The sequence below is a fragment of the Bufo gargarizans genome, chromosome 1 (genome assembly GCF_014858855.1).
Source record: "Bufo gargarizans isolate SCDJY-AF-19 chromosome 1, ASM1485885v1, whole genome shotgun sequence".
NCBI classification, from domain to species: domain Eukaryota; kingdom Metazoa; phylum Chordata; class Amphibia; order Anura; family Bufonidae; genus Bufo; species Bufo gargarizans.
The window spans coordinates 80110881-80252869 of NC_058080.1; the positions used below are offsets into that span (position 1 = coordinate 80110881).

General features: G+C 45.2%; 1 protein-coding gene across 2 annotated transcripts; it reads left to right on the forward strand.

The window, feature by feature from the left end:
* The first annotated feature begins 38870 nt into the window (after positions 1-38870).
* On the forward strand, positions 38871-110299 carry RBPJ (recombination signal binding protein for immunoglobulin kappa J region). 2 transcript variants are annotated; one of them, XM_044284595.1, is made up of 11 exons: positions 38871-38913; positions 79519-79557; positions 86490-86585; positions 95238-95403; positions 97408-97582; positions 101506-101643; positions 101807-101919; positions 102307-102447; positions 103580-103735; positions 105998-106101; positions 108114-110299. In XM_044284595.1, the coding sequence occupies exons 1-11, from the start codon at positions 38894-38896 to the stop codon at positions 108427-108429; spliced, it is 1464 nt and encodes a 487-aa protein (XP_044140530.1). In that variant the 5' UTR covers positions 38871-38893; the 3' UTR covers positions 108430-110299. The 2 variants fall into 2 exon arrangements, with proteins under 2 accessions (XP_044140530.1, XP_044140449.1); XM_044284514.1 differs by lacking the exon at positions 38871-38913 and adding an exon at positions 63682-63799.
* Positions 110300-141989: the final 31690 nt, after the last annotated feature.

A 141989-nucleotide genomic window follows, 5' to 3' on the forward strand; every position in this document is an offset into this window, starting at 1 on the left:
GGTCATCCTTGTGGGAAGTTGCCTGAGCAATAGGTTATCTAGATTGCTAGTTCCCTGCAAAGGTGGCCGAGTTTTGTCTGTCTGCCTGTGTACCGCCTGTTTTCCAGTTTTGACCCTATACAGCCTGACCTCTGCCTGACTCCTGTATTGGCCCTGAGCTGTCCGTCCTGACCCTGGACTGTTTATCGGGCAGCACATACTCTGTATGCCCTGAACTCAGTCTGTCCCTAACTATGGTTTTGCCTGATCCCTTGGCGCTCCACACTGGTTTCTCGACCCCCGTGGGTCAGCGGTTAACGAAACACAGACTACTACAAAAGGTAGCTTCCTTGTGGTTCCCCTGCAGTAAAGCCCTGATCCGTGTACAGGGGTCTGCCAGGATAACTGCCTTAGAAGTAGCCACAAATCAAATCTGTTTGGTTGATACAGTGGTTCCACACCCACTGCCGTAGCAGCAGTATTGGCCCTGATATAGAATCCATGGACATTACTCTAAACATTTCATATCCAATAGTAGTCACCAAACAAATAATTCCAGTAATAATTTTGACGTGTCTTGTCAAGAACTTCATACTGAATATCATCTAATAGGAAAAAATCTTAGTTTTGAACATCCAAAATTGCTGGCATAAGATAAAATCTCATGTGTATGGGGGTCTCCGGAGTCTCCACCGATGGCAATATGATCGGTCCTCTGGTTATGCTGGAGTCAGGAGAAATAGCTGTCATCCATATGTAATGTGTATGGCGACAATATCAGTGGTGTTATTATAGAGGTCGTAGCATTTGCAGTTGCCACTGATCCCACAAGACAAAGAAAGCCTCAATATTTTTTTTATTTCTTTTTTGATTTCCTTTGATATCCGGCATCAAAAACATTGTTAACCTGAGACACTGGAGAGGAGGAAACAGGGGAAGAAGATTTATGATACAGGAACATCCCCCACTGTCACAAAGTGATAATTAATAATTTAATGCCAAAAGTAAGATCGGGTTGCAGGCTGCTTTGGCCTCCTCTGGCTAGTTTGTGAGTCTTAGCTGAGCAGAGCCAGAAACAAGACGTACATATGTGAGCTTCTGCCAAGTAGGCACAAAGAGAAGCCTCATCCAGGAAACACCATTCCTGAGACTTAAAAGCTGCCAGAGAACAACCTGAGAGACTACCCCTAAGGGAAAGAGAACAGACATCCACAGAAGGTTTAGAACTAAGAAGACCATGCACTGGATTTAGACAGTAAGGTACTGCTTGTTTATGGCATTAAGACTTTACTGCTTGTGAAGAAAGTTCATTGCTTCTGCCACCCTTGTAAAAAAAATAAAAAAAGACACACTGTGATATGGACTGGTACCCACCACACTTTAAGATAGGCTGGCCATCAGAATTTAAGATCTGCACCCTTCAGCCTGGGAACTGCAGAAGTAGTAAATGAAAATAGAATTGCAAACCTGTAGTTATTTCGTAAGATTGCAAAGTGTGCTTAGAGTGAGGCTCATGGAGGACTACTACTATTAACGTCATTGGTGCTCTCCACAATTTGGGGGGAATCCTACTCTGTAACATACATCAGAACTGTGCCTTTTGCTGCTGTATGAACTCCTATTATCTATTCAGTAGAGAGACTTTATTTAGTGCAACCAAACAGGCCTGGTTATTGACTCCATTAACCTTTCGCCTGCCCTGTACCTGCCCATTCGTTCCTGCACCCTGCCAACCGTACACTATCAAGCGCACCCCAACTACCACCAGGCAGAAGTCTCCAACAGGCTTAGGGTGTGTTCCAAAGGAAGAAATAGTGCACCCTCAATTCAAAGCTCAGCCTAGGGACAGCCAGAGTAGGTACTGCCACTGTAAAGTGTGAGTACTACTACCACCATCAAAGCCACTCCTACCCCTCCCATCCTTGCTTTCCCAGCGGGCTAGCTGCATATCGATGGGTCGTTTAAAGACCCAGCGACACTGCTAAAAAGATGTAGATGGCAAGTGTGAGGAGGAATCCGTGAGCCTTTAGTGACTTGCAACTTTAGTGTTCAGATTATGAGTGCGATACCCGAAACACCACAGAAGTTTGTGTAGAGTGGGAGATGCAGGGTATTACCACAACAGACACGCTACATTGAGGCAGAATTTTGGTCATCTAAAACCAGCATTGTTTATTTGCCATGTGATTGCCTATAAAGCCGCACATCACCGGCTGCTGGAGTCCTCTATGTCTGTGACTACTGCAATCATAAACGGAATTGGCAGCATTAAAGATTTTTGGTTGTTGAGCTCCTCTATTGAGCGATTTCTAACCTTAGTATTTTTTGGAAGGAATTTACATCACATACATGTTTATTTCTTGAGGGCAGATGTGGTGACAGGTTCTCTTTAAAATGAAATTCAAAATTGTATAGTAAAAAAATGTACTTTTTGCCTTCCTTCCTAGAGACGTGGTTAACCGATGCGTATCCTGTGTTTATAAAATTCCTGAAGGTTTGTATCACTGCAATTGTAATAGGAGAATTAAAGCCAGAAGAAAAATGAAGCAATGCTCAGAATGTTGAACTGGCTCTCACTCCATCACTGGCTCCTCAGCCCCAGACACATAGATTTTCATAGAGATATCAGAAAGTTATATCTGTAGCATGCATTTCCAGCAGGTCACGCTCATCTTAGAGAACAAATTTACCACTGCAATTAAAAATAATTCCCTGCATCCCGCAGAGAAACCCCAGAGTTTAGCGATACATATTTCCTTCTTTGTCCATAAAGTGCCAATCTAACTATGTAATAATTCACATGATTTTTCCCCCAATAAATTGTACATTGAAATACGGTATGTGTTTCTCCTGAAACTTAAAGGGATTGTCCCACGTAAAATATTCTACAGTTACCGCCTATTTCATTCTAGTGTTTGGACCTGAGGTGAGTATATTTCATACCCAATGTTACAACATATAGTGCATTTGCATTAGAAGATACTTAGGTTGAAAGTACATAACAATTAAAAACTTCAGACCTTAAAGGGATTGTCCTGGTTCAGAGCTGAACCCGGACATACCCATAATTTCACCCAGGCAGCCCACCTGACTTGAGCATCGGAGAAGTTCATGCCTAGCCAGTAAAACGGCTAGGGCAGCGCTAAAGCACGCCCATCAGAGCCGGTGACGTCACCGAACACACTGCCGGGCGGAAGCCTCCGTCTGGCAGTGTGTTATTGTAAACAAAAGAGCCCGTAACCTGCGCGATCTAGCGCAGGGCAAGGGAGCACATCGGAGCATGAGATGCTCCGATGCTAGCCTCAGGGGGGCTGCCTGGGTGAAAATATGGGTATGTCTGGGTTCAGAGTTAAAAAACTTAGCTTATGAAAAAGTCCATAAAAAAAGCAGACATTAGTGTATTTTTCTGAGATGATTTTCAGTTGATTATATAAAGCAGCTTTGTTAATCTGTATTAACCATCCACATAGTCAGTGTTTAAGTTCATATATATCCCGTATTTAGGTGGGTGGTTTAAAGGTTAATAATTCATCCGCAAATAAGTGGTGGGTGGTTAGATGGTTAAAAGTTCCCAAAGTTAAGTAAGTAGTGAGTAGTTAGATGGTTAAAAGTTAATATCATTAGTCTTACATATTATCTATATTGTAATATGCATATATTGTTCTGGCTGATTGCTCTCTATTGTTGCAGCAAGATTCAATGTGATTTGGTTTATTAGTTTGTTACTCACCGTTTGCTGGTATGGTGTCTTCGTTGATACCAGTGGCGTCCCACTCGGTAATCAGCAACACTCGCCCTACTTGTCAACTCTCTTTGGTGTCGGGAGCTGTGGCTGTGTTTGGAGTTTGTATCCGGCGTAGTGTGCTCCTTGACTCTGGCTATGCAGTTCATGCGCCCAAATCGGCATCCCACGTGTTGCGCTGATTTGAGAGCAAGAGACCATGTGACGTGAAGCTCAACACGTGGGACGCCGATTTGGGCGCATGAACTGCACAGCCAGAGTCAGTGAATAACAAACTAATAAACCACCAAATCACATTGAATCTGGCTGCAACAATATCATCCCCATAGAGAGCAATCAGCCAGACCAATATATGCATATTACAATATGGATAATATGTAAGACTAATGATATTAACTTTTAACCATTTAACTACTCACTACTTACTTAATTTTGGGAACATTTAACCATCTAACCACCCACCACTTATTTACCTTTGATTATGAATTATTAACCTTTTAACCACCCACCTAATTACGGGATATATATGAACTTGAACACTGAATATGTGGATGGTTAATGCAGATTAACAAAGCTGCTTTATATAATCAACTGAAAATCAGCTCAGAGAAAGACACTAATGTCTGCTTTTTTATGGACTTTTTCATAAGTTAAGTTTTGTTTTGTTATGTACTTTCAACCTAAGTATCTTCTAATGCAAATGCACTATACGTTGTACCATTGGGTATGAAATATACTCACCTCAGGTCCAAACACTAGAACAAAATAGGCGATAATTGGTCTTATATATCCTCACTATATGTTTTTGGTCCTTTTAAATAATTTATATTAGAATAAAATGCGCATTTTAATTGATTATCTGTGTTGAGTCAGATGGCGAGTGCCTGCCTATTGTCCTATAGTTTTTAAACCAGCACCTGGATCTGAATACTTTTGTAATTGCATGTAATTACAAATTTAGTATAGCCACTGAGTTATACAATAAGATGTATCTGTATGGCGCCACCTGCTCTCTGTTTTTTTCTTATTTCTTTGTCCTGCTCACTGAGATGGACGCACATGCTCAGTTTCATCCTTCAACTGCCTCCTGAGCTGTGATAGGTAGAGCATGGACACGCCCCCTGAGCTGCAGCAGAGAAGACACTCCCCTTGGGCTGTCAGCTTCATATAAATCTAGCAGAGCAATGAATGGGGAGATCTCTGGATCCATGTGAGGTACAGGGCTGGTTCTAGCTTTGTTAGAAAGAGATTGTCATGTATTATATGATGTCTAATTTTCCTATTTTACATTAGTCATGGGATAATCCCTTTAAAAGGGGTATTCTGGTTATGTGAAGTTATCCCCTATCCACGGGATCAGGGATAACTATTAGAGCAGTGGGTTTACTACCTCTGGGACTCTACTGATCATGAGAATGGGGACCTTGTACACGATAGAACCCCCAAAATGAACAGAGCATCCCCTGGTTGGGCATGTGCGCAGCCGCTCTATTCATTTCTATGGGAGTTCCGGAGATAGACGAGCGTTGTACTCAACGATCTTAAGAACTGTCATAGAAATGAATGAATCAGATGCACCCATGCCTGACTGGGCTCTTTGTTCATTTCGGGGGGCTCCACAGGGTACGTATCATTATCTAATAGTTATCCCCTATCAGGTGCCAGCTGTGGTCGGTATTTATCTTTATTTGAGACTTTTTATGACATTAGAACAATACTGCCTGTGTATTACTGATTTGGGGGTGGATTGTAATTTGATGTGCATTGTGGATATTGTTCCATTATAGTGGTAAACTTTATATAACCCACTATGGCACCTTTTTATATGTGGGCGCATGTTTGGTTTTAGCAATTCATATGTTTTATGATTAACTGACTAATAAAAAATTATGTTAATTTTATTCTATTGACTGTTGTTTGGTGTTATACTGCTTAGGGTATATGATCACATTTTGATAATACCCAGGAGGTACATTTGGAGAATTAAACCCAATTTGCATAGGTGTGGCAATTTCTCTTCAGTTAATGGCAAAAATACCGCAGTCTTGAAACTTGGACAAAATGTTAGCGCGCTGACAGAATTCTGAATCAGACAAATTTTCTCTGTGCACCTGTATAGTAAATTTGTCTAATATTGAGACTGGGATTTGTATTCCTAGACAGTGCAAAGTTTGAGAGTATTACTAAATGTGCCCAATGGGTGCCAAAAAATGCATCGTAATTGTGGCGTAAAGTAAGCCAACTTGTGTAGATTTAGACTACACGTTCTAAAGATGCACCAAGCTTATCATCCAGTATCAGGTACTGGGATAAATCTAGCACATCTTAAGACCGTCTGGTCTTTTTTTTAACAAGGGGCGATTTTAAAGCTGATTTTGCCACTAATCACCTGTTCATTCACTGGGTTAAGCACTGAAGATGCAAACACTAAATTATCGTTTCCGGGCAGCAGACCATTTATCAGCTGGCCTTTGAAATCTCCTGCGCTGCTAGAGGATGCACCTAATTTATGATGAGGCACAGTCCTTGTCATAAATTAGATACATCCTCCAGTGGTCCATGTGCCAGAATAAAATATAGCTTGGAGCTGCCGTAGATTTTTGTCTTTATTTGCACCTGAAAATTGGTGCAAATTAAGATAAATGTGGCAGACCCGCAGGCCCTGCCCACACCTCATGCAACAAAATTTGGCAGAAGTTTCATTTTAAAAAGTCACAGGTTTGCAACTTTTTTTACACCAAAAAAGTGGCGAAGGGAGATAATAAATTTCCCCCAATTAATCCATATGGGGACAAGCGGTTTGTCTACATTTGCACCAGAAAATTTGTGCAAATTAAGATAAATGTGGCAGACCTGCTGGCCCTGTGCCACCTCATGCAACAAAATTTGGTGGAAGTTTAATTATAAAAAGTCACAAGTTGCGACTTTTTTACACAAAAAAAGTGGTGCAGGGAAATGATAAACCTCCCCCAATTAATCTATATAGGGATAAGTGATCACAGTAGAGATCGCTCACCCCCATGCAGAATAGACAATTACTGCATGTAAATGCTGCTCTCACCTCCTCTGAAGAGCTGAAAAGTATGGGGGACAAACGGTTAATTTCCAGTAATTGCCTGCTCAGTGGGTCCATGCAAATGGGCCTTAAAGTGACACTGTACTTTGAACAAACTTTTAATATGTTGTAGGGACATATCAAAAGTTTAGATCGGTGGGGGTCTGAGTGTTGAGACCCCCACCCCTCCAAATCTCTTGAATGAGGAGAAAGAAGCTCAAGCATATGGCACTCTCTTTCATTGCTGGCTGATAGGAGTCTTTGCGCCTGTCTCGCTGCCGTTGCATAAAGGAGGCAGAGTGCGATATGTGCGCGCTTCTCTCCCCTCATTCTAGAGATCGCGATCAGACGCCCACAGGTCTAAACTTTTGATACATCCCCTACAATACATTAAAAGTTTGTTCAAAGTAGAATACCACTTTAAGTTTGCACTGTCTAGAAATGAGACACCATTAGTAATTGTGGCCTAATGTTTTGTGCATGCTGTAAGGTGTTGATAGTTTCCATCCCTTTTGCTAAAACACAATCTAAAAGAAAAGTAGGACACAGAAAGCGTGACATGTAAATTCACACACATAGTAATTAATATAAGGGTGGAGCCCTATGTATATTCATTTTATCCACTGCTCTGCCCCTTCTGTCATCAGACTGATATGATGTAACCATGTAGATCAGTGAAGATTATACATAAACGTAAAACAGCAGCTACACCTTATACACACAGTGCAGGCCGTACAAGAGCGAGAGAGAGGACCACAGTGCAAAGATCTCTTTTAAATGTCACCATTTGCTTACCAAAAACAGAAGGATCTTACCCAGAAATGAGTTCATCAAGGGTTTATTCACACGTGTCAGTTGTCTCATAGACTTCTCTGTGAAAGTTGAGTCCATGCATCTGAATGGGGTTGTTTTGTTGGCAAACACATGAATTTCTGTAAGCCCTATTCAGATGAATGGGATACAGTGGCGTACTGCTACAGGGAATGGGGGGAAGGGGCCCGGGGCTGAACTCCATCTCTTTTCAATGTGAAAACACTGCGTCGCCATGTAGCCACCACTAGGGGAACCTTAGTGCGAAAGGATTATTACAGCTTCCTTTTCAGGCAGTTGTAACTATATAAGTTCCTATGCACTGAGCTCCCTCTAGTGGTGGCTGCCAGCTTTGTAATAGCAAGCAAGGAGATTTATCAATTTATTAACGCTAGTTGTCTGGCAAGAACACATTGAGAAATATGCTGTTCAGAATGAGTGCCACATTTATGAAACACCTGTTGTACTTTACTGACAGAAGTCAGATAAAGTGGATGAGGCCAAAATGTTGACCGCTTAATAAAAAAATTAATTGATTAAACAAAACTTAAATTTATCATAAATCTGTGGCGTCGTGCTTTGCATTCTGCATTGGCTGCGTTGCACTGATGCATGTGTATTGGGTAACTGGGTGGAGCAGGGGGGCGCATAGTAAGTACGTTTTGCTATGGGCTCTATGAGATCAGTGTACACCCGTGATGGAATAATGACAGAAATGACTGCAACAAATCTGATACATGTGAATATAACCTAAAGGTGTTGTCCCATTTCTTTATTAGAGGATCACCTGGCAATCGGCTAAGGATATGGCAGCTAAAAGCCCAAGCATTGTATGTAACAAACATTGGCGATTGCAGAAATAAGCTATGAGGAACTAAACTGTCATATTATTTGATAAGCTTTTCTTATTTCATATTCTATAAAAAAAAATTGGCTCTGTTCACACCACTATTGAATCCTCGAAGCTCAGCCGTAGAATGGATAACACTAGTGGTTGGTAGACCCCATTGAGACCCATTGTTTCCATCAATGTGCCTGGTAGACCCCCACTGAGACCCATTGTTTCCGTCACATCTGATGACACAGACAGTGCCTTTGACTACATTAGGTTAGCATACTATATAATGCTATATATAGTTTATTATATAATATACTTTATAACCAGTTCACTTGCTGATCCTACACCGACTTCTTAATATGACTGTGCAATTTGTTTTGCTACAGCCAATCACAGCATTGAGAAACCAGATCCACAAGTTGCCTTATAAACCTTCTAATTACTTACCAAGCCCTGTTCCAGTTTGGCTCCTTCTCTACTCTTAGTATGCCCTATACTTGTACATTTGGATAACCCAAAGGATCACCTGACAGGTATATAGGCCTATTGATTTATCCACCGCTTTTCCTGTTCCTTACCATCCTGCATATACAATAGGGCCACCTCAGTTCCAGCCAGACGTATGCTGAGATAATAGTTCAATTTAGTAATAATAATAATATTTATTTATATAGCGCCACCATATTCCGCAGCGCTTTACAAGTTCATAGGGTTCATGTACAAAACAAAACTAACTGGCTAATATACAACTGAAACACCAGGAGTCAGGGCCCTGCTCGCAAGACCTTACAATCTATGAGGAATTGGGGGTGACACACAAGGTAGTTGATTGCGATAAGTAGGATTTGAGCCATTATTGAACTGACAGGAGTGGTCCCGGCCGATCTGCTTTGGGTTTGGGACTGCTAGAGGATCGAGTTCAGGCCAGAGGAATTGGTGGGGGGAGGTTTAGTCAGGGAATAGTCAGTTTAGGTAGCTTGATAAGCCTGCCTAAGAAGATGTGTTTTTAAGGCACGTTTGAAGGTGGAGAAGTTGTGGATTGACCTAGTATTCCGGGGCAGAGTATTCCTGAGAGTAGGTGCAGCTCGAGAAAAGTCTTGAAGACAGGAGTGAGAGGTACGAATTATGGAGATTATTAATCTTAGGTCGCTAACAGAACGGAGAGCACGAGTAGGGTGGTAGATGGAGATGAGATGAGGTGTATGGAGGTGCAGCACTGTGGAGAGCTTTGTAGGTGAGAAGTTTGAACTGTATTCTGTGGTGGATGGGCAACCAGTGAAGTGACTGGCACAGACTAGTGGCACCAGTGTAACGGTTAGTAGTTAGTTAAGTTAGTAGGTAAGTTAGTAGTAAAAGTCCATCTATAGCACCAGTTATAGTGTATATACTGTGCTTACACACTAATTATAGTGTTCCTCTAATATCAACCATAGTGCATGGATGATATCAGATAGACTTCTCACTTACTATCCATAGTGACCGATACATCCTCATCTATTGCCCACTAACCTGTACAGCTTCCTCTAGTCTCCACCGGCTTACCAGAAGTGACACCACAACGGCCTGTTGTGGTCACTTACATATCATTTCGTGCCAAGCTCTGTCTTCAGAGAACAGATCAGACTTTCCAAAATGCATAATACTGTATTCACAAACCACCATGGGACTGTCTGCAAGTCAGGGAGAGAATTATCTTGAAAAATATGTATTAGAGTAAAGCTGCCATTATAACCAAATTACTGTAGATAGACGAATAGACAGACGGACAGATAGTCATACAGATAGATAGACACATGCAGTGGTATACCAGGATGGATTAGTGCTGCCATCACAGGACACTTCCTTGCTAACGATACCCTAATACAGTGATGGCGGACCTTTTACAGACTGAGTGCCCAAAGTGTAACCCAAAACCCACATATTTATCGCACAGTGCCAACACGCCAATGTAACCTGAATACCACAGTCCCATATAGTATATCTTCCATGTAGTTTATCACTTATCTACAATAGCCTGCCTACATTCAGTGCGCCCTGTGCTGTTCATAGTGCGCCCTGTGCTGATGAATGGCAGGAAAAGTCTAAGGCATATTGGTGCACCTTAGACTATTTCCAGGACGTGGGTGCCCACGGAGAGGGCTCTGAGTGCCGCCTCTGGCCGCCATGCCATAGGTTCGCCACCACTGCCCTAGTAGATCCTTCTAGTATACTTGTGAACCGCATACAGAGAGATATCCACATGCATTTATGTAAGGAATGCTCTCCCATTGCTGCCACATATTGGTATGTTTTGACATATCTCTTTAGCACCAATGTAGATGATAGCAGCTCAGGGTAAGTACTCCAAACAGGTACCTTTTAACCCTTTAAGGTCTGGGACAATTTTCATTTTTCCGCTTATGGTTTACTTTTCTGCACTCCAAGAGCCATACCTTTTAAAATGTACACCATCCACATAGCAATATGGGGCTTATTTGTTGCAGAACAAGTTGATTTATTAATGGCACTATTTGAAGGAAATTTGTCGCCAAAATGTTATCTGCCAGTTAAAACCAGATAGTGACACATCTCCTTTTTTAAATTTGTTTTTATTTTCTAATTGCAGATTTTTCTGTTCTATTTTTTGATTATGGGGTCGGACATCTTGCCTTAGCTGCATTTAGAAAGCATTAAATTAATTGCTTTATGGCAGCCCCATGGGCCATAGACACAGTGGTCAGGAGGGGACCTCATTGACTTCTATGAGAGTTTTCTAGGCCTGCTCCGTGACCAGTGCAGCGCTCATTATACAAGAGAAGAATAGATAAGCTCTGACAGTCACCTACTGTGAATGGTGGATCCTGTCTTATCTATACACAGAGGTGATATCATTACAGGTAGGATTAAAATGACAGATAAGCAGATAACTGTAGTAAAGTGATATGTACAGTCCAAGAAGTGATACCTATTATTAGACTTAGTTGCCATTGTAAAAGGATTTTATGGATTTTTTTTTACAGATATTAACATGGAAAATAACATCATCAACATTCTTTAATAATGTGTTTAAACAGGTTTTCCAAGATATTTTTACTGATGACCTATTCTCTGGATAGATCATCAGTATCTGATGGTGGAGGTCTGATACCTGATTAGCCGAGATCGGGGGGGGGAATCAACAAAAATATCCAATAGACAAGAGGGGGAAGACAGTACAAAAGACAAGACATGGACAAAGTGAGGAGTTGACAAACGGGGGGTTGATGGTGGAAGCTAAAGGTACACATTAGTCTAAAGTTGATCAAAATTGATTATTTCAACCAAAACAAACGTTTGTTGGTTGAAAGTTAACAACAAACTATTGTTTTAGTCAATCAACTAATACGTGCATACCTCGTGGGTCCCATTCTGAAGACAGAAGTAGGGCCCAGAGGGGATGACCCGCACCTCTGCAATATGCCACCAATGTTTGAGATGACACAACACCTTTAAATGTGCAATATAAAGACAATGGTGGCAGGGGAGGATGGACTATCTATCATGTCGAGTCCAATATAAATCCAAAGGGGCCAAACCATTCAACTGTATCACATAACACCCATAGTACTCAATAAGAGGAATGTGTCTGTCTTGGAGGTCCAAAATGTGCACATTACATCATGGCTTGTGGAGTGAAATGCAATGGTCAGTGTCCTAAACCACAGCTGCAGTGGAAGCCGTTGTTTGGCAGGATGTGAGGAGAATGTCCCCAAACTAGGTGTTACTAATGATCCTGTATTGTGTTTCCAAACCTTGGCATCACTTGAAAGGAAGAGTGATATTAGCTGAGCTGTACAATATGGAGAGGTCAGTTCTCTGTGACAGAGTGAAATAGATGGATAGAGTCCACCTAGGCTTTTACTGCTAGCTAGAGGAAATAGTAATGTGTTTAATCCTGGAAAATAGCAGCAATATCATTATTTTTAGTTTAATACAAATAATTCTAATTAAAAAAATTGAGAACTTTTTTTGCACTAAAAACAATATTTTAGTATTACAACATACCTATATCTGTACAGGAATCATAAGCATATATGCTTGATGTCTTGAAGGAGTAGCCCAATTCTGGCAATAGCTTACCATACACAGGGACTGACTCGAAACTTAAAAGTGGTGCCATGTTGTTGGTGGGTCCAAACTGACAGAAGGTGGGGCAACATAAGTGGGTGGGGCTAGCTATACCTTAATGCAGCACAAAATACCACCCCAATAGAACAAAATACCATAGTACAAAATACTGCTGCCCCGCCATAATATTCAACTGTATCACCATCCCGAGCATGGCGATATGATTAAAGAGGACCTTTAACGTTTTTTTTTTAATTCTAGATAAATATCTTTACTCGCTGATGCTGCCACCCTGAATGTTTTAAAAAAATATTGCTTCTGTGCCCCCCTGTAGTTTTCCCACTCGGTATGTTAATACTGAGCATCGGTACAGGGAGGAGAAGGAGACGCCAGGGCTTCTCAATGGGCGTCTCCTCCTCCCTGGCTGTGCCGCAATCCCATCACAGCGGATAGCGTCACAGCCAGGGAGAAAAAAAAGCTCACCTTAAGGCTCTTTCACACCTGCGTTCTTTTCTTCCGGCATAGAGTTCCGTCGTCGGGGCTCTATGCCGGAAGAATCCTGATCAGTTTTATCCTAATGCATTCTGAATGGAGTGAAATCCGTTCAGGATGCATCAGGATGTCTTCAGTTCCGGAACGGAACGTTTTTTGGCCGGAGAAAATACCGCAGCATGCTGCGCTTTTTGCTCCGGCCAAAAATCCTGAAGACTTGCCGCAAGGCCGGATCCGGAATAAATGCCCATTGAAAGGCATTGATCCGGATCCGGCCTTAAGCTAAACGTAATTTCGGCGCATTGCCGGATCCGACGTTTAGCTTTTTCTCAATGGTTACCATCGCTGCCGGGACTCTAAAGTCCTGGCAGCCATGGTAAAGTGTAGTGGGGAGCGGGGGAGCAGTATACTTACAGTCTGTGCGGCTCCCAGGGCGCTCCAGAGTGACGTCAGGGCGCCCCAAGCGCATGGAACACGTGATCGCATGGCACGTCATCCATGCGCATGGGGCGCTCTGACGTCACTCTGGAGCGCCCCGGGAGCCGCGCGGACTGTAAGTATACCGCTCCCCCGCTCCCACTATGGCAACCAGGACTTTAATAGCGTCCTGGGTGCCATAGTAACACTGAAAGCATTTTGAAGACGGATCCGTCTTCAAATGCTTTCAGTACACTTGCGTTTTTCCGGATCCGGCGTGTAATTCCGGCAAATGGAGTACACGCCGGATCCGGACAACGCAAGTGTTAAAGAGGCCTTAGAGAGGCTAGTCCTCCGCTAATCATATAGCAGATCAAGCCAATCACAAATCTGTGATCTGTGGATAGCTCAAGGTGAGCCAGTTTGCAAAGGTGCATTTAAATGCACTGACTTGAGCAGGCAATTATCGGGAAGGAGCAATTCCTTCCCGATATCTGCCTTCTCATCAGTGGAGGTAAGGGCTGCCTTTACATGCAGCAATCACTGCAAATGTATGGGGACGAGCAATGGCTACCGCAATCGCTCATCCTCATACGGATTCTTTACTCCTGGGCAGCAGATCACTGTGTATACAATACAATCTGCTGCCCAAAAATGATGATTGAGGTGTCAGCATAAATTATCATTTCTCCCGATGAATAAGCATTTTGCTCATTCATCAGGTGATCAGCGGTACCTTTATATGGGCCGATTATCGTGAACCAGCATGCCTACTAACGTTTGTTCCTGATAATCGGCCCAACAACTGAGCAGTGTAAATCCGCCTGCTGCAGGGTAGACATACTGTAGCACAGCCCTTATTGAAATCCATTATTGTGAATGGACACCAGCGGTCCACCAGACCAGACGGCTGGATGAGACCTTTTGCTATAGACAACAGAGGGGGTCCTGAGGGCAGTATCCATCTCATTAGCTTAAAGTGTTCTGTAGTCCAGACAGCCCCTTAGGACATGTCTAAGCAGCTACTGATTGGGAAACCATTACCTCTGTTATGTACACAGAAGATAAGTATTAACAGGAATGCGCAGATCACTTGTCCAGCAGATAATTTGGCCAGAATAAAATAATTAAAGGGAACGTGTCACCAAAAAATGACCTATTGTTTACATGATGTTTTTATGTTAAAAATATTTTCAAAGAATTTTCGGTGATTTGGTTATTTTTCATTTTCCTTGTCATTCTCTATATTTAAAAAAATAAAAAAATAAACAGAAAATCCAGCAGTCTTTGCACTAGCCACTTAGCCTAAGGCTACATTCACACAACAAGACGTCATTTACCTGCGCCTAAAGCTGTGAGTACGCGACTCTCAAATCGAGTCAGCCCTTGGAATCAGCTGTGAAGCAAACGTGGGACGCGACGAACTCCATAGCCGGGACGCCTGCATTTAATACGGAGTAAAAGCATATTCGCAAGCCCCAGCAAACAAAGAACTAGACAAAGGTAAGCCCATATCTTGGGTATAAACTAATGAGGCAAAGCACTAAGTTATTAGAAGAAGAGACAATGAACTGCATTTAGTTACAACTAAGGACTTTTTCTTGCCAGTCGAATCGCAACATTGCTTTGTCGACACAGCAGAGACTGGATACATTTTACAAAGTCTATTCAGCGCAATAGAAAAGCTGTACATGTGGAGCGCTATTTATACACTCAATCGTGGACACATTCTATATTAATCACGAATATTCAGTGGCAACACAGCACAGGAGTGTGCGTTTTTTATATCTGAATATAGGACTGATCATAATACTTGATGTGTATTTTAGGAATTGGTTATATATGACATTTTATGTAAGCTTTGAAGAATTATTCATCTGTTTGAGCAGAGACCAATCACGCAATTATTGTCCTCTCTCCTATCAAATCACAGATTTGTATGAGAGTATCTAGAGAGGATTTTTTGTGCGATCTCTGCCCAAAGGATACCAATTTTTACATTTATTTTAAATTTTATGCATTTTATTGTATTGTCTTAAAATATATGTCTTAATAAATGTTGTCCTATATTTCCATATAGAGTACTCATCCATATTTTTTACATTTGAATCTAATTTTGAGGGGTGTCTCAAATTTTGGTTGGTGCACCTGCCCTGAGAGAGCAGAGGTGAGCGGATCTCTGAACCATTTTACATTCACACAACAGTGAAGAAAATGGCCATGAAAAACGGACATGGCCATTTTTCAACCATTTCTGCAGCCATAACGGCCATTCAAATTGGATGACTTCAGTTGGCTTTTTTTTATTTTATTTTTTTATCCCAGCCCCTGCAGTGCCTTCTGTCCCCCATAGTGCCACCTGAACTTCAAATTCTCCCACTCCCCCCCCCCAAAGTGCCATCAGTATGAGTAATACCCGATTAGTGCTCCTTAGTATTATTAATGTCCCCGTTAGTGCCCCCTATTATTATTAATGCCCCTATTAGTGACCTCCAGTATTAGTAATTTCTCCATTAGTGGCTCCCAGTATTCTGAGTAATTCTGAGTTATCATTTTGTAGCATTCGTGGAAGATGCAGATCTGTGAACGTGAAAAATCAAAACATTCAATGTCCGTCCAGCACAAGTCAGTGCAATCCAGACTAAGTACTAGCACTACAACTCCCAGGATACTACCATTTCAATCCTCCTTTTGGTCCCCATTCTCCTGTTTAAAAAAAATCATAGTAATACTATCCTCATCCACTTGCATCTGTGTGGACACTTCACTGGATGCAGCAGGAAATGACCTGTGCTTGCTCCCAGCATGGCATGTACCTGCTTTTAACAGCCATTAGACGGGTGCACTCCTGTCTTAAAGGGGTTGTCCCATGAAAAATATTCTACAGTTTTTAAACCAGCACCTGGAACAGAATACCTTTGTAACTGCAGGTAATTAAAAATGTTGTATAGCTACTGAATTATTCAGTAAAATCTATCTGTATAGTGCCACTTAATTTCTTATTTCTTTCACCCGTTTACAGAGATGGTCGCACATGCTCAGTTTCATCCTTCAACTGCCTCTTGAGCTGTGATAGGTAGACCATGGACACGCCTCCTGAGCTGTAGCAGTAAGGACACTCCCCTTGAGCTGTCAGCTTGATATAAATCTAGCAGAGCAGTGAATGGGGAGATCTCTGGATCCATGTGAGGTACAGGGCTGGTTCTAGCTTTGTTAGAAAGAGATTGTCATGTACTAAATGGTGTCTGATTGAGGTCTCATTTTTTACATTATTCATGGGATAACCCCTTTAACAGCCGATAAAAACAGTCCCAGTGATTTCAATCACATCATTGATTCCAAAAAAATAGTACATGTCCTACTAAAAAGTCTTGTCGCCATCTGCAAATTCTAAGTCGCATTGGCGAAATCTAATAATAGGTCTGTGCAGATCACTTTACTGCCGTTATCTTCTTATCATTACAGGCAGTATTACAATGACATACATCACCTATATATAGATAACACATAATCCACTATTTACAATAGGTGATATCACAGTTTATCTAATCCCTCCTGACCTCTGCACTGGATCTGACAGTAGGCTGAGGTCCAACATCTCGCACCCCCCACCTATCAGCTAATTCAGAGTAACTCCTGCGCTGAAGGTCTGCACAGAAACTACATAGCTCCTTCATTTGTGCAGTCAACGGAGCTTGTAACTGCAGAGCTGCTCCAATTCACTTCAATGAGACCTTCGCTGCGGTTACCAGCTACGTCCACTACACAATAGATGGAACAACGCAGTTCCAGCACCAATTCTGAAACAACTGATGGTAGGGATCAGGGTGTAGGCCTTCCGCCAAACTGATATTGATGGCTTATACTGAAAATACCTGTTCTACAGAAGACACTCTTATTGGCCCAAGGTGACATCATTCCGTTACCCTCCGGCCATTGTGCTCTACCCTGGTCTCGGCATCTTCCCTTCACATAAGTCCAGTGATGAGACTTGAAAAAGGTCACCATGACCAAAATGTCGTCATCATCATCATGCTGAGAAACAATTATTGAAATTATGACCGTTCTCCCCTTTTTCCATTTTTTTTGCTGAGACAATGGAAATTATATCAAAATATCTCATTAAAGATTAAAAAGTATATCATTTTGATCCACATTGGCATGTGCACTGAATCTATTTCATTATCCTGAGAATAGGCCATCATTATTAAAATACTGGAGTACTCCTTTAGGCAAGAAAATTCCCAAAGTTCATATTTCTTTCCTGGATATGGATTGGATGGCAGGATGGTCAATACCACCTGAATGTGCAACCTATACTCACCTATTCGTAGACTTGTCCTGCCTGGTACGTACCTATATTGTAAATCTAGAGATCACCCATCTAAAGTATAAACTGTGCCGTTATCAGTTCTCACCCGAGGGGTTGACCAATGCTAGCAATGGTTCGGTCATACCCAATTGGCCTCAAGCTGTTTCAGAAGTCCTCTTAGAAATTCTAGGCTTTGCCTCCAGAATTGGAAGCTGTTTTCAGTCAGTCTCTTGTTTATCTGGTTATTTGGAAGATTTCATTTGTAGATGTCTCGAAATGGAAAAAAAAAAAAACTATAAACAGCCAAAGACTCATCATAATCTATGAATAGCAAGTGATTTCATGGAGAATGTTTATGCAGAAGATTGGGTGGAACAGTTCACAGCGGGCGTCAAACACTGATAACTTGTGGCTTGAGCCAAGAAACGAGAGGCCTGTGAGCACATTCAGTGTCCATACAAGACGGGAGCGGTGCAGATGAGTCCTGCTGGGGAGATTTTCTGAGCATGAGGCAGGTCCTCAGGGTCTCGCCCGTCTGTCAATCGCTTCCCACTACATGCTTTGCTGACATAAGCCGTAGCTGCAGTATCACAGCTTGTAGATAGGAATATATTGTAGAGCATGCACAGGCTCAGACGCATACCAGCACCTGGAGCTACGTCCTCACTTCTGCCTTCCCCGTAATCTCAGCAATTAACAGGTTCCAAAAATTACAGCAATACCGGGCTCAGAACCATAAATGATAGTGCTAAACTCAAGGACCCTGACATGGTTAATATGAAATCTCTAGTGATGCTATACTGGAAAGTATATCTGAAGACTCTGTGTAGACCTCCGTTTAGCCACTGGGTCCTGGCTTCTTTGCTCCCTGTCGTCAGCTGCCTCGCCTGGGTCCCCCCGTGTCAACATCCACTTTGACATTGCTGCAGTGGTGACCTGCCCCCCTTGCGTTACATGACCAATTGACCTAACACAAGGGGAAGCAGTTCACGGCTGTGGCCAGTGATTGGCTGCAGCAGTGTCAAAGTGGATGTTGACAGCTGGGTACCAAGCAAGGCAGCTGAAGACAGGGAATGAAGGATTTTTTTTTTGGGGGGGGGGGGGGGGGGGACTGGTGACTGGTGACAGATATGCAAAAGGGAAACATACTTACCACCGGGTCATGGCTCCTTCGCTTCCTGTCCTCACCCTAGCTCCTTCGCTTCCTGGCCTCACCCTAGTCCCACGTTGTCAACATCCACTTTGACATTGCTGCAGCCAACCACTGGCTGCAGTGGTGACCTGGTTCTTTTGCGTTACATGATCAATTGACCTAACACAAGGGGGGCAGGTCACGGCTGCAGCCAGTGATTGGCTGCATCAGTGTCAAAGTGGATGTTGACAGCAGGGTACCCCTCGAAAAGGTGGCCAACCCCTTTAATAGAGTATTCCAGCTTTCATCAATGTTTTACTATTGGTCAGTACAGCACTGTGCCTAAAGAAAAAAATCCACTCACCTGCTCCCCGCTGCTCGGTTCCAGCACAGCCAGCGGAACCTCTTGGCGATGCTTTTGGTCCCAGTCATGTACACGTCTGTGGCCAATCACTGGCCTCAGCAGTGACATGTGCCCATGCAGCATGTCACCCAGCACTGACATAGCACTGGGGGACGTGTAACTACTAAAGTCAGTAATTGGCTGCAGCAGTGCATGTGATCCTGTCTGGAAGTATAGATGCCTGGGACCAGCTTCACCAAAGCATCACCCAAACCTCTGCCCTGGAACCGAGCGGCAGGGAGCGAGTGAGAGGAGTTCTTTCATTATGTACAGCACAAAAAGGAAAAAGCTGGGGAAAGCTGCATTAACCCCTTAAGGGGGGACATAGACATTATCATTAACCATCCAAATAATTTTACGAGGGTCTGTGTGGGGTAGAGATTTTTTTTTCTCAGCTTTCTAAATTTTTTCACATTTCATAAATGTGTCCAAATCCTGGCCAGCAGTAGCTCCTCCACTTTTATAAACTGATTTGGTTTCCAAAATCCAGGCAGATTTGTTGCCGACATAACGACAATATCCACAGGTCTGAATAGTGTTCTCCCTGCATGGATTTCTGCACACTCCATTCAGATAAACTGGACAGTCAGTCACATCAATGTCTTTACCATATCTATCGTGTGTGAATACACCCTAATGTTTAGATCTAGTCATCATGTTTTTTCGCTTTCGCTCTCAGTGAAGCATACATTGTAGACTTTCCCACCCGATACACAGGAAGCCAAATTGAGAATGACATTTGGACCTAGGGCTCCTGTAAATTTTTCAACATGTGGGTCGTATCGTCATCTGAGCTACTGTTAATGATTATATCCTAATGATTGGTAATATTTCTGCCATCACCACCTCCTGTAGGAAATTCCACGGCCATACCACCTGTACATGACAGCATCCATTCTATGCAGACCGTGTAACTAGACGCCATGTATTGTATTCTGCTTATATCCCAGAATATAGAGATTTATTAGTCAAGTAATGAATAAGAATCAGGGGCGCACCTAGCCTTTCTGCTGCCTGAGGCGAAAACTCAAACAGCGCCCCAACCAATTTCTTAACCTAACCCCTTCCCTCCAGCCCTACTGTTGAAGACATACTTGGAAAACATTACATACAGAGCTACAAAACATACAGGATAATACAGCGCCACATACTGTGCCCAGTGTCCTTCCCAATACTACAGGGAGTGCAGAATTATTAGGCAAGTTGTATTTTTAAGGATTAATTTTATTATTGAACAACAACCATGTTCTCAATGAACCCAAAAAACTCATTAATATCAAAGCTGAATATTTTTGGAAGTAGTTTTTAGTTTGTTTTTAGTTTTGGCTATTTTAGGGGGATATCTGTGTGTGCAGGTGACTATTACTGTGCATAATTATTAGGCAACTTAACAAAAAAACAAATATATACCCATTTCAATTATTTATTTTTACCAGTGAAACCAATATAACATCTCAACATTCACAAATATACATTTCTGACATTCAAAAACAAAACAAAAACAAATCAGTGACCAATATAGCCACCTTTCTTTGCAAGGACACTCAAAAGCCTGCCATCCATGGATTCTGTCAGTGTTTTGATCTGTTCACCATCAACATTGCGTGCAGCAGCAACCACAGCCTCCCAGACACTGTTCAGAGAGGTGTACTGTTTTCCCTCCTTGTAAATCTCACATTTGATGATGGACCACAGGTTCTCAATGGGGTTCAGATCAGGTGAACAAGGAGGCCATGTCATTAGATTTTCTTCTTTTATACCCTTTCTTGCCAGCCACCGCTGTGGAGTACTTGGACGCGTGTGATGGAGCATTGTCCTGCATGAAAATCATGTTTTTCTTGAAGGATGCAGACTTCTTCCTGTACCACTGCTTGAAGAAGGTGTCTTCCAGAAACTGGCAGTAGGACTGGGAGTTGAGCTTGACTCCATCCTCAACCCGAAAAGGCCCCACAAGCTCATCTTTGATGATACCAGCCCAAACCAGTACTCCACCTCCACCTTGCTGGCGTCTGAGTCAGACTGGAGCTCTCTGCCCTTTACCAATTCTGCCACGGGCCCATCCATCTGGCCCATCAAGACTCACTCTCATTTCATCAGTCCATAAAACCTTAGAAAAATCAGTCTTGAGATATTTCTTGGCCCAGTCTTGACGTTTCAGCTTGTGTGTCTTGTTCAGTGGTGGTCGTCTTTCAGCCTTTCTTACCTTGGCCATGTCTCTGAGTATTGCACACCTTGTGCTTTTGGGCACTCCAGTGATGTTGCAGCTCTGAAATATGGCCAAACTGGTGGCAAGTGGCATCTTGGCAGCTGCACGCTTGACTTTTCTCAGTTCATGGGCAGTTATTTTGCGCCTTGGTTTTTCCACACGCTTCTTGCGACCCTGTTGACTATTTTGAATGAAACGCTTGATTGTTCGATGATCACGCTTCAGAAGCTTTGCAATTTTAAGAGTGCTGCATCCCTCTGGGAGATATCTCACTATTTTTGACTTTTCTGAGCCTGTCAAGTCCTTCTTTTGACCCATTTTGCCAAAGGAAAGGAAGTTGCCTAATAATTATGCACACCTGATATAGGGTGTTGATGTCATTAGACCACACCCCTTCTCATTACAGAGATGCACATCACCTAATATGCTTAATTGGTAGTAGGCTTTCGAGCCTATACAGCTTGGAGTAAGACAACATGCATAAAGAGGATGATGTGGTCAAAATACTCATTTGCCTAATAATTCTGCACTCCCTGTATACTGCAGAAACAGATAATCCCCCTTCCGCTGCCCCCGCTTGTCCCTACCTGGTGCTGCCTGAGGCAATCGCCTCACCTCGCCTCATTGGTGGTGCGCCCCTGCATAAGATCACTATGTCTATCACTTTATTAACAGCAATCTGCCCTGACTGACCTGGGGCACACAGACCCTATTAGACAAGTCTGCTATCGAGAATGAACTTCATGTGAGCGTTCGTTCCCAACAAGGCTTATTTCACCCAAGCGATACGGATTCTGTCAAGATCTGTTCAGGGAAAAACTGATGGTTTTGCACACAAGTTGAATCAGTGTTGTCTGTGATTGCGTTCGGTGTTTCAGTCCGGAGCGGATGCAATCAGGTTTTGATGCATTTTTCACCCATGTGAAGAAAAACTGTAGAATAACACTCAACATCTCCTAGCAAACATCAGTCAAAAACGCATTACATCTGGATGCCTTCGGTTATTAATGCAAGCCTCATTCATTACTATAGGGCCAGAGTTCACGTGAAAAATGTACAATATAGAACATGCCGTGATTTATCCTGAAAGCAGAGATGATCAGTGATAAACCATGTTCATGTACCGAGACCCCTATGAATGAATGGGTCAGGATTCAGTCCAGATGCCGTCCGTACGCCACTGCATTGCATCCAGAAGGAAAAGTCGCTTGTGTGAGAGAGGCCTTATTGCCCTGTGTAAGGGTGCCACAGACCCCAAGCAAACTCGCGTTCACTGGTCAAAGCATGGCTGATGAGGACACCATAACATAGCTCCCAACTTTTGAAAATTGCAAAGCGGGACAATGTGTGCAGCGCCCATAACGGCTTTAGGTGCAGTTTTTTTCATACGTCAGAACTGCAGCAGCTGGGGATCGGTATAAGTTCCTTTATTTTTTTACAGCATGTGGATCCCCTGGGACAAATTTTTTCTTGCGCTTCAATATTGATTTAAATATTAGCTCATAAATCAGAAAATTATAGATATTATAAGGTCCAAATTGCACAAAATAATGAAGTTATGGTATAATATACATCTAAAAACCATGCAGACACTTTAGTAAGGAGCAATTTAGTAAATTTAGTATTGCAAATTTATGCATTAATTCCCCAGGTCAAAAAGAGGGACATTTAAGGAATAGAGGGACTTGGGTCAAAAAGAGGGACACTTAGGAGGTCTGCCATAATCATCACTTCTGGGCAGCGGATCGTCCTGTGTAAACCAGTATGTGGACGAGCGATGACAGCTTGTCCCCATACAGAGGGGATGATGGAGAGCAGGAAATTATTGGGAATGAATAGTTTGTTCTCAATAATTGCTTGCACAATTGGTCTGTATAAATAAGGATCCACTCACACGTCCGTAGTGTATTGGGGATCCGCAATACACCCGGCCGGCAACCCCATAGAACTTCCTATTCTTGTCCGCAATTGCGGACATGAATAGGACAGGTTCTATTTTTTTCTGGAGCCGCGGACCGGAAGTTCGGGGACGCGCTTCAGGAATGCGGATGCGGACAGCACACTGTGTGCTGTCCGAATCCATTCCTGCCCCATAGAAAATGAATGGGTCCGGATCCATTCTGCAACGTTGCGGAACGGATCCAGACCCATTCTACGGACGTGTGAATGAACCCTAAGTCTTGGGTTTCCAGGAATTCAATATTGATGGCTTATCCTCAGGATAGGTCATGAGTATCTGTTCGATGGGGGTCTGATTCCTGGCACCCCGCCAATCAGCCGTTTGAAGAGGAGCGCCGCAGCCTCTTTCCAGAGTTCATTGATCACATGGCCTACAGTTTTTGCACCTCAGTCCTATTCAAGTAAATGGGCCTTGGCTGCAATACCGCGCACAGCCGCTATACAATGAGAAGCGCAGCGCTTGGTAAGCTGATTGGCAGGGGTGCCCGGGAGCCCTCACTGATCAGATGTTGATGGATAGGTCATCAGTACTGAACTGGTTCTGGCTTTGTTAGAAAGAGACTGTCATGCACTATATTTTATCTTTTACAATAATCATGGGATAACCCCAGTCCAAGGAGGCAGGCACATTTTTTTCGGGTTGGATGTGGACCCATTCATTCCAATAGGGCTGCAAAAGATGCAGACAGCACACTGTGTGCCCATTCCACTGCCCCACAAAAAAATACGGCCGACAGTCTTGTGAATGTCCCCTTTGAGTGATTTCTCACAACGGTTTTTGTCAGCAGATTTCAGGGCAGATTCCATGCCAAAAACCACATGATATCTGTGCCGAAACCACCTCCCATTGTTTTCAATGAGAGTCCACATTGTGGTTCATAGGGCTGCTGATTATTTATATATGGTTTTTCAGACTGCGCCAAATATGGACACCACAGGAAACCGTGACAGGAGCTTCCGGATTGGCCCCATTGAATAGGGGGCCAATGCGCATTTAAATTGGAACAATTGTGACGGAAACCAGAGGGCTTCTGCCATAGAATTTGTGGTGGATTTTGACATTGCCAAAATCCACAGTGTGAGCCCAAGGTTAATAAATATTTAGGGGGTCATTTATCAAACTGGTTTAAAGTAGAACTGGCTTAGCTGCCCATAGCAACCAATCAGATTCCACCTTTCATTTTCCAAAGGAGCTGTCCAAAATGAAAGGAGGAATCTGATTGGTTGCTATGGGCAACTGAGACAGTTCTACTTTACACCAGTTTGATAAATCACCCCATTAATATCATACATATGATCCGATATTCTTTCCTTATATAATGCGATGTGGAGAGAGAGATCATTTGCTCTGAGCCATCGCTGAGACACAAACAGATCCCCACATTTCTGCACAGCAGGTCCAGAGAGCTCACACTACTACTACTGTCATGGATGCCACAGGGCCGCTACTTAGTGCGGTGCTTACAAATTAATGGATTATAATTGAAGATTAATTAGCAGAACTATATTAATAATATAAACCCTCTCAAGCTTGTTCCTGGCCTATTACAATTATCTGTAATGGTGCGGTGGTTATCCCCAGTGCTGTACACTACAAGGTGTGGTTCTAACAGTCGCCCAAAGCTGAGGGTTCCCATAGCGACAATCACAACAGCACAAAACAACGTTCAGCGCCTGGCTGAGGCAGATTTCACCTCAATGGATGTCGCGCCTGTTATCTCAAGACACACGACAGCAGATTTGGGAAACGGTCTAAAAGGAAAACTGTATTTGTTGCCCATAGCGACCAGTCACAGCGCAGCTTACATTTTCTAGGCCTCTTCACACGAGTGATACGGATTGTGTCAGGGTCTGTTCAGCGGAAAACTGATGTTTTTTTTGCGTTCCATATACGGGCTGTTTTTTCATTTCATTTCAATGTTTCCGGAAAAAAAACAACTTTATGTACTCCGTATGCATTCCTTTTCCGTATTTCAGTTCAAAAATTGAACATGTCCTATTATTGCCCGCAAATCACGTTCCGTGGCTCCATTCAAGTCAATAGGTCCGCAAAAAAAAAACTGAACACATACGGAATGTACTCTATATGTCTTCCGTATCCGTTCAGTTTTTTCGTAACCATCTATTGAAAGTGGTATTCCCAGCCCAATTTTTTCTATGTAATTACTGTATACTGTATATGCCATACGGAAAATGGAACGGAAAAACGGAATGGAACCGGAAACACTGCTGAAACAAAAAACTGAAAAACGGACCGCAAAACACTGAAAAAGCCACATGGTCGTGTGAACAAGCCCTTAATCAGTTTTGTCTGTGATTGCGTTCAGTGTTTCAGTGCACAGACCTATTAAAATGAAAGGGTTTCAGTCAGGATGCAGGCCGTTCACAACATGCATCGCATCCGGACGGAAAACTCACTGGTGTGAAAGGGATCTCTGCACGGAGTGGCTGTGATGCAGTCAAGAACCACACGGCCAATTAACCGAAGCTACCTTTCATTTAACTAACGAAGACCGCAATATATAGTCAGTCTTCATTGGTAATGGCCTTGCAGTATTGCAGGTGCCGAGCGGCCATTAACAATGAAGACTAACTATACAGTGCGGTCTTCATTAGTTAAATGAAAGACCGTTGCGGGCTAATTGGCAGAGTGGTTCTTGACTGCAGCACGGCCGCAACCTGACCATATCACGGGCGCTCCGTGTGGCCGTACCCTTAGGCCTCATGCACACGACCGTTGTGTGCATCCGTGGCCGTTGTGCCGTTTTCCGTATTTTTTCACGGACCCATTGACTTTCAATGGGTCCGTGGAAAAATCGGAAAATGCACCGTTTGGCAGCCGCATCCGTGAGCCGTGTTTCCTGGCCGTGAAAAAAATATGACCTGTCCTATTTTTTTCACGGCCAACGGTTCACGGGCCCATTCAAGTCAATGGGTCCGTGAAAGAACACGGATGCACACAAGATTGGCATCCGTGTCCGTGATCCGTGGCCGTAGGTTTTAGTTTCATACAGACGGATCCGAAGATCCGTCTGCATAAAAGCTTTTTCAGAGCTGAGTTTTCACTTCGTGAAAACTCAGATCCGACAGTATATTCTAACACAGAGGCGTTCCCATGGTGATGGGACGCTTCTAGTTAGAATACACTACAAACTGTGTACAAGACTGCCCCCTGCTGCCTGGCAGCACCCGATCTCTTACAGGGGGATATGATAGTACAATTAACCCCATCAGGTGCGGCACCTGAAGGGGTTAATTGTACTATCATATCCCCCTGTAAGAGATCAGGGCTGCCAGGCAGCAGACCCCCCCCCCCCTCCCCAGTTTGAATATCATTGTGCGGCCCCCCCCCTCCCCTGTTGTTAACTCGTTGGTGGCCAGTGTGCGCACCCCCCTCCCTCCCTCTATTGTTTTAATACATTGGGGCCAGTGTGCGCGCCCCCCCAACCCCCCCCCCTCCCTCCCTCTATTGTTTTAATACATTGGGGCCAGTGTGCGCACCCCCCCAACCCCCCCCCCCTCCCTCTATTGTAATAATAGCATTGGGGCCAGTGTGCAGTTGAACTCAATGGCTTAATATCTTCATAATCGAGACGGGACTCATCGCTACATTAGCCATTCACTGGGTTCAGAGCGTAAAGGTGCATCAGGAGGCGCGCTCACCCCCCCCCCCCCCCCGGCAGAGACAGACCCCAGGGCTGCACTGGTACCTGGGCATCAGCGTTACTTGCTTTACATCGCATCGTGGTATAGAACACCCCCCCACCCCCCGATCATCGGTGGCAGCGGAGTAGAAGATTTTCATACTTACCTGGCTGCTGGCTGCTGCGATGTCTGCGTCCGGCCGGGAGCTCCTCCTACTGGTAAGTGACAGCAATGCGCCGCACAGACCTGTCACTTACCAGTAGGAGGAGCTCCCGGCCGGACACAGAGATCGCAGCAGCCAGGTAAGTATGAATCTTCTACTCCGCTGCCACCGATGATCGGGGGGGGGGGCACACTGGCCCCAATGCTATTATTACAATAGAGGGAGAGAGGGAGGGGGGTGCGCACACTGGCCACCAACGAGTTAACAACAGGGGAGGGGGGGCCCACTGGCCACCAATGAGTTAAAAACAGGGGGGGGGGTCTGCCCCCTGCTGCCTGGCAGCACCTGCCAGGCAGCAGGGGACAGTCATGTACACAGTTTTTTTGTATATTCTAACCTGAAGCGTCTCCATCACCATGGGAACGCCTCTGTGTTAGAATATACTGTCGGAAATGAGTTTCACGATGTAGCTCATATCCGACAGTATATTCTAACATAGAGGCGTTCCCATGGTGATGGGGACGCTACAAGTTAAAATATACCATCGGATTGGAGAAAACTCCAATCCGATGGTATAACAGAACTCCAGACTTTACATTGAAAGTCAATGGGGACGGATCCGTTTGAAATGGCACCATATTGTGTCAACATCAAACGGATCCGTCCCCATTGACTTGCATTGTAATTCAGGACGGATCCGTTTGGCTCCGCACGGCCAGGCGGACACCAAAATGACTTTTTTTTCATGTCCGTGGATCCTCCAAAAATCAAGGAAGACCCACGGACGGAAAAACGGTCACGGATCACGGACCAACGGAACCCCGTTTTGCGGACCGTGAAAAAAAACGTCCGTGTGCATGAGGCCTTATAGTGTTTTTGTAAAATAAAAGCTGTGCTGTGATTGGTTGCTATGGGCAACAAAGACAGGTTTACTACGTACACTGAGCAAAAATATAAACGCAACACTTTCGGTTTTGCATGAGCGGAACTCAAAGATCTGAAACATTTTCTACATACACAAAAGACCCATTACTCTCAAATATTGTTCACAAATCTGTCTAAATCTATGTTAGTGAGCACTTCTCCTTTGCCGAGATATTCCATCCCACCTCACAGGTGTGGCATATCAAGGTGCTGATTAGACAGCATGAATATTGCACAGGTGAGCCTTAGACTTCCCACAATAAAAGTGCACTCTGAAATGTGCAGTTTGATCACATAGCACAATGCCACAGATGTCGCAACGTTTGAGGGAGTGTGCAATTAGCATGCTGACTGCAGGAAAGTCTACCAGAGCGGTTGCCCGTGTAATGAATGTTCATTTCTCTACCATAAGCCGTCTCCAAAAGGTGTTTCAGAGAATTTGGCAGGACATCCAACCGGCCTCACAACCGCAGACCACGTGTTACCACACCAGCCCAGGACCTTCACATCCAGCATGTTCACCTACATGATCGTCTGAGACCAGCCACCCGGACAGCTGCAGCAACAATCGGTTTGCATAACCAAAGAATTTCTGCACAAACTGTCAGAAACCGTCCCAGGGAAGCTCATCTGCATGCTCGTCATCCTCATCGGTGTCTGGACCTGACTGCAGTACATCGTCGTAACCGACTTGAATGGGCAAATGCTCACATTCGATGGCGTCTGGCACGTTGGAGAGACGTTCTGTTTACGGATGGGTCACGGTTTTCACTGTTCAGGGCAGATGGCAGACAGCGTGTGTGGCGTCGTGTGGGTGAGCGGTTTTGCTGACGTCAACGTTGTGGATCGAGTTGCCCATGGTGGGGTGGGGTTATGGTATGGGCAGCCTTATGTTATGGACAACGAACACAGGTGCATTTTATTGATGGCATTTTGAATGCACAGAGATACCATGACGAGATCCTGAGGCCCATTGTTGTGCCATTCATCCACGACCATCACCTCATTGAGCAGCATGATAATGCACTACCTCATATTGCAAGGATCTGTACACAATTCCTGGAAGCCTAAACCATACCAGTTCTTGCATGGCCAGCATACTCACCGGACATGTCACCCATTGAGCATGTTTGGGATGCTCTGGATCGACGTATACGACAGCGTGTTCCAGTTCCTGCCAATATTCTGCAACTTCGCACAGCTATTGAAGAGGAGTGGACCAACATTCCACAGGCCACAATCAACAGCCTGATCAACTGTATGCGACGGAGATGTGTTGCACTGCGTGAGACAAATGGTGGCCACACCAGATATTGACTGGTTTTCTGACCCCCCCTCCCAGTAAGGTAAAACTGTGCACATTTCAGAGTGGCCTTTTATTGTGGGCAGTCTAAGGCACACCTGTGCAATATTCATGCTGTCTAATCAGCACCTTGATATGCCACACCTGTGAGGTGGGATGGATTATCTTGGCAAAGGAGAAGTGCTCACTAACACAGATTTATGAACAATATTTCAGAGTAATGGGTCTTTTGTGTATGTAGAAAATGTTTGAGATCTTTGAGTTCAGCTCATGCAAAATGGGAGCAAAACCGAAAGTGTTGCGTTTATATTTTTGTTCAGTGTATATACATCCAAAATAGCAAATACCATGTAGAATACCACTGAGCTAGCATGTCGGTAAATCCACTGCACCCATAAAGCATAAGCCCTATACAAAAATAAGTGCAATATGGAACGCACAAATGTGTTGTTCATGTAGAGGCACAATTACTGGATTAATGATGTTGTTCAAGGAGTATGGGCTTGTCACTGTACCATTCACAAAGTGTAGGGCAGTTCTGTATCGACTAGACACACCTGCCCATACTGTAACACCACTACCACCAAAGGCTCGTCTGATGACAACGGTGGATGATGTATAGCGCTCTCCTTGACGTATCCAGCATCGTTGGCGACCATCATCGTGAATCGACTTTCATCAGTGAACAGCACTGAGGCCCACTGGTCCCTCGTAGATGCTCCCTAGCCCATGCAAGGCGATGACGCCTGTGCCTGGTGGTGTGCTCAGGTACTCTTGGTGTGGTTGTCTAGCACGCAGACTACACTGAATGTAAAGGGTTCGAATGGTCTGACGTGACACTTGGGTGCCTCTCACCTACCTTAAACGTGCATTGAGTTGTGTGACATTCATCATCCGGCTCCGCAGGGCATTGTTCACAATGAAACGGTCATCAGTGTGGCATAAGGATGTCCACTTCTATGCTTCCAGTCTCTCTGTTGCAACCTGCTAATGACAGTCTGTGACACTCTAAGCTCTGTGGCCACTTCCGTCTGAGAACATCCTGCTTGAAGTCTTGCAATGGCGAGGTACTGTTGATCAATTGTTAGGTGTCGTCTTGGTCTCATGATATCAAAACGTGAACAGCATGATGAGGAGGACTGTTTAAATACCAATTCTAATTGAACCAGGAAATTTATTGGGCAATTCATGGATCAAACACCTGTTGTGAATTTTGCCGTAAAGCTCCTTTTTGGAGAACAGCAAGTTGTACAAAAAGTACTGAAACAGTTGGACAAGTGCATGCAAAAGTTTAGAGAAGGTCACATTACGTTCACCTGTAAAGGTTAGAGTGCATCCTGAAATTTCACCCACAAGCCGAATATCCCTAACTTTTTGTGAGTAGTGTATATGTGGATCTGTCCTGCAGTGCAGATTTTAAAACTCTCTGCATGTTAAGCTACTTTCACATCTGTGATGCGCAGATCAGGCCCGCCTGATCTGGCAGAGGTTTGTACCTAGCCGATTCTCTGCCTTTTTGCCACAATGGGGCCTGATCTCTGATGGACCCCATTATATTCTGTTTGTATCCTGCAGTGCTAGATCCGGAGAATTCCGGCAAACTGTTCTCTGCTGGAACCCACGCCGTAGCTGTGAAAGTAGCTACTACTTAGGCTACTTTAACATCAGCGTTTTTACTGGAAACGGCAGGGTCCAGCAAAAACGCTTCCGTTACTGATAATACAACCTTCTGCCTCCATTATGAACGGATCCGGTTGTATTATCGTTAACATTGCCAAGACGGATCCGTCATGAACTCCATTGAAAGTCAGTTTCCCAGGATGGAAAGCAAAATACAACATGTTACTCACTAAACGGAACGGAATGCATTTTGGAGCATTCCGTTCTGTTCACTGTTGTCTCCTTTGACAATGAATGGGGCCAAAACTGAAGCGTTTCTTTCCAGTATTGAGCCCCTATGACGGCACTCAATACCGGAAAACTTAAACGGTAGTGTGAAAGTACACTTAGTTGTTTGCATTGCATTGAAAATCTGCACAAAGTGTGAGGTCTGTGGCAAATCAAGTGAAAATCTGGGCTGAATACAGTATACGGCTAAACTGCAAATGAAAACAAACTGGATGAATGAAACTGGTAATTCAGCCAGATTCTTGTAAATCTAGAAGCCACCGGCGGTTCTCCTGGGTTCAGACATTCAGCAGTCAGTGCACTATGTGCAGGGTAATGACCGTGTCTCCTGTCTCATCTTGATTAAGGACAAGTTTTATTGTCCCAGGTCCCTCTCGCGAGAGCTGTACTGTCAGGAGAGGTAGGCAGGAGTTCACGCGAGACCTCAAAAGTTCCCACGCCTGTTGTGTCTGAGGCTGTGAGAATCCTGCTGCCCTGCCCCCACTCTTCCTCCCAGTAAGCTTGCTGCAGGCTAGCAGCTCTCTGATAAGGTTTCATGCTGGTTGTCTTCTGTTCCTTTGGATCAGCACAGCATGAAACTAATAGGTTGAACTTGATGGACGTGTGTCTTTCTCCAACCTTACAGGATGTAACACGAGCTATGGCCGCTCTGACGACCCAGCATGCTATGGTTCTCATGCACTTGTGATCATTAGCGTCTGGAACATTGGCAAGAACTGTGCACACAAAACACTTGTGGTTGGCGTAGGTTGTAGAACGCTTGACAAGGAATGAATGTACTACGAGCTGCTCCTGGTTTGACGGCACACTGACCAGAGATAAAGCTCTCACATGTAATATTCATTTCACTGGACGCTACGGGGCAGATCTGTCATGGAGGAATTTTAAACATCAGTTTTGAAGGGAAAAAAACGGTGTCCATGTGCATTCTGTATTTTGCGTAACGGAACAGCTAGCCCCTAATAGAACAGTACTATCCTTGTCTGTAATGCGGACAATAATAGGACATGTTCAATTTTTTTCAGAACGGAAATACGGACATACGGAAACGCAATGCACACGAAGTAACTTCCGTTTTTTGGGGGGACCCTTTGAAATAAATGATTCCATATATGGTCCACAAAATAAAAGGAGCGGACACAGAAAGAAAATACGTTCGTGGGCATGAGGCCTTAAAAAAAAAACTAGCAGTTGATAAACTTGGGCACGGTCAGCCTGTGGGACTTCCCTGCCCAGTTTTCAAAAGTAAATGTTACAAAATTTTTGTAGAAGGAAGCCCAAAAAGTCACAAATCCCTATTTTTGCTACTTTTATGCAAAAACCACCAGCACCAGCTCCAGATGTTGCATGTAAGTCTTTGGAAAGTATTAAACAGATGCATTTCTGTAGTTAGATTTTTTTTTAGCCCTGAGGGGCATTTTTTTTAAATAGCAGCATGCTATGGGGGTCTGACATTTTTTACCTTATTGCATGGACTTTTTTTTCCCATAGACATACTTTTTTTTTTTTTTTTGTCCTGCTTGGAAAAAATGCAAGTGGCAACGTGTGCTGTGTTTTTTATGGCATTTTTTGGAGAAATGTATTTTCCCAGTACGGCTACTTGCACACGATGCGGGTTATGTGTGGTTTTTCTGTGTGGATTTTTGTGTGGAAAAAACCCAGCACTGGACCGTTGGAAAAAAGGGTGTACTCTCACGCAGTGATGGTCAGTTCGCAGTGTTCGCCAGCGAACACATGCGGGCTGCCATCTTTAGTAAGGTAGACTCACCCATCTGGCGATGCACAGGTAAGCCCTTACCTCTGCCGGGAGCCGGTCTGAAATCAAATGCTGTCACCGGGAGCAGGCACTTCCGAGAACAGCCCAATGATGGCCCCCAGCGGCTGTTCTCGGAACTGCCTGCTCCCGGTGACAGCATTTGATTTCAGACCGGCTCCCGGCAGAGGCACAGGTAAGGGCTTACCTGTGCATTGCCGGGCTGGTGAGTCTACCTTACTAAAGATGGCAGCCTGCATGTGTTCGCTGGCAACACTGCGAACTGACCATCACTGTACACACATACATACACCCATAAAGACATTTATACATACACACACCTAGGTACACACGTATACACACTAAGGACACCTTCACACGAGCGGGTCTGTGTACATGAGCGTTTTTTTTCACGCATCAGTTCTGCATTGCGTGAAAAACGCAGCATGTTCTATATTCTGCGTTTTTCACGCAGCCCTGGCCCCATAGAAGTGAAAAACGCATTGCATCTGGAAGCAAGTGCGGATGCAATGCGTTTTTCACTGATGGTTGCTAAGGCCCCTTTCACACGGGTGAGTATTCCGCGCGGATGCGATGTGTGAGTTAAACACATTGCACCCGCACTGAATACCGACCCATTTCTTTCTATGGGGCTGTTCACATGAGCAGTGATTTTCACGCATCACTTGTGCATTGCGTGAAAATCGCAGCAAGCTCTATTTTGTGCGTTTTTCACGTAACGCAGGCCCCATAGAAGTAAATGGGGTTGCGTGAAAATCGCAAGTATCCGCAAGCAAGTGCGGATGCGGTGCGATTTTCATGCACGGTTGCTAGGAGACGATCGGGATGGAGACCCGATCATTATTATTTTCCCTTATAACATGGTTATAAGGGAAAATAATAGCATACAGAATGCATAGTAAAATAGCACTGGAGGGGTTAAAAAAAAAATATATGAAAAAAATGTAACTCACCTTAATCCACTTGCTCGCGTAGCCGACATCTCCTTCTGTCTTGTCTGCGGCAACAGGACCTGTGGTGACGTCACTCCGGTCATCACATGGTCCATCACCATGGTAAAAGATCATGTGATGGATCATGTGATGGATCATGTGATTACCGGAGTGACGTCACCACAGGTCCTGTTGCTGCAGACAAGACAGAAGGAGATGCCGGCTACGCGAGCAAGTGGATTAAGGTGAGTTACATTTTTTTAATTTTTTTTAACCCCTCCAGCGCTATTTTACTATGCATTCTGTATTCAGAATGCTATTATTTTCCCTTATAACCATGTTATAAGGGAAAATAATACAATCTACAGAACACCGATCCCAAGCCCGAACTTCTGTGAAGAAGTTCGGGTTTGGGTACCAAACATGCGCGATTTTTCTCACGCGCGTACAAAACGCATTACAATGTTTCGCACTCGCGCGGAAAAATCGTGCATGTTCCCGCAACGCACCCGCACCTTTTCCCCCAACGCCCGTGTGAAAGAGGCCTAAGAGATGTTGTTTGTAATTCTTCCGTTTTTTATCCGCGCGGAAAAAACTGAACAACTGAACGCAATCGCAGACAAAGCTTAGGCCCCTTCACACGGGCGAGTTTTCCGCGTGGGTGCAATGCGTGAGGTGAACGCATTGCACCCGCACTGAATCCGGACCCATTTATTTCTATAGGGCGTGCAGATGAGCGGTGATTTTCACGCATCACTGGTGTGTTGCATCAAAATCGCAGCATGTTCTATATTCTGCATTTTTCACGCAACGCAGGCCCCATACAAATGAATGGGGATGCGTGAAAATCGCAAGCATCTGCAAGCAAGTGCGGATGCAGTGCGATTTTCACGTATGTTTGCTAGGAGATGATAGGGATGAGCAACCCCGGACCCCATTAAAGTCTATTCACTGTATTATTTTCCCTTATAACATGGTTATAAGGGAAAATAATAGCATTCTTAATGCAGAATGCTTACTAAAATGTTGATTGAGGGGTTAAAAAATAAAAAACATTAACTCACCTCATCCTGTTGTTCGCGCAGCTGGCATCGTCTTCTTTCAGGACCTGCAAAAGGACCTTTGATGACGTACCGTATTTTTTGCCCTATAAGACACACCTGCCCATAAGACGCACCTAGGTTTTTGAGGGGGGAAATAAGAAAAAAAATATTTTGAACAAAAAGGTGTGCTTTTGGTGGTTTTTGAACTAATGGTGGTCTGTGGATGACACTATTATGGGGGATCTGTTGAGGACACTTATGGGGGATCTGTGGGTGACACTGTTATAGGGGATCTGTGGGTGACACTGTTATGGGGGATTTGTGGGTGACGCTGTTATGGGGGATCTGTGGGGGACACTGTTATGGGGATCTCTGGATGGCTCTTATTGGGGTCTCTGGATGGCACTGTTATGGGGATCTGTGGATGACACTGTTATGGGGGATATCTGTGGATGACACATATATGTGTCATTCACAGATCCCCTCCATAACAGTGTCCCTGTAGTGTGAATGACCCCCAATACAGGGGGTGGGGGTCGCATCTGGTTTTATAATGACAGCGTGGCCCGTGCAGTGACTGTATTCTACTACTACTGTTAATATATACAAATTCAGGGTAATCAGCGCCTGTATTACTTACAACAAGCGCTCAGTAGCAGAGAGGAGGGAGGCTGGGAGGATGGGCGCTGGCAGCGTGAGTCACTATGTCATGCGCCCACGCCGCCTGCTTCATTCATAAAGTGGGCAGTGCAGGGCCCATCCTCCCAGCGCCCATCCTGCCTCCTCCCTCCTCTCTGCTACCGAGCGCTTGTTGTAAGTAATACAGGCGCTGATTACCCTGAATTTGTATATATTAACAATGCCTACAATTATAGATAAGATTACGGTATATACAGTGAGCGTGGCCCATGTAGTAGAATACAGTCACTGCACGGGCCCCGCTGTCATTATAAAACCAGATGTCGGCCCCCAGCCCCTCCTCCCTCTCAGCTGATACACCCGCCGCGCGTCATATCATTGACAGTTCGGCAAAATGCAGCATTTGCCCCATAAGACACACTGCTATTTTCCCCCCACTTTTGGGGGGGGGGGGGAAAGTGCGTCCTATAGGGCGAAAAATACGGTAATCGCACTCACCACCTGGTGACGGCGGTGACGTCAGTGCAGGTCCTGCTGAATTTTCTGTCTTCATTCAGCAGATTTGCGCTGACGTCACCCCGCTCATCACGTGGTGACATCAGCAAGGTTCCTTTTGCAGGTCCTGAAAGAAGAAGAAAGAAGACGATGCCGGCTGCGCGATCAAGTGGATGAGGTGAGTTGCGTTTTACATTTTTTTTAACCCTCAATTGACACTGGACTTTGCATTCTGTATTAAAGAATGCTAATATTTTCCATTATAACCATGTTATAATGGAAAATAATAAAGTACATGGGGTCCTGGCAACCATGCGTAAAAAATCGCACCGCATCCGCACTTGCTTGCGGATGCGATTTTCACGCAGCCCCATTCATTTCTATAGGGCCAGCGTTGCATGAAAAACACAGAATATAGAACATGATTTTCAAGCAATGCACCAGTGATGCGTGAAAAACATCGCTCATGTACACAGCCCCATTGAAATGAATGGGTCAGGATTCAGTACGGGTGCAATGCGTTCACCTCACGAAAGGGGCGTAAGGGGAAATGCACACGTTCAGGATTTATGTGCAGACAATCCGCACTGAAATCTGCAAGTGTTCGCAGGGAAATCCGTGCGGATTTTACTCTCCCCATTGAAGTGAATGGAGAAAACCTGGACAGGAAAAATTATATAAATTGACATGCTGCGGATTTTAAAACCTGCACCGTAGGTCAAAGTCCACGCAGACAAAATCTGCATCGTGAGCATGAGAATTTCAAATACTCATAGAATAAAAATGTACATGACCTACGGTGTGCGCAAATCCGCATGCATTCCTGATCGTGTGCATTTACCCTAGAAGTTTTGTCAGTAGCTGATGTGAAAAAAGCTTGGAAGTGACATTAGTAGAGGCCGATATGATTATGGATTCCATACGAGTCAAAGGGGAAGCAGGAAAATATCAACCAAAAATTATTCTAAAACGCTTTTAAAAACTCCTCTACGACTGCCACCAAATGACAAATCTGCCACCAAAAGCAACTTGTTTTAAGCTACTGATTTCTCTGCATTAGATTTCTGCTATGTGAACATACCCTGAGAGATTGGGTACCTGCCATGTACCCCTGGGCCTGTGCTGTATACTGCTATAGAACACTTGCAGTCTTATGATCTAAAAGTAAATATACTACATAAATACAAAATCCTAATAGCCGTTATTTATACAGTAATAGCATATGCTACATCTATTAAGATAAGGGAAACATCATGACAAACACTATATGACGAAACATTTACACAGTGAAACAACAGGAGCTTACCGGTCAGGCAGGCTTCATGCACACAAACGTATTCCGGAATCGTGTGGTATGGCGATATGATGTGTATCGCGTACATGGCGCCACAGCTGAGGTCCCCACACTTTTCTACACCGCGAGGCACATTCAGCTTTGGTAGTTGGGAGCCACGTTCAGTAAAAAATCGCAACGCTCTTGAATATGTTTTGCAAAAACGCTGCATTTCTCATTGCGTCATTTGCCATGCGTCCACATGTTAGACAGTAAACTATGAAAACGCCATATAAACACTGAGGTTTTTGAGGCAGCACGTAAAGATGGAACAGTAAGGCATTGAAATTGCAAACATTTGCAGATAACTCAGTGTACGATTGGAACCATTGGTAACACATTCTACTACCAAAAATGGGTTAGGATATGTATTGCAAATGTGATGTGTTGAAACCAGTGCTTATGGCCATAACTGACGGCTTCATGGCGAGTCACACAGATGGGGGTCATGAGATACATGTGACTCCTGAGCCACTAGTTAGGGACCACTGCTGTAAGGTATGTACAAAATTACTTAAATGTGTATTCCCATCACAGGATTTCCGCATGCAGTCCTGATCGTCGATCAGGATTGCGTGCAAATTTTCTGTGCGGATTTGCGTTCAGAAAATCCGCCCTGCAGGTCATTCACATTGTATTCTATGAGAATTTGAAATTTTCATGCACACAATGCGGATTTTTCCGCATGTCAATTTATTATATTTTTCCTGCCCGTATTTTCTCCATCCACTTCAATGGGGACAGTAAAATCCGCACCAATTGATGTGGATTGTGCGCACAGATTTTCCTGTGAACACCTGCGGATTGTGCGCACATAAATCCTGACCGTGTGCGTTTCCCCGTAGCCTTAATGTGTTTGCAGGGACCCCTACAGTTTTTTTCTCTTTTAAAACCTAAGGCACAATGCATTTCGGTTTGTGGAGGTTTTTTTTTTTGGGGGGGGGGCACTAGCACATTTTTCCCATAAAGTTGAATGCTTTTCTCCATAGGGTTATTCTGTACAACCTTAAAAAAAAAAAAGACACAAAAATAAGACTCGCCACAAAAACTGCAAGCACATGCGGTCCCCCTGGCAGCCCGCTCCGCCACGCTCAGGTGCACACCGCACACCTCACCTCACACACAGCAGGCGGCGTGGGAACGCAGCGCTAAAAGAGGCGGGGCCGCACTCCGTACACAAGCCCCGACAGCAAACGTCTGGTGGGCGTGACCAAGCCACATAGGGGCGGGGCGTCAGGGGCGTTCTACCAAACAACAGCTAGGTTCTCGCGAGGTTTGGAGTTTTGGCGAGAGTTTGTGGAAGATGGCGCCTGTTGTGACAGGGTAAGTCTGGGGAGTCGGGCGGCAGGTAGGGGGAGCTGGGTGGCTGGAGGGAGAGCTCGGCTGGGGAGAAGCCCCTGCGGGTTAGGCTCGGCGGGTAGGATGAGCCTCGGGCTTCACGGCGGCGGTAGGAGTTAGCGGCTGCTGTTGCTCGGTACTTGGGCTTTATGGTCGCAGCTGGCCGCTCCGTCTCCTGTGGGGGAAAGGGGTCTTTGTCTGGCCGGCGGTGTGTGCGGAGAGCCCGGGCTGCGGGGGTCCCCGGTACTGGCCGCTCCGTCCGTGTGGCCGCCATGTGATCCGTCCTCCTCCTGCTGAGCACACCCGGGTCACCTCACAGGGAAATATCACACTTCCCACACTGTGTCCCCCCCCATGTCACACTTACTGAGGTCCGAAACTGCCTAAAGCCTTGGAGGCTTGACCTAGGAATGTACCATTAAAGGGGGGATCTGACCCTCATAGGGAGTAGAAGTCAGGAACCTGGGGCCCATGACCAGTCCTGGTCTCCGGAGGTCCCCAGTCCTCCATTGGTCTCCTACAAGCACCTCCTCTGATCTTGGGCACCCCTGACTTACAGAGAGGACCCCTATAATGAGCTGTCCGCAGGGGTCTGTGCAGAGTGTGGTGTCGGAGGGCCCATTTAACACGATGCAGGGTTTGTGGTAATGTGTGAGCCCCAGACCCCATTGGTGACAACCCCATAAGTAGAGCAGGGGATGTTGTCAGCCGCTTATCTCCTGTGAACCTGATGGATCCGTCCCACGTCTTCAGGTTGTCGCCGACACCTGCCGCTCAGTGCACACCAATGAAGTCCAGAGACCACCCATCACACTGTTGGCCTGGCCTCCAATGTCCTTTCCTATAAAGAGGACCAGCGCGTGTATTGTGTGAAGCTTACGTCTAGTCCGGGTCCTCTCTATGGTGGTCTGAGTCCCGACAACATTAACACTATCTGTTCTGGTCCCGCTCTTACCTGTTGTGGATCAGGTTGTACTGTGGCTTCTTTGTGGTGGGCTGCAGTATAAATGAGGTTAAAGGGGTTCTCCGGGATGTTTTATATTGATGGGCTAGGTCATTGGCAGGCTGACTTCTGTCCACCGCTGATCTACGTATCTCTGTCCGCTCTGTACTGGGAGGTGCTGGTTACCATTCATTTCCCTGTAGTAACCAGCGCTGTGTAAGTTCTGGTCCATGTTTCCAGCGCAGGAGCTACCGGAGGACAGCCGATCGCTGGGGGCAGGAGTCGAACCCCTGCCGATCTGATATTGATGGCCTATCCTTAGGCTAGGTCATCGGTATAAAAATCCCAGAGGACCCCTTTAAAGTGGGCATAGAGACTCTGACCATTTGGGACTGATTCGTGGTCAGCTGGGAAATGAATCGGTCGTTATCTTAATTTACGTGGTTGAATGCAGTCTGCTGCCCCCTGTTGTCAGCCCTTCTTTTCTTTGTATGTGGGGGAGGGGTGCGGAGGGAACGGCGTGCTCGTCGGTGCGCTTCCATTTAGGAAGTCTACAAATGTTTGGCTTGGGTATCGCTTTTATATTGTTTATAGGATACACTCGCCCTTAAAGGGGTTGTGCAAGAATGGAGGGGTTTTGGCAACCTCCCTCCCTCCAAGGAAGCTTGCCTACCTGCTCCCCGATCCTTCACCTCCGCTGGGCTCCCTTGCTGTAAACATCTGGTTTGATATCGCCGCAGCCAATCACTGGCTGAAGCAGAGACCAGATCCCCTTACGAAATGACAAATTGGCACGTGATGCAAGGGGTCCGGTTTCTGCTGCGTCCAGCGATTGGCTGCAGACAGTGAGGTAGCGGAGTGTCAGGAGGGGGCAGCAGGTAAGGCTTGTTTGACATTCACATGGAACAGATCCGGCAGGTTGTTCCGACCGGGAACAGCCTGTCAGATTCGACCTAGCCGTGCGCTACCGGCATTCTGTCTGGCCCCATTCAGTATAATGGGGGCCGGTGGAGATCCAGCCGCAAAGATGCCGAGGAGCGGGCGGACAAATACCGCTGCGCACTGCATTTTTCATCCGGCCATTATTTGCCGGACTGCGGCTGGATTTCCGCTGGCCCCTATGATAGTGAATAGGGCCGGCAGTGCACGGCTGTGCTGCCGAGGACGGATCTGACGGGCTGATGGCCGGATCTGTTTCACGCAAGAGTGAAGCAAGCCTGAGTAATCTTCCCTTTACAGGTCTCGCCAAGTGGGGGGTTTGCCAAAACCCTTCCTATTGCACAACCCCTATAAGGGTGAGTTCACATGCAGCAGATTCGTCTGCAACTGAAAATCTCTTCCACACGTGTGAATGGGGCATTTCTGCTGCAAAAAGTTGAGCACGTGTTTTACTGTACACATCGCCCCTATACATCGCTGACTCCTCGGACGTGATGGTGGGTGGTCTTCTGTAGATCCCCCTACTTCTTGAGGAGCAGGCGCTTAAAGTTTCTGAGCCCTCTGGCTCATGTACATGAACGTTGCAGCCCCATTTCAATAGGGCTGCAAAAGTCGCGGTGAGCACCCTTTTTTCAGACGAGGATAGGACGTGGCATGCACTTGGCCGGGATCCGTGTCTTGAGGATCCGCAATTTGTGGATCGCAAAACGGATGCGGTCGTTTACATGAGCCCTTATCGTAACAACTGTATCTGTTTTGTGGTTCACAAATTGCAGATCCCAAAAATATGGATACTGGTCACATGTGTCCCCCAATTCCCCCCCATGCTAAAAATGCCTATTGTCTGCCAAATGGAGTAGAATAGGACATGTTCTATCTTTTTACGGGATGGCAGAACAGACGTACGGATGCGCACATCACACGGCATGCTGACGCATCTTTTGCGCCCCTGTTGCAGTGAATGAGTCCGCATCTGGTCCGCTGTGGACAGTCTGGGAATCCGGGTGGGTTCCTCAGCGGACTGGAGAGAGTCCCCTAAAAGATCAGGAAATTCGATACCCGAGACAACCCTAAGCTGAACTCATTGCAGGTCTTGAAATGTGTGGGAATGGATACGGTAGAGAACTGTGAAGGGAGAGAACATTTATTTGCTGGAAGGGCTCATACACACAACCGTTGTTTTGTGGATCCACAAAACATGGATACCCACCGCGTGCGTCCTATCCTTGTCCAGAATGCAGACAATAATGGGACATGTTCTATTTTTTGCGGAATAAATCATTTTCATGTTTTTTTTTTTGCAGCCATATTGAAGTGAATGGTTTCGCATACGGCCTGCAAAAGACCCCGGAAAAATGTTTGTGAGCACGAGTCCTAACTGGAATACCCTTTTGAGAACCTTGTCAGGGAAACAGCCTGCCCCCTGCTGGTAGCCTCCCTTGTCCCCCCTCCCTACTGGTAACTTCTCAGCAGTAAAGAAAGTACCAGGAAATCTGCTGTCCATTGCTGGTGACACCACAGTCCTAAACTGTACGCCGGCCAGGACCAGAAGTTGTGACGGACTCCTTATGAATAACCACAATGGCCTGGTCTCGGTTTTCCACAGGTGGTACGGTCTTCTGATGAGTTGGCCTTATGTTTTGTCTGTTGACCTCATCTCGCCCGACCCAACCCCCATACACATGTGATGAATAAACAAAATGGTCGGGCATGTTGAAATCCAACAGCCTCATCCTTCTCTCCACGACATTAGCCGTCAAGGGGAAGTCGAGAGGTTCCCATACGCATGAGCTGGTCAGCTGTTTCCACTGATTCTTGGCTTATGTCACTTTAATGATAACGTTCCCTTTTTTAGGCTGGGGCTTCATGGTGACTTCTGGGTGTGACACGTTGCGTAGTGAGAGCGCGTGAAGGTGAACAGGGTTAACCTGTGGCCTGACGGAAGGCGGCGCTGTTCACTAGATACCCTGTGATCTGTGGCCATACGACATGTTATATGGAGCAGTTCACTCCTCATACCAGACGTATAACTGCTAAAACCTATACATCTGCACCTTTATTGTTTTGGGCACATGGACAGTAGTCGTAGTCACCGGTGCTTGAACATAGCTTGTACTGTTTCCAGTGTAACTGGTTTCTCCTCCTGAACACAATGCTCCTTCAGTCCTGTGATGGTGCGGCTGCGCTGTACAGGTGCTGTGGCCTTCTTCAGGCTGATGAAGAAAGGAAGATGCCCAGTGCCCCAGTATATGAGATGGGTAATCAATACCAGATCAGTGGGGGGGCCGACTCCTGGTACCCCTGCCAATCCGCTGTTTCATCCAAGCGCCGCCTCCACTTCAGAATTTTTTGCCCATTGTCGCCTGCGCAGAGTAACTATAACTGCTTGTTCCATTCAAGTGAATGTATTGCAATGGCACTGTACCACCGCTGCAGAGGAGACGGCGCCTAGGTCATTTTGAAGCGGAAGCGGCGCTCTCCTGAAACAGCTAATTGGCAGGAGTCAGAGCTCCGCCGATCTGAAATTGGTTACATATCCTGGAGACTCCAACAACAGCGGAGCGAGTGTACCTGCTGGGAGTTGTAGTTTCACTGCAGCTGGAGTGTTGGAGGGTGCCGACCCCAGGTGTAAGGGCCAGGTATTGGGATATACTATTTGCGCAAGATCTTGGCGGCATGAGCTGTGTGAGAGTGAAGGCATGTTCGCCTTATCAGGCTGTGGAGATAGGAGGGATGATGGATGGTGTTGTTGCAGCGGCCACCTGCTGGATTCCCACAGTAGTAACCCAGCCGTGACCGCACAAAACTATAAAGACATTTATCATGATCCCGCCTGCCGTAGACTTGTGGTTTCTGGGTATTTCAGTCATTTATATGTAAAGGCATTAGAGGCGTGCGCTCCTCAGACTAGAGCCAGGCGGAGGGGGGTGCGTGTCTTACAGGAGCCTTCTCTGTCCTGTATGGGTAGGGCAGCTTCCCTAACGTAACCTTGTGTAGTATTACCGGTCAGATCATCCACGGACCGGCGGTCAGCCGTGCCACAGAATGAATTCCCAATCATTGCCCGGCGAAAACAGGACAGGCCACAAAATCGGCACTTGTCGGCCGATGGCTTTTTACCTGTCCACAAAACTATTGTGATGGGGATTTGCCCCCGATTTCACAAACGTACAAGCCTAGAACACAACATGTACAAACTGCTCACACAATAAACACAACTTCAAAACACACTTAAATACATAAAAAAGGCAAAATGGCATAGGAAAAAATAAAAAAACTTATTTGATGAAACCTAATGTCCAACCTGCTCCCCTGGAAGATGGAGTTCTTTGCTTTAATTACTTGTGCATTTTGGATTGTGAAATTAAAATTTTCAGTTTTTATTCAGACCCAGAACACAATTTTGTGCTTCAGCTGCACGGCAAACTTGTTGTGCTTTAGCTGTTGCACCCAAGGATTGCAGTGTAGCAGTGCTTGCACCGAAATGAATGTGGTTGCAGCGCGACTCGCACATTTACTGCAAAACCAGAATCTCGGCAGTGTAGAATCTTTAGCGATTCTGCGGCCCCCAACCACCTGGTAACAGACATGTATATATGTCTTGTGGCTGCTCATGCATCTTTCATGTATTTTCCCGTTAGGTGGGAATCCTGGAGGTGTAACCAGACATTTATGATATGTACTGTATGTTCAGTATGCCATAAATATAGTATTTCAGTTGGTAATAGTTGGTTTTATTTTTGGCCCTTGGAATTGGTTCAGGGTGACAATGTGGCCCCCAACCAGAAAAGGTTGTGCACCCATTCTCTAGCTGAACCCTAAAGAATTTGCCTGGCTCTCTAAAATAGGTGCTGGTTTGTTTGGAGCTGCGGCCACCAGGTGGCGCACCCTGACAGCCGTGCTGTCCTGTAGTTTTATACTAGGTTATTGTGCAGTACCAAAAGTCGCTTACCTGTAACATGAATGTATAAGAAAATATTTATACACATACACACACTCACCTAAAGCATTATTAGGAACACCATACTAATACGGTGTTGGACCCCCTTTTGCCTTCAGAGCTGCCTTAATTCTACGTGGCATTGATTCAACAAGGTGCTGATAGCATTCTTTAGAAATGTTGGCCCATATTGATAGGATAGCATCTTGCAGTTGATGGAGATTTGAGGGATGCACATCCAGGGCACGAAGCTCCCGTTCCACCACATCCCAAAGATGCTCTATTGGGTTAAGATCTGGTGACTGTGGGGCCATTTTAGTACAGTGAACTCATTGTCATGTTCAAGAAACCAATTTGAAATGATTAGAGCTTTGTGACATGGTGCATTATCCTGCTGGAAGTAGCCATCAGAGGATGGGTACATGGTGGTCATGAAGGGGTGGACATGGTCAGAAACAATGCTCAGGTAGCCCGTGGTATTTAAACGATGGCCAATTGGCACTAAGGGGCCTAAAGTGTGCCCAGAAAACATCCCCCACACCATTACACCACCACCACCAGCCTGCACAGTGGTAACAAGGCATGATGGATACATGTTCTCATTCTGTTTAAGCCAAATTCGGACTCTACCATTTGAATGTCTCAACAGAAATCGAGACTCATCAGACCAGGCAACATTTTTCCAGTCTTCAACAGTCCTATTTTGGTGAGCTCGTGCAAATTGTAGCCTCTTTTTCCTATTTGTAGTGGAGATGAGTGGTACCCGGTGGGGTCTTCTGCTGTTGTAGCCCACCTTTCTTCCCCATTCTGACATTCAGTTTGGAGTTCAGGAGATTGTCTTGACCAGGACCACAACCCTACGTGCATTGAATCAACTACCATGTGATTGGCTGACTAGATAATCGCATTAATGAGAAATAGAACAGGTGTTCCTAATAATTCTTTAGGGGGGGGTGTGTGTGTGTGTGTGTGTGATAGATATATAGAGATATATATATCCTTATCTATATCTATATCTCATTTTTTGTGTTTCTTTAAAATGTAATAGTTGTTTGTGTTTCCCATGATCTGCTGGTGCCATAGTGGGATGCACTATAATGTGCTCGTGTGTGTATATAAAATCATCTTTTTGGTGGGCGCAATGCCAGCTGTTTCTGGTTGGTAATGAGCCAGGTTTTTGGATGCCCATGAATCATAGTGCCTATTAGTCAGCGAGCAGTTTTGATTGCCACACCTAATAATGACCCCCTAGGCAAAATACAGTTCATTGGGTCTATTACTGCTGCACACAATGACTAATGGAGCGTTATGTAAAGCCACATTCACAAGACTGTGCTTTTTCTAACACAGGGGACCTGGGGACACCTGAGGGGGTGATTTATTCATTATTTTGCGCCAGAGAACTGCTGTCCATATTCCAAAGTTTTACACAAAAATCTTTTGCGAGTCTTTGCCATTTTATGCCGCTGTTGCCACTTTGGAAAACGTGGTCGTGGTTACCTATGTGAGTTTGTTAAAAGGGGTTGTGCAGTCATACAATATTGATGACCTAGGTCAGGGATCAGCAACCTCCAGCTGCTGTGAAACTACAACTCCCAGCATGCAAACTTGCTTGGCTCTTCTTGTAAAGCCCACAGATGTGAAATGTGGATTCTGGGTATTGTAGTTTCAGAACACCTGGAGGGCCGGAGGCTGGTGATCCCTGACCTAGGTCATCAATATCAGACCAGCAGGGTCCCAGGATTAGCTGTTTGGAGGGGTGGTTGTCCCCTTCATTCTAATAAAGTCAGTGAGGTGAATAGCGAAATGTCTTTAAGAAAACAAAAGTGCAGTTGCTGTGACTTCTCACTACTGGTGGTAAATTCCCACTTACTGCCTTACTAGTGCCGAGCCTGGTGCATGAGTGGATGGGGAATGTCTGCATTTTTTTGATTGAGACAGATTTGGATTTGATACGGTGCTAGATTTATTGCCGCCCACAGATGGGACCGCGTCTTTCATCTGGCAGAAAGGCTGTGATAAGGGTAGGGTCATACTTAGAGGACCTTTCATTATGATAACCGGGAGAAAAAAAACAGGGAGAAAAAAATACTCCCAGGCAATGAGCTGGGAGGAGGAGACGCCCAGGAAAACAAGAGCAGGCTCCTCCCTGTTGAAAAACGGAAGATACCGGAGCCTATACCGGGAGAACGGAGCAGCGCCCAGGGATAATAGTAAATGCAGGGAGATCCCTGAGCGCCGCTCTCAATGTCTGTATGCTTAGTTTTTATTTTTTATTTTTTTTTATCATAATGAAAGGTCCCTATTTAAAGGGGTTATCCCATGACCAGGGTGGATTTGACTTAAATCAAACTTAAATCAGTAAGGCTTGATTTAAATCATAGTTTTCTACATAAAGACTAATTCTTGCTGGTATAACTATATAATATGCAAGTAGATGATTTTTAGAATAACAACTTTTCATATTAGTTTGATTAGGTTGATTCTGTATTCATAGGTTTGTAGAAGTTAGGATTAAGGTCTTTTTTTCTCAACTCTGTTCATGTTATAACACTTTTGCTGTGAAGAAGAGGCATGTGATCTCTGCTGAGTCAAATTCAGTTTTGAGAACTGCAAAAGTAAACTCAAGCATCTGCGATAATATCTTGTAGTCAGAGAAACTGCCCAATATTCTTACAAAAACCTCTGGAAGAGCATGACATTGTGAACAGTGATGGCCAGTTCGCATTGTTCGCCCGCGAACACATGCGGGCTGCCATTAATTTTTTTTTTTTTTTAAATCATTTTTTTTTTTTTATCCACCCTGCCCATTACTAATGTAAACAATTAGAATCAAACATGATATAGATGATATAGTACATGACAGTCTTTTTCTAACAAAGCTAGAACCAGCCCTGTACCTCACATGGATCCAGAGATCTCTCCATTCATTGCTCTGCTAGATTTGTATCAAGCTGACAGCCCAAGGGGAGTGTCCTTACTGCTGCAGCTCAGGGGGCGTGTCCATGCTCTACCTATCACAGCTCAGGAGGCAGTTGAAGGATGAAACTGAGCATGTGCGGCCATCTCAGTGAGCAGGACAAAGAAATGAGAAAAACAAACAGCAGGTGGCGGTATACAGATAGTTTATTGAATAACTCAGTGGCTATACAAAATGTTCAATTACATGTAATTACAAAAATATACAAACGGTACAATATTTTTCATGGGAAAAACCCTGCAAGCTATTTTGGCAGAGGGCAGCCTTCCAGAGTTCTCCAGATCCAGCCTAGCTGGATATTGCCATTCACTGCTGAACCCCATTGGCTATAATGGAATCTGACGGGATTTGGCTACTTCCTGCCAGACTGAAACCAAAAGCTGGAATTATGCTGGAAACTATCTGTAACCCCAAACCCCCCCCCCCCCCCCCTCCAAATCCCATTATACATTATAGTTCATGAGGTCCGGTGGTGAGCAGCAGTATCCAGCTAGGCTGGATCTGTTTACTGCCAGTGTGAACCTACCCTCAGGTTGTATTCATACTGGTTTTGCGACGCGTGTACACTACTGGTACTGTGTAGATCAGGGGTAGGCAACCTCCGACACTCCAGCTGTTGTGAAACTACATCTCCCAGCATGCATACTTACTCTGCTCTTCTAAGAACTCACATAGAAATGAATGGAGCATGCTGGGAATTGTAGTTTCACAACAGCTGGAGTGCCGAAGGTTGCTGATCCCTGGTGTAGATAGTGCGTATAGTGGTGGTAAGTATTGAGGAACTAGGCCAACAGGTAGTGACGGGTTACCAGTGATCTTGCTGATAAACCTTGGGCTTTCAGAAACCCTCAGGTTTCTGAAAAAGCAGTGTAGCTTGATATCAGCCCCAACGCATTCATTATTTTTTACGCCAGGAACCGACGTTTATTTTATTAATAGCTTTTTCTAATTCTTTAGTTCTAACTTCACTACATCTGGAAGACAACACCTGTACCCCATTGGGGCGGCTCAGAGTAAAGTGTGGCAGGATTTTGAAGCTAGCTTTCTAATCCAACAGTGCAAAAAGTACACAGCGACAAGACACTGCACTTCTGAGACAAGTAGCTGCCCCCCGTCATTTATACATCTACTTTATTTTCCACAAATTCCACTGGCAACTACATGGAATCCGCCTCCCGTTGTTTTAACTGGGAGTCCGTGGTTTATGGGCCACGACCACACCAAGAAAGGACACATCCTGTGTTGTGGCCGCATGAACAGCAGCGTGGCCTTCTGTCAGAAATAGTTGGATCCACATGGAATCAATTCCACTGTCTAACCACCAATACGGTCCTGTCCTTTTCTCCCTGTAGCCGGGATGGTTTTCAGCCCCCTCTCCCTCCTGGGGCTTATTACTTACTGGTAATAGACCCTCTTATCCAGGCGTCCATGCGCTTGTTTCCCTCTATATAAAAGAAGCCATATGTTTTGCAGCAGATGGAGGTCAGTGCTTAATCTACTCAATTATCAAGTGTGTTGTTTTTTTTATTTTTTTATTTTTCTTCTCCTTTGGGGGGCGGTTAGCATTGGCAATTTGAATATAGACATAAAGAAATGTGGTTGTTTCATACCTCTGTGGTCCTGCTAAGTGACCACCAAAGCTGGTGTGCCGTCCTAAATGTCCTGGGGGGACGTGTTCATGGCTCCAGTAAACGTTATGTCATCGGGTGACACGGCAGCTGGGTATAGCATGGGATGTTCTGGTGTAGGATTTTTGGGGGAGATTTATCAAGACTGGTGCTTTCTGCGTCCGTCCTTATATCCCCTGCGCAGCTGAAGGATATATGCCTAATTTATGATCCGGTCAGCCTCCTGCAGTCCATGCGCCTAAAGACAGAATTGTATGACTGAGTGGCCATAGATTTCTGGTGTAAATGAAGCTAACTTTGTCTCTGCTGTTGGCCATGCCCTTTTCTTTTTGCTGGACCACCTTTTTCATTGAGATGCCAAGCTGTGCCTTGGTCATAAAAAGGACTTTTCCACTCTACATTGTTTTTCATTGGGGGTAGACCACAGGGACCCTGACTATCAATTAAAGGGGAGACCCCATTCTTCTCCCCAGGCTAGGAGAACTTTAAATCTAGCAGAAGTCAAGCAGCCTTCTGCTCCAAATGATGGAAATGGTCAAGAACAGCTCTTGGCTATTCTCATTGTGTAGTGGGGGGTGTCAGTGTCATCCATTTTAGTGATTAGTCGGACCTTACAACCCCCCCCCCCAAAATAACATCACTTGCACTTGTGATTGGTAGGGGTCCAAGATCACTGAAACAAAGGGGCAGAAATGCTTAGCTCTGGCTGCGCTCTTTCAGTTCTGTCCAGTTGATCCTCATAGGGACAGGATGGGTGACTTCATACACCAGTCTTTAGGCCTCTTTTACACGGGCGTTGCAGGAACATGCACGTTTTTTCAGCACGAGTGCAAAACATTGTAATGTGTTTTGCACGCGCGTGGGAAAAATCGGCATGTTTGGTACCCAAACTCGAACTTCTTCACAGAAGCTTGGGATCGGTGTTCTGTAGATTGTATTATTTTCCCTTATAACATGGTTATAAGGGAAAATAATAGCATTCTGAATACAGAATGCATAGTACAATAGCGCTGGAGGGGGTTATAAAAAAAAAATAATAATTTAACTCGCCTTTAATCCACTTGCTTGCGCAGACTCTGCAAAAAAGTTAGTTTTTGCACAAAATTGTGACTTTTTACATGCCAGGAAACTAGGCTTGATAAAGTCCCCTCAGACTTGCAGTTCACTTTGTAAACTGGTCTGCTCACGGCTCAGTGGGTCCACCAAGCAGAACTGAACAGCTGTTCTGACCCTTCCTTTTAGTACCTGGACCTCCATCGATCTTGTTCAGAACTTTAGTCACCCCTATTAAAGGGAACCTGTCACCGGGATTTTGGGTATAGAGCTGAGGACATGGGCTGCTAGATAGCCGCTAGCACATCCGCAATACCCAGTCCCCATAGCTCTGTGTGCTTTTATTGTGTAAAATTTTTTTTGATACATATGCAAATTAACCTGAGATGAGTCCGGTACGCGAGATGAGTCAGGGACAGGACTCATCTCAGGTTAATTTGCATATGTATCAAATCTTTATTTTATTTTTTTACACAATAAAAGCACACACAGCTATGGGGACTGAGTATTGCGGATGTGCTAGTGGCGATCTAGCAGCCCATGTCCTCAGCTCCATACACAAAATCCCGGTGACAGGTTCCCTTTAATGGGGTGAACCCGGACATATCCCCATTTTCACCCAGATAGAGCCCCCTCGACTTGAGCATCGGAGCAGTTCATGCTCCAATGCTCTCCTTCGCACAGGGCAAAGGCATTTTTTTGGAGTTCCAGTAACGTATCGGGCTCTCCATGGGGCAGCCAGGAAGCTAGGTGATGGCACTGGTGGGCAGACTTTAGCGCTCCCCTAGCCTGTAAAACGGCTAGGCCAGCGATAAAGTCCGCCCATCGAAGCCGGTGAAGTAATCGCCCGGCAGTGTTATCGCAAATAAGAGCCTTTACCCTGCGCGATCCAGGGCAGGGGAGCGCATTGGAGCATGACATGACAGGGGGGCTGCCTGGGCGAAATTATGGGTATGTCCGGGTTTGGCTCTGAACCACGACAACCCCTTTATGGAGTGGAGCTCGCAGCTTTTTGTGTCTGCCGAAAGTTGTTGTGGCCTCAGCGAGGACGCTAGCGGACTTCTCCACCGCCACTAGTTTTGGTGATTCGGGTAGAAAGGGTATTTCCAAGTGTAAATTTCATTGTAATATTGATATAAATAGAAAGTGGAGAAATTAAAGATGCTGCTTCTCTTGTGGTGGGAAGAGGATGAAGGTCGTGATTCATAAAAGGAATTTCTTATCTAAAGGGTACTTTCACACTTGCGTTTTTCTTTTCCGGCATAGAGTTCCGTCCTAGGTGGTGTATTCCGGAAAATAACTGATCAATTTTCTGAATGGAGAGCAATCTGTTCAGGATGTCTTCAGTTCAGTCTTTTTGACTGATTAGGCAAAAGAGAAAACCGCAGCATGCTACGGTTTTATCTCCAGCCAAAAAAACGGAAGACTTGCCTGCATGCCGGATCCGACATTCAAAATACCGGAAGGTGAAAAAAATAAATGCCATATCAGTTTTTCCGCATGACACCGGAAAGACGGATCCGGCATTTAAAAAAAAAAATTCTGACCAGGCATTTTTCAGACGGATAAGGATCCTGATCAGTCTTACAAATGCCCTCAGGGCTCTTTCACACCTGCGTTCTTTTCTTCCGGCATAGAGTTCCGTCGTCGGGGCTCTATGCCGGAAGAATCCTGATCAGGATTATCCTAATGCATTCTGAATGGAGAGAAATCCTTTCAGGATGCATCAGGATGTCTTCAGTTCCGGACCGGAACGTTTTTTGGCCGGAGAAAATACTGCAGCATGCTGCGCTTTTTGCTCCGGCCAAAAATTCTGAAGACTTGCCGCAAGGCCGGATCCGGAATTAATGCCCATTGAAAGGCATTGATCCTAATCCGGCCTTAAGCTAAACGTCGTTTCGGCGCATTGTCGGATCCGACGTTTAGCTTTTCCTCAATGGTTACCATGGCTGCTGGGACGCTAAAGTCCTGGCAGCCATGGTAAAGTGTAGTGGGGAGCGGGGGAGCAGTATACTTAGTCCGTGCGGCTCCAGAGTGACGTCAGGGCGCCCCAAGCGCATGGATCACGTGATCGCATGGCACGTCATCCATGCGCATGGGGCGCTCTGACGTCATTCTGGAGCGCCCGGGAGCCGCACGGACTGTATATACCGCTCCCCACTACTACTATGGCAACCAGGACTGTAATAGCGTCCTGGCTGCCATAGTAACACTGAACGCATTTTGAAGACGGATCAGTCTTCAAATGCTTTCAGTACACTTGCGTTTTTCCGGATCCGGCGTGTAATTCTGGCAAATGGAGTACACGCCGGATCCGGACAACGCAAGTGTGAAAGAGGCCTCAGTTGTCATACGTTTTGGCGACGGATCTGCTTGCTCGATCACTCTGTGAAAGTACCCTCAGACAAAGCACTGGCTGTGTGAAAGTAGCCTTATTCTTGGTTATTACTTGTGTGTTTCAGCATTCCTGAAAACCACAGTGGTAGTTTTTGAGGGTTTTGTGTGCGTGTTAAGTTCCTGAAAGGCTGCCACACTGCTGGTGGGAGCACCAGAGATTGTATGGCTGATGTTGTCGCCCCTCGTTCTACATGGAGATCGTATTGTTTTTGAGCCTTTATTTTTATACAAGTCGCTTTATTTTTTTGGTTGCTACCGAGAGTTTTCTTTTGCCTCTTTGACAACTCTTCCGCTTTTTGTTATCTGACCACGGGAAGTATAGAAAGTGAGGTCGGCTTCATGGCAACCCACATATTGTATGTAAACTTTATACCGTTCAATGTGCAATATTCCTTTGTCTATTTTTAATGTGGAACTGGGCAGATTTTCATCATTATTAAGCTATTAGGTTCATGTAACATACCAGGGCTCTGTACACTATAGGTCGCTGTCACCCCACAGAAGACAAAATGGCTACGTGCTATTGGGCTAGTCAGGAGGAGTTAACAAAGTATGCCCCTCCCCCATTCTGACATCACTTCCTGCTCTGCAACTATTGGTCGAAGCGGCACCACAGACTTCCCGCTCTGCCCGCCTCCAGCATTCACTTTGCATAAATTGGACATCTGGAGATCGCTAATCCAAAATGCTGAGGTTATTACCAGCGGCGTCATTTTGGCATCTTCTGTATAGCCCAGTAATGTGCAGTCGTTTTTACTATTTCCTGTGGTATCCAGATAATAAAAAGAAGCAAAAACTATTACAAAAACACAATTATTTAGGGTTAAATGCATTTATTTTTTTTCACTTTGAATCAAAACCAAACTGATAACCTGAAGAAACAGGTTATTTAGTGAACGGATATAAGAAACAAGCAAATAAACCACAATGACCAAAATATAATTCTTTTTTTTTTTTTGCTACATGCACGCTGCAAACAAGGCGTGTGCAGGCCTTATTGTCCAGGACATCGTGGAACCAGTCCTACTGCCTTTTTCTTTTTACTCTGAAGACATGGTGGTCCAACATGGTAATGCCCGCAGCTTCCCATGGCCAGCTTGGTCACCAGATCTCTCCCCCATTAAAATTGTCTGTCTGTCTGGGACTGGATGGGGTGACGAATATACCATACACAGCAGCCAACAACCCCCTTGGCTGAACTATAGGTCCAAGTAGAAAGAGCAGGGATGGCCAACCTAAGGGTCTCCAGCTGTTGCAAAACTACAACTCCCATCATGCCCGGATAGTCTACAGCTATCAGCCTACAGCAGGGCATAGTGGGAGTTGTAGTTTTACAACAGCTGGAGAGCCGCAGGTTGGCCATGCCTGAGCTAGAGCATCTGTATGACCACTACCATACCAGATCACAGCCTGTATTGTAGCAAGGAATCCACCCTGTATTAATGTGACCCTGCCTCACCCTATACCCTGCTTCAGGACACAAAATTAAGGGAGCACCACCTTGGTTGTGTGATGATTGACCAAGCAGCACCACCAGCAGTTTATACTTTATCAATCTGAGCTCAATCGCATTGTTTTCTAGGGGCATTTTTCATTTTCTGTTAGATGTGTGTATCTGTATATTAGGGGTGGGCGATATAAACGATATTGTCATAAATTCCGGCCACGATATAGGTTTTAGTTCTATCGCCATATCGCGATAGATGACCACTGAACGGTAGTGAATTGAGGAAGCTTCTCATTCACCGCTCTGTGGCCTCCTGACATTGCACCGCGCTGCAGGGCCTTGCGTTCACACATAGTCGGCGCACAGGCTGATGCTGTGTGACGTCAGGTCCCTCCTAGTGCATGCTGGGAGGAAGACGCGGTCTGTCTCCTGCGGACTCCTTCAGACAGCTGCGCACCGTGCAGGAAAGGTAAGTATATTAGCGGGGGGTGGATGGCTATGGCATGGGGTTGATGGCGCTGGCTGGGGTACATGTTGGTGGCAATGGCATGGGGCTGATGGCGCTGGCTGGGGGTCATGGTGATGGTGGCAATGGCATGGGGCTGATGGCACTGGCTGGGTGACATGATGAGGATGATGGCCATGTAATTTGTATACATTCAGAAGAAAATAATATATTGCGGTATATAGTTATATAGATTTTAGGCAATATTGCCCAGCCCTACTGTAGATTATAATGCACAGTAATTATGTATCCCCAGTCAGCTATTCAGTGTTGCTTTTCGGGTCCTCTGCCACATCAGCATAGTGTTGTGCATGTGGTCAGACCAATCATGGCCCCTCATATGGACCACTCGTTTTTCTGCAGAGTTGAAGAAGGACCGAAACAATGACTGCAATGGAAAAGTGAAGAATTCTGAATATATTGGGAAGTTTTTTTTTGTTTTTTTCCTTCACCCATGACAGCACCATAGAGATGGGTCCGCCCCCACAATTGGACAGGAAGCCTCAGAGCAATCAAAAAGGGAACACGCACTTCCTCCCTCAGTGTGGTTTTCTGTCCTCCGGACAGGGCTGATGGCTTTTTCTGCGGCCGTGTCTGCAGGGCTGATGGCTTCTTCTGCGGCTGTGTACTTGACTCGTAGTGGGTGTCTATGTGATCAGCTGTGCCTGAGGTTCCGCCATGTCTCAGTGGCGGTCTACCTTGGTGGCTATGCATGCAGGGTGAACTAGTTCTGTGGCTATGTCTGGTTGTTAATTTGTAGTTTAATGGTCTACAATAAGCATAGCACTCAAACAAAGCCCTTATAATGCTCTTGGTGGGGAGTGAGAAGATGGGCTGCACCATATTGCTTGGATGGCCTACAGGATGTATGGCGTACCAACAGAGCCTTATATGGCTCCTGGTTGGGAGTAAGAAGATGGGCTGGAACAATTAGTCTGGATGGTCTACAGAAGGTATGGCGCACCAGCAAACTCGATAAATACTTGCCGGGGTCCTTCGTGTGGTAGTATCTGGTGGTGGGGACCCTAGGAAGTCTGAAGGATCCAGGGGGCTCTTTGGACCTCTTGTGGCAGATCTGTGAGCTCCTCCAGGGGATGGATGCCACGGTAGGGTTTCATCATGGATGCCAGATTGCGAGGGAATTTGGAGATTTTGACGTTTAAAGTTCTTCTGATGATGTAATAAAGGGCCTCCAGTGGATCCAGGGTGGATTTGATTTAAATCAAACCGATTTAAATCACTAGTCAGTAAGGCTTGTTTTAAATCATAGTTTTTTACATAAAGATTCATATTTGGACAATTTTTCTGTTGTACTTAGGAAGGAGAAAAATAATCATTACCTTTAATAATAACAATTTAAATAGGATTTATTCAACTGAAACAATAACATTACAGCATGTTATTTGCTTAAACATCCATGTTTGTTAACTAATTTGGCTAAAGAAAATATATATATTTTAAGAAACTTAGACTGTCAGCCCAGCCTACACAAGAAAAGCTTAATAATGTCCTCTGTAGCTCACTCCGTCATCTTCATCTTCTTTGTTCATAATCTGGAAAAGAAAAACAAGCTTTCCTGCTTTATCGGGACCCAAACGATTTCTCAATTTAGAATGAACGAGTCCAAAGGAAGAGAATATTCTTTCAACGCCCGCAGAAGAAGCTACTGCTGTTAAAAGTGAAATCACCTTCAGTTTTGATCATTCTTTGTCAAGATACAGTTGTTACCATGTTTTTATTGAACATTCACAGTGACCCTTGGATTTAAAAACTGGTTGACCCTCCTTTGGCAGCAAAAACTTCAACCAAACGTTTCCTGTAGTTGCAGATCAGATGTGCACAACGGTCAGGAGTAATTCTTGACCATTCCTCTTTACAGAACTGTTTTAGTTCAGCAATATTCTTGGGATGTCTGGTGTGAATCGCTTTCTTGAGGTAATGCCACAGCATCTCACTCGGGTTGAGGTCAGGACTCTGACTGGGCCACTCCAGAAGGCTTATTTTATTCTGTTTAAGCCATTCTGTCGTTGATTTACTTCTATGCTTTGGGTCGTTGTCCTGTTGCAACACCCATCTTCTGTTGAGCTTCAGCTGGTGGACAGATGGCCTTAAAGGGAACCTGTCACCGGGAATTTGGGCATAGAGCTGAGGACATGGGTTGCTAGATGGCCGCTAGCACATCCGCAATACCCAGTCCCCATAGCTCTGTGTGCTTTTATTGTGTAAAAAAAACGATTTGATACATGTGCAAATTAACCTGAGAAGTCCGGTCCCTGGGGCTGTGGCTATATTCTCTTGCTCTGTATGCTAATTGCGAGCATTGGGCAATGGGGAGGAGACTGCTTTTCTCAATGGGCGTCTCCTTCTCCTTGGCTGTAGCGCTGTCCAATCAAAGAGCAGAGCTGTGACAGTCTGCTCTTTGATTGGACAGCGCTAGTTTAGTTGACCCATGAAAGGTCCTCTTTAACCTTTAATACAGGAGGCAGGTGCCGGCAACAGAATCACATAGCCGGCAGGGAGCTGCGATCAGTGGCAGTTAACCCCCTCAGATGCGGCACCCGCCTCCTGTATTAAAGGTTAATTATAATTGGCACATTTACCCCCCCCCCCCCCCCCCCCCAAGTATTAAAACCATTGGTGGCACAGTGCGCCCTCCCTCAACCCTCCTCAGTATTAAAAATCATTGGTGGCAGTGGCTACAGGGTCCCCTCCTCTTCATTGGTGGCAGTGGCAGCTTCTGTTTGGAGCTCCAACAGTGTAATCCTGGGGCTCCGATGAGTTACCATGGCAGCCAGGATGTTACTGAAGCCCTGGCTGCCATAGTAACATCCCTGCTGCTGTGTGCACAGGGCAGCAGAGAGAGTGCAAAGTCCTATTCACCCTGATAGAGATCTATCTGGGTGAATAGGACAAGGGATTAAAAGATCCCAGGATCTAGCCCCTAAGGGTTATTAATGGTTATTAAATAAAAAAAAAGTGCAAAAAATAAGTAAAAAAAAAAAAAATCTGTGGTGAACGCCGATGCAGGAAAAAAAGATCAAAATCAAAATTTTGGTATCGCAACAACCCTACTTACTGGTAATTAGATTTTCCAGAACCCATGACAGCACCCCTCTAATTCCTTCCCTGGTGCTTATGGTTGATGAGAATTGTTTTGTCTTTCAAGTGTTAAAAAAAAGAACCAGTAATAGGAATTCTGTTTGTACGGCTCCTACTGATCTACTCTGGAATCAACACTGAGGAAGGAAGTGGGTGTTACCTTTTTTGATTGCTCTGAGGCTTCCTGTCCAATTGTGGGGGCGGACCCATCTCTCTATGGTGCTGTCATGGGTTCTGGAAATTCCAATTACCGGTAAGTTTAATTATCATTTTCAGTGTTCATTATGATTTTGCTGACTTGCAGGGGGACATTGTCTTGCTGCCATAGCGAGGACATTAAAATGCAGCCATTGTTACATACTCGCCTAAAGAATTATTAGGAACACCATACTAATACGGTGTTGGACCCCCTTTTGCCTTCAGAACTGCCTTAATTCTACGTGGCATTGATTCAACAAGGTGCTGATAGCATTCTTCAGAAATGTTGGCCCATATTGATAGGATAGCATCTTGCAGTTGATGGAAGCTCCCGTTCCACTGCATCCCAAAGATGCTCTATTGGGTTGAGATCTGGTGACTGTGGGGCCATTTTAGTACAGTGAACTCATTGTCATGTTCAAGAAACCAATTTGAAATGATTAGAGCTTTGTGACATGGTGCATTATCCTGCTGGAAGTAGCCATCAGAGGATGGGTACATGGTGGTCATGAAGGGATGGACATGGTCGGAAACAATGCTCAGGTAGCCTGTGGCATTTAAACGATGGCCAATTGGCACTAAGGGGCCTAAAGTGTGCCCAGAAAACATCCCCCACACCATTACACCACCACCACCAGCCTGCACAGTGGTAACAAGGCATGATGGATACATGTTCTCATTCTGTTTACGCCAAATTCAGACTCTACCATTTGAATGTCTCAACAGAAATCGAGACTCCCCAGACCAGGCAACATTTTTCCAGTCTTCAACAGTCCAATTTTGGTGAGCTTGTGCAAATTGTAGCCTCATTTTCCTATTTGTACCGGAGAGAGTGGTACCTGGTGGGGTCTTCTGCTGTTGTAGCCCACCTTTCTTTCCCATTGTGACTTTCAGTTTGGAGTTCAGGAGATTGTCTTGACCAGGACCACAACCCTACATGCATTGAAGCAACTGCCTTGTGATTGGTTGACTAGATAATCGCATTAATGAGAAATAGAGCAGGTGTTCCTAATAATTCTTTAGGTGAGTGTATATTATAATCTGCTCCGCTTCTCCTGCTCTATACCATGCAGTCTGCAGCTCGTTCATCATGTTCAGTAAAGGGTACCTGAGGGAAAAGTTTTGGGGAATAACATCACAAAGTATTAGTCCTCTTGGACTCTTTCCTGCTGTTCTCCCAGCTATTCTTCTGGTAGCAAATTTCAATGGAGAAAAAAGTTGGATTTCTACATGTCCGATACTTTTGTTCTTGGGGACATAACCTTCTGCCAGAGGTGTCGGTCAGTGAACATGGACACGTAGTTGGGGAGTCAGGAGAGCGCTGTTTTGCGAATAGCCAGCTTTACATGGACAGGCAGCCTATTAGGTCCGGCCTTGGGCAGAGCCTAAGCTACGTGGCAGACCTAGCGGCCTTTGCTAGGCCCTCAGCTTTCATGTCCTCCCATCAACAGTGTTTCTATAGACTGCGGTCCCTCCTGATAAATGGTAGAAGAGACATTGTGAATGATAAACCTTCATCTAGACTCTCATTATGTGTTTCTTGCCCATTTGATGTAATCTTGGCCATACAGTAAGCCGTCTCCTGGTAAAGTGAAGCTGGCTATACCGTATTTCAGAGCAGACATGGCTCTTGGCGGCTCTGAATGATTTCCAGTCTGATTTGGGCAAACGGTTCAGGATTTCATTTGTGTGTTTGCGGTGTTGATTTAAGGGTATCTTTACCGTATGTAATCTAGGACTTGTTTGTTCACTCTCACGGCAGGACAGGTCCTCGCAGTCATTCCCGCTCCTCTTTTGTTAAGTTGGTCGTCAAGACCCCTTGTTTGTCTCGGGGAAACATGGCTTTACGTCATCAGGCAACTTGTGCTTAGAAACTGAGACCTAGGCAAATATTGGGATTTACTGCTGCTCCAGGGCTGAGCGCCTGTCTGCAACATGGTTAACGCTAAACCATATTCTCCATATGATGAAACCTTTGACAACTTCATTTCTGTGCTGACCACCGAATAATATAATCCAGCATATAAGGGGATTTATCAGAACCACTGCAAGGCAAATGTGGAGCAAGTGCCCATATCCACCTATCGTAACTTATAGTTTTCAGGGTGTTCAAGCCTAGTTGGTACTTTTAATACCCCTTTTCAAATTTGGCCAGAACCATATTGTAGCAAAACCCCCCAAAAAATACTCACCTGCTCCATCACTGAGGGCCCAATCCATGGTCCTTGTAGTCCCTGTCCTCTAAACTTCCCGGTGGGGACACGTGCCACTGTGGGTAACCACTGGTCTCGGACACTCCACTATTGTGTACTTCTTCTTGGTCACACTTGTCGCTTGGGAACTTGTCATTACTGATGTAAGTGATTGGCCACAGGGACACATGTGACCGTTCTGAACGTTTACAGGCCAGGGACTGCCGGGAGTGTTGATCGGGTCATCAACACTAGGACAGAGTGACAGGGAGCCGGTGAGTGTATTTTGTGCAATACTGCCCAAATTTAAAAGGTGTAATAAGGCTACATGCACACGTCCGTTGTTTTGGTCTGCATCCGAGCCGCAGTTTTTGCGGCTCTGATGCGGACCCATTCTCTTCAACGGGGGCCACAAAAGACGCGGACAGCACTCCGTGTGCTGTCCGCATCCGTTGCTCCGTTACGTAGCCCCGCAAAAAAAATATAACCTGTCCTATTCTTGTCCGTTTTGTGAACAAGAATAGACAGTTATGTTAATGGCTGTACGTGCCGTTCTGCAAATTGTGGAACGCACACGGACGCCATCCGTGTTTTGCGGATCCGAAGTTTGCGGAACGCAAAACATAACGGTCGTGTGCATTAGGCCTAAAGCTGGACAATCTCTTTAAGGCTATGACTTTGTGTTTTTGGTGCATTTTTAATGACTTTTTTTTTGGGCACATATTGATAAATCTCAGCAAATGGCCCACATTTGACAACCCCTGTACGCCCAAAAACTTGCTCCAAAAGTGGCAAGTTTTGTTGCATGCAGCACTTCTCCAAATATTTCTGACTTTTTGAGGTTGGGTGTCCTGATAGCCACCTTTCCACAATGCGGGATGTACTTGGCACACTTATTATAATTTACTTCAGGATACTGGCAGATATTATACCTGAACTATACACCGGCTCCCTTGCTGGCATAGATTTCAGCTCTGGCCCATGCTCCACAAATATGAAGAGACGTGCGCCTCGTAATTGTTGCGTGTTCTGCCAGTGGGGTAAAGAGCGGTGTACAAAATATCAATCTTTATTCGGTAGGTAATTTTGCTACATATACTTAAAGTATTTTATTTTTAATTGAGAATAATTTGATGGCATTTTTCCATCAATGTATGTGTGTTGTTTTTTTAACATCATTTTGGAGCATATAATTGTATTCATTTTTTGAGGGAGGAACAAAAATTGACAATTTAGCTCCCCCCCCCCCCCCCACGAAGTAAGGATTTTTGTTAGCGCATCGGCACTGTGCATGCACTAGTTAGATTACGGCACTAACTTTGTGAGCAAGGAGGAGATTCCTGGATGCAGGCGGAGCTGGGCTCCTTCACAGGGGGCAGTGCTGGGCTCCTTAACAGTAAGTAACCACGCCTTGGGCACCTTAGGGTACTTTCACACTAGCGTTTTTCTTTTCCGGCGCTGAGTTCCGTCCTAGGGGCTCAAATCCGGAAAAGAACTGATCAGTTTTATCCTAATGCATTCTGAATGGAGAGTCAGTCCTTCAGGATGCATCAGGATGTCTTCAGTTCAGTCTTTTTGACTGATCAGGCTTTTCAGAAAAACGTAGCATGCAGTATTTTTACCTCCGGCCAAAAAGCCTGAACACTTTGACTGAACGCCTGATCAGGCTTTTTTCCCATTGACTTGCATTAACGCCGGATCCGGCCCCGTGTGTTCAGTCAAAACGGATCCGGCTTTTGCATGTTAAACCCGAAAAATGTGAAAAAAATGTTAAAGTCCATAAATGGCGGATCCGTTTTTTCCAATGCATTTTTCCATAGTGATCGAAAGCCTGATCAGGATTCAAATGTAATCCGTTTTCACACGTTTTTCCGGATCCGGCGGGCAGTTCCAGTGTCGGAATTGAACGCCGGATTAAAACAACGCTAGTGTGAAAGTAGCCTTACTTGGCTTATTTACATATCTATAAAATCATTTTTTAAACTAAATAAAACCACTCAGATATGGGACAGGTTTATTGCGGACATGCTAGAGATCTATCCGTGCGTGTCCGCATCTCTATAGGGTAAAACTAGGTGACAGATTCCCTTTAAAGGGAACCTGTCATCTGGATTTCGTGTATAGAGCTGAGGACATGGGCTGCTAGATGGCCGCTAGCACATCCGCAATACCCAGTCCCCATAGCTCTGTTCCTTCTTTTTTTTTTTTTACACAATAAAAGCTTTGGGGACTGGGTATTGCGGATGTGCTAGCAGCCATCTAGCATCCCACGTCCTCAGCTCTATGCACTAAATCCCGGTTACAGGTTCCCTTTAACTGCGGCGGTGGGTGATTTTACAGGACCCGCAAGCATATAGCACCTGAATAGCAATGAATCGGCTGATTATTCGATAGCAGGATTCGTCGACAACTAATCCCGTTATCGAGTATTATCGATAGCGTTGATTAATCGTTGCAGCCCTAAAGTCAATGGTGATGGATCTGTTTTTTTTAGGAGCCTAAAAAACAGATTAGTCATCCATTGACATTGAATGTTTTTTCCATTTCTTTTCTTTTCTTTTTTTTTGACTGGAAAAACGAAACGGAATGCTGAAGGAATGGAAGACATCCTGATCTCTTTCTATTTAGATGGCATGAGGACTACACGGAAACGTTTTTCCAGTATTGAGATCCTCTGCAGCAGGGATCACCAACCTTCGGCACTACAACTGCTGTGAAACTACAACTCCCAGTATGCAAACATCGTTGGCTGTTCTGAAAACTCCCATAGAAGTGAATGGAGCATTCTGGGAGTTGTAGTTTCAGGGAGTGCCGGAGGTTGCTGATCCCTGCTCTACAGGATCTCTGTACCGGGAAAACAACAACACAGGTGTGAATGTAGCCTTAGACATACCGGTAATATAAACTCCCTCAATAAATATAATATTATTTTTTTCCATTGGTTCCTTTGTTGTGGCAGACCCCCCCCTCCCTTTTATTATGCACTCCTTTTGGCTAACTGAGGGTTGTGGTGCGGACCTCCACTTCAGGATGGCATATGTGTGATATGTCTACAATCCCTACAGCTCTGTTTGCATCCCGTCCATAGTCCAGCCTTAGTGGAACACCCGCAGTAATGGACAATACGTATATGTAACCTTTGCTTGCAGTTCTAATATGTTGACTGTAATAAATGCAGAAAGGAAGGTTAGATTTGACGTGTACTTGCTGGTTCTATCAAGTGTTTCTCTACATTATTGCTTGCAAAATGAAAACGGATGGTGGCTGTGGAGTGGACTTACACCTGCCCCATGAAGATCCTTTCATCCTCTTAAACATGAGTAGTCCTTGACCTTTTTACATTTCATCTCTCGGTCTTGTCTGGGTAGTTGCATTGATTCTCAGTAAAGAGGAAACGCTTCCACTTAAAATATGTGGTTACATCTCGAGCAGCTTTGGTAGAGCTTAACTGCTCTAGTAGTCTTCTCTGACCTCCACTGATGAACTGGCGGGACAGACAACTGGTGACCATGGACTGGAGGCTCCACAGCCTGGTCAGAAATGGTTTCAGGTAAGAGATGTGACCCCCTTGGCTATACCAGAATGTTTTTGCCAGTTCATCTTAAGTTGTGGTTCATTGTTTGCATTTAGTAGAATATTATAACAGTTTTATATTCTGTTTGCGTCTGGTTTTTATCTAGTTTGTCCATATTCTGTAAAATGTCTAAAGACTGCTAGTAATTTTATGCTTTTTGTGTTCTTGGTTTACAGTTTACAAATTAAGAAATTGTACTACTTTTTGTGTGTTGAGGATAGCCTGTGACTGAATCTGATGGATTTGCCTTGTAAAAGCTGCTGGAAATGTATCAAGACATTAGTACTGTAATAAAAAAGTCTGCAACAATTTTGTCTTACGTGATTTAGAACATAGAATTCTGTAGTAATGCTTTTGGTTATTTAAAAAAAAAAAATCTTCCTTTTTTTGCTCTTTGAACACCGCAAACTGATTCTTAGATGTTTCCACTGCAACCACCTGACCACAGGCGGCAGCAGCTGTTTGTAAATGGTGACGATGCAGTTAAGAATTTTGGTTTGTCATTTTTACGAATCTGTCTACTTTGGCTGGCCCGCTTCTTGGGTTTGGTAAAAATGCTTTTCCGACCCTGGGCAGAGAGGAAATGTGTGTGTGTGTGTGTGTGTGTGTGTGTGTGTGTGTGTATATATATATATTTTTTTATTCTCTCTATCACTTCTTATGTGGCACCTTTTTATTTCTATACAACAACCTAACATGTAGTGCGACAAATGATGCCAAATGAACGTGACAGCCAGCTAAGGAGAAAGGAAATGACTAAAAAATACCAAAAATAACATCTTTTAAAATAAAAAGGAAGCTTTCCAAAATGAGTGTTTTTCCCTTGACTTGGCATTTTAGGTTAGTATTAGATACAAGCTGAAAGTGATAGTAGTAACTACAGTAGACAGCGCACACCTTAGCATAGAAACAGCAAAAGCACCATTGATAGATGGCATCTTGGCATGGTATGCCATCACTACTGTGTAGAAAAGTTGCTATGGCACATATTAAAGGGGAATAATTGTAATTTTAGATGTCCTTTGGAAGTATGTCAGTAGATGATGGTGTACCTCTGCAGGTTTTCAAGGAGAACCCAAACTAAATTTGGTCAATAAAAATCTGGCTTTCTAAGTAGGCTTGGCTTGAATGGTCCTTTGTTCAGAAAAATATAATAGTCTGAACTCGGACTGTGTTGGCCATGGACTATTAACACGGTGACTCTTGTTGTCACCAAAGAATTGCGTGCAGGCAAATTTTTCCTCTCATTCCGGTCTCCTTGATGTATCATGTACGATTTATGTCTGACTTGGGTTTCTTCACTTAGCAGCCACATTATGGTGCACATAGCAGTACCAAGCTCCATGGCTTCCGTGCATACGATGTGTGGAGATATTCTCCTTGGAGCATGTCATACCTCGATATAACATCTGAAGCATACAGAGGTACCGATTTTTTACTAAAGTGCAGGCTTTTGATTAGAGGGGGAGTTGGGCATGTTACCAATGGGCAGTCTCCCTCCAGTCTTTTAAGGGATATGTCATAAACCGCTTATAGTTTGGGAGTCTGTCAGAAAGGGGGAATCCTAGTGATCGAACACCTACTGTTAAGACTTACTGGACATTTAATGTTATTCCGTGGAAGAATAACCTCATTAAATAAAATAATTTTGAATGGCCTCATCTGAAGAAGCTGCGGGTTTCTTGATTTGCTCAAAATGAGTTTCCTTTGATGCTGTTTAGTTTGTAATGTAATCTTTGAATGATTTTCCAAAATCCAAGTGTACGTCAAATATATACTTTTCCATGTCCTCTTTTTGGGGGTGGTTGCTTGACAATTTTTATTTTTTATGTAGTTCTATGTCAATTTATCCACTTCCACACCACCTGTTGACTAATATAGGTACATTCCTGAAAATATATACAGAGTTAACAGCTTCATATTAATCATTGACAGCCAGTCTACCCATAGAGAAGGTAGAAGGGTGTATACAGGTCCCATTGATCACGTGATTGCTGTTGGCCTTGTATGTAAGTACATGAGCTGCAGGATCTTGGCAGACCCAGATCAGCTCCATAGTGAGGCTCAACCCTTCTAGCCCTGCACCCAGCAACTAGAAACCATATATCAAAATGACCATTACTCAGAGCAGTATAATCCCCCCCCCCCCCAAAAAAAAGCACCTTAGTTGTATTTTGTGCTATAAGAAAATGAAAAATATGTGGAAAAACACAATTTTTCCCACCTTTTCTATGAAGTGTTATGACACGCGCTATATTTAGTCTTTTAGTATTCTTTTTATGCAGAATGCTCTAGATGTGGAGTCCTTTCTGGAATTTTTTTTCTCACATGCTTCTCTTGAATAAGATCAGGGAAAATGCTTGTGTAAAAAGCTACATTAAAAACAGACATATGTGAAGCCTCAGATCGTAAATATGCTGCAGATGTTCTGTCCATCTTTTGTTGGTGGAAATTCAACAGATTAACAATCTCATCCACCCGCTGTAGAAAAATCCTGTGACATACCGATACAAAGGCAACTAACGTTTTTTTCAGACTATAAGATGCACCTAGGATTTGGAGGAGGAAAATAATAAAAATATTTAAAGGGAACCTGTCACCGGGATTTTGGGTATAGAGCCGAGGACATGGGCTGCTAGATGGCCGCTAGCACATCCGCAATACCCAGTCCCCATAGCTCTGTGTGCTTTTATTGTGTAAAAAAACCTGATTTGATACATATGCAAATTAACCTGAGATGGGTCCTGTCCCTGACTCATCTCACGTACAGGCCTCATCTCAGGATAATTTGCATATGTATCAAATCGTTTTTTTTTTTTGTTTTTTTTTTTAACATAATATAAGCAGAGAGCTTTGGGGACTGGGTATTGCGGATGTGCTAGCGGCCATCTAGCAACCCATGTCCTCAGCTCTATACACAAAATCCCAGTGACAGGTTCCCTTTAAGAGCAGACCCCCTTTCTTCATCAAGCCTCAGATTAGACCCCCCCCCCCCCCCCTCCTTCCCCCAACCTCCATCAGACTTGGATCAGCTCAGATTGGACACCCATAAGACCTCAGATCAGACGTAAAAAAAAAAAAAAAAAGGTTGCCTTGCTTGCTCCGGGCTGAACTGCAGATCCAGGACTCGCTGTTTGTCGCACGGCTTCTTCCGGTCCATGATGCACTGTGACCTGACGTTGCACAGCATCAGGTCATATTGTGTGTACAGCGGGACCCGGAAGAAGACGGCTTCCATCATGGAGTCGGTTATTAGCTTTTAGACTCTTCCCCTCCTGTATAAGCGGTGGCTTTTAGTAGCTGATTTCCTGTTGAGGCTGTAATGTACGATGGTGATATTGATGGAGGCAAAAACCTGGTCACCGAGGCTGATGGTTCCCCACCCAATTCCTCTCCTGTGTGGTCCATTAGTTTAGTTACGTCTGATAACTTGGCTCTGTGAACGGGTTTTTAAGGCTGGGTTCACATCAAGTTTTTTCCCATCCTTTAATGTATCCAAAAATCATATTCGTTAAACGGATGCCTCAGACTGATGCTATACAGTGGCATCCGTTCACCATAGAGTTCCATTGTAAAAAAGTGTGTGTGTGTATATATAATTTTTTTTTTTGTGCTGCGTTTTTGTATCCTTTTATTTTGCAATGTATACATCAGACTGAGACATTAGACGTGATGTCAACCCACACTAACTGTTCTTTTAACCTTTTTTTTGACTCGTTTCAGCAGCCATAGCTTCAGTTTTTGATTGCTGTAGCTGTATTGTGAGGCTTCATATTATGCAGGTGGATTGATTGGCGGTCTTTTGCTACCATTTTGGATTATGTAATGTGTAAGGGTGGGTGCACATGACGTTATTGCCATCTCTTTTTTTTAAAAAGCGCAGTACACTACACTTGTATATCCTGCAGTGTCTGGTAAAAAAAAAAAATATACCTTTTTGGAACTCTATGATGGATAACACTGTATGGCATCCCTTTAACGTATAGGTTAAACGGATGGTAAAAATGTGATGTGAGCCCAGCATAATTTTATATTTTTTGGGGTTGACTTGTAGGAAAAGCTTTTTCTTCAGCGCTGGTTGTGAATCACTTTTTGGACATTTCTGCTGTAGATTATCAAAATAATGGAGTTCAGTAGAAGACAATGAACTGTGCAGCCGTTTTCCTGGCAGCTCTCCACCTTTACGGGAAAGCTTTTCTGTGGATGTCCCATAATCCAGAATGGCTGCTAATCCAGCTCCTGTCAGGTCTTATAGGGCAGGGCTTGACAAATTTCCTTGGAATCTAGGAGCCAGCTAAAAGTTAGGAGCCAGGCGGAGCCGCGTCATAAAGCCCCCATAGTGCTCCCCGCCCCCCCCAATAATGCTGTATACCGTGGTACATATGCAGTGTACATGTGCTGTATACCGTGGTACATATGCAGTGTACATGTGCTGTATACCGTGGTACATATGCAGTGTACATGTGCTGTATACCGTGGTACATATGCAGTGTACATGTGCTGTATACCGTGGTACATATGCAGTGTACATGGCTGTATACCGTGGTACATATGCAGTGTACATGGCTGTATACCGTGTAATATATGCCGTATATAGGACTGACATTCAGTGTACGTGCTGTATACCATGTTACATACACAGTATACAGGACCATGATATATGTACAGTATATAGGACTATGGCATACAGTGTACATGTGCAGACACCTCAAGCTCCTGCCTCACTTGGATGAGAGTAGTAGTAATGTGCACTGGGGGTAGTTACCTGCAGGTGAACCTGAGAGCCACCAGGAGGGCGCAGGTCAGCGCTATGGCCCCGCACAGCAGGCCAGGCCTCCGGCCCATCAGACACAGGAGCCGCTTAATGTGCTGCCAGACCGGACTCTGCATTCCGCTTAAAGCAGATGGGAGGCCCGAGCCCGCTGGGGGCAGGACGGAGCTTCTCATCACACCCCGGGGCCGCCACCAGCGCGAACCAAGCGCCGCCACAGTGGACTTCCGCGGCGTACGCTCAGCCATGGACGGGGAGCGTGTCCAAAGAGCAGCTGGGTATAGGGAACCTAAGGCACACAGCTCTCCGCTCATTTCCACTCCTGTGCTGCCTCCGGACAGAACGGCGCTCTGCACCCATCGCCCATACCCAAGCGCCAGGACTAAATTCTGGAGCTGGAGCGCCGAAATCTCGCGATGCGCGAGCTAGCACATGCGCAGTTCGTTCCCTGTGCTGATGCCAGCACAGGGAATGAACATGATGCCGACACTGCACATGCGCTAGCTCGCGCATCGCGAGATTTCGGCGCTCCAGCTCAGTGACGTCAGTCAGCAAGGAGGAGATTCGGAGGACGCGGGGCGGTGCTGGGCTCCTTTCCGCTGGACTCATCTCAGGATACAGGACACATATCAGGTAATTTGCATATCACTCAAAACTGTTTTTTAACTCAATAAAAGCGCAGAGGGCTATGGGACCTGGGTACTGCGGATGTGCTAGTGGCCATCTAGCAGCCCATGTCCACAGCTCTATGCGCAAAATCATGGTGACAGGTTTCCTTTAAGCCTGTTATACATACAGCGATGCAGCAGGCGATTTGTCGACGGGGAAGCGTTCCTTTCTGGCAATCGCCTGCTCGTCAGTGGAAGAGAAAGCTGCTATTGCATGCAGCGATCTCCTCCACAGTATGGGGAGGGGTGATCATTACTGCCATCGCTCATCCCCATTCTGACCAGTTGTTTGCCGGCAGCATAACGTGATTAGACAGCACAATCTGCCGCCAGCAAATGATGATTTTTAAACTTCCTGAAATATAACAATATTACAATTGCTCATTCATTGTGCTGGAGCAGACACTGGAGGCAGCATGTTATAGAGCAGGAGGAGCTGAGAAGATTGATGGATAGTTTTGTGAGGAAAGATTCATTTAAGTCTTTTGTCCATTTTGCAGACACAAAAACATAGACCAATTTGCAACCCCGAAGGTCCAAGGGCAGAACGTGGGTCAGTGTTTTTTTTTTTTTTTTTTTTTTTTTTTTTTTTTTCCCCCATTAATTTTCAGTGAAAAACTGTACACACACACAGTTGGTGACTGTGTGCCATCCATGGCCTCCTTTGCTGGCTTGATTCATTTTTCCATCACATTATACCCTGCTCGTATCCAGGTGTTATGAATCCAGCCAGCAAAGGAATTAACATGGACAATCACAATACATTAGCATACCTCCCAACTTTCAAAATGATTTTTTTTTTTCTGCACGAGGCCATGCCTCTAACTCCGCCCTTAACATAATTATACACCTAATCCCAACTAGTCCCCTAAATGCCCCCACATAATAGTTATTCCCCCTTTATGCCACCGCACAGTATTTATTCCCACATTGTGCAGATAATGCCCAGATATGTGCCACCTCATGGAATTATGCCTAGCTGTGCCCCCAGTAATATTCCCAGTTATGTCTCACCTTGTTTTTAGCAGCAGCAGGACATCAGCTGCTCTGGTCTGTGGAAGAGGCTAACTGCTGGCCGCCCCCGCACAGACAAGAGGTGTGGAGAGCCGGCAGGGGGAGGAATGATGGAGTAGGGAGCCGATGCCGGCTCTCTGCTTCATCATTACAGGCAACTGTCTCTGCATCCTATGGAAGCAGGGACAGCTGCCAGAAAGTGGGACATACCTCCTCTCGTACCGGGACAGTGGGAAAGCCACTGCAATCCGGGACTGTCCCGCCAGAACCGGGATGGTTGAGAGGTATGCATTAGTACGGGCCTTGTGTTAATTTTCTCTACATGATAAATGCCATTTGCTGTAGTGAGACAACCCCTTTTAGAGGGTCGTGCTACATACCTAGGGGGTCATTTACTATCAAATACTCCTATTGCAGCGCAACTTTGTGAAACTGATGCGGACCCGTTCATTTCAATGGAACCGCAAAAGATGCGGACAGCACACCGCGTGCTGTCCATATCTGTACTTCCCTTCCGCAATTGCGGCCGAGAATAGGACATGCTCTATCATAGGGCTGGCCGTGTGCATTCCGCAAAAAGTGGAATGCACGCTTCCGGTATCTTTTGTTTTACATAGATATGGTCGTGTGAATGAGCCCTTTAAGGGAAGGATTTTGGTCACTGATTTAGCACCGCCCACTTGACTCCTAAGAATAAAAGCAGAGATTAGAATAAAATGTGGGCCTCATGCACACAAACATATTTTCTTTCTGTGTCTGTTCCGTTTTCTTTTGCGGACTTTATACGGAACCATTCATTTCAATGGGTCTGCAAAAAAACGTAAGTTACTCTGTGTGCATTCTGTTTCTGTATGTCCGCAAAAAAAAAATAGAACATGTCCTATTGTCTGCTTTACGGACAAGGATAGTACTGTTCTATTAGGAGCAAGCTGTTCCGTTCTGCAAAATACAGAATGCACACAGATGTTATCCGTATTTTTTGAGGATCCGTTTTTTGCAGACTGCGAACCATATACATACGGTCGTGTGCATGAAGCCGTATACAGTTGTTTTTTTTTCTCTCTAAAATTGTCGGTCTGCTCTGCTCCTCCTGTAACCGTATGTAAGTGAACTCCTCGACTTCGCCCTTGGCAATAAAAAATAAAAAATCCACTTTTCCATTGGCAGCCCTTAATGTGTAGGGTAGAAATAAAGGCAGTACGGTACTTTTAATTTACAGGATATGGCTGACCAGTATATGTAGGATTTTTTATTTTATTTTTTAAATCATTTGTTCTTGACGTGCTCTGCAAAGCTTTGTTCTCAAAATGCAAAAAAAAAAGATAATGACTTTGTGGTCTTTGAGTTCTTTGAGTGTTTGGGACGTTGTAGGTTAACCAGAAGCAGACCAAAAATCATTTTCTGATGAGACGCAGTAGTTCCTTGTGTGCAGAGCGGTCGCCTGTCTCTAGTCAGCTGCCATAGTCAGTTACTGAAAAGTCTTGGGGTGCATTCACACGACAAGTGTTTTTTGCTGTCCGCAAATTGCAGAAACCGGCTGTGTGCATTCCTCATTTTGCGGACGCACATGGCCGGCGCTATATAGAGAATGCCTATAGGACACGTGGACAAGAATAGGTCATGCTCTATATTTTTGGCGCATTTCTCTATTTCAAGGGGCCACAAAAAAAAGCCGATCGTTGCTCGTTTGAATGGGGAGGTATGATCACTACCACAGTCGTTCCTCCTATGTTCAGTTCTATTGATTATCGGCCGCACTGATTACACAGGGGGATGTGCTGACGATTATCGTACAACTTTCATCCTGATAAATATGCAAATCAGCCGACGAGCGAATGATGGCTCGTTTATCAGCTGATCAACAACACTGTTATACAGGCCAGATATCAGGAGGGAGCGTTCCTATAAACACGTGTTCCAATATCGTGCAGGGTAACGGGCTTAAAGGGATTTCCCGGTAGAAAAGATTTTTTTAACAAGTTCTTGCAGCATGGCCCCTGAAACAGAAGATTTATACTTGCCGGCTGCCCCTCTGGTTTATATCCAGCTGGCCATGGATATGGTCACATGCACTGCTCCAGCCAATGACTGGCTTCAGTGGTGACATCCTGCTTATGGCCACATCACTGATGAAGCCTTGGCTGGAGCGGTGTAGATGACCATGTCCATAGCCAGCCGGGTGTAAACTGGGGTCTGAATGGAGAGGGAAAGTATGAATCTTCTGTTTCGGGGATCATGCTGCGGAAACGTGTTAACATTTTTATAAAAGTTTTTTTTTTTACTGGAAAACCCCTAAAGTGGTGACCTTTCCTTCCATCCTGCCTCCTATTCATAAATGAGCGCTTTTTTTGGACCGCGCTCGCTCCTGACCCCAGTTACAGGCGCCCTGCAAAAAGCAGTAAGCGCTTTCCCTTAGGCCTAGTTCACACGAACGTATGGCTTTTATAGTTTTTTGCGGGCTGTTTTCCACGGATCCGTTGTTTCGTTTTTGAGTTCCGTTGTGTTTCAGTTTCTGTTCCGTTTTTCCGTATGGCATAAACAGTATATAGTAATTCCATAGAAAAAATTGGGCTGCGCAAAACATTTTCAATAGATGGTTCAGCAAAAACAGAACAGATACGGAAGACATACGGATGCATTTCCGTATGTGTTCCTTTTTTTTTTTTTTTTGCGGATCCATTGACTTTAATGGAGCCACGGAACGTGATTTGCGGCCAAATATAGGACATGTTCTATCTTTCAACGGAAATACGGAAACGGAATGCATACGGAACACATTCCGTTTTTTTTTTGCGGAACCATTGAAATGAATGGTTCCGTATACGGAACACAAAAAAAGGGCCGTACACTCCCAAAAAAAGTTTGTGTGAACACTAGGCCTTACTACCAGGGAAAGCTCTTATGGGTTAACCCTTTAATAACCAGGCATGTCGTAATTTTATTCAGGCCGCCTCTCAGCATGTTTACCGTGCTACCGCTGGAACTCCGACCCACCCCCATTATAGATCGTGGGGGTCTGCTGTTTGAGAAGGCATTGACTTTCCTGTGAGCCCCACGGCCTTCTCTCCGCTCACCAAGCACGGAGCTGTGCTCCCCCTAGGCCGTGTGACACTGAACATGTTACTGGCCTAGGAAAAGCACTGAGAAGGCCATGGAGCTCTGCTGCATTCTCAAACAGCTGATCGGCGGGGGTCCCGGGGGTTGGATCCCCACGATCAGATACTGATGAACTATCTTGAGGATAGGTCATCAGTAAAAAAATAAAAAATCTAGGAAAACCTCTTTAAAGAATTCCCTCCTGTGTGTTCATATTCCCTTCCTGAGCATTGGATAAATAGGGGAAATGTTTGCTAGCCTTCAGCTTGGAGGTGCGGATTGTGCTATGGAGTATAAGTTTTTTAGTTTGATTGACTTGGTTTGATACGGTCCCTTTCACCTTCTGTAATCTACAATCCAGCCGACCAGCAGTTCCTACAGAGCCTTTGACTCGTAGTCTCCACAAGGTACAGAACACTGGTAGCCATGCTGGTTAGGACCTCATGCAAACAACCGTGGGGCCACTGTCCCCATGTTGTGGACCGCAAACCACGGGCATCAGCATCATGGTGACTGCAACGGGTCTGCAATGCAAAAGATGCGGCAAAAGATAGGACATACCCTTTCTTTTGCTGTGCGGTGAGACTGACACACACGGAAACCCTTAGGTTCACATGAGCAAGTTTTCCGCGCGTGTGCATTGCGTGACGTGAACTCGTAGCACCCGCACTGAATCCTGACCCATTAATTTCAATGGGTCTGTGTACATGATTTTTATTTTTTTTATTTAGTTTTTTTATTTCTTTTTAACACCTCAGTTCTGCGTTGCGTGAAAAACGCAGCATGTTCTATATTCTGTGTTTTCACACACAGCCCTTGCCCCATAGAAGTGAATGGGGCTGTGTGAAAATCGCATTTGCAAGCCAGTGCGGATGCGATGTGTTTTTCACGGATGGTTGCTAAGAGATGTTGTTTGTAATCCTTACGTTTTTTTTATCACGCACGTGAAAAACTCATCAATGCGCATCGCACCCGCGCGATTAAAACTGATCGCAATCGCAGACAAAACAGACTTAACTTGCTTGCAAAATTGCACATTTTTAACTGAACGCATCCGGACCTGATCCGTATCGCTCGTCTGCAAGGGGCCTTAGTTACTGCTTTTGTCATTAGCACCTTACCGCCATCCAGACACCATTCGCTCTCCTAACATCACAGATTTTTGCTTGGTTGTGAAAGGCGAGAAAACGATTTTGTCTGACTCGTGGCACGTTTGTCACTCTTTAGGCCTGCGATTCCCAACTTTCTCATAAAAATGTCTGATCCCTTAAAGGGTGATTCTAAGATTTTAATACTGATTGCCTATCTTTCGGATAGGCCACCAGTACCTGATTAGGGGCCTGACACCCGGGACCCCTGCTGATCAGCTGTTTATGAGCCGTCCACTGTGCAGCTACTGCATCGCTGCTGCCATTGAAGTGAATTAGAGCGGTACCAGCTCTGTACACAACGCATGGACCTGTGAGGAGCCGGAGCTACTTGGACACAGCTGATCGATGGGGTGTGCGAGAGGTGTCAGGGCCCCGCAGAGGATAAGCAATCAGTATGAAACATTTGGAATACCCCTTTAAGGTGGGCCTGACTATTATTTATTGTACATACATGGTGGTGTCCTGACTTTAAAAGAAATTTTAACAGGTCTGAAAATAAAATCAAACAATTTATTGAAACAAAAGCGAACAGTGGTAGGTATAACCCCACAAAAATGTCAGTGTCTCAGTAACTCGTCAGGTGGCCTTCAGCGTTAATTACAGCTGGACAACAACGTCTCCTGCTGTTCACAAGTCAATGTATTGTCTTGGGATTCATGTCTGGAGAAAGTGCAGGCCACTCCAGTTGAGGTCCCCCAGTCTTCAGCAGCCGTTCCCTAATGTGACCATGATGAAGATGAAATTAGGCCTGTGTTGTTCATGTAGAGGCACAATGACTGGATTGATGATCTTCAAGTAGTATGGGCTTGTTACTGGACCATTCACATAGTGTAGGGCAGTTCTGTAGTGACTAGACACACCTGCCCATACTGTAACACCACTGCAACCAAAGGCTCGTCTGGTGACAACAGTGACTGATGCATAGTGTTCTCCTTGACGTCTCCAATATCATTGGTGGCCATCATTTCTGCTCAGCGTGAATCAACGTTCATCAGTGAACAGTACTGAGGCCCACCGGTCCCTCCTTCAGGGTGGATGCTCCCTGGCCCATGCAAGATGACGCCTGTGCCTGGTGGTGTGGTCAGGTCATCTAGCACGCAGACCACGCTGATGTAAACAGTTTTAAATGGTCTGATGTGGCACTTGGTTCCTCTCACCCCCTTAAATGTGCCTGGAGTTGTGTGGCATTCATCGTCCAGTTCCACAAGGCATTGTTCATAATGAAGTGGTGGTCAGTTTGGGATGTGGCAAAAGGATGTCCACTTCTATGCCTTTCTGTGACTCTTCCAGTCTCTCTGTATCTCTTTGTAAAAAATGGAGGGCACTCAAATGCCTGTGTATATAGAGGGAAGACAATTGGAAAAAGGTATATCTCTTTTCTTTATTATTTCTAAAGTTATACCTTTCTATAAAATATATATATAAATGTATTAGTAAGTTAGAGTTGCACTCTTCAAGGATAATAGGACATAGAGGAGTAATTTCGTTTCACAGTGGTACAAATTATTCAAGTTGTGTCAGGAACACTGTAATACCTCTTATTACGACCAATTATAACGGATAAAATGTTAAAAATAGATGGAATATAAGTCCTTATATGACTAAAAAGACCTACTCCTGCAGATGATCAGTCTGCATGTAGGAGTCATATAACATATATTGAGATCCTGGGGAAATATAGATCCGCTTATGTCCTGAGAGTATGTTCACTTTCAACAAGAAGCAGGAACAGTCTTACCCTATATAGGTGAGTCCCAAGGAGCTACTGTAGGGAAGTGTCCTTACTGCGTTGTTAGGTCCTCTGCGGCATGTAGCGGTGGTGCGCACGTGTTCTTCAGCGTCTTCTGTATCTTCTCCTTGGATCGTTACGTTCCTCTCCGCTATACCGGAAGTGATGCTCCTATAACCGGAAGTGACGGTCCGTTGTTCCGACTAGCTGACCGATTTTAACAGCGGAATATGATTAATGTTCACCTTTTATAGGAAGGACTTTTTTGGGGTTTAAAAGTCCAAGTACTATTCTGTATAAAACCAAACGTGTTTCGGTGCACTCTTGCACCTTCATCAGTGGTGAATAGTACTACGAATCTACCTCCTTTTATAGGGGAGGGATCATTAAAATGTCTAGGTTGAATCCAAACTGTGGAATGTGATTCCATAAGTCATGAGGTCATGTAATAATGCACATACTGAATTTCTTTCTACATAAAGCTATTAGTGACACGGAACAGTAGTTAGAATATACAATTCATATAGAGCAATAACTTTACAGCATCGGGGTATGTTGTCATAGATAATAAAGATATATCATTATGAATATTATAAATATTACAATTATTATAAATATTCGAATATTTATAATAATTGTAATATTTATAATATTCATAATGATATATCTTTATTATCTATGACAACATACCCCGATGCTGTAAAGTTATTGCTCTATATGAATTGTATATTCTAACTACTGTTCCGTGTCACTAATAGCTTTATGTAGAAAGAAATTCAGTATGTGCATTATTACATGACCTCATGACTTATGGAATCACATTCCACAGTTTGGATTCAACCTAGACATTTTAATGATCCCTCCCCTATAAAAGGAGGTAGATTCGTAGTACTATTCACCACTGATGAAGGTGCAAGAGTGCACCGAAACGCGTTTGGTTTTATACAGAATAGTACTTGGACTTTTAAACCCCAAAAAAGTCCTTCCTATAAAGGTGAACATTAATCATATTCCGCTGTTAAAATCGGTCAGCTGGTCGGAACAACGGACCATCACTTCCGGTATAGCGGAGAGGAACGTAACGATCCAAGGAGAAGATACAGAAGACGCTGAAGAACACGTGCGCACCACCGCTACATGCCGCAGAGGACCGAACAACGCAGTAAGGACACTTCCCTACAGTAGCTCCTTGGGACTCGCCTATATAGGGTAAGACTGTTCCTGCTTCTTGTTGAAAGTGAACATACTCTCAGGACATAAGCGGATCTATATTTCCCCAGGATCTCAATATATGTTATATGACTCCTACATGCAGACTGATCATCTGCAGGAGTAGGTCTTTTTAGTCATATAAGGACTTGTATTCCATCTATTTTTAACATTTTATCCGTTATAATTGGTCGTAATAAGAGGTATTACAGTGTTCCTGACACAACTTGAATAATTTGTACCACTGTGAAACGAAATTACTCCTCTATGTCCTATTATCCTTGAAGAGTGCAACTCTAACTTACTAATACATATATATATATATATATATATATATATATATATATATATATATATATATATATATATATATATATATATATATATATATATATATATATATTTATTTTATAGAAAGGTATAACTTTAGAAATAATAAAGAAAAGAGATACCTTTTTCCAATTGTCTTCCCTCTATATACACAGGCATTTGAGTGCCCTCCATTTTTTACAAATTATACTTTATCAAATACTTTGGCAATTGGTACTGCCTTATTTGGAGAGAGCACCTAGCCGTGTTTTACAAGTCAGTAGAGCCTTTGCAATCCTTTCTAACACTTTCTCTGTATCTCTGTTGCTGCCGACACTCTCTAAGCTCAGTGGCCACTTCAGTCTTAGAACATCCTGCTTAAGCCTTGCAATGGCGAGGTACTGTTGATTTAATTGTTAGGTGTCGTCTTGGTCACAAGGTGTCAAAATGTGAACAGCACGAGGAGGACATTTTTGGGCGATTTATGGATCAAACATCTGTTGTGAATTTTTCTGTTAAGCTCCTTGTTAGAGAACAGCAAGTTGTGCAAAAAGTACTGATACATTAAACTTTTGCATACAATTGTCCAACTATTCAGAGAGTGTCACATTAAGGCCCCTTTCACGCGAGTGAGTTTTCCACGCGGGTGCAATGCGCAACGTGAACACAGCACCCGCACTGAATCCTGACCCATTAATTTCAATGGGCCTGTGTACATGAGCGTTTATTTTTTTCACGCATCAGTTCTGCGCAACTGCATGAACAGCATGAAAATCGCAGCATGTTCTATATTCTGCATTTTTCACGCAGCCCTGGTCCCATCACGCATTGCATCCGGACCAAATCCATCACGCTCGTGTGAAAGATGCCTAAGTTCACCTGTAAAGGTTGTAGTGCATATTAGGTTCATCCTGAAATTTCATCCACAAGCCAAATATCCCTAACATTTTGTCAGTAGTGTATATGTGAGTGTGTGTATATGTTCTACATACATTCAGAGAGACTGGCTCTCTGCTGTCAGTATAGTCTCTGCAAATGGAGAGAGGTAGCAGCTGCTTAAAGAGGACCTTTCACCTGGAAAAACATTGTGAACTAAGTATCCTGACATATACAGCGGCACCCAGGGATCTCACTGCACTTACTATTATCCCTGGGCGCCGCTCCGTTCTGTCCTCCGGTATCTTCGCTCACTTGGTTATAGTAGGCGGAGTCTGCCCTTGTTCTGCTGGGCGTCTCCTCCTCCTAGGCTGTAGCGCTGGCCAATCGCAGCACAGAGCTCACAGCCTAGGAGGAGGAGACGCCCAGCAGAACAAGGGCAGACTCCGCCTACTATAACCAAGTGAGCGAAGATACCGGAGGACAGAACGGAGCGGCGCCCAGGGATAATAGTAAGTGCAGTGAGATCCCTGGGCGCCGCTGTATATGTCAGGATACTTAGTTCACAATGTTTTTCCAGGTGAAAGGTCCTCTTTAATTTTATGGCACACTTTCTGTAAAGTCCGTCCAATAAAGGATTGACTGGAGATGCTGCCTCTATACAGTCGACTGCTGAGGATCTGCGGTCGTTGTTCGGCTGTTGCATTACCGGGCTGGCCATTTACGTCCGTGGGTGCTGCTCTACAAACACTTATTTAGTATAGTCTCTTGGTAATTTCTCTGCAGTGTTCTTCATCTTTACTGCACCTTTTGATGTCATATATATTTTTTTTATTTCTGCTATTAATGGATATTTTTCTTTTTGTTTACAGGAAGTTTGGGGAGCGGCCTCAACCCAAACGCCTCACAAGGTAAACCTCATGTACTGTTTCCTATTTGCCTGATATACCTTGAAGCTTATAAACCTTGATAAGATCACAGGTGTTGATGCATGTGAAGGATAAGACTTTTTTTTCTTTTCACACGTTGCTCTATAGCCACCCATGTTTTTCTGCTCGATAATGTGTGGTTTGTAGTAAACCATGATGGCCAGACTTGCACTCTGCACAGTTGTGTGTCAGGCTCGCCGCCTAATGCTACAATGGCAGCTACCCTGAGGCCCATTTACACAGGCAGATCATCGGGTCACCTATCTGGAACAAATGCTCTTTCCCGATTGTCGGCTGACCTGATTGGCTATGCTGCACGTGGCCTTGTGTAAACAGGGATTTGCTGCTGTCAAGCAATCAAGCTGTTTGGAGACTGATATCCATCCCCATACAGCAGAGATTATTGCCATATGCATATGCAGCTATCGAGCGGCAGTGAGTACAGCGATACCACATGTGTGACACTTTTTTTTTGTAGCCTAGGTGCGCAAAGGGGCCCAAATTCCAATGAGTACCTTTTAGGAGGGCATTTTTAGACATTTGGATTCCAGACTTCTTCTCACGCTTTAGGGCCCCTAAAATGCCAGGGCAGTGTAAATACCCCACATGTGACCCCACTTTGGAAAGAAGACACCCCAAGGTATTCCGTGAGGGGCATGGCGAGTTCATAGAAAAAAAAATTTTGGCAGAATTTTTTTTATATATTTTTATTTTTTTTTCAGTCTCCCTTTCCGCTAACTTGGGACAAAAAGTTCAATCTTTCATGGACTCAATATGCCCCTCAGCGAATACCTTGGGGTGTCTTCTTTCCAAAATTGGGTCATTTGTGGGGTGTTTGTACTGACCTGGCATTTGAGGGTCTCCGCAATCAATACATGTATGGCCAGCATTAGGAGTTTCTGCTATTCTCCTTATATTGACCATACGGGTAATGAGATTATTATTTTTTTCGTTCAGCCTCTGGGCTGAAAGAAAAAATGAACGGCACAGATTTCTTTATTCGCATCGATCAATGTGGATGAAAAAATTTGCAAAAAAAAGGAGGGGAAAGGCGTCTGCCAGGACATAGGAGCTCCGCCCAACATCCAAACCCACTCAGCCCGTATGCCCTGGCAAACCTGATTTCTCCATTCACATCAATCGATGTGGATGAATAAATCATTGCCGGGATTTTTAAAAAATTATATATTTTTTTTATATATACAAAGTGTTTGCCAAAGCATATGAACACCGCCCCTCAGCTCATAAGCCTCAGCAAACGTATCTTTTTTTACTGCAGAGGAGAAATCTCGTCTTGCAGCGCCGTATACACCGACTTTTGTGTAATCTGACAGCAGCGCAATGCTTCTGTCAGAATGCACATCAGTGCTGCAGCTGGTTCATCGGTTGGTCCACCTAGAAGGTAAAAAAACCAACAAAAAAAAAACCCAGGCTGCAACGCAATAAATTTATTAACATTAAACTTTATATAACATTTGAACAGAACAATAACTTTTATAAACTTTATTGAACTTTTGGAACAGAACATTAACTTTTTTGCTTACCGGTGATTTATTATATTTTTTATTTATTTTTTTGCTTTTTTTTACCTTTTTATAGGACAAACCTCTCCTTCCCCATGGGACAATGTGCAAAGCGCAAATCGTCCAGAGATGTGGCGAAGTACATTATGCACTTTGTCCCAGGTGAAAGGAGACGTTTGCAGCAGCGTAAGTGAAAGGGCCCTAAGACCCCTGTGTGCCTGTCCTGTGTCACGCAATCCCTATACTAATAGTGTACCTGTGTGTGGTACTTCCGGAGACACTCCCCTAAGCATAGGGCAGGGTGGTCAGGGCAGTCACGACAGAAATAGCGGGTGTCACGCCTTATTCCACTCCTTCTACAGACACAAAATTTTTTTCGGGGTGGCGGTTGGTTTGAGCTACCAGCAACGACATTGGGGAAATGTCGCTCGTGTAGACGGCTCACTACACTGGTGGTTGGGGCCACGGAACCTCCTGGATATAGGAGGTTCTAGATGATCTCTTCCTGAAATCTGAGGAAGGATCTTGTTCTCCCAGCCTTACTGTAGAGAACAAAACTATTTTATACAGAGCTAATTGAATTAAATATACAGACACCTTCTTATACCAGCGTCTGGTGCGTCGGGAAACTAAATAAGGAACCAACATCTGGTCATTGAAGTCGACCCCTCCCATGTGGAGGTTATAGTCGTGGACTGAGAGGGGCTTTTCAATGACACGGGTTGCTCGTTCAATTTGTATTGTCGTGTCTGCGTGAATGGAGGAGAGCATGTAAACGTCACGCTTGTCTCTCCATTTCACCGCGAGCAGTTCTTCGTTACACAAAGCAGCCCTCTCCCCCCTTGCAAGACAGGTGGTAACGAGCCGTTGGGGGAAGCCCCGGTGACTAGGTTGCGCGGTGCCACAGCAGCCAATCTGTTCTAAAAACAAATGCCTGAAGAGGGCCACACTTGTGTAAAAATTGTCCACATAAAGGTGGTACCCCTTGCCAAATAAGGGTGACACCAAGTCCCAGACTGTCTTCCCACTGCTCCCCAGGTAGTCAGGGCAACCGACCGGCTCCAGGGTCTGATCTTTACCCTCAGACTCGAAATATGTGCGTATAGCCTGTGGCCCTTTCACAGAGCTTATACAATTTGACCCCATACCGGGCGCGCTTGCTTGGGATGTATTGTTTGACGCCAAGGCGCCCATTAAAATGTATAAGGGACTCGTCTATGCAGATGTTTTGCTCGGGTATACAAATCTGCAAATTTGGTGTTAAAGTGGACTATGGGGCCGAATTTTGTGGAGCCGGTCAAAAGCTGGGTAGCCTCTGGGACGGGAGGTGCTGTTGTCACTAAAGTGCAGGAAACGCAGGATGGTCTCAAATCGTGTCCTGGACAGAGAACATGGGTATGTGATTAATTGGGTTCTTGGACCAATATGACCGCAATTCATGCTTTTTTGTTAGGCCCATGTTGAGGAGAAGGCCCAGAAAAGTTTTAAATTCGGAAACTTGGACTGGTTTCCACCGGGCCCGGGTTGGCGGCTATAAATTGAGTGGCATACCGGTTTGTTTCTGCCACGACTAAGGTTTCTGCCACGACTAAGTCCAAGAGCTCCGCAGTCAAGAACAGCTAAGGCTACTTTCACACTAGCGTTCGATCGGATCCGTTCTGAACGGATCCGCTCATATTAATGCAGACGGTGGCTCCGTTCAGAACGGATCCGTCAGCCATTTTTTGCCAATATAATGCAAAGTGTGAAATTAGCCTGAGCGGATCCGTCCAGACTTTTACATTGAAAGTCAATGGGGGACGCATCCGTTTGAAGATTGAGCCATATTGTGGCATCTTCAAACTGATCCGTCCCCATTGACTTACATTGTAAGTCTGGACGTATCCGCACGCCTCCGCACGGCCAGGCGGACACCCGAACGCTGCAAGCAGCGTTCAGGTGTCCGCCTGCTGAGCGGAGCGGAGGCTGAACGCCGCCAGACTGATGCAGTCTGAGCGGATCCGCATCCATTCAGACTGCATCAGGGCTGGACGGAAGCGTTCGGGTCCGCTCGTGAGCCCCTTCAAACAGAGCTAACGAGCGGACAGCCGAACGCTAGTGTGAAACTAGCCTAAAAAAAAAAACCAGTGCCGATCCGATCTGAGCTGTCTCAACCCGAACTCCAGACTGGGCGGTGAAAGGGGGAACTACTGGTGCGGCTGAAGTTGGGGGCTGCCAATCAGGGTTTTCCAGCACCTCAGGGACTCTAGGGGCTCTACGGGCCTGTCTGTGCGGTGGCTGCGACGGGGAGACTAATGCACGTGCCACCGTACCAGCTTCAACTGCCCTTCTGGTGCTCGCCACTTCACCATGTTGTACGGCAGTGCTGGTACTAGGTCCAGGATGGGCTGCGCTGCTGGTGTATGCCTCACAACGTAATCAGACAGCGCCAGCCCCACTCTGCTGCCCTTGAAACGGATCCTGCGCAACCTGTGGTCTAGCAACACGTGGCCGGGTACGCCTGGTGGTATCGGGGACCTCAACCTCCTCGTCCGAACTTTGGGTCAGAGAGCCACTGCTTTCTACAGGTTCATATTCTGACCCGCTAGATTCGTCAGATGAGGGTTCCCATTCCTCATCCGACTGGGTCAGAAGCCTGTAGGCCTCTTCAGAAGAATACCCCTTATTTGACATTTGGTCAACTAAATTTAAGGGGTATTCCCTGAGACTACCCAAGAAAAAAAAGCAAGCCTGTCTTACAAAGGGGAGGCTAGCGAAGTACCGGAAGCCGCTGCGATTGATAAAAAAAAATATCAAAACTGTTTTTTTTTTTTTGTTTTTTTTATCGCCGCAGCGCTTGTAAAGTGATTGTGCAGTGATCAAAAAAAAATATATATTTTTTTGTCACTGGGGCGGGCGTGGGTGAACGCACGTGTGGGCAACCGATCAGGCCTGATCGGGCAAACACTGCGTTTTGGGTGGAGGGCGAGCTAAGGTGACACTAATACTATTATAGATCTGACTATGATCAGTTCTGATCACTTACAGATACTATAAAAGTACCAATGCTGATTAGCGATACGCGAATCAGTGACTGCGGTGCAGTGGCTGGACGCTAACTACCTAACAAAGGGGCCTAAACTATCCTAAAACCTAACCGTCAATACTAGTGAAAAAAAATGATCCCTTTTTTCCCTTTCACTAGTGATTGACAGGGGTGATCAAGGGGTTAATTGGGGTGATGGGGGGGTAATCTGGGGCTAAATGTGTGGTGTTTGGTGTACTCACTGTGATGTGTGCTGTGATTTATAATTATAAGGTGTTATATGGCTTCATATTTTTTTTTATATTTTTTTTTGAAGTCACCAACCTGCCAGTGATGATCATTGGCTGGCAGGCTGGTAACGAAATACTCCTGTAACGATGCCCGGCCCGCACTGCGCATGTGCGGGCCGGCTCTGCCCGAAATCTCGCATCTCACGAGAGGATGCATTGGCGCATCCAGGAGGAATAACAGGGCCGCCACCAGGATGCAATCCTGCGTGCGGCGGTCCTGAGGCGGTTAAAAAAAAAATGTCTTATCAGAAAATTAAAACAGATTGCAAAAATATAACCAATATATATTATTTCTGTGTTCAGAACTGGTCTCTTTTGTCGTGCACCTTGGTGTCTGAAACTTTGCCTCCTGCCAGATGTTGCTTTCATGTGACAGGTCTCACATTGACAATAATACCGAAAGTTTTTGTGGTGTCGATGCATAGGCTTTATCACATGCCTGTCAGACTTTCTGTAAGATGCACCAAGATCTTCCACCATGCCTACCTAACCAAAAATGAATGATGAACAATAACGTTTTTCTTCTTAGTCATTTCCGGGTGTTTTCTTGTCCGTGTAAGAACTGCGAGCCGCCCGTGACCATTTATTAACCCCAATCTATTATGCCGTTTACAAAACTAGTACGTGCCTCTGACAAAGCATCCTATGGCGTCTAACCTTCATTCACTTCCACTGCGCAAGCCAATTATTTTTTTGTAGCTTTGGTATTAATAGACCATTGGCCAATATCCTATAAAGCAGACCAACTTCCCAAAAACGTATATATCTAATATTTTGTTTGGTTGCTATGTGTATGTGGTTGCCATTTCCTATTGATTTTGTTTCGCAACTTCTGCCCGATTCAATAGGGCATGGTAGTGCAGAGGGGAACTAAGATATTTTTATTCTTCATGTACCATGGAGTCATATCCCTAAACGCGGGCTATAATTCAGCATCCCTATTAGCAGTGCTCGTGCTTCATCATTGTGCAGCCCGTGCCCACTCTAGTAAGTGAGCATCGCACAATGTAGTCTCTTTCCTAAATTGTGATGGAGCCCCCTCCTGAAACTTACAGGCTAGGATGATTCAACCCTAGAGTAAATGTCAGCTCTTAAATAGCTTAATATGTTCAATCCATGGAGTTCAGGGTTTTCTCTCACTATATTCAATTCCGATATTTACTCAGTTGGGATCTGGCCCTCCCCACCGATTTTCCAAAATGGAGCTACAGCTGATTATTTTTTTTTTTCTGAGAACACTCCTGTGCAGGAGAAATGTGTATTTTTGGTATTGTTGGAGGTAGAAAAGTTATGGCATGCCCTTTTCTACTCCATGAAGTGAGAGCATATCAAGGTTCTGATTGTGCAGGCGCTGCCACTGTGCCCTTGTAATCTCTGGTGGGAGCAAAAAAACAAAACATTGAATATTGCTACAAAAATTTTAATATTGCGTATTGCTACAAAAATTTAAATATCGCGTATTGCTACAAAAATTTAAATGGCTCACAGTGCACACACTTGTAGGTTTACACCTCCACACACATTTGGTATCCCCATAACCATCATAAGATGCCCTAAAAATGTATACAAGTATTGTATTGATAAAAATATGGTGCAATTGTGGGATTTTTGCTTGTCCTCCAAAACTTAATAGTTCGAGTGCCAGCATGTGTGCCCCAAAATGGTAGGTGTAGAGAGCACAAGATGAAAGGGTTTCCTGGTGCTCCTCTGCTCACAATTTACTTTCTCACAAGTAACCACTGTGAAGAAGAGCTGCTAGCCAGAGCAGTGGAGTCACTGTGTACTTTGTGGTGATCGATGTGAGAAGATGTGTATTTAGGTGAGAACTTTCTGAGCCACAAAGTTGAGCAGAAGAACACGAGCATGTGTCCTGGAGCCTTCAGCAACACAAGGTGGTGGTTGTAGAAACCACAGTGAAGATGTTCAGATTGCATCTCCTGAACGTGTGCCACTCACACAATGTGGTAACCACAGATCACTCTTTTTATCGTCCTGGTCAAACCTCTTGCAGAAAAACCCATCACCTGCAGCAACCTTGGACTTCTAAACGCTGACTGATTTGTTCTTGTGTTTCAGGGAAGCAATGCGGAACTATTTAAAAGAGCGAGGCGATCAGACCGTTCTCATACTCCATGCAAAAGTTGCACAGAAGTCTTATGGCAATGAGAAGAGGTTAGTATTGTTCCGTGTTTTTATCCAGGTTCTCAAAGCATCTAGAAAACCAAAAAGGACATGTGTGATTTGAGAGATGAACATCCTGGTAGTAGTGTTTTCTCTCTTGCAAATCAGTGACACCTCCCATATACTGTAAGGGAGCGAGTTGAATTGAGTCAACCCCTATTCACATGGCTACTTCTCAGCTGTATATGCCATAGTGGCGAGGCACTTCAAAGAGCAGCACCAAAGGAGTCCCTGTAGCCATGTTCTACATTTACACTGGGCGACATGGAGTTCTTCTTGCGTGTCCTTCAGCAGTTTTAGGTGCCAGATCCACAGCGATCAGCTGATCACCGCCAGGTCCTACGATATACTACATGTCTAAGATTTCCATTGTGCTAAAAGCTGCTGCGGTGATAATGAGGGTGCAGGTGTTCCGCTCTTGGGGTGTTGGTCTCCCTCTCGTGGGGGTGGTAATGGGGGTAGAGGTTCTCCCTCTCTCTCGTGGGGGTGGTAATGGGGGTAGAGGTCTAACTCTGACCCATATGGCTGATCTTGCCGTCGTATTAGGAGACTATCTCTAATATGACCTCTGTATTCAGCTATATATTATTATACAGATGTAATACTGCTCATTTAATCTTCATGTAGTGGGGGAATGTTACTAAATGCTGGTGTAATTTGTGGCAAATAACATTTGTGTCAATTTATCGAGTCATTCAACAAGAGATCATGGATTCATAGGAAAGGATTTGGACTACCATGAAGGGGGCATGTTTTAGTATGCAAATACACACACCAAACATGTACCAAAATTTTGACCTATGATTCTGGCATAAAGTAAAACAACTAATAGGTGGTGTAAACTTAGACAATAAAGAGGGTCAGACAGGATAGGCAGTAGAGCCTACCTGAACACTGCTCCAAAAGTAAGAATAGATAATTGTAAGGGGGCAGTAACTAAATAAAACATCACTTTTAATCAAATGGGAGATAAAAAAAAAAAAAAAGTGGCTCTGGCTGGAACTCTGGTCCTACGCTGGATGCCCTATTAAGGCCCTAGACAACGATGGAAGGACCATGTACCCAATGGGTGATACAAGTTATGGTTGACAAAATTGATTGAGGTTGTTGGAAAAGCTATCCCAATCAAACCCAATCAAGTTAAATACAAAAATAATATACTTAAGTGTCCCGACACGTTTCCTCAACATAAGCCCCAAGATTCTTCAGGGGACATGGGGCATAATGATAGCCCCAGCTGGCCTTTGGCTCAACAGCTAGGGGGTAAGCTGTTTGGCTACAGTCAGTGTGTAGCTGAGCCTAAAACATAATAGAAAGAGACCAGGAAAACCGCATAGGAATAATGACCATTAAAGCACCACCATCCATCCATAAAACAGGACGATGGGGGGGAAATGGTGACTTACTGCTTAGTGGCTGCGGTCAGCGTATGGCTGTAGACCCAGATGCAAGGGAGAACCAGAGTGGTGGTGTCCACCTGGGTAAGAGGACTGGCAGCTTATGGAGCCAAGCGGCCCCATTATAAATGCAAAGGGACCAGGTGAGGCGCATACCTGACAATCAACGTCACCTGACCAGTCGTCCGCTGATCACGTCAGTCGATGCGCCTCATCCTAGCGGTCACGTGACCGCACATGGAACACAGCCCCAATGTATCTCATGAGGCCTAGGTGGAACGCAAGACGGCAAAGACTTCCGCATCACGTGACCGGACAAAAGCCGCTGACGTCACATACAGCGGCATCATGCTAGCGGTCACGTGATCGGAAAAGAACCGGCTGCGCTCGCGCATGAATGCGCTGGCAGACAGGTAGTATCCCTAGAGCCCGGTAAGAGCTACATGGGTAAATCAATAACCTGTCTGACCACAGCGTCAGAGATGCCATGCAACACAACTCCTTATGTTTGCATGGCACCATGCAAGGGCGCCCCCTACTGGTCAACTGGTAAAGAAATTACCACAGGGAGGGCTTAAACCTGGTATCAATTTTAACAAATAGGGGAGGGGGAAAGGAGGAGGAAAAACTTCTCACAGGCCATAAACCACCATACTCCAAACAGCCGCCTCCATATGTGCTGAGGGATGCAGATATATATATATATATATATATATATATATATATATATATATATATATATATATATATAATATATATGTCCCTCTAAGCAGACCAAGATAAAGGGAAGTATTGATTGGCAGGATAAAGGATCACAGGGCTGGCAAGAACAATGATTATCACAAGAAGCAACCGAAATTCAATTGCTCGTTGAGGCCATAGGGGGTAATCGTATTTAAAGTGAAGGTCCACCAGCATTCTTTTTGAAGAATTTAGACTAGAAAGTGTAAAAATACACTAATTAATCATCCAGCATCAAGCACTATGTTAAACCTGGCTCGGTTTAAAGAGGACCTTTCACCGCTCCTGACATGCCTGATTTAGTAGCTACATGCATTCCCCATGTGATACCAATTCTGGATCATCTATTCTTATGGCTTGTGTTGTCCCATTCTATTATTATTTCTACTAAAAGTTATGAATGAATTGCTAGCAGACTACAGTAAGGGTACAGAGGGTGGTAACCAGTTTGGGGGGGTTGTACCTGCACAGACTCGCTCTATCCAATTAGTGCTGCCATTTTCAGTCTGTGCAGGTACACCCCCCTTAACTGGTTACCTCCCCTAACTGGTTACCTCCCCTCTGTACCCTTACTGCAGACTGCTAGCAATTCATTCATAACTTCTAGTAGAAATAATAAAGGAATGGCACAATATAGTCATAAGAATAGATGCTCCAGAATTATTAGATGGGGAATGCATGAAGCTATTTAACCAGACATGTCTGGAGCGGTGACAGGTTCTTTTTGACTGTGTTTACACGGTCTAAAAATTTCATTATGATATTATAAAATCTGCCCCAGTGTAAAGAAGCTTTGTAGATCTGCTGCATAACTGTACAGCTGTAGTGGTAGAAGATTCATGTACATGGCCCCTCCCTATTCATTCTCCGCTTGGAACTGGCAGCCACCTAATCAGGTGGGACAGGGCATCTCCTTCATAAACGGACCTCCTGTAGGGGCTCTCCACTCCTGGCCCCCTAGGACCCCCTGTAGGGGCTCTCCACTCCTGGCCCCCTAGGACCCCCTGTAGGGGCTCTCCACTCCTGGCCCCCTAGGACCCCCTGTAGGGGCTCTCCACTCCTGGCCCCCTAGGACCCCCTGTAGGGGCTCTCCACTCCTGGCCCCCTAGGACCGTCTTTGAATCGTGAACGGTAGGGATCTCTGCACCCCAACCCCCTGTGATGAAAACTTTTGACATGTGATGACTGGTTCTCTTTAACGATTTGTATGCCTCACAATTTATGGGCATGTCGGGATGTTCCTTCTGTAGCTCCTCAGGCCTTCTGGATTGATGTGATCCCTAGGTGCTCTTTGTGGGCTTTGACCCAAAATCATTGCTCAACCCAGCCTGTTAATTAAAGGGAATGAAGGTTATTCGGGTTCTGAAATGGTTAATACGGCCCTGCTCTGTGTCTGAGCAGGGTATTTCTTACTAGCGTCACCACTAGGGACTCCAGACATTGCCGGCTGTAAATTCCTTGCCTCTGTCTCATTGAATTCTGGTTTTGTGAGCACAGAGGAGCCGGGAGGCCTCATCTTGTGTTTTGTGTCTGAATTGTAAAACCAGACGGGCGCAATACTGCCGGACTTAACCATTGCATGTGAGAATAGCTGTCGGCAGTGTAGCTGCCCATGGCTTTTTCTGTAGTTGTCACCCGGCTGATTTTGGGCAGCAGGAAAAAATGCAGCGGCCGTATGTTACCTGCATCTGAATGAGGCCGTCACTGCGTTTTTGTGCGCGTCGCCAGAACTCAACATGTGGACGTGGCTTTATTCCCTGTCTGACAAGACACTTTCAGAATAAGTGCTGCGACACATGGAGGGAATTTTTTCGAGGTTTTTATTCGTTTTGGTATTTAACCACTAAAATTGCTATTTTTGAAGTCCTAAAATAAGAAAGCAGGATTGAAACCTGTTTATATATCTGCAGAGCCGATCCCTTCTTTTAAAGAAGCACTCTTAAGATTTTTTTTATTTATTTTGCCTGTATAGTGCAGGTTAGCCTATTAAAGAATAAGATAGAAGCTATGATGTATGCTTGTGTATTCTTGTTTTATTTGAGGTGTAATTTGTGGGTTATCAACCATCTTGATTCCTTTTCCCCACAGGTATGGTTTTCCTAACTAATCCTACATTTCCCATTGTGCCTTGCTTTGCAGACACAGAGGAGGGAGTGAGTCCTATTACTCTGCAGTGCTCGGAGGGCAGCCATGACAGACCAGTGACACAGCTGCTATCCCCTCACACTGCATGGTCTTTATGTTCTCCTATGTGATGCAGCTTCGGCCTCTGTCCTGTCATCTCTCCCTCCCGTGTCAGCTTTTACATGCAGGGAGACCAGAGTGAAGCCTACACTGGAGAGTCGGCACACACAGATGGTACAGACAGGCAGTGTGAGTCAGCTGGTTTATATAGCTGCAGCTAATCACCTTTATACATTTGCCTACTATATATCGGCACCCCTAGTACTTTAGATGGGGGAGACGTTATATCTTCACCAGAATACAGGGATATACAGAGGAACATCGAGGGGGAGGTGGTGCTTTAGAGTCAGAGCCCAGAGGGATTTGATTGGTGATGTCATCCTATAGTTCACAGGAAGTCAGCCACAGGGGGGGATAGACAGAGTTCCTGTTTACACATTAGAGCAAGGAGTCAGACCTGAGGACATATGGCCAGGTTCTTATAATGAAAAGGTTCAAAATGTAGAACCTGGGTGGGACCCGCACCTATCAGACAACGGGGGCATATCCTAGCGATATGCCCCCCATTGTCTGATGGGCCAAACAGGGATTCGGTCATGACATTTGAGGCCTATAACCTAAACATATGGCCAGGTCCCTACTAATAACCTGAATCAGAAACTGTCCTTATTAAATGTGCCTGTGGCTCTATTAGCACATAAAACAGTTTTTTTTATAACCTGTCATTCACCTACCTAAGATGCCCAAGGGGACGTCTCTTCATACAGCGTGCCCGGCTGCAGCCATCTCCGTCTGGTGCCCAGCGCCGCCTTCCCACAAGAAATCGCGCCCTCCCTTTCTATAGAGCCGCCTTCCTCACTTCAGCACCGCCTCCGAAATCGCCCGCTCCCTCAGCCAGATCCCGTGCACCTGTGAGAGGATGGCTGCAATAGGGCGGTCAAGGCAGGTTTGAGCAAAGTGCGCCGGGCGGTGCATACACACTTTGCTCAACGAGGCCGCTGCCAGAAGGCGGCTCTATAGAAAGGGAGGGCGTCGATTTCTAGTGGGAAGGCGGCGCTGGGCACCAGACAGAGATGGCTGCAGCCGGGCCCCCTGTATGAAGCGACGTCCCCTTGGGCACCTTAGGTAGGTGAATGACAGGTTATGTGCTAATAGAGCCACAGGCAGATTTAATAAGGACAGTTTCGGATTCAGGTTAGGCTACTTTCACACTAGCGTTCGATTGGATCCGTTCTGAACGGATCCGCTCATATTAATGCAGACGGTGGCTCCGTTCAGAACGGATCCGTCTGCATTATAACTTAGAAAAATTTTCTAAGTGTGAAAGTAGCCTGAGCTGATCCGTTCAGACTTTACATTGAAAGTCAATGGGGGACGGATCCGCTTGAAGATTGAGCCATATGGTGTCATCTTCAAGCGGATCCGTCCCCATTGACTTACATTGTAAGTCGGAACGGATCCGCTCGCCTCCGCACGGCCAGGCGGACACCCGAACGCTGCTTGCAGCGTTCAGGTGTCTGCTCACTGAGCGGAGCGGAGGCTGAGCGCTGGCAGGCGGATGCATTCTCAGTGGATCCGCCTCCACTGAGAATGCATTAGGGCCAGACGGCTGCGTTCAGGGCCGCTTGTGAACCCCTTCAAACGGAGCTCACGAGCGGACACCTGAACGCAGGTGTGAAAGTAGCCTTATTAGTAGGGACCTGGCCATATGTTTAGGTTATAGGCCTCAAATGTCATGACAGAATCCCTTTAAGTAAGTACATTTATTCTCCTTGAAATAACACCAGAGCATCTTTTCTTTGAAGTGTGCATTGACTTTCCTCGGTTATTCCTCCTTGAAATGTATGAACAAGACAGTTTGTTAATAGGACATGTCCCCGAGCACTCTTCACAGCACTGATTTGCTTTCTCCATACCTTGTCAGCATATTTAAGGTGACCTGGTGGATCTACATTTGGACTATCGACCAGGGCAATATCTGCATGGGGGTTTCTGTGCTGTGTGTATGCGTGTTTTTTTTTTTTAAATATAATCTATACAGCAGTAAAAAAACTTACAGCTGTATAAGTTGGCATATTTTCAGACTGTTCCTGGTTTCCACCCTAGAGGCTGAAATTAGTTTGTCTGTAGATCCATGAGCACTACAAGATAAAACTTTAAGACCTTTGACTCCATATCAGTTGTTATATTTTGACCTTGACCGTTTAGTTGTTTTCACCTCCTAATAAAACCTAAAAAAAACAAAAAAAAAACAACTTTTATTTAGGATCTGGTCTTGTTTCCAGTATTTTTCTGAAGCATTTCACAGCAGTAACCCTCCCAGGCGGTCATGTGTGCAAGTGCGCCACCTAGTGGCTATAGGAAAGCGCTACCCACTGATGTGAAATTCTGGTGAACTTTTTCTGACTCTTTAGCCAAGTGTTGCAGGGCCACAGGGACTTGTGTAATTACCCACAGTGAGTGCGGTATGTAATTGTGCTGAGCTCATGCTGAACTGGACTGATGCCTGTTTCTTTATTACGCATGTATAGATATAGGTGGTGCAATTCTACAGGGGTATTTTCATCTCGCGGTTTATTTTTCTGTTCCAAAAAATCCAGAATCTGCGTCAGAAACGCACATGGAGTTAGCCACCATGTCTACGGCAAGAACTATCATGTCCCTTTTTTGTTTTTTGTTTTGTTTCTGCGACAGGGATTTCACTGCGGCACAGATTTCCATTCAGAAATAATGGGGCAGATTTCCTAATCTGATAGTTTAAGATTAGACAGAACATCACGGCAGCTCAGGCCGGGTGATGCATCTGGTGCAGGGATAGGCGCACCACCTATTGTTTGGCTTACTTTGAGATACAATTTTACGGCAGAATTGTGGTGCTTATTAGGCCCTGCCCCCTTACCATGCAGTTGTGCCCTTTTCTAGTAAGTCGCACCCTTTCTTGACAGCATTCACACAACCATAGGTATTTTGAGGTCCGAAAAAAACAGATCCCCTAAATACAGATGACTTGTTGCATACATTTTATTTTTTTATTTTTTTGCAGATCCATTGACTTTAGTGTATTTTGCTGCCAAGAAAAGCTTATGTTCTATACTTTGTGGAACAGATATGGAAAGCGCACAGAAGACATCCGTATGTCTGTTCCGCTAAGGATAGAACATGTTCTGTACTTGGCTGCAAAATGCTGTTCACGGATCCATAGAAGTCCATGGGTCAGCAAAAAAACGGATTTCACATGAACGTCATCTGTACTTTGCAGATCTGCGTTTTGCGGACCTCCAAATGCATACGTTTGTGTGACTGTACATTAAAACTGTGCTATGGGTGTAATTTACGCCAGAATCTAGGAGCATACGCATTAGTAAATGTGGCCTATGAGGTGGGTTTGCCCACTGATGTAGTCCCCACAAAGCATCCCACCCCACTTTCCAAGACTCAGCAATTCTGTCCAGTCACGGATATTCCTGCCTCTGCGTCACTGCTTGCCTAAGGGCTCTTTCACACTTGCGTTGTCCGGATCCGGCGTGTACTCCATTTGCCGGACATACACGCCGGATCCGGAAAAACGCAAGTGAACTGAAAGCATTTGAAGACGGATCAGTCTTTAAAATGCGTTCAGTGTTACTATGGCAGCCAGGACGCTATTAAAGTCCTGGTTGCCATAGTAGGAGCGGGGGAGCGGTATACTTACAGTCCGCGCGGCTCCCGGGGTGCTCCAGAATGACGTCAGAGCGCCCCATGCGCATGGATGACGTGCCATGCGATCACGTCATCCATGCGCGTGGGGCGCCCTGATGTCACTCTGGAGCGCCCGGGGAGCCGCACAGATGGTAAGTATACTGCTCCCCCGCTCCCCACTACACTTTACCATGGCTGCCAGGACTTTAGTGTCTTGGCAGCCATGGTAACCATTCAGAAAAAGCTAAACGTCAGATCCGGCAATGTGCCGAAACGACGTTTAGCTTAAGGCCGGATCCGGATTAATGCCTTTCAATGGGCATTAATTCCGGATCCGGCCTTGCGGGAAGTGATCAGGATTTTTGGCCGGAGCAAAAAGCGCAGCATGCTGCGGTATTTTCTCCGGCCAAAAAACGTTCCGTTCCGGAACTGAAGACATCCTGATGCATCCTGAACGGATTTCACTCCATTCAGAATGCATTAGGATAAAACTGATCAGGATTCTTCCGGCATAGAGCCCCGACGACGGAACTCTATGCCGGAAGAAAAGAACGCAGGTGTGAAAGAGCCCTAAGTTTAGACTTGGATCTGATGCGGACTGCCTTTCTGATTATTTATTAACTCTACTTTTAACCCCTTGCAGGTTCTTTTGCCCTCCCCCTTGTGTCTATCTCATGGGTAGCGGATGGAAGAAAAAGAAAGAACAGATGGAGCGAGATGGCTGCTCTGAGCAAGAGTCCCAGCCTTGTGCCTTCATTGGCATCGGGAACAGTGAGCAAGAGATGCAGCAGCTGAACCTGGAAGGAAAGGTAAGTAGTCATAGATGAGAAGACTTTTCGCTCACTTCTTGAGTAGCTGTCAGATTCCGTGAGTCTTTTGGCAAAGTTGTTTAAATTTAACAGGACCTGCAGCTCTCTTGACCAGACTGTCTGCATTGTACTGTTCCTCTGTAGTTCCTCCTGTAAGGGTATCAATGTATGGACAACTGGTTGTTACCATTCCCTTTATCAATATGTTATGCACCTTAAAGGGGTCTTCCGAGAGTCTTTTACTGATCACCTATCTTCTGTCATCAGTATCTGATCAATGGGGGCTCTGACACTTGGGACCGCTGCTGATCAGCAGTGTCTCTCGCAGTAGCGCCACGGCCTTCTCTGCTCACCAAGCACAGTGCCGTACATTGTATATTGGGTGTGTTAGGTATTCACTTCACTGGGGCTGAGCTGCGCCTAAGCCATGTGACCGATCAACTGAAAGGTGTTCTCCGGGATTTAAGAAAATGAAAAGACTTAAATGTTACTTTAGTATAAATATATTCCCAGATACCTTTTCATTAGTTTTAATGGTTCATTTTGACTGGGGAGCAATCATTAGGAGAAATAAAATGGCCGCTGTTCTAATAACACAGCAGGACAAGTTACTTTACAACACTGAGCTACCTTATCTTCCTCTCTGCTTGTCAGGGATTATGATCCTGAATACAGTTTAATATGATCTTCAGCTGAATCTCTGTAGGAATGGAGTTCATGAGGAGACATGAAGTACAGAGGACAGACTGAGACAAGTGCTGCTGCTCATTATCTACACCCCCACTAACCTCTGTACTTCATGTATCCTCATGAACTCCATTCCTACAGAGATTCAGCTGAATATCATATTAAACTGTATTCAGGATCATAATCCCTGACAAGCGAAGTTGAGACAGCTCTTTGACTTGTCCTCCTGTTTAATCAGGACAGGTTTTGTGTACTAGTAGGATGGTGGGCATTTTTATTTTTCCTAATGATTGCTCCCCTGACAAAACAAGCCATTATAACTAATAAAAGGTATTTGGTAATATATTTATAATGAAGTAATATTTAAGTATTTTCACTTTCTTAATTTCCAGAGAAACCCGTTAATGTCACATGACCCTGGAGACGCTGGTGCCTTCTCAAACAGCTGATCGGCAGGCGTCCCGTGTATCAGACCCCACCTGAGGATAGGTCCTCAGTAAAAAAAATTATCCGAAAATCCCTTTTAAAAATCAGACAGAAGGTCAATGTTTGGACGGTGTCAGACTGTGTAGGGGAACAACCTTTTAAAGAGTCTTTCTGATTCTTTATTGATGGACTGTCCTAAGGATAGGCCATCAGTATCTGATTGGCAGGGGTCCTACACCCTGCACTTCTGCCAATCAGCTCTGTGTAGTGGACAGAGCTGCTTACCCATTGAGGTGAATAGAGACCACTACTGCTGAACAGCTGATCAGCGGAGTGTCAGACGCCTGACAATCAGATGTGGACAGGTCATCAATAGAAGGGGACCGTGAAAACCTTTCCTACAAGGTTAATAGTAATTCCCAGTTGAGAGTATTCATACAGAGAAATGGTGCACTGCAGAGTTATGGGAAAAGATGCTGCAGGATTATTTCATGGGGAGGACTAGCATTTACTAAGACGGACATGTCAATAGTGGGATCGGTCCTCTCTTGCTGGCAGCTTTACCCTCTTACATATGATATAGGGTCCCCGTAATGAATACGAGCGCACACTATGATATAGAAGCTGAAAGTAACCACAAGCCAACCCTTTCTCGTTGCTGTAGCATGCAGCCCTTTTCTCTAGGGCCAGACACAATGGAGAACTTTAAATGCAGACCGTGCGCTCTTATAATGCTGTGTGAGTCAGTTCTGTGAAAGATTGTTTAGAAGGTCCCCTGCTATATCACACATGAAGTGTTGGACTGGAGATCCTTCTACACCAGAGGCATCTGCTTTATGTAAGATGTTACGTATTTTATGTTTTATTAAATGTGCTAATTTCTCCCCCCAGAACTATTGCACTGCCAAAACCCTGTACATATCTGACTCTGACAAGAGAAAGCACTTCATGTTATCGGTGAAAATGTTCTACGGGAATAGTGACGACATTGGTGTGTTCCTCAGCAAACGTATCAAGGTCATCTCGAAGCCATCGAAAAAGAAGCAGTCACTGAAGAATGCAGACTGTAAGTATCTCCACCATCAGTCTGGATCATTGTAAATTGTGTCCCCCGAGTTGGTTCCGGGACGACCATTGTATGTTGTAACCATTGTAACTCAAGTCCTGAACTCTATGGAAAACCAGCAATTGGCTCCAAAGCCCAAAAATGTCATCCTAAAATGAAAAAAAAAAAAAGTTTTTAAGAAAAATTAGATGACCCCTGACATATAAAACAAGTCCTTCTGTATAACAGTCAGGAATATCTGCTGGAAGATGTAAATCACTTTCTATGGTGAGGACAGGAACTTCTTCAGGGTCTTGCATAGTACATTGATGTACCAGAAAAATAACATGCAGCAGCTCATCCTGGTACAGACAGGGCAGTACAGAACATGTAGTACCACACTGTGCCGTAAAGAGGAGCTGCTGGACCGCCACTAAAGATATGGCCATGGTGATCCTGAGGGACCACTCTATTTCCTCCGCTTGTCTGATACATTCTCTCCACTCAGAACCCAGAGCTCCTCCTCCGTACAGTATTAGAACGAAGTTTTATGCGAATCGACTTTGGATGTTTCATCCGAAGTCTATTCGCTCATCCCTAGTGTTCACCCTTATTCTTAAGAGTTTTCCAGGTAAATTAAAACAAATAGCCAGTACTCGCCTGTTAAATCTCCTGCTGCCCATTACCACCGCTTCTGTGGTCCCTGACAGTTTTTGTATACTTTACTGCAGACATGCCTGTCTACCCACGTGACCACCTCAGCCAATCGCAGTACCCTGCACCACTGAACCCTGAGATTTGTTGCAGTGGTCACGTGGTTTGACAGGCATGTCTTTGCTGCTGTATTGCACACAGAAACTGATGGGCAGCGCTGGAGCTACGGGGGATGTAACTGGGTCGTATTGGTCATAGTGTTGCTTTTGTCATTTCTTGCCTCCAAAAGTTTTAGCAGTGAACACAAACCCCCTTAAGGGCTCATTTACACAGCGGTTTTGGTCTCTAGATTTCATTGCAAAGAATCCTACAAAATATGTTGTCAACGTAAATCGGCGCTTCCTTTTAAAAGGATTTGGATGATTTCCATGCAGATTTTCAGACCAAGTCAAGAAGGGACATGTCTGTGTGGAACCACTATTAACTGTGGAGGGTGTCTGCATGTTGGTTTTCCCCACTGAATGGACCCTAAAGGGGTTGTCTGCTTTTTACTATTGATGACCTATCCTTAGGATAGATCACCAATATCAGATCGGTGGGTGTCTGGCACCCCCACCGATTAGCTGGTTGAAGACGACTCTGTAGTATTCACTTGAACAGACCAAGCCATCCCCTAGAAGTGAATAGGGACGCCATGCTTGTAATTAAACCGCTCACCACTGCAGTGAGCAGGTAAACAGAGCACTGCCTTCTCTTCAAACAGCTGATCGGTGGGCGGTGCCAGGTGTCGGACCCCGCTGATCTGATATTGATGACCTATCCTGAAGATAGGTCATCAATAGTAAAAACTGGACAACCCCTTTAAAGGGAATGTGTCATCAGTAAAATACCTATTGTTTAAATCAAGTTTTTATCTTGGACATTTTTTTATATATTTTTTTTATATTTTTATTTTTTCATTGCACTATACTAATATTTTATAAAAATCCCCAAATCTTGCATTTTTCGCACTGGCCACTAAGCCTAAAAGACTTCTCGTTCTTTGAGAGCATCCACATAGACAGTAGACTGGATGGGGCTTCTATGGGGGAGTTTTGTAGACCAGGTCCGATCAGGAGGGAGCAGATAAGCTCTGATATCACCTATTGTGAATGGTGGATCCTGTGTTACCTATACATAGGACTGTCACTGTATTAATGATAATGTGATGACTGCTGAAAAGTGACCTGTACAGAACAGGAAGTTTTAAAAGATTTTATTACTAGTGGTCAGTGGGAAAACAACACGATTTTAGTATTTTTTTTTTTATATATTTTTTTTACATAGTGACATGGAAAATAAAAAAAAAGTTTTATCAAAAAACGTGATTTAAACAATAGGTCATTTTCTGATGACACATTCCCTTTATTCCCTTTAAGGTGCGGGCGGACCCGCGGCATGCAAGATGCAGAAATATGAGGGTCAGCCTTGGATTTCTACCGCTGTGTGATCATACCCTAATGGAAGTTGTGATATTGTCATGTAAATGCTTACAATACATTAAATTAAAAGCCTGTGGACATCACGGTGGCTCAGTCGTCAGTAATGTTTCTTACAACTAGCCCTCTATCATGTCAGCTGGGACTGTGGTTTGGTTTTGTGCCCTGTTAATTCCATGGGAACCTATGGGGTCATTTATCAAACTGGTGTAAAGTAGAACTGGCTGAGTTGCCCATAGCAACCAATCAACCAAGATTTCATTTTTCACAGCTCTTTAGGAAAATGAAAGGTGAAATCTCATTGGTTGCTATGGGCAATTAAGCCTGTACTAATTTGCACCCGTTTGATAAATGACCCCACTAGACTTTGGGTGTATGTATTAACCACCTAGAAGTCACATTAACATTGGAAAAACCCTCCCCAAAAAGTCTTATAAAAATAAATAAAAATTCTTTTTATTTTTTGTGTCTGCAGTAAGTCTTGACACAACTCAGGGGACATAATTTAATTTTTAACCCCTTAGTGACATAATTAATTTTAGCCTTAAGGACCAAAAATAGTAGTTTTCCGCCTTTGTATTCCAGCAGTCATGACTTTAAAAAAAATTTCTTCTAAATTTATTTTTTTAATTTGTGAGATGAGTTGTAAGCTTTCTAGGAAGCATTTCGGGGTGTGTGTATATATAGTGTATTAAATAACTTATTAATTTATTTTTAGGGGGAAAGAAAAAATGCATGCAATTTTGACATTTTGTGGAATTTATTTACGGTGTTCACTGTGTGGTAAAAATAACATAACTTTATGTGGGTCAGTATCTTCACCCGCTCCTCCTCCAGACTGACAGGGAGTGCTGCTTTAGCTGCTCATATCTCTGATTTGGTAGCAGCTAGAGATATGGGCTTTCAAACAATACCAGAACGATTTTTGGTACTTGGGAAGGTATCAGAAATCGGGAAGCAGTGAATACAGGTGAAAGTAAAAGCAGGTTTTACTAGCCATTTTTGCCGACTTGATTTCTAACAGTGATATCTCCTTATCTTGGGCTAATGTTGTCATTTTGGTGTTGTATAAAGGCCTGGAATACCAGCTTTAAAACAAGACCACGTCTCTAGCTGATACCAATCATGAGATATGAGCAGCTAAAGCAGCCCCCTTCCACTTCTGCCCAAGCTCAGCTCCGGCAGAACAAGTAAGTACTTTTCCAACAGCCGGAAGCGGAGTTCGGGCAAAACAGTTAGGTGGTTAATGTGATCAGTAAGCCAGATTTTCGCAAAAAAAGTCTCTCATTATAAAGGTATTATGTGCTAACTGACTGAGGTTAAAGTCTAAGGCCTCTTTCACACGAGCGAGTTTTCCATGCAGGTGCAATGCGTGATGTGAACGCATTGCACCCGCACTGAATCCTGACCCTTTCTTTTCAATGGGTCTGTGTATTTTTTTCACACATCAGTTCAGCGTTGCGTGAAAAACGCAGCATGTTCTATATTCTGCGTTTTTCACGCAGCCCTTCCCCTATAGAAGTGAATGGGGCTTCAGTAAAATCGCATGGCAACCGGAAGCAGGTGCGATGCGTTTTTTTACTGATGGTTGCTAAGAGATGTTGTTTGTAAGCCTTCAGTTTTTTTATCACGCGTATGAAAAATGCATCAAAACTCATTCGCAGACAAAACTGATAGAACTTGCTTGCAAAATGGTGCGAGTTTCACTGAATGCATCCGGAGCCAATCCATCACGCTCGTGTGAAAGAGCCCTAATAGTCTGCAGTATTTAATCGGCTGTGCTGTAATTTCTGGGACCTTTCTCTCTTGCAGTATGTATTGCATCAGGGACAAAAGTGGCACTGTTCAACCGCCTGCGATCACAGACAGTCAGTACAAGATATTTGCACGTCGAAGGTGGAAATTTCCACGCCAGTTCGCAACAGTGGGGAGCGTTCTACATCCATCTTTGTAAGTGCAGCCTTGTGTTTTGGTCCTAGCTTCACCTGACATAACAGGTGCTAGTAATGCCTGACGTATGATTGACTTGTAAGGACAGTGGGTCACTGATGACCCCGGCTATTTACATAACCATCTCCTGGGGCTGTAAGATATTTGTATGTGGTTTCTCTAGTGGACGATGAAGAATCTGAAGGAGAGGAATTCACAGTGCGCGATGGTTACATACATTATGGCCAGACAGTAAAACTTGTATGTTCGGTTACTGGCATGGCACTCCCTAGGCTGGTAAGTAGTCATTTATTTCCTGTCAACACATTCATGGACACCACCTTAATAGCCAAGAAAACAAAATTAATTCTGTATGTAAATTATCTGGTGCTCCAAGGGTTTTCCAAATAACCATCAAATGCTCCGAGGGTGTGGTAGACATGTCTATAACCCCTATCCCTTGATTGACATTGCACAGCCTTATAGGATGTAATTTCCATCCTGTTTGAGAACGGTGCCTGACACGTGCACTGTATGCTCGCTGCGGTTTGGACATGTTCCTAGGTGTCCTGCTCTACATTAGGAGTAGCTTGGTAGCCATAAATGTGCTTACAGACTCCCTTTAACACATTTCATCTGGCGTTTGTTAGAATACCATTGTCACACGTGTGTCGTATTTTGCAGATTATCCGGAAGGTGGATAAACAGACGGCCTTGTTAGATGCAGATGATCCTGTTTCTCAGCTCCACAAATGTGCATTCTACCTGAAGGACACAGAGAGAATGTACCTATGCCTTTCTCAGGAACGAATAATCCAGTTTCAAGTGAGTGTTTTCCTTATAGCTTCTCCTGTAATAGCTTCTGTTCTTTCTTTGGTAACCGCCCTCCTTACAACTTTGGTAAATATTCTGATAACCGTACTACACAAGTTAGGAATGCTAAGGCCTAGGTCACACTTCAGTGTTTTGGTCAATAATTTCCTTCCGTGGTTGTGAGCCAAAAACAGGAGTAAGTTATTAACACAGAGCAGATGCAAATCTTTCCTTTAGACCTTCCATTCCTTCTGTGATTCACATCCCCATCTATCCCCTGGTTGAACTTGATGGACTTAGGTCTTTTTTTTTTTTTTTTTTCCAACCGTATTAACCATGTAACCTTATCTCTGTGTAGCTCCACTTCTGGTTTTGGCTCAGTCACTGATGGAAAAGACTAACCAAATGTCTGACATGTGAACTGGGCCATAAAATGGAAATTAAAATCGATCACAGTTTTTTCGAAGTCTCCTGCTGATCTCTTCCATCTTTGGTCGGTGGATGGCAGGGGGAATGCTGCTGCTCCTTCAGGTTGTCTTATAGCCACATACAGGACAGTGAAGAGGAGGAGTGGGGACATGGCTGGGCTCTTGGGAAACATAGAGAAGATTTCCTTATATACTTCTCAGTTTAAGTTCTGAGGAAAAAAAATTTGACAAAATTGGGGAGATGAAGGGAAGAAGTTTTCTCTAGTGTTCCTTTTAAAAATAAAAAACTGATAATGACAAGAAAACTTCAGTGTGGTTGCCATTAATTTCACAGGGATAAATAGCAGCATCTGTGTTGGGAGACCCCAGTTTGTGCACTTTTTATTCAGCTGGCACTTTCAGAGCAATAAACTGGGCTGATATTTTAATTTCACGCTATAATTTAAAAGATACAAACTACCACTGACTGGGACAATATAACAAATATTTAATAAATAAAATGCATCCACAAGAAAAAGCCTTACCCCTCAGTAAAAATCATGTCCGTAGGTGGAGCTGTAATATACCGACTGAAAATATACCACCACGATATGCCTCCATGGACCCAAGGGTCTTGCTGATGCCACGTGTTCTCATCACTTACCTTCGACTCTGCGGCTGTCTAACGTTTTGTGCATCTGACTGAAGTTTTTATTTTATTTTTTTCTCACCATAAGGCCACTCCATGCCCCAAAGAGCCAAACAAAGAGATGATAAATGACGGTGCTTCGTGGACAATTATTAGCACGGATAAGGCAGAATACACGTTCTATGAAGGCATGGGGCCAGTACACGCACCTGTGACCCCTGTGCCTGTCGTAGAAAGTCTTCAGGTAAGGATGCTTTGGGGAATGGGTTTCAAGTATCTCTAATACTCTGATGTTTAATGCTCAGTTTCAGAATATTGAACAGAAAAATACTCCAACATGCAAGAGTAACAATGGCACTCAAATGGTCTTTATTTTCATCCAATGCAATGGCAGCAGGGGTGCAGAGTGGCACCACAGGCGGCGACGGCCGTTTCGCGTCAACACGTTTCCTCAGGCCTTCTATTGAACAGAAATGCTCTTCAGGGTCCGCGTCCTCGGCTGTATAATGAAGCCTTTATAGGGGTTTTCCAGGCTTTTAATATTGATGACCTATCCTCAGTATCGGAGTATCAGCTGTAGGAAGAGAAGGCGCGTGCTGTCTCCTGTCTGTCTTCCTGCTCATCGCATCTATATCTACAGCAAGCAGGAAGAGACTGGAGATGGCACACTTCATACACCGGCTTGGCGGGGGAGCTGGGTGTCGGAGTGACAAAAAATGGCGCCATAAGTGTCAGTATAGCTAACAGATTAAGGCTGTCCTACAGCTGCTCCTGTGTGAGAAGCTGGAGAACACACATGGCAGCTCCATATCAGGGTGCCAGAATTTTGGCCAGGTCCCCTCAGGATTTGTCACTAGAGGTTTTGTTTGGAAAAGGTTAACCTGCTTAGACCCTCAGTCTCATTCCTAGCACCAAATCTTTGGCATCCATACTACGCTGTATTAAGCTGGATTCACACATGCTGTTTTGGGTGCAGTCTTAATTTTTTTTTTTTTTAAGAAAATAAAATAAAAAAATATTTTTTTGGAGCCCAAAGCAGAACATGGATCCAAATTGAAGGGCATGTATGCAGGAGTTTTGCCTAAAAAAAAACTGAATTAAAAGTGTTCGTGATTGCAGTCTCACTGTGCATAGGAATCCTAGATATACATTTTTTTGGGGTTAGAAATTAAATGGTTATTCCCATCTGGACATTTATGGTATATCCACAGGAGCCAAGAGTGTGATTTTCGGAACATCCGTAGAAAAATAAATAAATGGACAGAACACCTATGTGTTCAGAGGCCATGAAACAGGACCCCATTCTTGAAGGACACTTGTGGCATAGCCTGTGCGTATGCCATGCTTTTCCAGATGGGGATACCATAAAGAAACCTATATTCCTTGCAACTTTTTTTATTTTCTTTATTTTTTCCCCTTTAACCTGTGGATCTGCTGCTCTTTCTGGACATGTATAAATTAGTTGACGTCCCTTAATTAATTGACACAATCTGATCCAGTCATCAGAACAACGTGTCACACCCTATTGATAAGGGGAATAATAACACAGTTGTATAATGTATACTTTTCCAGGAGGAATAACAGAGGAACTTCACAATGCACAAAGAGATGCTCCAGGAGCTGACCGTTAATTGAAGCTACATGAATACTGTACAGAAATAGAAGTACAGGGCTGACGCCAAACATTATAGTGCTGTGGTGTAAACGACAGTAGTCACCTTTTATAATAGAAAACCGAAACTCTGCGTTGGATGAAACACAATTACTGATGGATCAGACTGTGATAACAAAAGGGGATTTCTGCTTTAATCTGCCTACACACAAACTTCCTGTTCAGACAGTACAACGGGGTGGGAGATGCTTTGTGGCTGCTGCAAAGAGTGAGGTTTAATTAACAGACAAATGTCTGATTTATTACAGTCTATGGGATATAATGGAGCACGGCCCCTTCCCCAATGATGGGGGAGATGCACACAAAGCTGTATCTGTGTGTAGTGCTAGTGTCCTGCCTAAGGGATAATTCACAGGACTGTATACTGTAAACTTTTTTTGCAGACCGCAAATTGCATATCCACAAATCACAGCTACCGGCCATGTGCCTTCTGCATTTTGCGGCATAGGCATTTCTATCATGGAGAAGGATATTCTATCTTGTTCACAAATATGGACAAGAATAGGACATGTTCTAATTTTTTTTGCTGGGCCACGGAACATCAATACTGATGCGGACAGCTCACGGTGTGCTGTCTGCATCTTTTGCGCCCCATTGAAATGAATAGGTCCACATCCTTTGTGCAACATTGCAGAACTGATGCAGACATTATCCAGGCCTCCAGCAGCACAGTCCTACTTCTGTCCCAATCTACACAGCAAAGCTAAAAAGGGAGAGAACTCCAGCATTGCTAGATATAGATCTATCTATCATATACAGATGACGTTTCCATTTATTTAGGTTTGGTATCTGTAAGGTTTGCAGAAATACACTTATTCCTTCCCTGTCTTGCAGCTGAATGGAGGTGGAGATGTAGCAATGTTGGAACTAACAGGTCAGAACTTTACGCCAAATTTGCGAGTTTGGTTTGGGGATGTGGAGGCAGAGACGATGTATAGGTACGTTTGACTTTTATTTCATGTATTTTCTGTATCTCTGAGTTTCATTTTTCACTTTTATAAGCACCATCAATCATAAAGTGGTATCTGGCACTTTTAGTGAGCGGAACTCTACCCCCGGGTACAAAACTGATTTTGGGGTGTGATATATGAATTTGCATAGCAACATCAGGTTCTCCTTAATTTAACACTACTGGGTTTATATCAGAACATTACAACTTCTTTCCTTCTGGAGTCCAGAGAACCGGGACGGTTGTTATTATTGCCTTTGACGACTTTGGTTGTGTAAAAACCAGTATTGCTCTGGATACCGTTCAACAGAACAAGTAGCCTGCATAGTGTTTGTTCCCTGCAGCATCCTATTTTAACTGCAAAACTGATCAAAACAAAAAATAAAGTAACAGTTTTGTTGTTATGCTTGACACTGCTCTTTCCTTTACCCCTATATTTAATCTCTTGCCTTATCCTGTCGACTGCACCTTAAAAACATCTCTAGAATCCGCCCTTTCTTACTGTGGAAACAACCAAAACCCTCATTGTTGCCCTGATCCATTCCCGCCTCGATTACTGTAACTCTTATTAATTGGCCTCCGCCTCACCAGACTCTCCCCTCTCCAATCTATGCTCCTGAATGCAGCAGCCAGGCTTAGGCTACTTTCATATCTGCGTTGTGCTGTCCGGTTTTGAGATCCAGCACGGGGTCTCAAAACCACAGCACAACGCTTCAGTTTTGTCCTCATTCATTGTCAATGTGAACAAAGCGGAACAGAGTGCACCAGAATTCCGTTTTGTTGTGTTCCCATGCCGGACACAAAATCACTGCAAGCAGCGTTTTTGTGTGTGCCATGGGAAACTGGAAACCATATCTGGAACTAAAACCATTGTCACGTCAATGGGCGCTGGATCCATTTTTTTTTTTTTTTTTTTTTTTTATATAATACAACCGGATCTGTTCTGACTGGATACAGATGGTTGTATTATTCAAATGCATGCATTTTGCTGTGGTTTTGAGATCCCATGCCGAATCTCCAAACCAGACAGCAAAAACGCAGAAAGTGAAAGTAGCCTTATCTATCTGTCTAACCGCTACTCTGATGCCTCCACCCTGTGGCAATCTTTCCACTGGTTACCCATATAGTATAGGGTTCAATTTAAAGTCATCATTCCCACCCACAAAGCTCTCCAGTTTTAGGTGCAACCCCCCTGGGAAAAAAAAAAAAATGTTTTCAGTGTGGCCATTCAAATCCCCTGATCTAATCCTTCTGCATTTACCCCTCTCCCCTCGGAATTCCTCTGAACCTGATCTAGCTGTATCCACCACACCCCATGCACTCAGGACCACTACAGATATTGGCCAGTGACTGCCTCATGGACCTTTACATCTACTCTCTTACTTTAAGGGGGCTGGGCCACTGTACAAAAGAAGCATAGATTGTAAGCTCTTGTGAGCAGAGCTTAGTAATACATTTTGTCTGTACATGAACCCTCTGGTTTTAAAGCGCTGAGGAATATTTTGGCGCTATAGAAATGTGATGGATCTATTTATGACGATAACGTGCCGCTCCTGTATATTATAAACATATTGCTAGCAGTCTGCAAGAAAGGTCCAACTGAGTGCTACCAGTAGGGGGTGTGTCCCTGCACCGTCCAACACTATCCAATCAGTGCTGCCAGTGTCACTATCCACGGACACCCAGTTGGACCTTTATTGGCAATTCATGCTGTTCTTTTAGGAGTAGTGGAGGAATGGCACAATATATTCATAAGAATAGAATTGCTATTACAAGGGGGATGCAAGTAGGTTACTAAAATTTGTCAGGAGAGGTGACAGGTTATTCTTTGTCAAATAATTTTTTAGTTCATGTAGCAGTCATACACAATCAGCTCACTTGGTGCTGTATGCCATAGTGAGAGAAAGAAAGGCGCCCTCCTTCCACTTTGTCGCAAAGAATGTTCTATAAAGACAGAAATTCTCTTGTAACTACACTGCTGTTTTTGTGTCCTCCACCCAGGTGTGCCGAAAGTATGTTGTGTGTCGTCCCTGACATTTCCGCTTTCCGAGAGGGCTGGAGGTGGGTTCGCCAGCCAGTGCAGGTCCCGGTGACATTGGTCCGGAACGATGGCATAATATATTCCACCAGCCTTACTTTCACATACACCCCAGAGCCTGGACCTCGGCCTCATTGTAGTGCAGCTGGAGCGATCCTGCGAGCCAACTCAAGCCTCCTGGCAGCCAGCGATCCAAGCACGAACAGCGAGGGAAGTTACACAAGTGTCAGCACAAATTCTACCAATGTCCCATCAAATGCAGCAGCCGTCGTGTTGTAACCACAGACTTATTTATTTTATTTTTTTTACCTGGACTTCAGCTGACTTTAAGTTTTTACATGGAAGGACATGTAAAATGAACTTTTTTTTTCCCCCCTCCCTTTCTTTTTTTATTTCAAACATACATTAATTGTGAGCTTTTTTACGGGAAAATTGTTTCTCCATAATTGTTCATATTGCCCGAACCTTTTGAACTTGCAAGTGCCGAGCAAAAAAAAATTTAAGCCACAATAATAAATGGGTAAAAAAAAATTGATGTAGATACAAATCACCACTGAAAATCTATTTTAAGCCGTATTTTCATTCAGAAGAAAAAAAAATAATGGCCAGAAACAGAGAATGTGGCTCGGAGGTGAAACCTCCAACTAGAATGCATGAATATAGTTTTTATGGACCAAGAAACTTGTGTAAGCTTTAGTAAAAGGTACATTTTCACCATAACTTTTTTTATTTTTTTTATAATTCATGACATATAGTACACTTCTGTTACCAAATAGTTTTTTCATATTTTTTTTTTGTTTTTTACCTTTCTCAAAAGTATAATCAGGTTCCAAGCTTCCAATCTAATTATAATCTTCCGGTTACAAAAAGAGAAAAAAAGATCATTTTTTTTTTTTTTTTTTTGGTCAATGGCTGGAATTTTTTGTTTTCTTTTTTATATATTTTTTTTTATTTTGGCATGTCAAATCTTGTAAAGGCCAGCATTTTAAATTTTTTATTTTGTTAAGATTATATGAAGTTTGTGCAAAAGCTTTAAAAAAGGAAAAAAAAAAAAGATGCCTCTACCTTGCCTGCAATACAAGCGCGTGTATATGAATAGTACTCTATTCAGTCATTGTCTGATATACCCAGTTTTCAGTGTCGTTCAGGAGTGGTAAACCCGTGGCTTTTCAGTTGCTGCTGAAAGGGATCTTCTCATATTGCTAATGCCTAATAGTTCGAAGAGCAGCAACTGAAGACCCACACTGGGTAGTCGTCTCCCCCCCATGTATGTAAATGTATATATGATTTTTTTTCTTGTAGGCTTTTTATTGAAAAGAGTTAATATCTCTGGTCAGTGAAGAAGCTGGTGTATTTATAGAGACTATTTATGGTCCAGAATACCCCCAAAAAACATGCAAACTACACATGGCATTTAAACGATCACTTTCATATCGTTCAACTTCATACATCAGATACGGATATTTTTATTTAATTCTTTTAGCGTTAAAGAAATAACTTTTTTTTTTTTTTCCTTCATTTTGAGGTTCAGGTTTTTTATATCTTGTACATAACATGTATTAAGTGTAAGTTAAGTGTCTTATTACATTTTTTATTTTTTTTTGCCTTACAGGCATTAGGCTATGGGACTTTAAAACCTGTACAGTAAAAAAAAGATGAAGCTGAGAAGTGAGCAGGTTACCAAATATCTTTCTGCACTGGTTATAGAAGATAGTTGTCTCTAGGTTCGGGGGGAGAGTCATTTTGTGGGTTGTACTTGTACTAATCTGTGCGAGCCGATCAGTTGACTGTTTACTCTCCTCGATGTTCGCATCCCTTGTTTTGAGTGAATTGATAGGCTGCATTGTTACACGCAGTGGTGCAGCCCGCAGACGTTCCGCCTGGTCTATTTTAGATAGAAGTTAGCGTATTGTATCTGAAAATAACGTTTACTGTATTGCTGGATGCAAAAATGATTTGAAATTCCCCACTGTTTGGAAGCAGATTTTAATCTGTAAAATTTTATGCTACGTCGGTTGCATTCATGCATACCCACCAATAAGGCTCATTCACACAACCGTTTTTGCGGAACGGGTGCGGACCCATTCATTTCAGTGGGGGCCAGAAAATATGAGGACAGCACACCGTACTGTATGATGTCCACATCCGTTGCTCCATTCCGTGGCCCCACAAAAAAGATAGAACATGTCCTACTCTTGTCTACTTTGAAGACAATAATAGGCATTTCTATAATGGGCTGCCTGTTCTGCAAATTGCAGAACACACACGGGCAGCATACGTGTTTTGCAGACTGCAAAACAGGGCACGGTCGTCTGAATGAGCCCTAAGCCAGATATTTGACTGAACAAGCTCCGTTATTGGCCCAGTGCTTTTGTAATTTAAACTGAAGCAAGATTGCAAATAGTCCTAATTAAAAATCAATCATTGTCTGTGTACAATTCCTATACAGAACTGTATTTTTTGTGGTAACAGACTATAAACCAGCTTTTAGTAGTCTGATCCTGTGGCCCTACTGTAGAGGATGAATGGAAGGGGAGTTGGGCTTAATAAGACTACACTGATCTTGTTTGTAGTCTGTTACCATGGAGATGAGTAGAACTGTATAGAAGCTGTAAACCCATAACTTTAGGAGATTGTAGGACCTTTTGTACAGTTTTCAGTTTAAATTTCGGATGCAATAAAAAAAAAGCTTTGGCTGTGACGGTGGACATGGTCTTTAACAATATGACCATTAACAATGCAGTCATTCACTAAACTTTAGAAAGAAACACATGATTGTGCCAATCACTTCCTACGTAAGGGCGTAATGAGGGTCGAAAATGATACTAGGACCCCTATGTAGGTACAGGCTTTTTCATATTGTTGTAAACTTTATAGCAAATGTTAGAGGTTGTAAAGGAGGTTCCAAATTCATAGAAACACATGCCTACCACATGTGTGCAAGAGTGTAGAACTTTAGTCTTTTCTCCTAGCTTTGGTGTGATATCAAATAGTGCTGTATATGGATGAGGTCAGTTATTTTATAGAAGTCTGGATAGCACTGACAAGATTATCAGGATCATGCAGTCGGTGGAAAATCTTCTGTCTGCTCCGAGGCGCTTTTTTTTTTATTTTTTTTTATTTTTTTAAGCAGCCTAGTTAAGCACTTAGTAAAGCACTTTCCTCCTCCCCTACTTTATTCCAGTCATGACAGCAGATGCCTAAGACAGTGTGATGTTTGATATGTCCTGCACTGTGACTATGGTACTGCTAAATAAGGGTATCTCCATTTCAGGTATAATAAATCATTTAACAGCTCCCAAATAAGTCTGTGGCAAGTACTGATAGTTACACTAAATCGCCTATGTAGTATTAAAGAAGTCATTTTGATGTTAGAGGCATGTCCCCCACTCAAGTGCCCCCTCTATGACCCGTACAATTGCCAACAAACGATTGAATGACTGCCATGTAATACTTCACTTCACCTGTAGTGGCTGCTGCAGGGGAACTGTAAAGGTGACTGCAAGTCCTTCTTGGCAGAATGGCTTTTTGAATGGGATGTGAGAAGCGGTTCTCACACTTTTTCCAAAAGTAATGAATTGTTGAGGTTTCTTGAGAAACATTTCCCTAAATTAAGTGGTGGAGGAGAGTACTTTACCGATTACCATAACTATTGAAAGTATAGTTATCCTAAATAGAGACTGGTTAAAAAAAACATAGCCTTATCGTTGAAGATAAGTCTTAGTGATTTGACAAACTCTGGATGTTCAGTGACGCCCCACAGTTGCTGCACTAGAACAGTTCCATTCATAGGTCAACTGCTGAGGAGACCCTGCTTCTTGATTGTAAATTGTCTGGATGGACCTCCTATGCAAAATGTATGGCGTTGACTGAGATTAAGAAGAAAGTGAATGCAGTCATGTTTTTCTAATCTCCTGCAACCCCTCTAAAAATAATAGTATGCCATGGGAGTGTCAGTCTTGGTACATGCTGCTGACACGGATACTCAGCACAATGCAGGTTATCAATTCACAGGAAGGGGCGACATCACGTATCTTAGTGTTGTCAGTGGGCCCAGTTGAAATGTGTTTTCCCCTCAGTGCGGTTCACTCTGAGGGTACCCGGGCTGCTTTAGGGGGCATCCCTCAGCAGATTTGTCCCTAGGACACTGGCTGATCTGTTACATGTGCACTTGGCAGCTGAAGGCATTTGTGTTGGACCCATGTTCATGTGTGCCCGCATTACTGAGAAAAGTGAGCCTGTAGGAGCAATGGGGGTGTTAGGCTCTGCAATTTGATTAACAGGGCCAGGCAGTGTAAATGTGATCACGTTTGTCTGGCCCTGTCAAAGTGCAGAGGGCGGGGCGGTTGCAGAGAGAGCAGAGCCTCGAAGTGTAATGGTAACGCCCCCGTTCATCCTAGAGGCTTATTTTTATATATGAAAACATAACAGATGTCTTCAGCTGCCAAGCGCACATGTAACAGGTCAGCCTGTGTCATAGGTACAAATCTGCTGACAGATGCCCTTTGACAACTCAACTCAATATTAGAAATGACCTTTTAACTGTAAAATAATCTTTTTTTTTTTTTGGTCTGGCTTAGGATTTTACTCATTTAGGTCAAACTGTTTACTGATTCTCTTGATTTTGTAGTGTAGTCCTGGTTTCTGGCATAGGATGCTGAGCCTGATCTTCTTTTTTTTTTTTTCTCTTTTGTTTCATATACCTTTTTCATATGTATCTGTCCTCAAGGCAGTGGAAGACTGCACGTTGCCCTTGACCATGTCTGGTAGACATCTCTGTTTGCCTTTTGGTTCTTTACCCCTTTCTTATACTTTAGGTTGTGTTACCTATCACTGTGTCCTATCCCTAAACAGATCCCATTATAAGAAGCATTCTTACAAGGTCATTCATTTGACTAAGCCTAATTTTTTTATTTTGCTAATTTACGTAGCATCACGTGCCTTCTCGGTGTGCTTCTTATCGTCATTACCAGCAAAAAAAAATGAGAAAAAAAATCCAATCTTTTCACTAGCATTATAATCTGATGTGTTGTTGTCTGTGTCTAACGTGTATCCTCTATGTGGTGCAAATGAAGTAAAAAAAATACAGCTTAGTTTTGTCTGATCTGCGGGAATATATCTTGGCATTAGCCTTTCTTGTATTTTTATATGCTGTTTTTGGTTATTCGTCGCTTCTAGAAAGAAACTGCCTTGCCCTCATCTCTTGTCATTGACCAAGAACTGAATCCATCGTGGCCTTATCTCTCGGCTTCTCCTTTCCTGTGAATAGTTTACTGGAATCCATGTTGTGTCTAGTCTTTCCTTTGCGCTAGTGACGTGAATGTCTAGTGGGTTGGATTGGCGGGAATCGGTTGTGTCTTCACTTGGTTCAGCATTGCAAATTGTTCTAATTCTTTGTATTATAATTACCAAAGGATTTTTTATTTTATTTTCGTGGTATGGGGGGGTAGGGGGTTGCAGCTGTTATCTTTACAACCTTTGAGTGGCTAAGCAGAAGGTTAGATCATTAGACCAGCAATGTTGTTACTTTATGTTGTCTCTTGTATATATCACCAGCAGATGTGACCCAAACACTACAAGACATTGATGCGTAATGTTGTGCCTGCCTGAGCTAGATTATGATGATGCTGTGTCTCTAGGGCTGTCTTCCATAGTTTGTGTCCTCCTATATATCTCAGATGTATAGCCCGTGCTCCATAATGTTCCTGGCAACTGTACTCTAGATGGTCTGCTGCACTGTGCCTGTGTGTGGTCCTCTCTGTAGAATGTGAGTTGGCAAACCCCTCTATAAGCGGAATGGATGGACACGTTGGTATCGGCCATGTTTTACTCCGCTACTGGGTGATTTGTGTTCAGTGTACTTCTATATCTCTTTTTTTTTATGCCTTTAATCAATAACTCTTCAATGTTAAAGTGTCAGATTCGTCTGTGTACATTTTGCCAATCACTCCAGCGCCAAGGATAATTGTTTTATTTCATCGTCAATTTTTTTTTTTTTGTACTACAAAATGTCCTCAGTATGAAAACCCGAGCAGTTGTATTATGGAAGCTTGATATATACCAAATAATTTTTCAAATGATTCATGTTCTAAGATAGCAAATTTGTATTGTATTTCCTTTTGTGTGTGTGCCTTTTATGTATTGAAGAAATCTGTATATATATATTTTTTATTTTGCCAGATATCCCTTTTGTTGAGAAATTGAAATATTCTTTGAGATGTTGTTGAGAGATTTCTCTTTGTGGTATGTCATCGAGAATATAACCCAACATTTTTTTTTATTTTTAGAAGCTGGGTGCATCTCCGTGGATTGAATGACTAACTGTATTCATACATACGGGATTGCCCTAGTTCACATACGCCCAGAATAAGCTGTGAATTGTACCAGTCTGTTACATGAGAGCAGCAGGTAAACTGCAGGGGTCGTACACATGAATGTATCTAAGGGTCGTAATCGCTGCTTTTCCCCTTGTATACAGTCATGTAAGAAAAGTACTAAGGGTGGCTGCATACAGTGCAGAAAATCTGCATGAAATCTGCACAAAAATGCACAAAAAAACCACACAATCTATTTTGGTTTGAAGCATTTGTGGTGCCAATCTGATGCAGTGTTTCTGTAGATCTCCCCCTTCCATTTAAAGGGGAAATCTGTGCAAAAAAAACACAACAATTGCTGTGCAGATTTTGAAACCTGCAGTATGTCAAGTCAATTTCCGCATCGAAGATTAAAAAAAAAAAAAGTGCATGAGATTTGTCTGTTCTCATACACTTTGCTGGTACTGTATTACTCTGCATAATTCGCACAGTGTGCAGGCACCCTAAAAGTACTTACCACATGCAGTGGAGTCTGTACAAGTGAGGGAGCATTCACTCTTTGCAGTGGATGTTTGACTTGTGCACCAGGGTGGCTCCTGGCATATATGTCAAACATATCCATAGGCCCCCATCGACCCAACGGAGGCCAACAGAATGCCTGTTTGGCCTCTGTTGGGCTGGTGTACATTGCACTATTTTATTTTACCTGTACAGAATAGTGTAGTTTGCTATGCTATTCTATACAGTGACAAGCCTACCTTGTGATGTATTTAATCTTGGGAGTCTGTGGGGGTCATGTGTGCCACTATATTCCTATATAGCGGCATACGTTGGAAGCAGCCGTCAGGTAGTTCTGCTGACGTACACCTCCAGTTTACACTGCAAATGCTGTGTGAATGCACCTATTGCTTTTCTTAAAAACCCAATTCTTCTCTAACGTCTCATGGACTTGGCAGAGCCATGTGCAAGAGGCGTATGACACCCAGCTCCATCGTACAGAGGTACAAGGACTCCCTGTGCAACCTTGTGGGGCGTCCTATGATGGAGTTATTCACCCCTAGAAGATAATTTCTCCAGATTATGGCTTTTTTTTTTCTTTCTGCCTGGTTTATATCAAATCGGGCAGAAAGGAAATCTCTTTACTGCTTCTGAAGGGCCAGACAGAAGCGGTGCCCTGTTACGACTCCATACAACCTATTTGCATTAAGCTTAATTCACGAGTCACAAATTCCTGGTGAATCGTCCTCGTGAATTATGGCCTCCACTCTATATAGGTGACAGGTCCACTTTAAATCCTGGGTTTGCAGAGATGGGGGGAAAAAAATAATGTCCTCCTGTTTTACAGCATTTCTGGCATGCTAATGATTAAATACAAGTGGGGTTGCTGGGTGACCCCATCTCGTCTCTCTCCCTCTAGCGTCGTGTGTCCTATCGTTGGTTTGGTAAACTGCTCCAGTGTTTGTAAAACTTGTCTTAGAAAGAAGCCAGCTTTCTGTCCAGTCTGTGAGGAGGTACAAGCGTGCGCCTGGTTTTTTTAGCAATAAAATCTTTCAGCAGCAATTGTTTTTATGATTTTTTTTATTTTTAGGATTATGCTCAAGTTTTCATTTGGGAAAGAAAAAACTTTTTTCCTGCCATATGGGTAGTCTGAATAAAGGTTAAATGCAGACCCGTGTTACCTCCTATGTTTTCTCCTGATGTCTCGCTATTACATAAAGCACAGCCACATAATACACAGTAACTAACAGCTGTTAAGAAGCTTTCCGTCATTAGTTTTGCTTAATGTGAACCAGATCTTTAGTCTGGATTCAAGGTGCACTCTATTCTCCTAGACCTTGGCAGCAAGGTTACATTTTTATACCATTGTGTCTAATCCTTGTAACTGTTTTATTTGTGTATATATTTTTGACAATTTTACACATTAAATTTTGTTAATGCTCTATTTCCACAGACAAGTGTGTCCTATTCCTTATTAATGAAGAACCTCGGCGCTCACATTCCTAAGGCTAAGTGCACCTCGGCGGCGGTTCCGGCAGGAGCCTCCCTCTCATATTGTCTGTTTCACGGCACTAACCTGACACTCAGTATAGTGAATGAGTGTCTGACGTGTGCCGGATCCGATGGTTCCAGTATTCTGTTCCTATGTCAGAACAGAATATTGGAATCGTAGCGCCGATGTGCAACTCAATGTCCACTTTCTTACACAGTGCGAAGGAAAGGTTTAGTCTAGGGATCAGCAACCACCAGCACTCCACCTGTTCTGAAACTACAACTCCCAGAATGCTTCATTCACTTCTGTGAAGAACAGCAGAGCATGTTTGCATGCTCGGAATTGTAGTTTCACAGCAGCTGGAGTGCCAAAGGTTGCTGATCCCTGGTCTAGTCTCTCACACCATAATTCTCTGGTTTATGGCTTCTAGTAAAACACTGTATGAAATATTCATCTTTTTATTTGAGCCATGCAGCCACACTTTGTGGCTTTTCTATCAGGAAGGTCCTGTTTTCACTGCTTAGAACCTGTTTACATGGGCAATTATCAGGACAGTTCTTGGGAACTAATCTTTTATGAAAATATGACGAGCTTTGGCCCCCCTAAGCATTTGGACCTAGGTGCTTGTATGTTTGTGGTTACATGTAGTTTCCCCCATGTCACAACAGCACCACCAGGGAGATGGACTCCTCCCCTAGGGACAGGAAACCTTGAGTACTAAAGGAAGTACTTTTCTCCTGTACATCAGTGTCCCTAGGAAGCCTGGAGTGTTCCATAGCCTGGTGGCCGTGTTGAGTATATGACTGGGAGGCAGGAAAATCCCTGTGGTTCAGGGTGGCTGGGTCCCCCATATGGCTCCCAGTGTGGAGTCGGTTCCTTCACCCCCAGCAGCAGGTCATAGTACTTGCCGCCTGCTTGCTCCTTTACACCGCTGCGGTTCCGAGGTAGACCGCTGCAGTTAAGGTAAGCTCACCTGTGTTCGGAGTGGGGACTCCGAAGAGGAGCTGTAGGCTGGTGGAGTTAGGAGAGGGTCCGGGGCCATCTGGAGGCGTGGTCTGAGTCACATGATGATGGCTGGGAGAAGGGGGGATGACTTTAACGCAGAATTATGACGTCAGACGCAGTTTCTCCCGGAGCTCTCGGCGGCAGATATAAAAGTAAGTCTTTTCTCGTGCATGGCATTGGGGGACACAGCACCATGGGTATATGCCCAGCTGCCACTAGAAACAAAAAAAGTGTTGGCTCCTCCCAGGTGGGTATACCCCTCTGCCAGATTCGAGAGAGATCAGTCTAGTTCTAGTGTCCATAGGAGGCAGACATGACCTGCTATATCTTTTTCGCAGGTCATCCTGCTAACTTTTATTTTTATTCTTTATTTTTTTCTCTTGCAGGTTTCGGCAGCAGCAGGGGTGGCTCCATCGTGTTCCACTTTAGTTGCCCCCCCCCCCCCTGCGGGCGCGTACTCGCGTACCTGGCAGCCACCCAGTCACCACTTAAAATTGCTTCCGCAGTGGAATTCCGGTGGACCCGTGGCTCCCATGTTGAGTCCGCCGAGGGGGTGGTTATTGCTGTGCCTGAAGACGTCGGAAGGTAAGTAGGATCCTGGATCCATTGCAGGGACCCTGTACCTCCCCTTCTCCCACCTCTTCCATGTCCCTCCGGCACTTCTCCTATCTCCTGGGGGCTAATTTGGAGCCAGGGCTCCTGCTTCAGGCCCATGCTTTTTTCCTGGGTACAGTCCCTTTAAGTTTATTGCGCTCCTGGCATGTGGCACGTTCCGCAGGCGATAGGGGAGTCTGTACCTTTTTTTTGTAGGGAGTGCTTCTCTGGCTTCACTCCGGTTTCCTAGTTGTTAGGGGGAGCTCTTTCGTTCTTTTTTCTGACCTGTTCCTGCGGCGCTCTGTCCCCCCGTCCTGCTGCTGCCTCCGGACGCTGCCGCAATCGCGGGCGTCCTTTTCTGGCAGTCAATTCCCAAATTTAGGCCCCAGTCTTTCGGCCGACTAGGCCGCAGGTCACGTGGGGCGGAGCTTCCTCTCCGCCCTCTTCAAGCTTCCCTGGTTTTTCTTTTGTCTCCCCTTTGTGGGTGGCGCCCTGGGAGGCCCTTTGTTTCCTCCAATCCTGTACCAGCGCAGGCTTCTGAAGGGGGGAGTTCTTTCCCTGCCGGCTCCTTCCTTCTCTCTGCAAGGATTCCGGTCATCTTGCTGTAAGCTGCTGTGCTTGAGCTCATCCTGTGTTCGGCTCCTGCTGTCTGGACACAGCATCATTGGGCTGGTAGGCAGCCCTTTCTGGCTGACTTCTCTTTTCCTTATAGGCTCCTCCTGCCATCATGTCTTCTTCTGGTCGGGACCCCACTCCCCCTGCCGCGATTTCTACCCATTATGCATGCTCACTGTGTAGTAGGAAGTTCCCATGCGGCCAGTCTAATTCCCCCTGCGGGTCCCTTTGTGTCGGTTCTTCCGGAATGGGCTGCTACTCTGTCCCAAGCCATAGGTAACCTGGCCAACCTCTCCCAATCCCTGGCGCAGTCCCTGGACAGTCTGCCTGCACAGATTGCGGCCACCTCTAGCAGGGACTACCCCGCTGGGGACGTCCGTTCTCTTTCTGGCACGAGATCCCGCAAGCGACCTCGTACGGTCTCGGCCGGGTCCCACTCCTCCTCAGCTACCCCGGATCACTCCCCGGTTAGGTCTGAGTCGGACGAGATTTTCTCTTCAGCCGCTTCCGCCGCCCCTGGGGACTCCTCCGCTTCTGATTCTGAATCTGAGCGGTGCTCGGTGATGTCTGCGGCCATACAGGATCTTATTAAAGCCGCCTGGGACACGCTCCGTATACAGGACGACCCTTCCTCCTCCAAGGAGTCTGTGTCCTTCCGCCGTTCTAGACGGTCCACTGTGGTGTTCCCGAATCACGAGGATCTTGACGCACTTCTAGCTAAGGAGTGGCGTCACCCTGATCGGCGCCTTCACCTTACCAAGGCCTCGGATGTCCCTTATCCTTTTTCTGAGGAATCCGTCAACCTCTGGATGGTTCCTCCTCAGGTAGACCCTCAGATTGCTCGCCTTGCGAAAGCTACTACCTCTGGCTGATGCGGATTCCTTGTCTGATCCCGCGTTTGCTGCCTCTTGGGTGGCCAAGGCCTGCGCTATCTGGGCAAAACAGCTTGTTCGGGCCTTACCTCCAGACTCGGCCCAAGGGGAGTTGGCAGCGCTTGCCTCTCAAATTTACCAGGCATCCAAGTTCCTTTGCGATGCCTCTATGGAGTCGGCCTGCCGCTCTGGTTGTGTGGCCGCTAACTCTGTGGCTATCCGCCGCACCATCTGGCTTTGCTCTTGGGCGGCGGATTCTGCCTCCAAGAAGGTGTTAATTTCCCTTCCTTTCCTCGGTGGGAAGCTTTTCGGTAAGCGTTTGGAGGAGCTCATCTCTGAGGCCACTGGTGGTTAGAGCTCTCTTCTTCCCCAGAATCAGCCTCGCCGCCGTCCGAAGGCGAGGTTGAAAATTCGGATTTGGAAATGGACACGGAGCAGCCTTCTAAGTTGGCCTCCACTGTGGATAGCCTCATTGCTGCTATCCGCAACAAATTCCAGGTGCAGGACGATTACCCCCCACTGACCAACAGGGGGTTTCCTTCTTCCGTCCAAAACAGACCTCAAAGGTGTTTGCTCGCCAAAATGATTTTTCGGCGGTGGTTTTCAAGGCTTGGGATGTGTTTTTCCGCCCCCAAAAAACTGGACATCTATATCCCTTTCCAGCGGACTGTGTTTCAGCGTGGCCATCCCCTCCTAAGGTGGATCCACCAGTGGTGCGGCTCGCCAAAAATAAGGCTATTCCTATAGCCGATGGATCCTCCCTTCAGTCGGCTTAAGATCGTCGGATGGAATCCTTGATAAAGTCAGTCTTGCCGCTACAGAGTCGGCACTTAGGCCCGTGTTCGCCTCCGCGCTGTGGCGAAGGCTATCTCTGAATGGGATAACCAGCTGTACCAGGACTTGGTATCCAAGGTCCCTGCTCAGGATCTCCGATCCTTGGCGCAGCTGATCATCCAGGCGGGGAAGTTCCTCTGCGAGGCGTCTCTTGCAATCACCTTACGCCGTGAGCTTTGGCTGAAGGTGTGGGCAGCGGACACGACTGCCAAGCGTTCTTTAGTCGGACTTCGCTTTGCTGGCACCCATTTTTTTGGTTCTCGGCTAGATGAAAATATTTCTGAGGCCACAGGGGGCAAGAGCACCCATCTTTCACAGCCTAGAGTCAGGATGGCCTCTCACGTTGGGGGTTCCTCACGTGGCAGGCCCTTTTGTCGATTCGTAGGTTTTTGCCCCGCGACGGGTACTTCCGCCGGGGGAGGCGGGTTTACTTCTCAAGATCAACATAAGAAACCATCCTTTCGGGTGCAGCCCTCTTGGTGTCCCAGACCTCAGGCCGCTCGACCTCCTGCGGTTAAGCAGTCCTCAGCCTGAAGGTGCGCCCCCGCCCAAGAGGCTGGGGGGCCGCCTCCTCCTCTTCCAGGACGTCTGGTGGGCCCATGTCTCCAACGCTTGGGCACTCGAGATTTGTATCCTCGGAATACGTAATAGAGTTTGTCTGTCTTTTTCTCCAGACAGATTCTTTTTTTTTCAGTTCTGTCTTCCACGGGACACCGAGCGCTTAACCGCCTTCTCCCAGGCCATTCAGTCTCTTCTGGATTGTGGAGTCATCTCTCCTGTTTCCCCATCAGAAGGATTCAGGGGGTTCTATTCCAATCTTTTCGGGGTCCCCAAAAAGGAGGGCTCTGTGCACCCAATCCTGGACCTCAAGCTCCTAAACCAGTTCCACAGTCTCCAGCGGTTTCGGATGGAATCCCTTCTTTCTGTAATTGCTTCTCTGGAGCAGGGGGAATTCCTTTCGGCCATAGATACCCAGGACACGCATACCTCCACGTTCCCATCGCGCAGAGTCGCCAGCGCTTCCTGAGGTTTGCAATAGGAGACCATCATTACCAGTTTGTCGTCCCTCCTGTTCGGTCTGGCAACCACACTTTGGGTCTTCACTAAGATCCTGGCTCCTCTTCTTGCCCTGCTCCGTTCCAGAGGCATCTTCCTTATGCCTTATCTGGACCACATCCTCATCAAGGCCCCCTCCTTTGCTCAGGCATCGAACAGCGTACAGATCACGCTGGAAGCCCTGGCACGTTTCGGGTGGTTGGTAAACCTGCAGAAGTCATCTCTGACACCCTCCAGACAATTGGTCTTTCTGGGTATGCTTCTAGACACGGACGCGGCGTGGATTTGCCTTCCTCCGGACAAGCGACTGGCCTTACACCGTTCCATGAGGGTTCTTCTCGACTGCAGACTTCCGTCCATTCGACTCTGCATGAGGACATTAGGGAAGATGGTCGCCTGTTTCGAGGCGATTCCCTTTGCCCAGTTCCACTCTCGCCCATTCCAGAGAGTGATTCTGTCCTCCTGGGACAAATCTTCAGAGAGCCTGGACTATCCCATCCGCCTCTCTCCTCAGGTGAGGTCGTCCCTTCCTTGGTGGCTGTCGGGTCCAGTTCTGGGGAGGTCCGTCCTTCCGATCTCCTGGACGGTTGTCACCACCAATGCCAGTCTACTGGGTTGGGGGAGGGGTGTTCCCTCCCAGGACAGTCCAATTCACATGATCTCGGTCGGAGTCCAAGCTCCCGATCAATGTCTGGGAGCTCAGGGCGATTCTTCTGTCCCTCTGGCACTGGACCCACCTCCTGAGGGGGTCGCCCCGTCGGTCAAGTCGGACAACTGCACGGCGGTGGCGTGCATCAACCACCCGGGGGGAACACGCAGCCTCGTGGTGCTGCAGGAATCTGCCGAGATCTTACGGTGGGCGGAGGCCTGTGTAACAACAATTTCTTTTTTTAAATCAGATTATTTTTATTGAAGGTTTTTCCTTCCAACAGCGCAAAAAAAAGACCAACAGTTCCCCCCTCCCTTCCGTCCCCAGTCCCAGAAGTCCCTAATCACATTGGAGAAGCTCCAAAAGTCTCTTAGGTGAAAAGTTCGAGCAAAATGAGCAGGAAAAAAAAACAAGAAAAAAAAAAAACTCTACGTCTGTCCTTCAGATACATATTCTACATTGGTTTAGTATAGACATCAAATCATCCGATCGACCCTTATGACAGCATATCACAAGAAAAGGTATTGAAGCACATATAACACAACAGCCTCTCAGAAGAAAATCTCCACCCTCTTAAAAACCCTAGCGTCCCACCTGCTCCCCAGGAATACAATCTCCTAGATTCCTAAAGGAGAACGTCAAAGTTTGCATGAGACCAGGGTGTTGTAGTCAGGAAATCCTACTCCAATGCATCTGCAACCTCCAGATTCATCTTCAATGTTATAGTGTTGTTTCCATCTGCCCCAGATCTTTTCAAACTTTAAGGTTATTCCTCTTTTGATATACAAATTTCTCCAGTTGCATCAGGGTATGATCATTGTTTACTAGCTCTTGAACCTTAGGAGAGTCATGGTCCACCCAATGATATGCGATCACCTTTCTTGCTTGATACAATATATGAATAATCGCCAATGTATGTTCAGCAGATAATAAAAGACTGTCAACACAGCCAAGTACACACACCCTGGCGTCTCAAACACTTTTTGTATTATGTTCATCACATCCCTCCAGTATCTTCTCAGCCTGGGGCAGTTCCACATAAGGTGTATCAACGCAGCATTGGGTGCATCACATCTGGGAAATAAGTCATCCAATCTATACCCCATTTTCCTTAAAAGGGCAGGTGTCCTATAAATTCTTTGTAGCGGTAGCAACTGTAACATTCTTTGTGCCTCACCCACCGCTATATCCGTAAATCCTTCTAGCACTTTGTGCCACTGGTCTTCCGTTAGATCAGGTATATCTTCCCGCCATTTGTCATACAATCGGAGAGGCTGCTTTTTAAATTGCGTTTCCATAAGACTATTATAATGCAACGAAATAACCCGGCTAGTGGATCCCTTAGTGCTTGCCAAATCTATAATCGTATGTTTAGAGGCCGGTTTAATCCTTTCCACATTACCCTGCGAATGCATAGCATGTCTAAGCTGCAAATACATGTAGAACTGCGAGTGCGGAAGCTGAAACTCACGTTGTAGTTGGGCATATTCTTTTAAAGTCTCCCCATCATACAGCTGATGCATGTGGGTAAGTCCGTACTGTCCCTACGTCTGGATAGAAGATATTTTATGTAGTTCTGCGTACATGTAATTGGGCCATATTACGGTAAACTTTGTGTACCCTTGTATCCCAGCTACTTTCCTCGCTTTCCACCAAACTTTGTGGATAACCCGAAATATCGGAATGTCATTCCCTGCTTTATCCAGGGATCCATCCTCTGGACTGCGGACTTCCTCAGCAGGACTACGATAGATCTGGGCGAGTGGTCCCTCCACCCGGAGGTATTCAAGGTGATATGTCTTTTAGTTGGGGTCGCCCTGACGTGGACTTGATGGGCTCAATCGGAAGCTTCCCACCTTCCTCTCCCGCGCAAGGGATCCGGAAGCTTGCGGCGTGGACGCCCTGATCTCCTCTTGGCAGGGGTTCTCCCTCCTTTGTGTTCCCCCTCCTGCCCAGGGTTCTATGGAAAATCAGGATGGAGGGCATTCCGAAGATCCTCGTCGCCTGTGGTACGCCGACCTCGTTCTCCTTCTGGGAGACGTTCCTTGGTCACTGCCACTCAGACGACCTGCTTTCACAGGGACCGGTCTTCCATCAGCATTTAAGGTCTCTTCGTTTGATGGCGTGGCCATTGAAACCGCAATTCTAAAGCAAATCGTTTTTTTCCAGTGCCCTCTGCCCCCCTCGGGCCTGTAAGGACTTTTCTTTAGGGAGTGGCACATACGGTTCCTTCGTACCGTCCTCCTTTTACTGCATTGGGATCTAAATTTAGTCCTCTTAGCGCTCCAGGCTTCCCCCTTTGAGCCCCTGCAGGAGATTTCTCTCAGACTCCTGTCCTGGAAGGTGGTTTTCCTTGTAGCTATCACTTCCATCAGACGGGTTGGCGGTGCTTTCTTGTAGAGAACCCTTCCTGGTTCTTCATAAGGATAAAGCGGTTCTCCGGCTCCGTTCCTTTCTTCCGAAGGTGGTCACCGACTTCCATATCAATGAGGAAATTGTCCTTCCCTCACTGTGTCCCTCTCCTTCACACCCTAAGGTAAAAGAGTTGCACCATTTGGATGTTGTCAGAGCTCTGAAGAGCTATTTAGCAGCCTCTGCTCCCTTCCACCGTACGGACTCCCTTTTTGTCATTCCGGAGGGTCCTCTCAAGGGATTGGTGGCCTCCAAGGTGGCAATCACACGTTGGATTCGGGCTGCAATTGCGGAGGCATACCACCCTTAGGTGTCACGGCTCACTCCACCAGAGCGGTGGGCGCATCTTGGGCTCGGAGGAATCGAGCTTCGGCTGCACAGTTGTGTAAGGCGGCTACTTGGTCCTCATTCACAAAATTTTACCAGGTGCATACATATGCATTGGCGGACGCTGCCTTAGGCCGCATGGTCTTGGTGGCGGCAGTTTCTTAGATGCCTGCAGGGATGCTTGCTTCCATGGGTCTGTGGTTTTTTCATCCTTGTGGATTGCTTTTGGACGTCCCACGGTTTCTGTGTCCCCCAATGAATATGGGCAAGAAAAGGAAATTTTTGTATAACTTACCAGTAAAATGTCTTTCTCGCTCTTCATTGGGGGACACAGCACCCACCCAGTATTATTGTTCAACTACAGATGTGGCTGTTGCTGGTTAGAACCCCGTTGGGTTTTCAGCATGGTTGATGTTCTGTGTTTTTTCTTGGTTGGCTTGCTTCTCCTACTGCTTGTACACAAACTTAAGCTCTTTCTTTGCAGGCTGGAGGGAGTATAGCTGCCAGGGGAGGAGCTAACACCTTTTACTAGTGTCAACACCTCCTAGAGGACATGGCTATACCCACGCTTCCCCAATGAAGATCGAGAAAAAGATTTTACTGGTAAATTATACAAAAATCTCCTTTTGAAGGACTTGACATAAAGAAAAGAAAAGTTTTTCCTATTCACCAGACTGTGTCCCAGCTTATTAAATCAGAATGGGAGAACCCAAACAGGAAGTTGTTTATCCCCAGGGCCAACAAAAGGAAGTATCCCTCTGATGAGATGGAGACCAAAACTTGGTATTGTCTGCCTAAAATTGATGTGGCTATAGCTAAAATTTCTAGAAGGGGTTCCTTGCCTTTTGAAGACTTGGGGACTCTTTAAGAGCCCATGGATAAGAAGGCGGAAGGGTTCCTTAAGAGAGCTTGGGAGACTGCTGGGGCAGCGCTTAAACCAAGCATAGCGGGTAACTCAGTAGCTCGATCCATGATGTTGTGGATTGATCAGCTCTCAACTGACATACAAAATATTGTGCATGGGGATCAGCTGCTGGCCTCCCTCCCTGCAATTAAGAAGGCAGCCGCTTTTCTGGCAGATTACTCATCAATTCTTGATTCCAGATATTTTATTCCTTTTAGGGCTTGTTCATGCGAACGTATGTTCCGTGCATGGCTCCGGGACAGATCCAGATCCCATCTTTTTGCCGAATGAAAGTACGGTACCCCATGGAAGCACTCCGTAGCGTTCCGTTCCGCATCTCTGGATTTATGGACCCATTGAATTGAAATGGGTCCGCATCCGTGATGCGGAATTCTCACGGAACGGTGTCTGTGTATTGCGGATCCGCATATGTGGTCGGTAGTTCGAAAAACGGAACACATACGTTCGTGTGAACAAACCCTTAGTTTGTAAACACATGTAACCATTCTTATGTAAAAAAAAATAATATAAATGTATCGTTTGCAGTAATATTTATAATTCTAAATTGAATTATTTTTTTAAAATTTTTAATTCATCCTATTTAATTTCATTTTTTCTTTCCATTGAACGGCTCATGCACACCACTGTATTTTTTTTGTCCGCATCTGATCCGCTTTTTTTTTTTTTGAGGGTCAGATGCGGAACCATTCTATTGTGGTTTGTTCTAAAATGTAAAACTTTCACCATTTATAAAATGCTGATGCCATTTTATATCATTTTCCTACTATTGCGGCATATATTCTGGTGCTATCACAGCACTGTAGAGAGAAGCAGATGCAGGATGTCTGGCCTCTGGGCAGCGTGTAGTGAGCATCACATCAGCTTGACTCGTACATGTTTCTATTTTTTTGCCTGGAGCGCCTTACTGCTTTTCATACAAACTGCTAAAAGGGACTCTGAAAATTTGGAGGTTCTTTATATGAGATACAAGGATACTGTATAAAGAGTAGTTAAAAAGTATATTTTTATTTATTCTTTATGCCTCATTATAGTAATAGAAATTATGCATTAGCAGCTTGAATGATCTGGCTGAAAATTCTCTGGTGAAGGCTGTAATGAAGAAGAATGGAGCACATTTATTAAGATCACTGAGCGATAGCCGTATTGATGACTTGTCCCCATTAAGAGGAGGTGACTGCTGCATGGAAATCCAGCTTTACAGGACTCGAGTTAGTGTGACCTAACACTGACTAGAGTTGAGCAAATCGAATCCAACAACGTGGAATTCGATCCGAATTTCAGGATAAATTTGATTTGTGGTCAAGGCTCCGGGAGGAGCACTGGACGAAGGTGAGGACTAATTACAGTTGACCCTAAGTTGGCTAGTGGTGTGCCTTTAGCCATGTACGCGGGTAAGCCAAGAAAAAGGGGCAAAACATGAATTTAGGCAGTTTATTGAATGAGAAATTTACAGAACCAAGTTTGAAAAAGCTTTGGCGATCTCGACCTGCGGATGTGGAATGTAGCGGGAAAAACATGAAGATTGCCATCGTCCCATTTTACATATAATATGAGCTGGGACGCCGTGTTTGGATGCCGCGGATGCGGCCCCGATCCGGAAGGAGTGCCCGGATATGGAGGCAGCGTGAAACCCTAGACCTGAAGCTACAGTGCGGATATATTTGAACTGTGCAGAAGTGAGCGAGAGCACGGGAAATGGCAGCAGGGGACTGTCGGGATTTCTATCACTGAGAGTGGAGAGCAGTTGGTTGAGCACTGCCACTGGGCACCAGGGATTGAAGGTGTTGAAATACTCAACCTGAACCGGTGGACCGACCTGGGAGGTCAAGTCTATGGTGGAGCTGACTGATTGCTGGGCCTAGGTGTTGAGCTGAGGTGCAGCAAAACTCCCCTGGTCTGAGAAACCCATAGAAGCTGAGATAGAGGGCAGCCTTTAGGATCAAGCTTTTGAATGGCCCGAAAGGATTACCATCTAGGGCGCAGAGATCTTTTGAAATAATTCCCCTGTGACTTCCCTGACTGGTTGTCTGGTGGGAGTGGACGGAGAGGAGAGCTTCTGAATGCCTCTCAAGACTGCCTTGACAGCCTGGGAAGAAAAGAAGGAGATGTGACTGGGATGATTGATCATGTGGTGATGCTGGATTCCCGCTAGATAAAGTCTAATGGTGTTGTGAGACAACCTGAGCTCTTTATGGCAGTATGCCAGAAAAGCCAGGATGAACGAGACCTTGTCCTTGTCCCCCGTGGGATGAAGACGTGAAAATTGTTTGAAGGTGTTCCACCCAGTTTGATAGTTCCTGGTTGAGTTGGCCGAGAGTGACTTGCGGATGAGGCCGTGGGCTACTGAAATGTAAGTATCTAATCCATGATCAGGGTTTCGAACCCTGGAGGGTTGATTCTGATTCTCCGAGCTCCTGGCATGATCTGAAAAAATAAATTGAAATTTAACCGGGAAAGGGCATCGGCTGCAGTGTTCTTTTTGCCCTCTACGTGCCTACAGATGATGTGGAAATTTAGCTACAAGGAAAGCCATGTGCGTTTGCGAACTAGCCCGATGACCTTGGGAGAACTGGACCTACCTCTGGCGAGGATGTCGACTACCGCTTGATTATCCGTCATGAAGCATACTGGCATGTTCTTCCATGACTGACCCCAGACATGAGCGGCCGCTACGATGGGGTAAACCTCGAGCAGGGGAAGAGATCTGCGAGGGCCAAGGACCAGCAAACCACTGGTCCCCAGCAAATGGCTTCCAAAACCGAGGGATGCGGCAGCATCAGAAAACACCAGGGGGAGGCGTCATTCCAGTGAGGGACAAAAAGTGAGATGCCGTTCCAGCTGGACAAGACTGACCACATGGCCAGATCTGCCAACGCATCCCGTCCTAGATAAATGAGGGAATGCTGGTCTGAGGCCGTTGGAAGGAGTCTGAGTAGCCCGGAGGTGAAAGATCTGCCCTGCGGCATAATCCTGGCGACAAAGTTGAAAGACCCCAACAATGATTGGAGTTCCAGCTTTGACACTGTTCGGGTACCCACGAACCTGGCCACTGAGTCCTTAAGCCTGACTAATTTGTCCAGGGGAAGTCTGGCCTCCATTTTGATGGTATCCAGGGTGATACCTAAGAAGGTGATTACCCTGGAAGGGCCCTCAACCTTTGCGGGGGCCACTGGGACGTTCAGGTCGTTAAACAGGCTAAGTAGGCTATCCAACCTGTCTGGAACGTGATTGGCCTGCTCGATGAGTAAAAAATCGTCCAAATAATGGATTACCCTCGGACAATGGGCATGATTTACCAGGATCCAGTGGAGTGCTTGGGCGAACTGATCAAAGAGCCAGGGGCTGCTCTTTGATCCGAACGTCAAGCGGGTGGCAAAATAATACCTTGTTTTCCATTTGATGCCATAAAACTTCCACAGGTGTGGCAGGATTGGCAGCAGCTTGAAGGCATCCGAAATGTCTGCCTTTGACAACCAAGCCCCGGCTCCGACCTGTAGGATTAGCTGTATGGCTTCGTCCAAGGAAGAGTACTGCATGGAGTACTCTTCGGACGGGACCAGAGAATTGAGACTAGGGGTGCTGGATGCATGAGGAGCAGACAAATCGTAAATTAGTCTTTTTTATTTGAAGATTTTTTGGATACTAAGCCTATGGGACTGACACGGTGCACGAGGAAGGAGGATTCAGAAAAAGGGTCAATAATGAAACCTTTTTGTAATTCTGCATCCAACAGTTCGTCAACCGCCACAGGGTCCGCCAAGGATGATAGGAGGTTGGGGCATTCCCAGGTGACCTGCGGAAGGGTGACTAACCCTGTGTGAAAACCCTCGGAAAACCCATTCTTAAGGAACAGTACGAAATCGGGGTAATGGTGGTCTTGGAGAAGAGAGAGTAATAGGTCGGCTATTCGTTGATGTCGGCTAGTCAGGAGCGTTTGGCCGTTCGCTGGGAACAGGAGGACTGGGGGTGGGCCCTAAAACAGATGGAACAAATATGTAGTGCTTTGCATTTATCGTAGCTGCAGAAGCCTAAATTGAAATTATTGCAAATTTGGTTTTTGCCTAGGAAGGTGATGGGACGCCCAAGTTTATCCGCGAATGGGTTGGGTTTTTGCGCTCCAGTGTTGGTGGTTGGCCTGGAAGGGAGGGGGGGTTGGTGACGTGCGGGCACCAGTCGGATGAATGAAGGACTGACTGGCAGTTAGAACATGCTGGGGCTTTCTGGCCGGCAAAATGCCTGCAAAAGAGCTCCATATCAAGGACAGCCCAATTTGTGACGTGCTGATACTGGAGAAAGGCCGCTGCTGCCTTTGCTGAAAATGACCGGTGATAATCATAAAAGGCGAAACCGCCGTATTTGTAACCTAATTCAGTGATTCTGTACATATGTGTCTAACTCTTCCCTTCGGTGGGGGTGCGCGGAGCACACTATATCTCGGTATAGGCTGAAGGTTAGCATGAATTCGGGGATGGTGAGTTTCCTATTGAGGCGGGCGTCCTTAGACCTAAGCACTACAGACACATCACCGCAGGCAATAGTTTTGTTTTCAACTGTGTCGTGGGTAGAAATGAGGATGGCGGCCAGATTGATGTCCTTCCCTGCCAGAATATCACGCCTGATATTTTCTGGCACAAAGAAGGCGGGGGCGATGTCGGGAGTGCTGAGACCTGTACCTGGGGTGGCGGACCGGGAAGTGGAAGGAACGGCTTCGGGTTCTGGGGGAGGAGGAGACGTGGAATCCTTGTTTTCGATGGTCTGAAGTCTGGTATCAATGTCAGAAATTGATGACGCTAGATTATTGATGGTGGCGTGGAGTTGGGTGAGGGACAATTGGATGGTGGACATGGAGACCTGCTCGTCGGAGGTCCTGGGTGGTTCAGGAAAAAGCAAACGATACAGCTCGGCTTTTCGCGCTGAAGCAGAGTGGCGGATCCCCTTTTTTTTTAGTTCTGCAATCAACTTGGGGATGGTCCAGGTTCTGTATGATGCGCGGCTGGCTGATTCGGATATTGCTGACTCTGGGATAGACATCGAGTCTTCTATGTCGGAAACGTGGGACATGGTACCGCTGAGTGTGGGCACACCGTTCGAGCCGGACCCTGTTGGGGAGGACCTGAAGTGAAATGACAAAAACCCCTATGCACAAAACCCCCCCTTTTTTTTTTTTTTTTTTTTATACTTACCTGGAGCCAAGGAAGGGTTAGAACAGAATTTTAAGGAAAGAACTGCCCGCAGTTGAAACGCCCGGGTATGGCCGCGAAGAGGGTGAAAACTTCACACCCCGCGAACCTGAGATTTGTAAGTGAGGAAGAAGCTTAACTGGTACCTGCGTGAAGGGATGCGCCCATAACATTCTGATAAGGGGACTTAAGTGACGATCAGGGAGAGACGAACGACCTGGATGAGGAGAAAAGAAATGACAACCTCAGCGTGTCAGGCAATTCACGAAAAGTTTAGACGGTGCAGGATGATCGGGTTTGGAGAACAGGGATGCGCCTGGGGTTGGTGCTGAAAACAGACAAGGAGAAAGTGCTAGGGAGACAAGTGACTTGTGCCAGGTGACGTGATGAGTGGACAGAAGGCGTGCCTGGGGGTCGCGGACTGAGTGAAGGAACAGGCGGAAAACACAGACTGGACCAGGGGACCGGTGGACAAGACGACGTGACCTGAGCGAGTCAGGCAGTAGACCAACAAACCGACCTGAACGTATCAGGTGGACCGAACACAAACGACCCGAGCGTATCGGGCAGAGGAACGCGGTACGACCTGAAAGGATACAGGCGACGGAAAAGACTCGGGTGAAACAAAACGTGTCCTGAGCGTATCAGGTAGAAAATTAACATGACCTGGCGTATCAGGTGACTTGGAAGCGTTAGGCCCTGCTACATGACCGTGGGCCGAGACGCATCTGGCGACGAGACCTCCACTGGCCGCCAGCCCCGAGCTGACAAATGTGTCAGGCAGTGAGGTGACATGATCCGCGCGTGACGGTAACGGAGAGCAACAGGACCTGAGCGTAACGGGTGAAAAAAGACAAACTGATCACGACAGACACAAGACTGGGTGTAGGGAGAACAGAAAAAACATGACCCGGTTGCTGGCGGGCAGATGGAGGGCACCATCCTGAGCCAGGGAAGGAACAAAGGTATGACTGGCGTGATAGGCAATAGGAGAAGACATGAGGATAGTAGAAGAAGATTTTGAAACTGACAGGACAGCAGGAGGAGGCATGACCTGGGTGAGGTGAGTCGAGCACAAAACACGAAACAGAGAGTGACGTGACTATGTATGACGCACAACGAGCAAACGAGATGACCCGAATGTATCAGGCAAGAAGACAAGAAGAGTACCTGAACGTATCGGGCAACAGGACACGAAGAGTACTGAACGTATCAGTTAAACAGGACAAAAGAGGACCTGAACGTATCAGGCAAACAGGACAAAAAGAGGACCGGATATGTCAGATGACAGGAGGAACCCAGCCTGTGTGTGATAGTGTTGGAGCCGTTTTTTTTTTTTTTTTCTTCCTTCTTCTTTCCAAGGGTAGCCTGGAAGACCGACTGGAGGGTCCTCTGCCGGGCCAGACCTGCGAATGCATGGCACTTGGACCCGGGGAAGGGCGCCCCAAGACCGATGGAAGCGCAGGGCATCCATGGATGCTAATACTCGCGAAAATGGTGAGGTGCCTGGTGAGATATAGCTAGGCAGCTGACCAGGCCACAGCAAGCACAGGGAGGCCTGGGACAGAGGGAACCATTGCTTGTATGCCAGCTCACCTATGCTGTCTATATTAACCACCGTAAAGAACACCGTTCATGAAAGTGATGTCATCATCCATTTTGAGAGAAGCGCAAAAACGTGCATGAGTCTGCAAGCTGAGATTAACACAATTGTTATTCATGCGGCAAAGGCAATATTCTTAGGGTGCGAGTCTCTATGGGCAGATCCATGCACCAGAGGATCATTGCCCGTACAACTTAGAACTTTCAGTCGTTGTACCAATCTCGTTCCAGATCGTAAAGTAATGAGAATGCAGCACTAGAATTCTGCTAAGCAGCGATCACATTTGATTTGGGTGTATGGAGCGGAGTGTCCCTGGACCTGCATGTGGCCAGCAAGGCAGCGGAGCAGCTATATGAGTACAGAAAACCTTAACACAAACTTGCGGCGGGCAAAGGAGCCGTGATAAAAGATGCGGTGCACCCGGCTGGCGGTAGCCGACGTGACACGAGGCCTGTATGAAACGCAGGCACCGGTGGCAAACTTACCGGTGCAGCAGGGGAGATCGTGCCACCGCAACACCGCTCACGCTGGGGACCGCACACGCTGAGGAAGCCGGAACCGGAAGTCGCGCCGGAATGACGTGGAGAGGCCGTACGGCAGGTAAGTACCCTATGCCCCTCCCACAAATGCAGGCTGGGATCCAGCCTGCTGTACTTGCCGCATTTATTTTTATTTTTTTTGTTCTTGTTTTTTTGCGGCCCATATGCAGAAGCATTCACTTCATGGGTCCACAAAAAAAATGGAAATGACTACTCCATCATTTCCCTAGAAGCCACTCCCCTTTTCCATGAAGTCACACCCTCTTGGCAGATGCAGTGCTGGCTTACTTTCTCCAGAATTCGGTTGCAGCCAGTACACCTTTCTATAAGAGTCCATTGCCAGCATTCACAATGACGAGCAGTCGTGCAATCTAATTTTTTATGTTTTTCTGTAAATTTAAATGTGTTTGTTTTGTTTTTTTCCATTAGAGCGCCTTATGCTTCCTGAAGAATGTCACACCCGTGAATGCTGGCACGCTCCTCCATTTAATTGGTGAAATAATTACCTGGCACAGCTGGAGCAATGCACTTAGCAGCACATCCAGGCGGCATAGTCACTGTGCACAGCTGCTCAGCTATGTAACGGCACACAATGGGACATATGTATGGAAGCGAATCTGCAGGTGGCTGCACACAAGAGGCTGTCGCTCTTCTAAAGCAAGCTAATTCCGAGGTCTCATTTATTAACCAATAATCATATGCAGAATGCTCCCGAACCCGACCTCTGGGTGGCACATAAAGGTGCAGTATGGGCACACTGAATTCCAATTATGTACTGTAAGAATTTTTTGTCATAATATACAGAAGCCATTTTATTTTTTTCTAAAAAAAGAACAAAGCAGGAAAACATTTTCAAATAAAACATTGTTTTAGACAGTGGTCATGGTTTGTGCTGATGCAGGGGCAGACACATAGGGGGTCATTTACTAACAGGAGCGGATTGACCATAAACCCTACAGGGAATTTTGCCAGAGGACCCATGCCCCACAGGGCCACCCGAGCCCTCCTCGCTGGTACTGGCTAAGTACATACTACTGGGGGCACTGTAGGGGGTCATTTTTAGAGGAAGTCCAGGCAGCATTCCGAAGGTGGCTCTGGCTTGGTCCTGTGGCCCACATTGCACCTCCTAAGCCATGCTCCATATTTGAATTGGTGACAATTGGAGGAGAAGGAGGACAGAACATGGCAGCTGCTGATGGCCCCCACAGAGAAACAAGCTTCTGGGGTAGTTTTTTCTGCTGCATTATGGTATTGCTGACCCTGAAAACTTGTATTGGCCCCATCGACTTGTGTCCACTCCTGTTTACTAAGATCACTACGCCAGTTTTTAGCATAAAAAAAGTTGCAAGATCCCTTTTTTTATGCCGTCCTAGCTACATGTGAATAAGTGCGGGCCAGACCAGGGCTCCGTCATCAGCCCCGGCAAATTCATCAAGATTTACACATGGAAACAGGCGAAAAAGTGGAGTGAAAACTCGGGGGCAGTAAGGGGCTGGAGTAGATTTCACTCCAGTCGCACACACTGACGAAGGTGCGGCCAGTGGCGCACCTACAGGGGGGGTCCAGCGGGTCTGGACCCCCCCTAGAACAACCAGGCAAAATTTAATTTTTTTTAATCCTTCAGGGCCGCACCGCCGATCACCATAGGCGGCGCGGCCCTGGATGTAAGTGTAGCAGTGGCAGGTGGTGGCGGTGGGGGCAGTAGGAGATGAGCGCTTCCATTGTGGAAGCTCTCATCTCCATAGCTGTGCTGCGGCAGGGGAGGGAGAGGTGTGTCCCTCCCCTGTTCTTCTGATAGGCTGCAGGCACTAATGCCTGCAGCCTATCAGAGGCCGGCTCTGGCGACACGATGACGTCATCATCGCGCTGCCTGAGCCGGGCAGCACACTAGTGATGGGAAGTTCGGATCTTTGAGCTGAATCGGTTCATTTGAATCAGCTCATTCAAATGAACCGATTCATGAATCGGATCTTCGGTTCACTTCATGAGCCGGCAGAGGCAAGTGAACTGAAGATCAATGCGCATGTTCAGCTCATCGAATCTTCGGTTCACTTGCTGAGCCGGCTCTCAAGTGAACCGAAGGTCAGGAGGGACTCGCTCCTGGCAAACACAGCTCTGCTGCAGTGAGCAGACTGTGATAATTGTCTGAGAGTTTTAGTTAAAAGAATCGTCACCGAGTCCCTACCAGACTTCCTGCTCTGCTACAGCATGTAGCAGAGCTGTGTGTGTACAGGGTGCATGTAGCATGATGCTACACTGCTGCATGCACCCTGTACACACACACAGCTCTGCTACATGCTAGATCAATGCCTGCCCCCCACCCCCCACCCCCACCGGACGGACTGACTTACTTACAGGGAGCCGCAGAGCAGGGAGCCTGGCAGGGACTCGGTGACTCACGGTTCTTTTAACTCAAAAGAATCAAATGAGTCTCTGACTCATTCGATTCTTTTAACTAATAGACTCTCTGAGTCCCTGCGCTGCGACTCCCCCTGTGCTGTGTCAGTGCTGGCTGCCTCGCTCTGATTGGTTGGAGGGCGGGAAGGGGCGGGGCTAGTGTCCACTGGAGGCTGCTTCTATGCTGATCTGACTGAGCCGTTTCATTCGGATCGGCTCAGTCAGAGGAACCGACTCTTCCGGATCAGTGAACTGAATCGGTTCAAAAGAACGATTCGTTCATGATCCGGACATCACTACAGCACACAGCAGGGACACGGGCCGGAAGAGGCTGCATCGCATCGCTGCTGGTAAGTATAGGTGTATTTTTTTTATTTTTATTTTTTTTGAGGGGGGGAGCTGGCACTATGGGGGCACAATAAAAGGAGAGACCTGCACTATGGGGGGCACTAAAGGAGAGACCTGCACTATGGGGGGCACAATAAAAGGAGAGACCTGCACTATGGGGGGCACTAAAGGAGAGACCTGCACTATGGGGGGCACAATAAAAGGAGAGACCTGCACTATGGGGGCCTAAAGGAGAGACCTGCACTATGGGGGGCACTAAAGGAGAGACCTGCACTATGGGGGGCACTAAGGGAGACCCTCTGTGGCACTAAAGGAGAGACCTGCACTATGGGGGGCACTAAAGGGAGACCTGCACTATGGGGGGCACTAAAGGGGAGACCTGCACTATGGGGGGCACTAAAGGGGAGACCTGCACTATGGGGGGCACTAAAGGGGAGACCTGCACTATGGGGGGCACTAAAGGGGAGACCTGCACTATGGGGGGCACTAAAGGGGAGACCTGCACTATGGGGGGCACTAAAGGGGAGACCTGCACTATGGGGGGCACTAAAGGGGAGACCTGCACTATGGGGGGCACTAAAGGGGAGACCTGCACTATGGGGGGCACTAAAGGGAGACCTGCACTATGGGGGGCACTAAAGGGGAGACCTGCACTATGGGGGGCACTAAAGGGGAGACCTGCACTATGGGGGGCACTAAAGGGGAGACCTGCACTATGGGGGGCACTAAAGGGGAGACCTGCACTATGGGGGGCACTAAAGGGGAGACCTGCACTATGGGGGGCACTAAAGGGGAGACCTGCACTATGGGGGCACTAAAGGGGAGACCTGCACTATGGGGGGCACTAAAGGGGAGACCTGCACTATGGGGGGCACTAAAGGGGAGACCTGCACTATGGGGGGCACTAAAGGGGAGACCTGCACTATGGGGGGCACTAAAGGGGAGACCTGCACTATGGGGGCACTAAAGGGGAGACCTGCACTATGGGGGGCAGTAAAGGGGAGACCTGCACTATGGGGGGCAGTAAAGGGGAGACCTGCACTATGGGGGGCAGTAAAGGGGAGACCTGCACTATGGGGGCAGTAAAGGGGAGACCGCCACTATGGGGGGCAGTAAAGGGGAGACCGCCACTATGGGGGCAGTAAAGGGGAGACCGCCACTATGGGGGGCAGTAAAGGGGAGACCGCCACTATGGGGGGCAGTAAAGGGGAGACCGCCACTATGGGGGGCAGTAAAGGGAGACCGCCACTATGGGGGCAGTAAAGGGGAGACCGCCACTATGGGGGGCAGTAAAGGGGAGACCGCCACTATGGGGGGCAGTAAAGGGGAGACCGCCACTATGGGGGGCAGTAAAGGGGAGACCGCCACTATGGGGGGCAGTAAAGGGGAGACCGCCACTATGGGGGCAGTAAAGGGGAGACCGCCACTATGGGGACACTAAAGGGGAGAACCGCACTATGGGGGCATTATTTGGGGGGCACCATGGGGGAGAGGAGCACTATGGGGCATCTGGTGGCACTATAGGGGCATTATTTGGGGGCACTAAGGGGAAATGGGGGCTCTAAAGGGGCCTTTATTCTTATTGGCACATTATGGGGGCATTATTGCATCTGGTGGCACTAAGGGGGCATTTTTTACTGGCACATTATGGTAGGCACTATGGGGGAAAGGAGCACTATTGGGGCATATGGTGGCACTTAGAAGGGGCATTTTTTACTGGCATATTATGGGCGACACTATGGGGAAGGGGAGAGGAGCACTATGAGGGCATTTACTGGGGCACTATATAGGGGTATTTTATACTGGCATACATTATGGGGACATTAGCTCAACAGCAGGTACTAAGCGGGGGTACAATCATTTTTGGGGGACATTATCTTTATACTATTAGTGTCTGGGCGCAGTTATTTTTTTAGAGCACTGTGTGCCAATAATTGTTGAAGGGGGCACTATCTGTGTGGTAGCAGTATTTCCAGGGGGACTGTTTCTGCAGTATAGTATTGGGGGCACAGCGGGCACAGTATTGGGGCACTATCTGTGTGGTAGTAGTATTTCCAGGGGGACTGTTTCTGCAGTATAGTATTGGGGGCACAGTGGGCACAGTATTGGGGCACTATCTGTGTGGTAGTAGTATTTCCAGGGGGACTGTTTCTGCAGTACAGCGGGCACAGTATTGGGGGTGGCAGGAAAGGGTGTTCAGAAGATGTGAAGATGATGGAAATGTGGGAAACTAATGTCTGTTTGGTAATCTCTGCAGAGATTGGAGATGGCTGAAAAATCATCATGGCGGTCTGGTCTGAATGGAGAAGATGAGGAAAGAGAACGTCTACAACAAAGGTGACATCACTGGATGTAAGAGGTATGGGGCGCTATGTAGGAGAGGAGATGCTCCGGCTCCCCCCCTGCCATTTGCAGAAAGAGGATTCAGAGCTGGGTGAGGACAGCCAAAGGGGGCAGCAGGCAGATGGTGGGGGGAACCACAGGCCTTGAGCAGGATCTGGGGAGGGAGGAGAGCGGAGGAGCTTCCTGGCTGCAGCCTGCTGTCTATTGTATGATGTGAAGCAGGCAGTGCAGCCAGGACAGACCTCCCCCTCTCTCCGTATGATGTGTAGAGACAGGCCGCAACTATAGAATGTCAGCTGTACAGTGTTTGTTGGGAGTGGCCTATTATATGTAGGAGGGGCTTTTAAAAATAGGCGGGGCCCAAAAAATTTGCTTGCTTCGCGCGCCACATTGTTGTTTTCCTGCAGTGCTTTCAGAATCGCTAAGTAAAAGAATCAGTGCAACACGTTACACCCCCGTCCCTGCAGTTTTAAATATAAAGGGGGCTTTAAAAAATTGAATTAGCACAGCGCACTACACATGCCACATTTTTTTGCCTTTCGGACCCCCCCTAGACAAAATTCCTGGGTGCTCCCCTGGGTGCGGCTATACATTAGGAGCTTCCATCGGCAGCGCAGGGGCTATCAAAGGCCAGCATAAAAATCCGGTCTTTGATAAATGACCTCCATTATTTCTAAAGAAAGATTTCTGAGTGCGTTGGTGCCAACAAGAAAGAAAGTAAAATGTCCTTTTGAGGTTTAAGAATTTATGTTTAGAAACATTAACAGGCACTCAATCATCTGGAACTGCCTTGAAAATTCACACTTTAATATACCGAATACATAAAATACACAAAACTATATAGATACAAATTTATAAAAAAAGTTTTCTTTAAAAACACAATGTAAGCAGCATTCATAGCAGAAATTCATTAATCAAATATCTTTTATATGCGCAAGTACATATTGCCCGCTATCAAGGATACATGATCAAAAATATAAAATACCTATTGTCTAAGGTGTGTAGATAGTTTATATATCACTGATTGATTGAAAAAAATTATTACAAAAACACAAAAAATAGATATATATCCTAAAAGGAATCAATGGTGTTGATTAGGCCACATATAATTAGTTGTGTTTTTCAATCCAGAGAATTGTTAGTGGTATTACTTGATCCAAATAGTTAATTACTGTTGATAATTCATACAATAATCACTGTTCATGATTGTATTGGTTTAAAATTACAATAAATAATCAGTGCTGATCCAAATATTAGTTGTATTCTTAATTTCATTCAGGAATCAATGTTTATGATTATAGTGATATTAAATACCGTAGTTGTTAGTCCCCTATTAGAGTTCATGTAAATATCTCATCCATCTAGCGTCATGAATAGAAACTTCCTCGGGTTGAATCTTATCTACGTAATATCAATGCACATATATATATATATATATATATATATATATATATATATATATATATATATTTACAGGTCATTCTCAAAAAATTTGCATATTGTGATCATTATTTTCTGTAATGTACTGATAAACATTAGACTTTCATATATTTTAGATTCATTACACACAACTGTAGTAGTTCAAGCCTTTTATTGTTTTAATATTGATGATTTTGGCATACAGCTCCTGAAAACCCAAAATGCCTATCTAAAAAAATTAGCATATTTCATCCGACCAATAAAAGAAGTGTTTTTAATACAAAAAAAAGTCAACCTTCAAATAATTATGTTCAGTTCTGCACTCAATACTTGGTCGGGAATCCTTTTGCAGAAATGACGGCTTCAATGCGGCGTGGCATGGAGGCAATCAGCCTGTGGCACTGCTGAGGTGTTATGGAGGCCCAGGATGCTTTGATAGCGGCCTTAAGCTCATCCAGAGTGTTGGGTCTTGCGTCTCTCAACTTTCTCTTCCCAATATCCCACAGATTCTCTATGGGGTTCAGATCAGGAGAGTTGGCAGGCCAATTGAGCACAGTAATACCATGGTCAGTAAACCATTTACCAGTGGTTTTGGCACTGTGAGCAGGTGCCAGGTCGTGCTGAAAAATGAAATCTTCATCTCCATAAAGCTTTTCAGCAGATGGAAGCATGAAGTGCTCCAAAATCTCCTGATAGCTAGCTGCATTGACCCTGCCCTTGATAAAACACAGTGGACCAACACCAGCAGCTGACATGGCACCCCCGACCATCACTGACTGTGGGTACTTGACACTGGACTTCAGGCATTTTGGCATTTCCCTCTCCCCAGTCTTCCTCCAGACTCTGGCACCTTGATTTCCGAATGACATGCAACAGTCCAGTGCTGCTTCTCTGTAGCCCAGGTCAGGCGCTTCTGCCGCTGTTTCTGGTTCAAAAGTGGCTTGACCTGGGGAATGCGGCACCAGTAGCCCATTTCCTGCACACGCCTGTACACGGTGGCTCTGGATGTTTCTACTCCAGACTCAGTCCACTGCTTCCGCAGGTCCCCCAAGGTCTGGAATCGGTCCTTCTCCACAATCTTCCTCAGGGTCCGGTCACCTCTTCTCGTTGTGCAGCGTTTTCTGCCACACTTTTTCCTTCCCACAGACTTCCCACTGAGGTGCCTTGATACAGCACTCTGGGAACAGCCTATTCGTTCAGAAATTTCTTTCTGTGTCTTACCCTCTTGCTTGAGGGTGTCAATGATGGCCTTCTGGACAGCAGTCAGGTCAGCAGTCTTACCCATGATTGCGGTTTTGAGTAATAAACCAGGCTGGGAGTTTTTAAAAGCCTCAGGAATCTTTTGCAGGTGTTTAGAGTTAATTAGTTGATTCTGATGATTAGGTTAATAGCTCGTTTCGAGAACCTTTTCATGATATGCTAATTTTTTTTAGATAGGAATTTTGGGGTTTTATGAGCTGTATGCCAAAATCATCAATATTAAAACAATAAAAGGCTTGCACTACTTCAGTTGGTGTGTAATGAATCTAAAATATATGAAAGTCTAATGTTTATCAGTACATTACAGAAAATAATGAACTTTATCACAATATGTTAATTTTTTTAGAAGGACCTGTATATACAGTGTATATGTATAAATCTGTCTTTTGCTGCTAGCAGCTCAACATTACCACATCGATGTCTTCCCAGGACCGGCCCTGTATGAGCGATGAAGCCCGCCTCCAGCCGAGTCTCCTGGCTCCCCGTAAGTCGAGTCGTGTACTCCCTCTTTACTTGGCGTCCCACGTGTTAGTCTGCTGACATGTTCTTTGGCTCAGCATGCTGTTTGTTACGGTATATCGAGCGCTGTGTCCCACAATTCTGGTCTACACTTAATATCTCAACTGTAGTATCTCGGGGGGGTCCTCCGGGATTATACAATTCTACCAAACGCGTTTCGGAGTTCCCAGCTCCTTCCTAAGTATTTAAACTTTGCCATTGTATAGGGCGGGAATATTCCGATCCCTGTATTTGCTCTTGGGGTCTCAAGTGGCTTAGTAGTTAATACCAGGTATATATGGTGGTGTAGGGTGTTAAAATGATTAATATGGATTTTCCATGTTGGTCTAGTATTTGTATAGGTGAAAGCTCTGTGTCCTTTTGTTTCTCCTGCACTTCAATATTTCCCGTGCACTGATAGGCTAAAAAATAGGATTTCTAGAGCCTCTCCTACCAATGGTCTGTGAAAGCCACTGACAGAACACAGACACCATCAGTGTTTCTGATCAGTGTCAGTAATTTTCATGGACCTTGCACTGGCAGAGAAAGCACCTAATCTGACAAGGCTCAGGCTTCATCATAAATTAGGTACATGGACTGCCTGTTGTGCGCCTGATGTAAAAACTATTACAGCCCCTGACTGGAGTAGTTTTTAGTAG

Bases quoted from the DNA above. Each gene is read 5' to 3' on its own strand.
- RBPJ (XM_044284514.1), top strand. From the start codon at position 63,729: ATGAACTGGCGGGACAGACAACTGGTGACCATGGACTGGAGGCTCCAC. The intron at 101,644-101,806 runs GTAAGTGCAGCC...TGGTTTCTCTAG, and splicing joins AGCGTTCTACATCCATCTTT to TGGACGATGAAGAATCTGAA. The intron at 102,448-103,579 runs GTGAGTGTTTTC...TCTCACCATAAG, and splicing joins AACGAATAATCCAGTTTCAA to GCCACTCCATGCCCCAAAGA.